This window comes from Dunckerocampus dactyliophorus, chromosome 10, assembly GCF_027744805.1.
Source record: "Dunckerocampus dactyliophorus isolate RoL2022-P2 chromosome 10, RoL_Ddac_1.1, whole genome shotgun sequence".
Taxonomy (NCBI): domain Eukaryota; kingdom Metazoa; phylum Chordata; class Actinopteri; order Syngnathiformes; family Syngnathidae; genus Dunckerocampus; species Dunckerocampus dactyliophorus.
The window spans coordinates 6,920,654-7,057,500 of NC_072828.1; the positions used below are offsets into that span (position 1 = coordinate 6,920,654).

The 136,847-nt window shown below is 42.0% G+C and overlaps 10 protein-coding genes across 35 annotated transcripts in view; 4 read left to right on the forward strand and 6 right to left on the reverse strand.

Moving 5' to 3' along the window:
• Window positions 1-3,345: 3,345 nt before the first annotated feature.
• espnla (espin like a) lies at window positions 3,346-22,373 on the reverse strand. Of its 2 annotated transcripts, none has more exons than XM_054790856.1 (11): window positions 21,958-22,373; window positions 19,654-19,840; window positions 19,399-19,581; window positions 19,113-19,316; window positions 10,502-10,609; window positions 10,299-10,431; window positions 10,075-10,229; window positions 9,836-10,000; window positions 7,373-8,298; window positions 3,717-5,408; window positions 3,346-3,544 (listed from the first exon to the last, which is right to left on the reverse strand). In XM_054790856.1, the coding sequence occupies exons 1-10, from the start codon at window positions 22,164-22,166 to the stop codon at window positions 4,877-4,879; spliced, it is 2,802 nt and encodes a 933-aa protein (XP_054646831.1). In that variant the 5' UTR covers window positions 22,167-22,373; the 3' UTR covers window positions 3,346-3,544; window positions 3,717-4,876. The 2 variants fall into 2 exon arrangements, with proteins under 2 accessions (XP_054646831.1, XP_054646832.1); XM_054790857.1 differs by having other exon boundaries at window positions 19,185-19,316; window positions 21,958-22,372.
• Window positions 22,374-22,404: 31 nt separating this feature from the next.
• LOC129189294 (espin-like) lies at window positions 22,405-23,576 on the reverse strand. The gene has a single exon (XM_054790859.1). It carries the CDS (start codon window positions 22,753-22,755, stop codon window positions 22,414-22,416), a length of 342 nt encoding a protein of 113 aa, XP_054646834.1. The 5' UTR covers window positions 22,756-23,576; the 3' UTR covers window positions 22,405-22,413.
• Window positions 23,577-23,764: 188 nt separating this feature from the next.
• On the reverse strand, window positions 23,765-30,919 carry scly (selenocysteine lyase). 2 transcript variants are annotated; one of them, XM_054788935.1, is made up of 13 exons: window positions 30,790-30,919; window positions 29,479-29,546; window positions 29,281-29,390; window positions 29,117-29,217; window positions 28,904-29,045; window positions 28,484-28,611; window positions 28,085-28,240; window positions 27,908-28,014; window positions 27,795-27,831; window positions 26,128-26,211; window positions 25,597-25,696; window positions 25,445-25,520; window positions 23,765-25,374 (listed from the first exon to the last, which is right to left on the reverse strand). In XM_054788935.1, the coding sequence occupies exons 1-13, from the start codon at window positions 30,853-30,855 to the stop codon at window positions 25,221-25,223; spliced, it is 1,329 nt and encodes a 442-aa protein (XP_054644910.1). In that variant the 5' UTR covers window positions 30,856-30,919; the 3' UTR covers window positions 23,765-25,220. The 2 variants fall into 2 exon arrangements, with proteins under 2 accessions (XP_054644910.1, XP_054644911.1); XM_054788936.1 differs by lacking the exon at window positions 30,790-30,919 and adding an exon at window positions 29,682-30,759.
• An 820-nt stretch (window positions 30,920-31,739) lies between these two features.
• kif1aa (kinesin family member 1Aa) lies at window positions 31,740-88,161 on the reverse strand. Of its 17 annotated transcripts, none has more exons than XM_054788924.1 (51): window positions 87,875-88,161; window positions 86,591-86,763; window positions 77,195-77,268; window positions 76,926-77,108; window positions 76,781-76,846; window positions 76,013-76,191; window positions 75,831-75,942; window positions 75,688-75,765; window positions 74,403-74,468; window positions 74,300-74,317; window positions 73,213-73,291; window positions 73,053-73,131; window positions 72,825-72,967; window positions 72,116-72,154; window positions 70,712-70,845; window positions 68,907-68,986; window positions 68,740-68,815; window positions 68,174-68,253; window positions 65,896-66,002; window positions 65,728-65,808; window positions 65,429-65,609; window positions 65,296-65,368; window positions 63,580-63,670; window positions 63,359-63,507; window positions 63,114-63,292; window positions 62,146-62,286; window positions 59,431-59,745; window positions 54,756-54,874; window positions 54,588-54,673; window positions 53,931-54,060; window positions 53,655-53,817; window positions 53,347-53,437; window positions 53,142-53,260; window positions 51,168-51,223; window positions 48,538-48,646; window positions 48,377-48,443; window positions 46,885-46,969; window positions 46,605-46,710; window positions 43,945-43,971; window positions 41,675-41,698; window positions 41,333-41,447; window positions 38,467-38,600; window positions 38,329-38,390; window positions 38,111-38,256; window positions 37,814-38,008; window positions 37,635-37,706; window positions 37,433-37,554; window positions 36,169-36,312; window positions 35,897-36,089; window positions 35,697-35,815; window positions 31,740-34,568 (listed from the first exon to the last, which is right to left on the reverse strand). In XM_054788924.1, exons 2-51 carry the CDS (start codon window positions 86,694-86,696, stop codon window positions 34,526-34,528), a joined length of 5,436 nt encoding a protein of 1,811 aa, XP_054644899.1. In that variant the 5' UTR covers window positions 86,697-86,763; window positions 87,875-88,161; the 3' UTR covers window positions 31,740-34,525. The 17 variants fall into 17 exon arrangements, with proteins under 17 accessions (XP_054644899.1, XP_054644898.1, XP_054644892.1 ...); XM_054788923.1 differs by having other exon boundaries at window positions 53,925-54,060; XM_054788917.1 differs by having other exon boundaries at window positions 70,712-70,914.
• Window positions 88,139-94,086, forward strand: LOC129188890 (uncharacterized). Its single transcript, XM_054790016.1, has 4 exons — window positions 88,139-88,175; window positions 90,285-90,626; window positions 90,669-90,823; window positions 92,584-94,086. The coding sequence occupies exons 1-4, from the start codon at window positions 88,139-88,141 to the stop codon at window positions 94,084-94,086; spliced, it is 2,037 nt and encodes a 678-aa protein (XP_054645991.1).
• Window positions 94,087-100,187: 6,101 nt separating this feature from the next.
• On the reverse strand, window positions 100,188-114,975 carry LOC129188408 (tetratricopeptide repeat protein 39C-like). 3 transcript variants are annotated; one of them, XM_054788857.1, is made up of 15 exons: window positions 112,827-114,975; window positions 112,375-112,616; window positions 111,612-111,660; window positions 107,743-107,871; window positions 107,535-107,649; window positions 106,460-106,823; window positions 106,222-106,390; window positions 105,632-105,725; window positions 105,435-105,542; window positions 105,251-105,360; window positions 105,054-105,177; window positions 103,071-103,168; window positions 102,896-103,000; window positions 102,761-102,799; window positions 100,188-102,682 (listed from the first exon to the last, which is right to left on the reverse strand). In XM_054788857.1, the coding sequence occupies exons 2-15, from the start codon at window positions 112,521-112,523 to the stop codon at window positions 102,593-102,595; spliced, it is 1,743 nt and encodes a 580-aa protein (XP_054644832.1). In that variant the 5' UTR covers window positions 112,524-112,616; window positions 112,827-114,975; the 3' UTR covers window positions 100,188-102,592. The 3 variants fall into 3 exon arrangements, with proteins under 3 accessions (XP_054644832.1, XP_054644831.1, XP_054644833.1); XM_054788856.1 differs by having other exon boundaries at window positions 112,375-112,750; XM_054788858.1 differs by having other exon boundaries at window positions 100,188-102,679; window positions 112,375-114,974.
• Window positions 113,127-121,150, forward strand: zgc:103559 (Allantoinase, mitochondrial). Of its 5 annotated transcripts, none has more exons than XM_054788859.1 (12): window positions 113,127-113,373; window positions 115,354-115,576; window positions 115,642-115,793; window positions 116,909-117,023; window positions 117,102-117,248; window positions 117,324-117,369; window positions 119,176-119,269; window positions 119,348-119,534; window positions 119,611-119,749; window positions 119,901-120,073; window positions 120,815-120,847; window positions 120,920-121,150. In XM_054788859.1, exons 2-12 carry the CDS (start codon window positions 115,433-115,435, stop codon window positions 121,079-121,081), a joined length of 1,392 nt encoding a protein of 463 aa, XP_054644834.1. In that variant the 5' UTR covers window positions 113,127-113,373; window positions 115,354-115,432; the 3' UTR covers window positions 121,082-121,150. The 5 variants fall into 5 exon arrangements, with proteins under 5 accessions (XP_054644834.1, XP_054644835.1, XP_054644836.1 ...); XM_054788860.1 differs by lacking the exon at window positions 113,127-113,373 and adding an exon at window positions 114,023-114,080; XM_054788861.1 differs by lacking the exon at window positions 113,127-113,373 and adding an exon at window positions 114,125-114,378.
• A 1,614-nt stretch (window positions 121,151-122,764) lies between these two features.
• agxta (alanine--glyoxylate and serine--pyruvate aminotransferase a) lies at window positions 122,765-130,119 on the forward strand. The gene is made up of 10 exons (XM_054788865.1): window positions 122,765-123,042; window positions 125,299-125,491; window positions 125,598-125,662; window positions 125,727-125,827; window positions 125,904-125,974; window positions 127,723-127,906; window positions 127,975-128,044; window positions 129,518-129,613; window positions 129,694-129,822; window positions 129,894-130,119. The coding sequence occupies exons 1-10, from the start codon at window positions 122,884-122,886 to the stop codon at window positions 129,999-130,001; spliced, it is 1,176 nt and encodes a 391-aa protein (XP_054644840.1). The 5' UTR covers window positions 122,765-122,883; the 3' UTR covers window positions 130,002-130,119.
• Window positions 130,120-131,026: 907 nt separating this feature from the next.
• dtymk (deoxythymidylate kinase (thymidylate kinase)) lies at window positions 131,027-136,372 on the forward strand. Of its 2 annotated transcripts, XM_054788867.1 has the most exons (6): window positions 131,027-131,292; window positions 131,367-131,475; window positions 131,707-131,797; window positions 131,935-132,132; window positions 132,200-132,262; window positions 132,349-136,372. In XM_054788867.1, exons 1-6 carry the CDS (start codon window positions 131,163-131,165, stop codon window positions 132,367-132,369), a joined length of 612 nt encoding a protein of 203 aa, XP_054644842.1. In that variant the 5' UTR covers window positions 131,027-131,162; the 3' UTR covers window positions 132,370-136,372. The 2 variants fall into 2 exon arrangements, with proteins under 2 accessions (XP_054644842.1, XP_054644841.1); XM_054788866.1 differs by having other exon boundaries at window positions 132,200-136,370.
• Window positions 131,405-136,847, reverse strand: part of atg4b (autophagy related 4B, cysteine peptidase) — a 12,251-nt gene continuing 6,808 nt past the window's right edge. Inside the window, exon 13 of the mRNA XM_054788864.1 lies at window positions 131,405-136,847. This exon is cut by the window's right edge and continues 411 nt beyond it. The gene's annotated coding sequence lies outside the window, so the exon portion shown is untranslated.

Sequence of the window (136,847 nt, forward strand, 5' to 3'; positions counted from 1 at the left end):
ACCTGCTACCCAAAAACGTGATACAATTCATCTCAACAAGAGAGGAGAAATATGACTTTAGGGAAAAACTACATTTAAAACACTTATAAGCATGAACAACGCAAAAAACATTCAGTATATCAGTATGTGGGATCAAGTTGTGGGACTGATTGAGTGAAGAACTCAAGCACTAAAATGAGCCATTTTAAGAAGCAGCACAAGCAGTTGATGTTTACAAAGTGCAAGGAAGAAGAATCAAGAGCCAAAGAAGAATTATCAGTGCGATGCTAATTCAAATGACAACTGTAACACTTTTCATTTCTTATCACTACTGGAAAATGACATTGTTTGTATTCATTCATGATCCAACTGTGTCACTGTCACCTGCTTTATTATATATATATAATTATATATATATTATATATATAATTATATATATTATTAGTATTTATTATGATATTATGATTGCTATATAAATTATTTATGGTGAAAAAACCTTGCCAATTATATTACCACATTGTTACATTCCCTCATCATTTGCCTGTGTATTAACTGGAAAAGACTGTACTTGTAATACAGGAAGAGAATAAATGTACTGCATTTGATGAAAGACCACACCAGCTCGCCGCTCGCCGAGGAGTTTGGCCAAGGTGAGTCCGACTATGTCTAATCGGAATGTTCCAGCCTTTTGCACATGTTGGGGCTCCTTCCACGCCAGTGACATTCCATGTCCCAAGAACCAGATTTGGCCGACGAAGACCAGGTCGAGGGGGGAAGATCCCGTGTGGCTTCTTCGGACTGGGCCTGGCTGAGCCGAATGGGTGAAGGCCCGACCACCAGGTGCTCGCCTGCGAGCCCCTCCCCGGGCTTGGCTCCAGGTTGAGGACCCGGTGTCCCACATCTGGGCGAGGTGCGGCCCCTTCTCTTGTTTTTTTTTTTCATAGGGTCTTCTGAATCACTCTTGGTTTGGCCCGTCACCTACGACCTGTTTGCTTTGAGAAACGCTACCACGGGCATATAGTCCCAGGCAATATAGCTCCTAGAACCACCGGGGCACTCAAACCCCTCCACCACAATAAGGTGGTGATTCAGAGGTCTCAAACACAAAATAGAAAAAAAGCTGACAAAGTGTTGCTCCAAAGCATGTCTGAGACCGACAGTAATGAAAGTTTTCCTGTCATAAAACAGAAAGAACACAAACAGACTCACCGGGGATGCGGCGAGAAAGAACGGCGGCTCATCGTGCAGCACAAGACTGTTGTTTGCAGCAACATGGAGGAGAAGGGAAGCTTGTGCCAAGTCACTGGGACGCTCATCGGGTTATTTTTGGGGGGCTCTGAACGTGACGCCACAGTGTAGTCAGATTCCAAACAACCTGCAGCTGCTGTGACACACGCACACACACGCACACACACAGGCCAGCTCATATGACCAAGTTTCACCTCTTTAGTCATGAACAAAACGAGAGACGTGAGCTTGTTTGTCGGTGTGCACATGTAGTGTGAAGTGATTTATTGTGTTGACCATTAAAGCATTAGCAAGCCCTTAAAAAGCTAAGTACATAAACAGGTGAGCACACTGCTGACTGGCTCGTATCTACAAAATACTGCATGAACCCAATATGATCTTTTTTATGAAATATATTACATTTTATTAGTATGATTACACACTGACATGAACTGCAACTCCCAAAACAAAAACACGACAAACAGTCACAGACGACCACTATGTATGCCACTGGGTATGCTCCACTTGTTTATGATATTGTATATGTACTGTATGTGTAGCATACAACAGAGGTCCCTCGTTTATCACAGTTAATTGGTTCCAGACCCAACCGTGTTAAGTAAATTTCCAAGATGTAGAATTCCTCATTTACAAACGGAATATTTTTGCAGTTGGAGCATAGAAAACAACCTTCTAAATGCAGTTTTAAAAATAATTAGAGCCCTCTAGATATGAAATAACACCCCTATAATCACCTTTACACTCCTATTACTAGGGCCCCCAGAAATCCGTTTTATTTTTTTCTGAATTCCGTTTTTTCTTAACACTTATTTTATCACCATAAAGTGTGTGTTTTTTGTTTTCAGTGAATAAAATAACAGTTAAATAAATGCAAAAATCCTTATATCATCGGACCATTTTGCGCAGTATTTCAGAAACGGCTGTAACTTTTCATTGCTACAAAATCCACAGCAAACGATCATATCCATGCTTGTGGTTAAAGAAGACGTAGTTGCAGATGCAATTGTAATAGCTTTATTAATGTAAGCAACCCTTATTTTATTACCACCATAGGACAGGATGTGTGTCGCTCTTATTTTGAAGACCGGAAGTGTGATTTGTGTTGTTACTGTTGCTAAGCAAGACAGCTTTCCAAATACCTCTTCTGTCTGTTGTCCCCATTTAACACACAACTTGCGGCCAACCTAAAACGCTGGGTTACATTAACAAGCACTAAAGCACAACTCATACAGCCGCATTAGCATGCGCCGCTAAACTAAGCTAACCTAGCTAGCTTACACTAGCTATTGCTCTACGCAAGCTCATGCTCACTGTCAGTGACAAGTAAGAATTTCAAAGTTTTTTGCCGATGATTCTGGTGGTCGCCTCGACGTGTTTAGCTCAGGAGGGGGCTGGTTAGTGTTTGTGAGGACACGCCGCGGCGAATGAGGAGGAAATATTTCCCCACACTAATGTGCCTTTTTCTCACGGTTACGGCATTTCATTCACACTGTCAATTTCTGAGATTCCACATTTAACAGTAGATTACGTTTTTATTGGACAATTCCGTGATTCCGTCCGTTAATGCAGAAATAAGAGGGCCCTATTTCCCAATATAGTAGAGATAATAAGACAACATAAGATATTTAAGACATAAATAAACATGTGTGTTGCTGTAAATGGATGGAATTGGATCCGCACTGTAGCCTTTAGCCTTGTCATCAGGCTAGCACTAGAGGCCAGTAGGCTAGAGAAGGCCTTTCTTCCACACTGCTTGTCTCTTGTAATTCCAGCCTCTCACAGGTTTTAAATGATGAATAAATAAATTCAGGTTTACTCATTAAGCAAGTGTTATACCTGCAGTCACCCAACATCGAGTCCTTGCCAGAGCATGTGGTCCTGCTGGAAAATGTCGCCTCAATTGACTTGTGAGACATCGCCCTCTGCTGGCTTCATAGCTGCAGCACATTTTTCCCTGCAGACAGCGCCATCAATCCACTGTCTTTTTTATCACTAAAAATTAGTAGCACCATCACTAACATGGGGTATATTTTACCCGATATAATATCCTGGATAATATACAGTTTTCATCAATTTATATGAAAGTACAACACTGTATGCCAAATTGTAGTACTCTTCTTTAATTTCCCGATATACAATATCACATACAATATTTTAAAAAGGCACCCTTTAAAAAGGAAGCAAAATTTGTGAAAAATCAGGTAATCCTTAACGAGAAATTTCCAAACCAAAAAAATAATATTGGAGCTGTGAACTTGTTCTTCGGTCCACCCATTCCTGGGACATGTGAGCTTCGTCTGGTGAAGGCACAGTCTTCCTGCATCAACCGTGGGAGAGATAGAAACAAAATGGCATTTTTTGAGAGGGGAAAACTGACCAAATTTTTTGACTATATGAATTTCCTTGGAAATGACTATTAAGTGATATTTATTCATAGTCGTTATACTAATTAAGGATTGCATGCAAATTCTGGGACAACTCTAACTTACCTTATACCTTACATGCAGTCGGAATAGGCAGGGTAGTAATGGCGAGCACACACTGGTCGACGGCAGACATGACATCTGTGTTGTGTCTTCCTGTCCGAGCCTGTGGCACTCAGCACACCTCACTAAGGGACCTCCGCTGTCTGCTGCCACTGGTCCAACCTCGCCCACAGGAGTGCCAGGTGTGGGGATGTCGCACTCGCTGTAGATGAGGATTATGAGCTGACGTGACAGACGTGAAGAGGGGAGCCTCTGCTCTGCCCGTGGCTTAATGAGTGCCATTGCCAAAGCGTGCATATACTGCCTCCTCTTCATTTGTGTGTCATCATGCCACGTAGCACACACTGAGGTCACCTCTTGGTTTTTCGGCGCACATCTGGTCCAAAGTATCAACACCTCTCTTCGTTTGATTGTAAAACTCAATCACCTCAGGCTTGTGAATGGGTCCAATACTTGGTTGTGTGTGCATGGATGACAAGAGTAGGACAAGCTTCTTTTTTGAAGCTGCGTCACGGAGGAAGGACACCAGAGTTAGTTATTTGGTGCAAAGAGCACCAAATAGCCTGATTTAAACACACTAACACTAACATCAGGTAAATCCACCTGTAAAATATGTTACTCTCTATCACTAACGTCGAGTGAAAATCACCCAAACGCATGCCTCTTGAAAAAAACATAGATGGGAGGAGGGAAACAAACATAGCATGAATGACAGGAGTGAGCAGCCTGAAGATACCCAAGCACCCATGCAACTCAGACAGCAGCAACACCATGAAAATCACATGGCAAGAATTGTGTGGGTGTAAATCACCCGACATAAGTGCTCTAGGGTTAAGGTACCATAAAAAACTGAAAAAGTTCCAATTTAAAGCAGCTACTGTAATGACAAATGCGTGAATAAATGGGGGTGCGAATGCCGAACCGCGAATAGGCGGCGATCTACTGACTACAAAACAATCAGTGGAACTGAATCTATCAATCTTTGAATCTATGAGCCATAATTTCATCGAAATTGAAGAAAGTGATATCATTTTTGGCCCACGTTGATATCTCTGCTGCTGTTACAAAAACATGAAACTTGAACGTGATCTAAACAAACATGGCCGACTATGTAGTCAATGTGACCCCCGCTCTGACACAGTTATCAAAACCCAAGCAACCAGCTACTCAAAATCAAAAATCTCCGCCTCCTTCTCCTTCCAAAAAGCGAAGCTCCGGTCGATGTATTGGCATATCTCCTCGTTGCTGAAACAGGAGATGTCGGTTCCGGTGTAGAGCGATCCCTCATCCGGCGTGGGCGTCTGTACGATGACTTTCGGGAGCGACGTCATCTCTGGAAGGCGGCCTGTCTCCGCCTCCGCCGAGGCCTCGGGCGCACTTGTCACGTTGCCAAAGAACTTGACTTTCAGGTCCTCGAAGCCATCCTTCCACTGGCGGTTGCCGGCCTCGATGTCCTCGATGACGGCCTTGTGGAAGTCCCTCACCAGCTCCCAGGGGAAGCTGCCGACGTGGTCGAACACCTCGAAGCACAGCAGGTGTCTCATCTTGCGCTCGTCCACCGGCAGCTCCAGCTCCAAGATGTGGAAGTAGCCCAGCATGAAGAGGTCGAGGGTCAGCTTATCGTACTCCAAGGGCACGCCGTCCACACGGGGAAGGAACTGCTCCGGGGAGTAGAGGACTTGCTGCCTGTGGAGCCTAAAAAAAGAACACTGTCGGCTCAGGCTAATGCTGCAACATTAAAAGTCCTTTTTGATGCAACGGTGACTTTTTAATGAAGTTCTAACAGTAATATGTATCCAAATCTGATATAAATGTATCATCTCCCCAACTAGTTTGCGCCAAGAGGCGCTCAAACGCTCACTTTTGAGGTTTCGCCTTTTCTTGGCGTCATGACAGAAAAACCCCAGCACTTGGGCGTATACGCAAAAAAGGGGCTTCACTACACATATTAAAATAGAGCTTTGCCAACTAGCCGTCAGTTCGCTACAGCCGTGGCAGCTGTAAGTTTGACAGTTTAGTTTTTCTTCAGTGAATAGGCTAACCTAGCATGTTGTTAAAATGCTATGCTCCACATAGCTATACTAGTGTTGCTAATGTTTGTGTCATCCTGTCCCACTCCTTAAAGTTACACGGCATCTATTGCGTTGGGTAAGTGCAAACTTAAAATGTACATGTCAGAAGTGGTTCAAGTACACAATAGCGCTTCCTGGAGACACACACTCTGTTGGAAACATACACTCTTCCGCTTATCCGAGGTCACGGCGCGGGGGCAGCAGCCTAAGCAGGGAAGCCCAGACTTCCCTCTCCCCAGCCACTTTGTCCAGCTCCCCCCGGCGGATCCAGAGGCGTTCCCAGGCCAGTTGAGAGACATGGTCTCTCCAACGTGTCCTGGGTCTTTCGCGAGGCCTTTTACCCGTCAGACGTACCCTGAACACCTCTCCAGGGATGCGTCCGGGCGGCATCCTGACCAGATGCCCATGCCACCTCATCTGGCACCTGACACCTCTCTCAATGCAAAGGAGCAGTGGTTCTACTCCGAGTTTTGCACGGATGACAGTTTTGCCTTATCTCTAAGGGAGAGCCCAGCCACCCTAAGGAGAAAACTCATTTCAGCCGCTTGTACCCGCGATCTTGTCCTTTCTACCCAAAGCTTATGACCTTAGGTGAGGGTAGGAACGTCGATAGACCCGTAAATTGGGAGCTATTCCTCTCGGCTCGGCTCCCTCTTCACCACAAAGGGCCGATGCAGAGTCCGCATCACTGCAGACGCTGTACCAATCCGCCTACCAGTAGCTGGATTACTACCATCCTTCCCTCACTCAAGCCCCTGAGGTACTTGAAGCAGGATCTCAAACCCGACCCGGAGGTGGCACTCCAACCTTTTCCGGGTGAGAACCATGGACTTGGAGGTGCTGATTGTCATCCCAGCCGCTTCACACTCGGCTGTGAGCCGTTCCAGTGAGAGTTGGAAATCAGGGCTCGATGAAGCCAGCAGGACCACATCATCTGCAAAAAGCAGAGACCCAATCCTACAGTCACCAAACCGGATCTCCTCAACACTCTAGCTGTGCCTAGAAGTTCTGTCCATAAAAGTAATGAACTGAATCGGTGACAAAGGGCAGCCCTGGCGGAGTCCAACCCTCTGGAAACGAGCCCAACTTATTGCTGGCAATGCAGACCAAGCTTTGAAACCGGTCATACAGGGAGCAAATGTCTGAATTAGGTGGTCCGGTACCTCATGGCCCCAGAATCCTCCCCACAAGATTCCTCAAGTAACACGGTCGAATGCCTTCTCCAAGTCCAAAACGCATGTTGACAGGTTGGGCAAACTCCCACGTACCCTCAAGGACCCTGCCGAGAGTGTCAAGTTGGTCCACAGTTCCACGACAAGACAAAAACCACACTGCTCCTTGTGAATCCGAGATTCAACTATGCGGCTGGATGGCTATCTCCCTGCTATTCCTGCGCCTGATGTTTATCTGGTCCATCCACCACTAAACAAAGAAGCAACAAATGGTCACTCCCACCATCCGTTGCTACATTTTACTCCCCGATGGGTCCTTTGAAGCGATGAATTCATTCACTGGTCAACGTGGTGGAAACCGGCTGAGAACATTCAAAAGAAAGAAAGAAAGGAAAGGAAACATTCCCCAGCCTACCGTCGGATCTGCCTTGAAGGAACACTGGAGATCATGTTCCTCCAGTTCCCCAGCATCTTGTTGACGGCACTCCTCTGCTTGAAGAAGTGTCCCAAAGAACTGTTCATCATCTTGGACTGGGCAATGTCCTCGCTTGTCCGGCACTCCGGACCACGTTTGTCATCACCCGTCTCAGAGCCGCCGCTCCCCTTCCTCTCTGCCGCATCCTTGCTCTTGAGCGTCACCGTGTAAGCAGATTTCTTCCAGTGGCCCAGGAAAAGCACGACGATGCGCTCCTTCCTGAGGCTGGTTGTCTCAACAACTCCTGAAACATTCGCCCCCTGGTGCACATCGCTGTTCTGGTCTGGACTGGAGAATTGAGGGGATTTCTCCGACTCACTCGATTCTTGTGGAGTGGAGGTGTTGAACACATTGCTGTCCTCAGGGGAGTTCTGCATCTCAAAATTTGACTTGAGCGTCCTCACAGACACTCCAAACTGTTGCATCTCGTCCTCGATCCTCTCTCGGCGCCCTCTAGTGGAGTCCTGTCTGTCGGGCGTCTGGGAAAAAACGGTGACAAGGTCGGTGTTGGGCATCTTGCAGTAGGGCTGGTCCGTCAGGTTGCTCATGAGCAGCGACATGCTCTTCACGATGCCTGAGATGCGACCACACCACACAGGCAGAGGAACCTGACTGGTGAAGTCTCTGAACTGCGTGTTGACCGTGATGTTGACGATGGGCGCCGGCAGGATGTGGCGGAGCTCGTCGGCCAGTCGGGCCAGCTCCAGCTCGTAGCCCTCACAGTGCCTCTGCATGGCCACGTTGGAGATCTGCTGCTCCAGGTAGATGAGGTCATGCTCCGTCAGAAGCTCGCCAGACGGACCCAAGATGGCATTGTGGGCCTGCGAGTACCTCCAGCTGACTTTGGCGAACCTCTTGCCGTTCTCCTGAAACAAGCACATCCAGTCCTCATATTTCAGGAAGCATTTTTATGACAGCATGTCTTCTCAAGGGACAATACCACACAAAGCACCATGAAAAGCTAAACAACCATGTTTGGAGATACAAATAAACATTCTACTGTCGCTTCTTTTTGTGTTTCACTAACAAGACGGAGCTGCCTGTGAGTGCTTTTAAAGTAGGGGCCCTCTGCTCGTTGAGAAGAGCAATACTTGCTTTCATGTTAGAGCAGGACGTGCAAACTTTTTCCAGCGAGGGCCACATAGTGAAAAATAAAAGGATGCAAGGGCCGCATTATGAATGTTATATGTTGTAAATCAACACACATAGACATGCTAAGAAGTTATATACAGTATATTTCAAGACAAAATACATCTCAGCTTTGTCATATACAGTAGGTGAAAAAGTGGATTATTATTATTACCCCCATTTTTGCTTTAGTTTTGCTTTTTTTCCAGATATTTAATTTTTTTCTTATAATCTTTGTGAATTTTTTTATTGCAATATTATGACTTTATTACCATAATATTATAACTTTTGTCCCCCAAACTGCAAAAAGTACAACTTTATTGTATTTTGTTTATCATTTTTAAAAATGCATTTTTCTTTAATATTTCAACTCTGCTACTAAAATGACATTATGTTTGCTCATAATATTTTATATATTAATATTTTATAAGTTTTTTCTTGTTAGAATATTTTGCCATTATTTTTGTAAAGAATAAGGTTTATTTTTCATTTCTGCTGTTTTCCAACTCTTTCAACTTGGTAGCTATCATTTTATCCCCATAATATTTGGACTTTATTCTCGTAACATTTTCCACAACCTAATAAAATTACAACTTTATTCGCTTTGTTTGTTTTTCATAATTACGGCTTTAAAAAAATGTATTTTCTTTAATACTTCAACTTTATGCTACTAAAATGATGTGATTTTTCCACATAATATTACAATACTATAATATAAGTTGCAAGTTTTGTCACTACTGTAGTTGCATTTTTGAAAAACAGAATCTAGAGGGGTCTGAATACTCATCAATAACAACAACAACAAAGCAACCACAAAGACCCGGTTTGTATGAGGTGTCCTAAGAAGCAAGAGTCACGATGCCAGCTACTGTACGCCGTCGGAAAGCTATTTCCACAGAGTCCCATTATAATGTGTTTATGAGTGAGGGCCGACAGACAGCATCAAATTATTGTAGCGGCCCACAAGTCAAAACACAACCATTATTGTCACTAGTGAGTAGCAAGATAATTGTTTCAAGCGTGGTGGTGGTAGCATCATGATCTAGGGATACATTAGTGCTGCCGGGAGCGGGGAGCTGCGGTTCGCGGAGTGTAAAGATGAATTCCAACATGTACGGTGACAATAGGAAGCACAGGTTAGTCCGTAGTTCAAACACACCTCCAAGATGAATACACTGACTGCTCTAAAGAATATTATTGTATTGTCCCTTGACAAGATAGAATAAAATGGTGGCACCACATGATGTGATGCCTGTGAGGAGTTTTGTGTGTTACCTTCCTCCTCTGGTCCTCCTCGTCCAGCAGCCGGGCCTGCAGCTGCCTCACCATCACCTGCCGCTTCCACTCTGCGATGGGGCGGCCCTTCTCGTCATGGGTGGGCACCAGGTGGTCGATGTCCGCCAGGTTGGCCTGCTCGGTGGGGAGAACCACCATCTTGCTCTACGGGGATCAAACACAGTCGGGGACAAAGCCGAGCATGGACACATAGGAAGGACGCGGTGGCGCATGCTTACGGCTTGGCCGGTGAAGACACCCGTCAGGGACGACTGTTTGAGCGTCATGATGGGCTTCATGTCGCTCAGGAGGCTGGCATCAGGTAGCGCCCTCTTGTCAGCAGAGGATGTCGTGCGACTCCTGGCTGCCTTTGGCTGATTTAAACCTTTAATAACTGACATGCAAAACATCAGCGCCATCTTTTACTCTCTCCTCAGGTTCTGATTCAACAAAAGTCTCGTACCAGATGTTGCGGTTTGAACCTTCTCAATTCTGGGTATGATGCTCTTTTGCGGCTGGGCGGGCGTGGATGGAGAAGAAGGTAAGGGAGGTGGCTGAGGGTATCTTGCTGCTGAGGTCTCCTCACTCTCAGGTTGCTTGAAGTGAGAAGAGGAAACATTTTAGGTTCTTTCGAAGTTTGTGGTGTCATGTGACATGGACATGCACCTTCAAGGTGTCCATGAAGGCGCTCTCGCTGCCGTGGAAACGGACCCGCTTGCTGCGCTGCGACACTTCCTCCGCTGGGATGATGATGGACTTATCAGCACCGGCGGCCTGGAATGATCAATCACGTCCAATGAAATTCCAAGCAGGGATGCTGGCTCGCATCTGTCAGGTTTATTTTGAAGATATGCTCTTCTTGGCTGTTAGAGCAGAGCTGGCCTACACTTTAATGGACTCTCTCTTTGTTCTCGCTCCAGCGCTCCACTAAGTTCTCTGAACAGCAGCCCGGGAGTTTTTGTTCAACATGTTTTATGGACTGGGAGACTTTTTTCCACTGCTGCGACCGATCCTGTGACTCCTGTGTGTTCCCAAGCAACTTCGGGTGCTTCTAATCCGGGGCTTGCCACGGAACACACAAAGTAATTAGTATCTGTGTCGCTCTCAAGTTGCCTTCATGCGCTCGCGTATAAACACACTCAAAGTGTGGCCCAGGGGCTATTTTGAGGCCTGCAGTTGTTTTTCAATGGCCCTCGGCACATTCTAAAAATAAAAAAAACAACAGCAAATATGGAAGAAAAGAGCAGCAATTTTATGATAATAATGTCAAAATATTATGAAATAATAAGAGATAAAAGTTGTCATCAAAAGTGGAAAAAAGTCGAAATTTTACAAGAACAAAACTGTAACATTGTGAAAAAATATATATATTAAAGATTCAAAGATTCAAAGTGTTTATTGTCATGTGCACAGTGAAGAAGCACGTTTCACTGTACAATGAAATTCTTACTTACCAGCATAAAAAAGTAGCATAAGTCTAAGAAAAAAGATTGACAATGATAAAGTTTAACTTATTTGTGGAAAATATGTTTTTAATGGAAAAATGAGGGAAAAATGTGTATTGTAAGGAGAAAAAGTTCATATCACCTGTCACACAAAGCTTCAGATGGAAGCTGCGTTGTTCAGTACGTAGCCCTCGGTGGAAATAGTTTGTGTATCCCTGCTCTAGACAAACATGTCATTTTTTAAAGGACTCCTGTGACACAAAGATGACTTTTTAATGACGTTCTAATGGGAATATGTGCATGAGCTGTTCCATGGATGAAAAACCTCCTTTCTCATGGAAATGATACCACCTCTGACCTGTCCCTAGCCAGATGAGCCCGTCACGCGCATATACCCACCACTTTATATCAAAAAAGGCTTCGCTACACATCTTAAAGTAAGTGTTCTGCCAGGATCCGTCACTCAGCTAGAGACGTGAGAGCTGTAAGTTTGATCAGTTAGGTTTTCTTCAGCTAACCTAGCATGATGTTAAAATGTGAGTGGAATGTTATCACTTTAGCATCACATAGCTATGCTAGTATCGTACAACGTATAATGCTTGTACGATATTCTAAATAAATTCTGTCCCGCACCTTGAAGGGGCCAAATCCTGTTCATTAATTAAAAAATGATATTGGATCCCAGTGGGGCACGATCGTAAGTTTATTATACAGTTGTGTAGAACGTCAGTCTGCAGTGTTCTCCTCTTGGCCGACATGCTCACGTTCCGCAGCCACCGAGGAACTTCTCTGAAGTTTTCTGTTTCTTCAGAATGTCAAATTTTTTTGGTATTTTTCTCCAGCTGCCCAACAATTTAAAAAAACGCTGATTCAGGCTACAGCTCAGTGTAGCAGTGTGAAATAGGACTAAACCTCGGTTTCCGTACATCCCAGTTTTGGTACGATTTGGTTTTCGTAGAAAATTTTGCCTGGGTTTTTGTACAATGCTGCACGTAACAGACTAGTCCGTTTGCCCGGTACAGTATCGTTCCGCACAATCGAGTCCTCAAACAAAGCACCCTACGCATTGCAGACTCCGCATCAACAATAAGTTCCGTCCATTCGTTATTTATTATTCACTATAAAATGTCTTTTTTTGCTCATATTTTCAAGGAGATTAATTGGATTTACACCATTTCTTATGGGAACGTTTCGGTTTTTGTCAAACTTTTTGAACAAATTAATAAAAAATTTTAAGAAACCACTGCACTTGAAATAATGAATTGACATGAAAACATGAACATAAAAAATGATTATCAACGTTGGACAAAAGCTTCAGCAGTGATGGAGGATGCATGGGAGCGTTTAGATGCACTGTCCTCATGTGTTCCTCACATGACCTCATCGCGATCAATCCGACATCAAACACAAAGTGAGCCGGTCGTCGCCACTTCCTCTCACTATGCCGCTCCAGCTTCCCCGAAGTTGTGCAATCCCCAAACAGATAAACAAGAGGAGAAGAGCGAGCAAAAGGGAGGAGGTCCCGCTTCCTGGGTGACCCTTCTCGTAAGAGTTCAACGTCCTCGCAGCTCCAACGGGCCCATCCCTGTGCGTGCTTTTAATTGGACCCAGTGGCAGGGAGGCATTTGGTTTTCATCAACACCACTTCTCAGCTGCAATACACACATATATGCACGCGCACACACACACACACACACACACAAGCCCAGCGCGTCCTTTATCAAAAACCGGATCACTCCAGATCAGGAGCCAAGAGTTCACGACCTCGCTCTGTGCTCTAGTTAACCGTGTCACAAGCCCGCCAGCGTTTTTAACAAACTTGCAGTGCGCGGACGCATTCATAACAACCTGATCAGCCAAATGTTTGCGACATCGCAACGTGGGGGATGTACACACACACACACACACACACACACACACGCTAGGCTGCGGTGTAACTACACATCCCCTCACATGTTCACACACTCGGGTTTCCCGCAGGTCAGGTCAGTGGTGGGAAGCTGAGAAATGGCGGGAACTCCTCATATTTTTACAGGAATGCAAATGACATTTGTGGCAAGACATGCTAGCATTCATGTAATACAGATATCCTCAAAGTTTTATAATCATTAGACAAATGCTCAGTGACTTATGGACAATTAGTTCCTAAGCCATACCCCTTTTGCTTGATGTCCGCCATGTTTTTTAACCAGTCTTGCTCAAATTTGACACTCCTGTGCTTGTCAGTCCCCTACAAGCGTGTACCAAACCCTAAAGTTCCAGTGTAGAGCACATCAGCTGTGTGAGAAATTCCAAGGCAATCCAATTTATGGGGGTGTATTACAGCTCCACCATGTGGTGTACAGTAAAGTCACACATTCTTTTCTCTGTATATTCAGTAATCCTGCGTTTATCCTGGTTAATTGGTTCCAGACCCGACCGTGATAGGTGAATTTCTGTGAAGTAGGATTCCTTATTTTAAATAGAATATTTCTGTATTTAGAGCACAGAAAACATGTTTACAATCTTCTAAATACGCTTTTTAACATGATTACAGCCCTCCAGACATAAAATAACACCCCTATGGTCACCTTTATACTCCTATTACCCAATATAGTAAACATAATAACAGAAAATAAGCCATTTAAGACATAAATAGGAACTGCTGTGTTGCTGTAAGTTCTGGCGTGGACAGGATGTGACATCAGTGTTTCAGAGTTGACTTTTCGTTCGCCATGGGTTACGGCCGCAACGTTGTAGTTAGGGATTATTGTGACTGTTGTGAGATCATTCAAACCGGCACTAAAAGCCTGTTGCCGGAGCTCAAGTCTGGTGCTTGTGTGTCACACCCAACATTATAGTAATACTACTGACACCTAGTGTCCAGTGTCCAGAATACTACATATCATCACATGAATGCGTCTTCTAAATGCGTTACATTTGTATTTTAGTTCATTTAGGCATTCTGATGCTTGAAAATGCTTAATTTAGGAAAAAAATACATACACTTTGCTTAATTATGCTTATTTTTGACTCATAATAGGCCGTATTCACCCATGAAACAGCAAGATTGATCAAGTCATATATTTCTGAAAAAACGTGATCGAGTGAAGCCACAAAATTATTGCACTTTTTATGGTAAAAAATAGAAAGCGGTTTGATGGCGCTATCTACAGGGGGGAAAACAAGTGCTGCAGCTATGAATCCAGTAGAGGGCGCCGCCTCGCACGTCAATTTTGTCAACATTTTCCTCCAGGAAGCTGCCTTCACAAGACATGATGTGTAACTGCACGTTAGTACAACACAATACTGTATATTGTTTGCCTGGAATTGCCTGCACGTTAGTACAATACAGTACTTTATATTGTTTGCCGGGAATTATTCCTTAACATGTAGAACTGCATTTAATGTCTCTAATAACTGTGAGAGTATCAACAATAAGCATTTTTAGGGAACTAATGGGTGCGTCTATTATATGTGGGGGTTTTTTACTATTAAATAACGTAATAACTAGGATCTACTGTGTTTGTCAGGAAAATAATAGCACATGCAAGGCAGCAGAAGTGCATGTTTTAACACATTTTTACACTTTTGTGGGTAAATAAAGAAATATAATTTAAACATCCAGTCATTGGGTTGAACCGCTATACAGTACTACTAATGACCCCAGCACACCATCCCAGGAATCTTAACTCCCCAGGTATGGAGGTAGACTCTCGCCTCTTAAGTAGGTAAACAAGCAAAGCAGCTCATCTGGCAAAAGACCGACCTTGACCTCGTCTTCCGGCCTTCAGCGGTCGAGCATCACTGCGTGTCGAGGAGGCGGCAGCAGCAGCAGCTGTGAGGATGTGCCGGCAGGACGGCACAGCGCTTCTTCAACACCACCGCCAATAAACAATAAAGCCATGGGAGGATGGCGTGAATAATTCAAAGGGCAAAGGATAGGATGGCCGGCAATGTCACTAATGCACCGTCGCACCAACGAAGCGCACGGAGGAGGTATCAGCAGAGGACTTGCTAAAGCCGCTTGAAAAGAGACATTTCATCTCATGACGTTGGCTTTTTCCACTCTGGATCATTGAATGAGGTGGACTCTCAGCTGGAGAGGACCGGTGAAAGACAATGCGACACCGTCACGCTTGAACAGCAAGCACCCATGGCAGCCGTTTTCAGGATTTTATGACTGAACTTGACCACCAATACACTCCTTTCGTGTCACGTGAGGCACGGCCGGCATGGGGAATGAGGACATGAGGCCAGGAAACATTGACAGAATATTTACTTATCTGACGTTTCAAACACCTCCTAGACACAGAAAAGCAGGTGGTGCAGCAACTTCAAACTGCCTACGAGTCCACTCCAGTTTCCTCCCACATTCCAAAAACATGCATGTTAGTTTAAAAGGCGACTCTAAATTGTCCATAGGTATGAATGTGAGTGTGAATGGTTGATTGTCTATATGTGCCCTGCACTTGACTGGCGACCAGTCCAGTGTGTACCCCGCCTCTCGCCCGAAGTCAGCTGGGATAGGCTCCAGCATACCCCCATGAACCTAGTGAGGATAAGCGGCATAGAAGATGGATGGATGGATATTGAAATGCAAGTGATATGTAGTATTCTGGTCACTAGGCAGCAGTAATGACACAAAACATTGAGACAATACATTACCTTAACACTGCACAAAGTCATGAAGTCAGCCATGGCATGTCCAACATGACAGAATGAAAAAAAGTTCTCCCATTCCATTTGGATGTGGTAAGTTTTTGGCTTATTAAGTTTAGAAGAAATACATTTGAGGCTAAATGGTTAGCTCGCTAACTCGCTAGCTTACTAGCTCGCGGCCGCCTCGAGTTCCCTGCAGCATAAGAGTTGAGCAATATGTTGTAAACAAAGAATAATAGGAGTGTAAAGGTGACTATATGGGTGTTATTTCATGTCTGCAGGTCTCTAATAATGTTAAAACCTGTATTTTGAAAGTCATGAACAGGTTTTCTGTGCTTTAATCACGAAAATATTCAATTAAAATTGAATCCTATATCGTGGAAATTAATTTAACGCTTCAGGTCTGGAACCAATTAACCGCTTTGAACGAGGGTCGACGTTTCATGCTTGACAATGCTTAATTTAGGCTAAAAATACGTAACATTTGTGTCATTGGAACCTCGATGTGGAGAGGGACGACTGCATAACAAAATAACTATCAAAGTAACTCATCTTGGGCCGGCCGGCTGTGTTTTCTGTTCATCAGGCTGCAGCTGCTCCTGAATTGCAAAATCAGGCGGGCTGCTTGACAAATTTGACTTGGTTGTTGTTGGAGTCCATCCCACCTTTCCACCTCTGCCTGTTCAACCGAGGTTACTCGACTGACACTGTAGAACCTTTGCTTTCCAGACCATGGAACAGATGTAATTAAAGCACCGCTGCTGCTTTCTTAAGCCCACGTGACCGAGCCTTCCCTGTGCTGGTACCAGGAGTACCTGCTCTCCCGGTCCTTACCAGGCATTGGGTTGCCGCTTCCAGGCATCGGGATGGTGAAAACTTTGAAACCCAACCTTGTGGATCTCATAACAGGCTCGGCCTCGGGGCCTTCCACCTGAGCTGCCCGATAGGGAGAAAACCGATAGGCCCTCAGCCGGCTGGCCAGGGGCTCCAGGCAGCGTTCCGGGGAATTGCCAAAGGGCCGGCGCCTGCGCTAATTAGCCCTCCATTGTTCCGAGGGAGGATTATGTGTGAGGGAAGAGCTCAGCAGCCGCGCCTCGCTGGCTCGCCGTCTTCATCCTCTTCATGTGCGAGTGCTGCACTTCACTGCTGACTTATTCATGGATTCCGTTGGACGCCAGCCGCGGATCATCATGTGTGGCCCGGCTCAGCACCTGCTGACGCTTTGAGGTGCAGCAAGTCTGCTGTCAGCTAACAATTCCCTGATTACTCCGCTGCCCTTTTGATGGACAACAAATCATAAATCCGCAGACAGCACGTCCTCTTGACTCAAACCTCACCTCTAAACTTTGCTTTGTGGAGTTTTTTTCGAGTATTTCTTCCATTAAGACTCCAGCATCACCAAACGTGTCCTCACTCAAGTTACTCTTTTACACCACTAACACTGCTTCACTTCTTTTTACACTTGACTGAGGCAACTCTGCAACACAAATCATCTTTTTAATTACGCTTTTATAAAAAAAAAACATGTAATAACATCAACAGGTTCTGATACTATGGCACCTAGCACTTTAGCACTCAAGCACTTTGTCTCCCCAAATTTGTAGTTCTGTCAAGTGCACATGGTTTTATGCTTATTCTTTTACTGTTTTTATTTAGTCAGTCTTGTCTTCTTTTTTGTATTGTTACTGTACTTTTGGGAACGCCTTGGTGTCCTCCGGGAAGTTTAGACTTCCCTACTGAGACTGCTGCCCCCGTGACCTGGACCCGGACAAGCAGAAGAAAATGGATGGATGGATGGATGGATGGATGGACTCTGTACTTTCAGGGTAGTTGAAAATTAGCCACTAATCTTGCATATTTACATGAAAATGTTAATTAATATGCACTGTGTCTTTCTGTCTTATATAAGCCAATTTCCACAGTGTAGGATTGCTTATTTATAAATTAAATATCTTTGTAGTTAAGAGCATAGAAAACCTGTTTACAACCTTCCAAATACAGTTTTTAACATTATCAGAGCCCTCCAGACATAAAACAACACCCCTATAGTCTCCTTTACACTCCTATTACCCAATAAAGTAGACATAATAAGAGAAAATAAGACACTTAAGACATAAATAAGACTCACACATGTTAGCATCTTTGGGATTATTGTGCCTGTTGTCCTGCAATAAAAGGGTGGTGTCCTGGTGATCAAGTCTGGTGCTTGTGTGTCTCACCCAACATTACAGTAACATCACTGACACCTAGTGAGCATCGTAGAATATTTCATATCGTCACAACGCTTTTGAATGCATCGTCTAAATGCCTTATACAGCAATCCCTCGCCACATTACGCGTAAAATTTCGTTGCTTCACTTTATCACAGTTTTTCACAGTCATGCTGTTTCTTGGTTTAATACGGCCAATTATTAAATAAAAATTAAGCATTGTCCAGCATAAATATTGCTAAGTGAAATTAAATGCATGCTTAATTTCGCCCAAAAAAAGGGAAATTTGCTTAAATATGCTTTTTTTTTTTTTACCATAAAACAGCAGGATTTATTGATTAATATATTTTTGATAAACCGTGATAGAGTGAAGCCGCAAAATTCCAAGTGAGGGATTACTGTACTCATCTTTAAAGCTGACGGGTGTAACAGTATTCGCAATCCGATTTTTTTGGTGTGAAACTTTCAGCTCAGTACAGAGGTGTACGGAGTTCCTACACAGTACACCTAAAAGTGAAGGACAGGAAGTGTGCATTCAAAGGGACTAAAAGGGGAGGCATTTGGTAGGGAAGCACAGATTCAGGCGAATGAAAGCAGTGCAGTCCAGACCTTGGCTAGCAGGAGTCATGGCTAGCGACAGTGCCAAGGAGAATCCAGAGTTTGAAAACCCTCTTCCATTTTTAAAGTCTCCTGTTTGAGTGGATTATTTGTATTGTTTGTGGGGTTTTGTGTTTAACAAGCGCATTTCTATGAGGGTTGAGTTTGTGCAAGTCACGCAATCATGCGCTAACGCATTCCAGTTAGGTTTTTTTTTTTTTTTTTTGCATGAGAAGCTTTAAAAAGTGCTGTCACTGTCTCTTCTTCTCACACACACACTTTCATTTTCAGGAAAACGAGAGCAAATGAGAGTGACCTCAGTGACATTTCGTGTCACAAATGAAAGAAAACGAGTGGCTTAGCTTTCCAGATGTTTGCTCTTACCTCCCCCAAACACGGCAAAGACCACAGATGCTCGGAGGAGCGGAAGAAAAAAAACACAGCAGGTGTTCTTACGTTGTTCTCCATTGCACGCAGGTATCTGGCGCACTCATGGTGGCCGTTATACTCGGCCAGGTCGGCCGCCGTGAGTCCATCAATATCTCTGTCGGCGGGCTCGGGGTGGCGGGCCAGTATGCTTTTACAGCACTGACAGGGCACAAATATGCACGTGTGATTTTCAGCTGCACTTTAGTTTACTTTCAATTAAAATAACAATACCAAAGACAACCTCCAGCTCTCCGTTCTCTGCCGCATCATGCAGGGGCGTCCCGCCCCAGTAATCCTTCATGACCATCGCCTCGGCTTCAAGCAGCCGCTCCAAGACACGAGAGTGCCCCCTGCTGGCGGCAAAGTGCAGGGCGGTGGCTCCTTCTACGTCCTGGCAGGACAGGCTGATGTCCGTGTGGCTCACCTGTACAAGGAAACAAGCAGCTCATCCGGGTGAAGGCTTAAGCGGGAACATGGAGGAAGGACGTCCGCTCACCAGCCACGCCACCACGTCTTCGTGGCCCATGTGCGCAGCGGCGTGCAGGCAGCTCATGCCGTCGTAGGCCCTCACGTGCACGTCAGCGCCACAGTACTTCACCAGGTGTTCCACCATGCGCACGTGTCCCTCCTGGCAGGCCAGGTAGAGCGGGCTGGCGCCGGTGGACATCTGGTGGTTCACGCACCTGCAGTCCCTTTCACGGTTATAACGTGTCCTATAGACCAGCGATTCCCAACCACCGTGCCGTGGCGCACCATCAGGTGTGCAATTTCACATGAGCAGCCCCAAAATCATTTATTTACTACAAATAATCTTTGTTCCGCAACAGCAGGGGTGTCGAAACTGAAATAAAATGAGATGGGAAATTGGAAAACTAGACCAATAAAGGCCCAATGTACAGAGAAAAGGCTGAAATGTTGATACTAACAACTAATGATAACACAAACTTTTTTTTAGCTTTTTTACAACCATAAACCAATAAATAAATCCATCCATCCATCCATTTTCTATACCGCTTCTCCTCATTAGGGTCACGGGGGCATGCTGGAGCCTATCCCAGCTGACTTCGGGCGACAGGCGAGGTACACCCTGGACTGGTCACCAGCCAATGGCAGCGCACATATAGACAAACAAGCATTCACACTCACATTCATACCTATGGACAATTTAGAGTCTCCAATTAACCTAACATGCATGTTTTTGGAATGTGGGAGGAAACCGAAGTACCCGGAGAAAACCCACGCACACACGGGGAGAACATGCAAACTCCACACAGAAATGCCCAAGGGAGAATCGAATCCAGGTCTTCCCGATCTCCAGACTGTTACTGTGTTGGCCAACGTGCTAGACCACAATGCGGCATAAATAAATAAAAATAAATAAAAAATAAATAAAAACATATATAAATATGAAAGTATCCCCCCCATATCCTTTGAATTTTCAGTATGTGCTCATGTATGCCAGCGACATACAGTATAGTGATCGGCACAACAATTCAATGTCTTCCACTAGAGGGCAGGAGGTACACAAATAACCTCACCTGTTGCCGTTGATACATTTTTGCTTGGAGTGTTGTGAGATTTTTCAAACATATACATATAAACATTCCAAAAACATGCATGTTAGGTTAATTGGAGACTCTAAATTGTCCATAGGTATGAATGTGAGTGTGAATGGTTGTTTGTCTATATGTGCCCTGCCATTGGCTGGCGACCAGTCCAGGGTGTACCCCGCCTCTCGCCCGAAGTCAGCTGGGATAGGCTCCAGCATACCCCTGCGACCCGAATGAGGAGAAGCGGCATAGAAGATGGATGGATGGATAGACATATAAACAGCATAAAAGCTGGGAAACATTGCTATAGAAGGTAGACTTGGATACACTTTAGAGTAGTCAGTGTACAGCTTGTATAGCAGTATAGATTTACTATCCACTGAAAAAGAGACAGAACACAGCCATTGATGTTAAAGTAGCTGACAGTACGAGTGAGTCGCAAGATAACTGTATCTTTGTCTACAGTCGAGCAAGGTGGTGCACGAGTGCTGCCGGCACTGGTGGAGCTGTGGCTCATTGAGGGGAACGATGAATTCCAGCTTGTACTGTGGCATTGTGTAGCACAGAAGCATACAAGCTTTGTCCTCTTAGGGCCACATGCTAAAAAATGAAAGGATGCACTTTGGTATTTTGTATGTATGCTAAGAAGAACTTCAGTCTTTAATCTTTTTGCCCATCTTTGCTGTTGTTTTTTTTTTAATTTTCAAATCAAATTTATGCTACTATTTTTCTCATTAGTTTACAACTTTTTGTCTTAATATTTTGACTTTATTCCTGTAAAATTACTGCAGATTTTTCATTTTTTAAATTTTGAAAATATTTCCAATTTCTTCTTAAATAATTTTCATAAATTTTCTTCTTGTGATATTATGACTTCAGTCCCATAAAATTTAATGTTATTCTCATATTATATTTTTTTTCTTTCTTTCTTCTTTTTTTCTTTGTTATTTTGTTTCTCATTACCTTTTTTTTAAAAAAAAAAAAAAAAAAAAAAAACTTTTTTCCCTTTCATTTTTCATTTTTTTCCCTCATAATATTGCATTATTCTGGTAAAATTACTTTAAAAGATATTCTTTCCCAATTTACTTGTTATCTTAATATTTTAACTTTTTTCTTTTTTTAATTCCTTTTTACTGTTAAATGATATTTTTTAGAATGTGCCGCACACTGCACTTTGGACACCCCTGGTGTAGCAGATGTCAGTTTTGCATGTTCAGAGGTCAATTTGCAAAAATGAAAGCTGGGCTCACCGTGGCGTCTGCTGAACAAGCAGCATCAAAGACCCGAGGTCGCCACTGACTGCAGCGTAGTGAGCAGCCAGAGCCCCGCACTTGGTTTCCACCTCCGCTGTCCCCTTGACGGACAGGAGCCACGTGACCACCTCCACGCAACCAAAGCGGGCCGCAAGGTGGAGCGCCGTGGCGCCGGCAGCATCTCGGTCCTCCGAACATCCAGACATGCAGGAAGAAACGTGTAAAGTTTCAGAAACTCACATTGCAGCATCGGGTGCATTTGTTTTGTCGGAAGAGACCACAACTGTAGCGTCTGGTGGTCTCTTTCAACAATCCATCATAAAATGTTTTGGTGTCCTTTTTGAGAAACAAAAGTGCCGGTTGGACCTCCGTGGACATCTGGACCTTGTTAGACCTGCTGCAGCACACTAATGGACAGTACACTGTACAGTACACTTTTCACAACTCCACTGATCACCATGCTCTGAATAGGCCACCATGATCCCTGTGTTGTTTTCTCACCTCCACATTGTAGCCCGCTTGCTCCACCAGCCACTGCAGCTCCAGCACATGTCCGGTGGCGGCGGCATCATGTGCCGGCGTGGCCCCGTTCAAGGCCCGTGCACCACCTGCCAGCCCCAGCTGGCCTACCAGGAACTGCAGGCACTCCAGGCGTCCACACCTGGCCGCGTGGTGCACCGGGCCGGCGCCTTGAGCGTCCACGATGGAGGGCGACAGGTGACCAGAAGATGCCAGCTCCCTAAGGGTGTGAAGATCCCCCGCCCGAGCCGCCTGGATAGCCCGATGAAGAACCATCCTCTCCGGCTCTACAGGTCAGATATGGCACCTTTCAGCTTCTCGGAGCCCAAACATCTCACTGCCTCCGCCCACGCTAGGAAAGTGACACCTGAGCGGCCGGCAGCTGGCCAGCGTGGCCAGTGGGGAGCCGGTGAGCCAGAAAGGTAATGAAAGCCTCCTGCTTTGTGCGGTACTGACCACATGCTGACCCATGCTCCCACGCTTCACTGGAGACATAAGCGCCAGGTCATGGCGCTACGGACAATGCATTGTATTTCCTGCTAAACGTCTGTGGTGGTGGTGGTTGAAGGGGTAATGTATGATTACCTCCATTGATGGATGACATTCTAGCCATAAAGTAGGTTTTCTAGCACGAAATGAATGTTTGTTAGCACCATAACTGTGTTGAAAACAAGCGAACATTACAGTGGCAATGAAGCTATGTAAGCTCAACGCTGGACACCTACTGCAGATCCAAGGGCCTCAGGCCAAGTGCGGCCCAGGAGCCATTTGTGGCCTGTGGCAGTTTTGTTGTTGGCCCGCAGCACATTCTAAAATTCATATTTAACAAGAAAACTAAAATCAGCAGTAATTTTCCAAGAATAAAGTCAAAATATTAACAGACAAATGTCGGAATCTAACGAGAAAAAAGTCAACATTTTTACGAGAATAGCATACTATAATGAAGGAAAACAACATCCTTGCAAAGCATAAAGTTGAAATATTCAAGAAAAACTTTAAAAGTTGTAATATTATGACAGAAGTAGAGAGAAATATTATGGGAATAAAGTCATAATTCCGAGAAGAATATTTAAATGAAAAAGTCAAAATAGTTGGAAAAAAAAACAAAACAAAAAAAACAGCAGAAATGAAAAAACAGCTGTAATTTTAAGAGGATTAAGTCAAAATATTAAGACAAAAAAATCGTATTCTAACAAGAAAAAAAGACAATAAACTCATAATATTATGAGGAAAAACATGTGATTGTTTTTTTTAAGTCGTAATATTATTAGATGCAAACAAAATATAACAATGTAATTTTTTTTAATTAGGTTGGAGAAAAAGTTACAATATGGGAATAAAATCAAAATATTATGGGAATAAAGTCCTAAATTTAAAATTTAAAAGAAGACATTTGAAATAGCTGGAAAATTAAAAAAAAAACAAAACAACAACAGCAGAAACAAAATAAAACTGCTGTAATTTTAAGAAAATAAAAACAAAACATCATAGGAATAAAATCCTAATTATGAGAAGAAAATGTAAAAGAAGAAAGGTGAAATATTAAAGAAAAAATGTTATTTTTTATGATACAGTATTACGATTATTAATATTACGAGAAACAAAACAAAATAAACGTGTCATTTTTAGAAAATTAGTTTGAGGAAAGATTTTGGGGGAATAAAGCCAAAGTATTTATGAGACACCCATAAAAATCCCTAAAAATGTACATTTTTTATACTCTAAACCCCATAACACGCCTCTCACAGCATTAAACACATATACATTCCGTTTGACACATTATTACTGTATATACAATTGTACTTATAAAATGTGCAGTTACACATCATCATGTCTTGTCAGAGCGTCATCCTGCTGGAAAATGTTGAGAGACTTGACGTGTGGGACGGCGACCACTGCTGCACCACTCTTTTTTGCCATCAAACCATTTTCTATTGACGTTACCATAAAAAAAACAGATATTTACAATTCGAAGCAGAGAAAGGAAATCAATGATAATGCGAGGGAGCGAATGACGAAACATAAATGTGCGGCGATTTATTGAATGGCGCATTCTTGGGCAGGCAGTGGGTTTCAAAGTATGAGGCGGGCCTCCCCAGGGACGTCGGGAGCGGCGCAGAAGCTTGAGAAAAATCAAGGAAAGATGAATTTTCTAACCTGCTGAGTGAACTTCAGTTATTTTTAAAGGCAAACTGGACTGATTCATAGTTTCTACAGTGAGAGAGTAAAATCAAGAGTGTAGTGAGCAGAAAACACAATATGATCCAGAAAATCAGCTGTATTATGTTCTGTGAGGGGAGGCACGCTGTGCCACTCTTTGAAAACCCCTGCTTTAAAGGAAACGCGGCAGCTTGAGTAAAATAAGGAATTACTTTAATACTATATAAGTATTTTTGGGGGATTATTTGGTATTTTTGGCGTTTAAAACCCATGTTCTGGAGTTTTATGTGTTTTGTTGTGGCTGATTAATAGTTAGTATGCAAGGAATACTGTACCTCACTAGGTTCCACAGAACTTTGCGGCTAGGTAAGGCCAAAAAGAACTTTAAATTTTGATCCAAAATCTCTATTTACCGTTATACCAGCACACGACACAGCATTAAAATATGAAATATGCATAAGTCTTGACTTCAGAGGAGGAGGGCAGACGCAAATTCAAATACAGTGTAGTTCTTCTGCTGAGTGCCATCCTTCAATGAAGTATAACAAAAATTGGAAGGATGAAGAAAGCGTCAGTGGGGTCTACTTGGTCTGCTCCAACAGTTCCACGGCGTTCTTTAAGTCCTCCACCACCTCATCCACGTGCGCTTTGCAAGTCCTCCTGCCCACGCTCAGCCTCAAGGCGTTAGCTGCCACTTCTGGGAGGACGCCGCAGCTCAAAAGGATGTGTGAAGGCCTGAAGGAGGATGCAGGGATGCTGTGAGAGCGGCTGGAGAGCGAGAGCGACAGAGTGAGGCTGCGTTTACCTGTCTCCGCGGTCGGAGTGGCAGGCGGCACCCACGCTCGCCTGCAGCTTCTCGCAGTGTGACAACACCCGCCAGCCTGACGCAGAGTCACAGGAAGCATTCTAAGTATTTCCTGCCTCTGCAGTGCACTGACACGTAACATAGCACGTCACCTTGTAACCCTGCACCCAGGATGGACACGTTACATGTGTTGGCAAGTTGCTCTGAGCCCACAAAATGGCTGTTAAAGTGCAGCTTGTCTTTAAAAGTGGCCTGACAGCAGGGGGAAAAAAACAAATTAATTGACCGGTGATGTGAATATGAGCCATAAAACAACCAAAATCTTAAAGGGATAGTTTGGATTCTTTGGCATGAAGTTGTATGACATCCCCATCAGCAGTGTCGTGCATCAACAGTGACTTTTCCCCCACTTCATCCCGTGAGCCGAGTTCTGGTCGGATTTCATTGTGGAGGAAAGTAGTTCCGGCTAGTTGCTGCTGACAGAAAATAGCACCGAGTGACTGAGAAGTCTGAATTTTTTGAGGGCAACGGTTTTGTGACGCAAACGCATATTGTTTTGAGAAGCAAAACGCTTAACTTAAGAGAACCGACTAGAACTCGGCTCGGAAGTGTCATCCAACTTCATGTCAAAAAATACAAATTCTCCGTTTAAAAATCTCCTACTCAAGTGTCATTAAAATAACCTTCAGGCGTTCCTCCAGGTAGAGTTTGATGTCCAGCATGTGGCGCTCATAAGATGCACCGTGAGTGGTCACCAGCTCTGCAGCCTAGCAGACGCATATGAGAATAAAGTGGCTAACCTTGCATGATGTTAAAATGTAAGTGTAATGTTAGCACTTTAGCTCACATACATGTAGCTATGTTAGTGTTGCTAACGCTTTTGTCCTCCTAAGCTGCTCCTTAATGTTACGTTGTTGTGTGTGATATATTGCATCTATTGTGTTGAACAATTGCAAAGTATAGTATATATGTCAAAAGTTGATATGGTATAGTTTCTTAAAGGGGACCTATTATAATCATTTTCGGGCCTTTGTATTGAGGTCTGGACTCCTATAGAGCAGCTACACACCATAACACACAAAGAAAGCATTCTAGATCGTCCAGACTCTGGACCTCTTCCTGCAGCGTTTCCTGCCTCCCGCCCAAACGGTCTGTGTAATTTACTCCACCCCGAGCCCTCCTCCAGCCACGCCTCCCGCCGAGCCCACTCCACTGCGATTGGTCACACTCCCTCCACTTGCTGTATGCACACTCTATAATGCTACATAACGCTACACAGACAGCCGCTTTTGTCCGATTACTTACACAAAATAAACACAGTTAGGACACTGATAAACTGTTACAGCTTGCTTTTCTGACTCTTCAACACGGCCAGGTAACGTTGGGAAGGCGTCAGACTTCAGCAACAGTTTGGCGGATAGTCCAGCTTTGTATGTTCACAAAACAGTCCCGAGTGAAGTGCCGTTGACAGATGACATATTTTTCTCTTGCTGCCTGATGCCTTCCACTTCTGCCTGATGCTTGCCTCTTTAGGCACACCCGAAGAAACATTTCCTGGGAGCCATACGTGCTAACGGGGTGAACAGAGCAGAGCGAAGCAGAGCGGGGGAGGGCAGGCCTACAGCATGTGTCAGGGCATGCCCATATAAGGCAGTTTAGGTTGTTTTGACGTCAGTGAAATTATTATTTTTTTAAAACTGTGTAAAACACAGCGTGCAGAGCCAACCAAAACGGCTTTTAGGTCTCACTTCCAAATGTGCAAACCTCATTATGTGATGCGTTGGCATCATTTTACATGAGAATACAACATTGGAACAACATTTATAGGTCAGAAAAGAGGAAAAGCATAACAGGTACCTGTTAAAAAAGCAGGCTTCACTGCACATCTTAAAACATGGCGCTCTGTCAACTATCCGCCAGTCAGCTACAGACTTGGGAGCTGTAAGTTTGATCATTTAAGGGTTTTTTTGCTAGGAAATAGGCTAACCTAGCATGTTGTTCAAATGTGAGTGGAATATTAGCACTTTACCTTTGTGTTGCTAACGCTTGTTAATGTTATGTTGTTGTGTGTGATATGTTACATCTATAACGTTGGTCAGTGCAGCGTTACAGTGTAAAAATTGGATAAAGTAGACAATTGCACTTCTTGCAGACAGACGCATTGCCGGAGATAGGTGTGGAAAAACGCAGCTCATTAGCATTAAAGCTACACACACGCACAAAACACCGTGTTTCCAGTAGTGCTTACTAAAAGTCTAAATTCCAGCATCAAGGGTAGATTTTGGACACACCTATTGTGGCACAATAAGAAAAGTACAACAACATGGAACTTTTAAGCTAGCAAACATACCTTCCCCAGTCCAGCAATCATTGGTGTGTTTTCAGTGCTGCAACGTTACAAAAAGGAGATATGCTTAATGCAACGACTCCCACTGTTTCATGCATGTACAGTAAGATGATTACCCCGGTCTAAAATTCCTCTCCTGTCCGCCGCCAAAGAGCATCGGATAGAGCGGCGTTGTCACTCCGGGGCCGTTGACAAACAATGCACCAATCCGTGGCGCATAAAACTGAAAGATGAAAAACATTAATATTTGACCGTGGCGTAATAGAAGTGTTTCAGCATACAAACTCTCCAACCTTGTGACCCACGATGGTTAGGTAATCCACACCCAGGTCGCCCACATCCACTTGGATCTTCCCCAGAGCCTGGGCAGCATCCGTGTGCAGGAGGATGCGGAGACGCTGGCTCTGCTTGTTCAGACTCTTGACACTCTGGCAGATCTCACGGACAGGCTGCAGAAAAGTTAAAAAAACAGCCACAGTGCATCCATTTGTAATTGTTTGCGTGGTGAGATTGTTAGCATTTGCATTAAAATGTAGTAGTTTCTCCCTTAGCCCATGCTTACACCCTCCAAAAAGCTTTTGTTGAAGTCAATTTGGTCTTGATTGTGTAACCTTGCTCCCAAGCAAACACACAGCAAATACAGTGCAGGTGAAGTCTGTCCATGTCATAAAATGAAAGACCTTCTTTCTTACCATGATGACGCCCGTCTCATTGTTGGCCAGCATTATGGTCACGAGGCAAGTGCTGGGGCGCACGGCGGCCAAGACATCGCTCACCTCCACGTGGCCCGTCACCGTGGAAACGGGCACAAAGGTCACATCTGTGGCAAAAAGATTCAGTGTTTCTCACAGGGCTGCAAGCTATTTGTGGCTGGGGTGATGGCGTCATCGGCAAATTAGCACAATCATTTTTATGGCGGCTGTGGGAGACAAAAATTGAGCAAAAAACATAAAAAGTAAAACAACTATATTTAGGAATACGCTTTCTTCTGTTGCTTCTTTTGGTATTTTTTTATGTCACAAGCAAGACAGAGCCAGCACAAATAAGGACTGTACGGAAAACACTGAACATCAAGCGCAAAAAATACACAACATTTATTGCTGTCCTCGTACCCGCCTTGCCATCCCTCTGCAGGTGCTCGGCCACGAGTTTAATGGAGTCGTGCTCCACATTGGTTGTGATGATGTGTGGAAGCTTCCCATTCTGGTGTCTCTTGAAATGCTCTATGGCAGTGTGAAGCACCATGTTGTTGGCCTGGAAGATAGCTTTATTCCTGTTTACCAATATTAATATTAAATGTGCCTGCGGAGAAGTGTCAGCGCTACCTCAGTTCCTCCTGAGGTGAAAATGATGTCCTCTGCTTTGCCTCCGACCATCCTTGCCACATTCTCTCGGGACTGACTGATGATAGCCTTCGCTTTGAGGCCTGACATGCACATGGATTATTGAGATCATACACATCACAGCCAAATGATGAAAGTAGGCTCACCTGCTTGGTAGCTGCTGCTGGGGTTCCCCCAAGCATCCTGTAAGGCCTCAGAAACAGCCTGTATCACTTCCGGTTCCAGTGGCGTTGTAGCATTATAGTCCATATATATTCTTTATCAAACAAGAGTGGCTTATTGACGCATTAATGAATTCATTCATGAAACAACACAGGTAAGGTCAGCAGTTGGTAGAGTCTCACCTGTCGCGGTTAAGTTCAGCATAATGAAACGCATCACAGTTGACATCACCATCTCCATGATCGGTCATCTGCAAGTGAGGAAAAAGGCAAAGCTTGCTCACTTATTTTTTTGAGTCCAGATTGAATGGAATCATCTTTTCTAATAAATAAATAATTATAATTTTTTATAATTAAAAATAATTTTCAGCATATCCTGCTCATACCCAGCAATGCATTTTTGTCCTCCGTAGGGGACAAATGTTTCACAGCCTTCTTTCAAAAGCAAAACGCTCTAAAAGAACAACAACCGACATGCACACAGGAGAACTAAGTTATTAAATACACCCAGTCATTATGTTTTTGGTAATATGCATTCATTTTTATATACTGAAAACAACACTACTTTTTCACTTTTTTACATAAAATGATGACGACAGAAGAAGCAACAAAGCAACATTTTTTAATGGCAAATCTTCATATAATTGTAAAAAAAAAAAAAAAAGTATTAATTCACATGCAACTAAACAAAAAAAACAGCAAAAATGAGACAAATAAAGGAAGAAAGCATTATATACAGACAAAATGCTGAAATGTTGATATTTGTAACTAACAACACCACAAAGCTTTGTATCTAAACGCAGTTTGGACATCCCTGGCTTTTGATATGTACCGCTCCAATATGGCGCCCGTAAACGTGGGTACTTAAGATGACGTACTAAGCGCGCCGTGTTCGGAAAGAAGTTGAACAGAAAAATAATAATAATAATAGAAAGAAAAGAAAATAAAGCAGTAACGCCGCACCAAACTTTTATGCAGACAGACGAATCAACATAAAAAAGTCAAATAAGCTGTATAAAATATGTGTAAACTGATAAATAAATATGCCATCAGCCGGTGGCTGGTGGTCGTAATGGCGTAATGGTGCACAAAGTGAAACTGAAACTAACAGGGTGACATGTATTACAGCAAACAAAACACACACCTAACCCATGATTTAAATGAGACACAACAACTTTGCTCAGGACTCCAATGAACAGTAGAGATTATAAAGGACTTTGTCTGATTTCTTCTCGTGTCAGACATGACGTGTCATCGTTGACTTCCTGGTGTCAAAATAATTAAAACTAATACGTACACGGATAATATATAAAGCGACAAAACGCCTGCAAAAGCAGCAACTAAAAGATGTTTTAGTAGCATCGACATTAATAGCTGACGTTAGCGAGTACGGCCTGCTAACACTGCTAGCATAATGACGCTCGTTTAAGATCCGTACAATATGTAAGAATAAACGCTTCATGATAGCCCGAGATGCTTTTATTCTACTCTGACCTTGTCAAAAGATGCAAAGTTGTCCGGTGGATGATTTTTTTTTTTACTGCCGCTGACGTCAGTCATCAGTTAGCAAGGACACGGAAAGCGGCTGCTCCGGGGTTGCCAGGTATGGTGAGCCGAAAACCGCATTCAGGGTCGATCCAAATATCGATAGTACCAAGAATGTATCAGTACCAAACTGATACTAACGTGTTTAACAAATGTTTTTTGTTGTTTGTATTGCTTAATTGTCATTTTTTTTGTTAACTTATTTTGCATTATTCTGTTTATTTTGTTCAAGGAAATAACTATATTATTTTGTTAATACTGCTACATTGTCTGATATTGTTGTAGTTATATATTGTTGATTCACTGTTTGCCTGAAAGCCTGTTTTTTATTCTGATTATTACCACGACTCACAAAATAAAGGTGAAAGAATTAATTATTTTGAGTCAAAAGTATCAGTAGCAGTATCAGCAATACTGGCCTGGCACTGTAGTTAAGTTGTACTGTTTCGATACCATACCATCATACCGTCGTTGCCAGGTATGACTCAGTATTTGGCACCTCAATACTCTGGACAGGTTGAAATGAATGGCTAAAGCGTGTCAGAGTGCATTCAGTAAAATTATGGCTAATGAGAAATAACAGGTCCATGGCTTGGTGTTGCATCATTTTCATCTTTATTTCATATATGACAAGTTGTTCAGTGCACACAAACATTGGACAGCAAACTCCAACACTCAAAAGACACTCACTGAACGACGACTTCCCGTGTGGGGGTTTTGTAAACGGGCGCCACTCGATGACACACTGTTCACAGCAATCATGTCGATATGTACAAAGCAAAGTCGTTTCAACAAAGAACAAAGTGTGGAAGCACAACAATGTCAATCATTGTCCATTCAAAGTGGAGATGGGATGGGGAGGAGTGGGGTGAAAGGTGTGCATATTGTGGCAGGAATGGAGAGGTTAACTACACACACACACACACACACACACACACACACACACACACACACACAGCATCAGCAGTACAGTATAACCTTTAACCTGTGTCAGGTTTCCTGATAATCTACAATCAAATAGGACAACCCCACTGTGGAGTGGAGCAGTACAGTGGCCGACAGGGGCCAACGCTCCAAACGTAGAAATTATCTAAAACCAAAAACACACAAACACCATAAAACACATAAAAAATGCTGCAGTCACATAAACGCTGCAGGATCAAAAAGAAATGCAAAAAAAAAATGCTGCAAATGCAATGAGAGCATGCATGAGAGAAATGCTGCAGTTGACGAAGCAGAACATCAGGCTAATAGGAAGTTGGCGAGTCTACCAGGGGCGCCAGACCCGAGGCTGAGGGACATCCATCTTTAAAGACATGAGGAAATGCCCAGACAAAAGTTTGCAGAATGAAAACGTGCTTTTATATTTATGTTTTTGTAAACTCTTGGTTGTAAAAATCGGTTGCTCTGTAATACTATAAAATATTACATCTTAAGTCTTTAAAGACAAATATCCCTCAGGTTTGGCTCCGCCGGTAGGCTCCCCAGCTTCATAGTAGCACAGCTAATTTACATTTTGTTGTTTTCGGGGTTTGTGTGTGTTTTGGGCAATTGCAGTATTTTTATTTTGCATCTTGTAGCATTTATGTGATTGCAGCATTTTCCTGTTGCAAGCGTTATACGATGCTTGCGTGCTTTTGGATCATTTCTGTGTTAGGAGCATTCGCCACCTTTGGGCCACCATAAAACACTCCCAGAGTAGTGGTTTTGAAAAATATTGTCGTACATTCAGTGTGATACTTTTTGTGACTGCGACAACTTAACTTTGGTTGGATAAAATGCGACATGACTATGCACGATGAAACAACAGCATGGAGAACAAGATGGATCCCACTGTTGTGTGGCGTGTGATAAGGATTGTGTTGACAAAGAAGTGAGACGCTGCTTCATTAAGATTGTGTCATGTGCAAACCACAGAGGTGTTCCCTCACTTATGATGCCAGTCTTGCAATAAATAAAATACTCAAACGTGAGACTGTTGATAACATGCAAAGTAGTGAAGTATCATCCATGGATGACTTTCAAAGAAGAGCAACTTGCATGAAGTACATGTACATGTATGCTTCCAAATGTGCGCATAGTTTATTTTGAGCATGCACTCAGGCTAGCTGACCTGATGCAGGCTCGTCGTCCGATATTCACATTGAATTGCGCGGGGAAACGCACAGACGGATCACAGTGGCGGCAGCGCAGTGGAACCCAAAGTCCAACACAACAGAGCTCGGGGAAATAAATGGCCTTAAAAGTCGCACAAACAAGCAAGACTTACTGCACAGTGCGTGAGACCGCGTCAATTAACGCCTCTATTCAATACACCACAGAGTCTCCCATGGTCGCTGGGTGTGTGGTCTGCAAAAGCAAATAACAGCCGGAGTCTCTACTTAGCGTGACTTGGCATTAACAGCAGTGGCTGTAGGCAACCTCCCGTTTTTTTTTTTTTTTTTTTAATGAACTGCACAAGATGGCGCCCCTCGCTGGAAAAAAGTTTGGACACCCCTGATCTAATATCTCACTATATTGATGAACAGACGCTATATACTGCGTGACCAGGTCAGCTGTGGTGCGTGCGTATGAGGTGTGTTAAGAAGCAGAGTTACGATGTCATCTATTGTGCGGAGTCTGTGTCCCACTATAATGTCATGGTGAGAGGGTGAACAGATAATGCCAAATGTATTTGTGGCGGGCCACCACGTGACTTTTCGCTACCTCCTAATCTGTCGTAATAATCCTCTTCCCCTTTTCATATTTGATTCCAGGCCAGTTTGCATGAGTAAACATTGAGTGTATGACTCGACTTGATAAATACACAAACCCCTGTAGATGATGATGATGATGATGCAGGGATGAAAAGCAGAAATAGCAGCATGAAGGTTGTAGATTGAGAGCAACCGGTGTAGAGGCAAAGTGTGCATGGCGACTGAGGCACTGCATGTAATCACATATATGCACATTATTCACTTCCCAATCACGTAGCGCTTTCACGTTTCACCTTTTCTTCTTGCCAAACAAAGGTGTGTGGGGGGGGGGTTCATTCAAGTGATCCAACGTGACGTCAAGTCAACCATGTGGCGTCGAGGTTGTGGCATTATTAAAAAAAAGAAAAGAAAAAGAAAAAAATTGCGGGACCTCCTTTACAAAGTGCAGTGTGCAGAAATTGCACCGTACTTTAGAAATATAAATGTCTTTGTAAATAAATACATGCAGAAATAAATAAGAGAGGCAGGTAAATATCTCCATATATCACAAATGATGAGTGATTGTGGCGTCGTGTGTGTGTGTGTGTTTTTTTGTTTTTTTTTAAATCATGGTGCAAGAACAAAAGATGTATGTATGCATTAGTGTGTATTTGCTAGCTGTACGCACGTAGCAACACAGAGCTGCAGAGTAGAGGAGAGAAGAGTCGGCGTGTTTGTCCGCTCCTGGCTGACGTGGCTTTTTGCAAGGACTCACGCCACACGCACAGTATGCATAAGGCCCGATGTGCCACTGACAACAACTACAGTACATCACCACACGTATGAGAGAATCGGACGTTACAAACCGCTGCTAGGAGGAGGACAGCCACCCACCCCCTCGCTTCCTCACCGCCTCTACGGCCGGACACGAGGTGGCGGCGGAGGGGAAGAAGGTCTATGTACATCTCAAGTCTTTGTCATGATCATGATCATTCCCTCCACCTTCGTCCTCACATTCTCATCTGTCCCACTCGTCTTCTGGACAACTTTGACCTGACAGACAGGAAAACAAATATTTATGAAAAATACATAATAATTTCAGGCACATTTCTTTGAGACAATTGAGGTACTTAGGTACTCTTAGTTCAAAGTCCAAAGTAAAGCCCGGGGCTGATTTGCGGCCCGTGGCTGTTTTTTCATTGGCCCGCGGTACATTCTAAAAATATAATTTAACAAGAAAACTCAAAAGTATAAAATAAAATTTTAACACGAAAAATTTAACAAGAAAAAGTTATAATTTTATGGGAAAAACGTCATAATATTATGGGGGAAAACAACGTCATTTCAGTAGCATAAAGTTGAAATATTAAATAATTTTTAAAATTATTTTTTAAGTCATAATATTAGATGAAACTAACAAAACGAGAAATAAAGTTGTAATTTTTGCAACATTAGGTTGAGGAAGAACATATAATGTTACGAGAATAAAGTGAAAATATTATGGGAATAATGTAAGAATAGTTGGGAAATTTAAAAAATAACAACATCACAAATGGGGAAAACTGCTGTAATTTTATGAGAATAAAGCCAAAATATTAAGAGAAGAAAGTTGTATACTAACAAGACATTTTACGAAAACAAACTTGTAATATTAAAGAGGAAAAATAATGTCATTTTAGTAGCATAAAGTTGAAATATAATATTATGGGAACAAACAAACCATTATGGGAATAAAAACATAATATTATGACAATAAACTCATAATATTCCGAGAAGAAAAATTACAATGATAATTGAAGAAGAAACTTGAAATATTTGGGAAAAAAACAACAGCAAAAAGGTGACAATTTTCTGTGAATAAACTCGTAATATTAATATGCTATAAGCAACAGCAGAACATGTTATTTTTACGACGATTATTTAAGAAAAAAGCTGAAATACTTGGGAAAGAAAACATCAGCAAAAATGGGAAAAAAAAGCAAAGAGTGAAGTTGGTATTATTAATATGCTTTTTCACCTCTATCACAAAGCTGAGATGCACTTTTTTACTTGATAAAACAATATTAAAGTGGCATCCTTTCATTATTCACTATGTGGTCCTCGCTGGAAAAAATTTGGCCACCCCTGACTTATAAGTATGAGTCCTTAAGTAGTCTTCCACAAAAAAAGAGGATGCATTACCTGATAGTCCCCGCCAAGAGAGGATTGAAGGCATACAGCCAGTCATGCATGTCTTTGTCATTCGTGGCTTGAAGCAATATTCCGCGATGCTCTGTACACACGGCAAACGTGTTTGGGGTCTGCATAAAACGGTGGAGAAATCCCCCATGAGAATATGTTGGATCACCAAGATGATTTGTGATGTCTGTTGGAGCAGTTACCTTCAGCATTGCCTGCTGGTCCTCGCTGTACTCCACCTGTGCGGAGGACAGATTGAGGATGGCGCGCTCCACGGCATCGCGCTCTGTGTTGTAGATGTAGACGTATGGCCGCCGCACCACCACGTAGCGCTTCACCCAGCCATTGGTGTGCGGCTCCAAGAAATGTAAGTAGCCTTTTTTGGACACAATGGGGCTGCAAGTACAAGAGTTTCTTTTACAAGCCTTGGCAGAGGCCTGCACTCTTGTTACGTGTTTAATAGTAGCTGCCTCACCTGACTCGAATCTCCTGGATGTCAGGAACAAATCTACGGATGCGAGGTTTGCCTTCAGAGGCTCCACTGACAGACTTCTTGGCCTCTGCGTCCTGCTGCGTGTCGGGACCTGGGCTGACGGCACGAGAGCGAGGAACAGGAGGTCTGCAAAAGTAGGAACAAGTGTCAAGACTCTTGATTGGCTGGACAAACATTGCAGCTCTTAAATAATCCAACCATCCATTTTCTATACCGCTTCATCCTCATTAGGGTAGCGGGGGCATGCTGGAGCCTATCCCAGCTGACTTCGGGCGACAGGCGGGGTACACCCTTGCCAGCCAATCGCAGGGCACATATAGACAAACAACCAATCACACTCACATTCATACATGGACAATTTAGAGTCGCCAATTAACCTCACATGCATGTTTTTGGGAATGTGGGAGGAAGCCGGAGTACCCGGAGAAAACCCACGCGCACACGGGGAGAACATGCAAACTCCACAGAGAAATGCCCAACAATCGAACCCAGGTCTTCCCGATCTCCAGGCTGTTCCTGTATTGGCCAACGTGCTAACCACTAGACCACTGTGCCAATGCCAATTTAGTGCCTGTATTATATTTCCTTTCAGTCATCCATATCGGATATCACATTCCATGTCGTTTAGTTTGCTATGGACTGACTCTCATAGTTAATGTATCGTATTTACATCATATTTAATGTATTTCTAATGTACCATAATTAATGCACCTGTAATGGACTGTAATTACATCATATTTAAAGTACTTCTAATGTACCATATTTAATGTACCTCTAATGGACTCTAATTACATCATATTGAACGTACCTCTAATGTACCCTACTTACATCATATTTAATGTACTTCTTATGTACCATATTTAATGTACCTCTAATGGACTGTAATTACATCATATTTAATGTACCATCTAATGTACTGTATTTACATCAAATTTAATGAGCATCTAATGTACCATATTTACATTATTTGGTTTGGTTTAATTTTATTTGAACATGCATGCAGGTTACAATGGAATAAATCTCATGAATCATTTCATAGTTCCACATGTCCAAAAGGAGTAGGAAGAAGCAAAGCTTATGTACAGTGTACCATCTAAGAATGTACCATATTTACACCAAATGAATGTACCATCTAAAGTACAATAGTAATTGTACATCATACAGTATACAAGTATAATGGTCTAATTTCATGCCTTGTGTTGATATGCGACAACACCAACAAACACACAGGCGTCTGAGAGCAGACCTGAGTTCAGCGTTGCTATAGCAACCCTCCACCAGGGAAGGGCAGGTGGAGGAGGGTGCAATGGTGTTAAGGGCCGAGATGGAGGGAGAGTCTCTCAGCGTGGTGATGGACATCTCAGATATCTGCACACACACGATCGCAAATGTGTGTTAGCATTTTGAGAGACAATTTTTTGCCTGGTGCAGGTCTGCACAGGAAGTACCTTGCTTTCACTGGCGCTGACGCATACGTGGCTGTACTCTCTGTCGAAGGAGTGAGTCAGCAGCCGCAGACACTGTGTGTAGAAAAGCATAGCATTTATTGATATACAGCATATCTGCAGGAAGAACTATACACTGGCAACAAAAACAAGATGAAAGGAGGATCTCAGCGATAGGCGACCTTGGCGGCGAGCTCGCGCTGTCTCTCAGTGGTGAGTTCTGAACCAGCGCTAACATCCGGCTCGGCCTCCGAGGGTCGGGGTGAGTCGCTCAGCAGCTCCTCTGTGACACACACTGATGGCTGAACCCCCCGACCTGCAAGCAGGGTGGACTCCAGCTTCTCTCTCAGTAAGAGGAAATGTTTGGTCTTCTCCACCTGAAGGACAAAAATGATGGATCGGAAACATCAAACAACTTGCTTGTTCGGGACTAGCGGATGTAGACTGATGGTCTACAGTTATATTTTTTTTGCTCTCACATCTTGAAGCAGGCTGAGTTTCTCCAACTCCCACTGATGCTCCAGAATGAGACTGTCGCTGCGAGGCCTCCACCCGGCCAGGTTCTCCTCCCCGCGGACGTAGGCCACCGAGGTGTCCAGCACCCGCCTGCGTCGCCTCTGCATGCCTTGCGACGGAACGCCAGACAGTGTTAGATGAGAAAGCGCTCCAGAAGGGTGCCTCAAATATTGACTCTTACCTGGACTTCCTGCATCCGCCAGGTTGCACAGGCTGACCTCATATACGCCGGTTATGCGGTTTCTAGAGAAGAGGAAGAGGGAGCCCTTTAGTGAAGGAGAGGAGCCAGACGCTGCAACACCTTTCGATAAAAACGTACCCATCTGCCGCTCGCAGGCTTCCTGTGCCAAAAAGGTTGCGAATGGAGCGAGACGCTGAGAGCTTTGTGTCGCGAGAATAAAACACCATGCAAATATCTTTGGTTATGACGGCTGGCTGGTTGCAGTTCTCCATCTGTAGCAGATAGAAGATGAAGAAAGAGGAAGGAAGAAGAAGAAGAAGAAAAGAACATATGTCATGCTCACAGCATTCAAACAATAGTCCACAATCTAAATACTATCCATTCAAATATGCACATCCTGTAAAAATCTGTCAATCCATTTACATATACACATCATGTAAGCCTGTGTGTCCATTCTATCTCTCACACACACACACACACACACTCACAAGATTAGCATTTGTCCAGTCACATAACACAAAATATAAACATGTGTTTGTCCATTCACACACACACACGCACAAACACACACACACACAACGTAAACACTAATTTATCCATTCACATACGCAGGTCATGTAAAAACCTGTCTGTCCATTCACATACTGTTGACACATTTGTCCAGTCACATAACACATACACTAAGTCCACGACTAACGAACATCCGACGTGCGAACATTCGGAGATACGAACACAAGCCGACTAGTCTATATTTTCATGTGTTTTGCCTTATAAGTCCATATTTATACTGCTACATGCTTGACCAGCCAGCCCATATTTATTGTATACTGGTACATGCCTGACCAGCAGAGGGCACTGTGACACTGCTAATGGGACCAACAGCGGAGAACAAGAGGAGGAGGAGGGGAGGAGGGGAGGAGAGTGAAAGCTACATTGTGGCTGTATGATACAACCCGGACAGAGCGTGTGGTTAAAGTTTATGAAGAGTTAATAGGCCTGCTTAATTCTACACCACCCATAGAACACTACCTCTTTTAGAAGAGTCTTACGATGATGACAATTTGTCCTTTTTTTCCAATATCTCCTCCTCCACTACCAACAACGTATGCTCGGCCACTCCTCTTCAAAGGTAAATAACATTTATCATTACGTATTATTATATCATTTTTATTATTGTTTTTTTCATTAATTATCCTCGTTTAATATTACTACTGCATCCAAACTCATATTTACATACATACGCATATACTGTATATATGTATACATGTACATGTAGTACCTATATCATTGGTAATATTACCTTTTCCCCTACTTAAGAACAATTCGACATAAGAACGGTCGTCTGGAACCAATTGTGTTCGTTAGTTGGGGACTTAGTGTACTCTAAACATGAGTTTGTCCATTCACATACACACACCTACAATGTAAACATCAAATTTTTACATATGCACATCATGTAAAATCTGTCTGTCCATTCACATACACACACACACACACACACACACACACACACACACACACACACACACACACACACACACACACACAAGGTAAATCGCAGTCTATCCATTCACATATGCAAATCCCACCAAAATCTGCCTTTTGATTTTACATACACACACTATGCAAGTGGCCGCACGGTGGCCTAGTGGTTAGCACAGTCAGGAGATCTGACTGGGTTCGAATGTCCGCTTGGGCATCTCCGTGTGGAATTTGCATGTTCTCCCCGTGTGTGTGTGGGTTTTCTCCGGGAACTCCGGTTTCCTCCCACATTCCAAAAACATGCATGTTAGGTTAATTGGTGATTCTAAATTGTCCATAGGAATGAATGTGAGTGTGAATGGTTGTTTGTCTATATGTGCCCTGCCATTGGCACGCGACCAGTCCAGGGTGTACCCTGCCTCTCGCCCAAAGTCAGCTGGGACAGGCTGCAGCATACCCCCACAATCCTAATGAGGATAGGCGCCATAGTAAATGGATGGATGGACACAATGCAAGCATCAGTGTTTCTATTCGCATACACTCACAATCTCAACATAGTTCTGTCCATTTACATAACGCACAATGTAATATATGCACGTCATGTTAAAATCTGTCTGGGCTTTCTATCCATTCACATATGCACACCATGCAAAGATCTATCTTGTTTACTTATACCACTTACTTACAATAAAAACATGTCTATCCATTCATATAACACATAGTGTAAACAGCAGTCTGTTCATTCACATATGCACAAGGTAAATAAATGTGTACATTCACATACACACAATCTAATCACCAGTTTATCCATTCACATAACACAACTTCAGCCTATCTATTCACTAGGGGTGTCACAAGATCTCATGTCCCAAGAGCTTGCAAGATTAAAATGTGACAAGGTTTCTTGTTCAGAAAAAAACTGCCTCATGGCCACTCGGCCTGGACGATAATAAATAAATTAACTAAGTATACAATAAATGAAAATTAGCTCAATGATTGTCATGTGCATGCTTGTCTGTTTTCCTCATCTCCCGCCTCCAAACAGATGAGTCAGCACCTTGGCGCGTTTGTTCCATAGAAAAACGGCATGAATGGGGTGAGCCCTTTTGTCAGTTATATTGTTTGTCTCGGTGGGTGGAGGCGGGGCCGCAAGCATACATACACACAGAGTGCAGAAGAGTGTGGCCTCGTGAGGAGCAATGCAATGTAACGTAGTAGAAATAAAATGTGTAGATTGCAATATATTATACTGTATATATGCAATATTTTTTCATTGTACTTTTCTGAAAAGCAATGTTAAAATCTCGTCTCGTATTGTAGGCCCAATCTCGTCTCGTGTATCATCTCGTCTCGTGAACCGACTGTCTCGTGACACCCCTACAATTCACATAACAATGTAGACACTGGTCTGCAGACCTTTTTCTGAGAGAGAAAAAACTAGTGTCTGAAAACTACAGGTCTGAACCTGGATGACCTCACCACTGGCTAACGCCAAGCTGGAGGAGAGCAGGATGAAGCATACCTCCAAGTAGGCAGACAGGGTCATGTAGATCTTCTCCCCGTATGGAGTGACCCGGTTGAGAAGTAAGGAGTTGTGCATGGAGCTGTCCCAAGCTGTCTCAAAGCGGTAGAAGGTCCTGAGGTGCAGCAAAGAATGTGAATTAGGACAAATCATCGCACACGTCAATACTGGTCCAAACAGGGGTGCACTACAACGACAAGTGATGCACTCAAGGTGTGAACAAATATGACGATGGCATCATGCTGACTGGCACCGTGACTACTACCACAAAGACGCAGCTGACATGAAGGTGAATGGAGCACGAGTGGAAGGAAGGGGGTTGGATGAGAGGCAGTGAAATACCTATGGTCAAGTTCCTGGGTAATGCTGTGAGGGAGGAAGAAGAGATTGGCAGAAGAACACAGGGTGAGGGGCAGGAAGTGTGATGAGTTTGTGGGCTTGTGTGGTGATGGGTGCAAGACCGTGGATGTGACAGTTCAACCCATCAATATATACTCTGTAAGGTTCCTCTCATCTACCCGTCAAGTAACAAAACATGCTCATTCCTCCACAACCTTGGAATGGTTTCTGGAATGTGTCCTTGCAAATCCCTTTTTTTCCATTTCAGGTAAGTCCTTGCTGACTCCTGCGTCCTGTCCCTTGATGTCGTGCTGAACGTGAGTTTATCTTTAGTTGAAGCGACTAAATATGAAAAGTCTTTGATTCCATTCCCGCCGCAGTATCTCCAACTTCACTTTAGGACGTTTTTTGGCGCTCTCTTATATAAGTACACACCCACCCAAGCAGATGTCGTAAAGTTTTAACATCCCCCAAAGATTGCCTCATCTTTGGGGGAGGGAAGGGTCACAATAGAGTTGTTGTTGGCATGGCTGGTGAACGACCGTCGTGCATAACAACAGGTCGTTTGTCCAATTTCCCTCCCCCAAAGATTGCCGTATTCCAAGAGAAGGGTCACATCAGAGTTGTTGTCGGGCGTGGCTGCTGAATGACCGTCCTGCATAACAACATGTTGTTCGCTTAACTTCCCTCCCCTAAAGACTGCATCATTCTAAGGGAAGGGTTACAATAGAGTTGTTGTCGGGTGTGGCTGGTGAACACCCGTCCCGCATAACAATTGGTCGTTCGCATGCCTGGTTGCGAAACAGATGTCCTAACACCCCCTCCCCCCAAAGATTGTCTTATTCCACAAGAAGAGTGGCCACTAACAAGCTGTCCAGTGTAGCTTTAGAAGCGACAATTCTGATACAAGCGACTTTTTGATACAGACAGGCTCTAATAAGACTCCCAACATTGCAGCACCTATAGGGGAAAGTGCCAACGGTGATCTAATAGCTCACAAGAGAGCGACGTTTGAAATAGTGGCAGCTAGAATGATGTGTCCGTATAAAAATACATTAGTAATACGGGACTACTTGTCTTCCTGTGAAAGTTCTGTAACTGTTATGGCAATCATTGGCTGTTGCACAGGAAAAATACAAAAAAACGCATTTGGGAGTGACTTGAATGCATCATGCAAGATCACTTGCTTGTTTTTAAGAGAAGTGCATCATTACTACACTGATCAACCAAACTAATCTAAATTCAAATCAAATCTAAATTGGGGGATGGTCTCGTAAATAGTACATAATTAGATTTGAGTTTGGCTTTTGATGAACTGCCACAGTGAGTCAAATGTCAAGAAGTGAAAATAAATTCCTTCTTCTGCACCGTTATCCAGAGCAGCACCAGGATGTGCCCCTGCACCTTCCCTTTTCGTTGAAACCAACTATAGAATTGTTGCACAATCCCTCTAACCAACCAATTAAGCGACCTGCTCATTTCAGGAGATTTTAATATGATACTGAATACCAGTGGTGCACCATAGTAAGTTTATTTAATAAAATACTCCATAAAGCTCACATTACATACAGGGTAAATCTGCATTCTTCTCCTCTTGGCCGACAAGCTCGAATTTCGCAGCGGCCTCCCCTGACCATGCCTACTCTAATGGTTATCAGCAAACAGTAACAAAGAATAGGATACTGGATAAGATTGGATGAATATTTGAGAATCCGGTGTCCAACTGTGCTTTATGAAGTGGGTCTTTAGCTCCCTTGAAAACTACAAATCTTCTTCATTACTCCAGTTTAGATACACAATTTGTATGTCCAAAAAAACACTTTCTAGCGGCCATTTTGAAGAAACAGCGACCAACCGTACTGAGTAGCGGCTTGTGAAGATTACAAACGGCATAAAAATGAAAGCAGGAATAAGTTAAAACGCACCAATGTCATGATATTGCACTTCAACATAATGTAGAAGAAGAGTACAACAGTTGAAACATATGTACATCTACATTCGTCTGAAAAGTTGCTGAAAAGTAGGATAGCGCCACTTTAAGGGGTTAAGAAGTTCTCGATGACAGTGTGTGCATGTGCTAAAAGCCACCAGCCAAGCGAGCCATGCAGACACGCGTTCGTCAAAGACTGCAGCCTGAAGACAACAGCATCAGCAAACACCCAGCGCAGCAACACAGACATGGACACACAGAGGACAAACTGAGGACAAGAGGAGGGGAAAGAAATGCTGGACTATGAGATGAGGAGTATGACATAAGAGGCAAAATAATATACCTAGGCATGTCCGAATCAAGAAACTGTCTGCAAAAAGCAAATAAAAACAACAAAAACAAACAACATTCCATTAGTGGACTGGAGGGAGAGAAACGTTAGCAGCCAGTAATACTTCATGTGTTCATGTTCCTTCCTCAATGCATAGCAATGCACGGGACCTGCTGGACCGCCCGCCTGACCAATTGAAGGCACATATCATCAGTGAGGGACACAGCATGTGGGTCAAAGACAGGCTGGTCGAGGAGGCCCGTTGAACAGCAGCTGGTTGATTTATATGCAATGCCCAGGGACTTTTTTTGTAGGAGTGTTAGCAAAGCAAAAAATCATGAGCAGCACAAATTTGAATGAGCTCATATTAAAATTGTCTGCATGTGGACATGCATGAAACGACACTGTTGTTGAGATCATGCGGACAGACTAGTGGGTCAGGGATCATTAATTTCCACATAAGGCATACACTGCATGGACACAAGTACTGGGACACCTCCAGTGAAGAACATGTGGAGACAACAGCTTCCACTCATCTGGAAAGACATTGTACAAGATGTTGGAGTGTGTCTAGGGGAATTCTTGTATATGGGTAGTTAGAGGTCACTGATGTTGGACTAATCCTTGTTCTTCCACAGCAAACACATCCAAGCATGCCTTTCTCAAGCTTGCTTTGTGCACTTGGAACAAAAAAAGGGCCTTCCCAAATGTGCTCCCACATAGGTAGGAGCATACTAAGAGAGAGGTGTCAATACTTTTGTCCATTTATTGTATCAGTCAAGCCATGATCATGACATAGAAAACCTGTTTACGACCTTCTAAATATAGGTTTAAACATTATTAGAGCCCTCTAGACAGGAAATAACACCCATTTACACTGCTATTACCCAATATAGTAGACACAATAAGAGTAAATAAGTCATTTAAGACATAAATAAGTACCTGTGTGTGTTGCTGTAAATGTGTTCCGGTGCTAGGGCACAGGAAGTGATGTCAGAGGTTCAGAGTTGAATTTTAGCTTGGCATGAGTCACAGCCGCAACAGTAGCCTGTGTTTTTATCATGCCTGTTGTGAGATAATTCAAACCTCCAATAAAGGCCTGTTGTTCCGGAGACCAAGTCTGGTGCCTGTGTGTCTCACCAAACATTACAGTAACATTACTGACACCTTGTGACCAGTGTAGTATACTACATGTCATCACTAGATTTTTTAATGCGTCTTCTGAATGCGTTATATAGTTATCCCTCAATACATCGTGGTTTGAACATTACACAAACTCACTCACTCACTCTTTTCAAAAATGTATTAATAAATGATCGCTATTTTGTGGTTGAATACGGCCTATTAGTCAAAAAAATATATATGCATATTTAAGCAAATTTTGTTTATTCTTGACCTAAATTAAGCATTTTCAAGCATAGAAATGTCTAAATAAACTAAATGAACTAAAATCCAAATACAAGGCAGAAGAAGCATCCTACTGTAATTGTCAATGTAGTATTCTACATTGACCACTAAATGTCAGTGTTTGGTGAGACAATAATAACATAATAAATAACACAGGCCAGGACAAGGTAAAACTCAACTCTGGACCTCAGACATCACTTCCTGTCCTTCACACATCTGTCCGCCCGCCACTAAGGTCCCCTAGGGAACACATTTACTGTGACACATACGAGCAGGAGTTTTATTTATGTCTTAAATGGCTGATTTACTCTTATTATGTCTGCTATTGGTTAATATGAGTGTAAAGCCATTTAAAGTTGCCATTACAATACATTGATGAGACAATAGCCACTGCAGGAAGTACACTGTACAGCAAAACAACAAGGAACTGCTTAAGTGTCAGTCTATGTTATCTTATTTATGTCTAATATGTCTTAGTTTCTCAGAAAAAGTCATAGTGTGAAGCTGCAAAATTCAAAGTGCAAAGCGGCGATGGAAGGACGACTGTACTTTAAAAAAAAACTATTTAAAATCAAGCTTTTAAATATTATAGGGCTTAGTAACAGTCATGGAAATGACATTTCTGGGTGTAAAGGTTTAGAATAGAGTGGTTAGCCACAAGTCCACATACGTAATGCAGCACTGACAACCTTTTTGCACTAACTCACCTTCCTGTTTATTTAAACTGGCTGCATGCAGTTCATTGCATTTGAGCGTGAAAACTACTCTAAATGAGATGTTATCACAGCTATTGTGAACCTAATGTTGAATAATAATGCGTTGATGAAATGTTGCTCGTGTTTTCAACCCGATACATGCTGCCGGGAGTGTTAGAAAAGACATGCATTTCTAACTCGGCATTGTTGATGTCAATTCAGGGCTTTTTAGTTTTGAAAAAAGGGTGAGTAAAGTCTAAAGCAAGTTACAAATGAATGCACGGTCCTTGAAGTTGCAAAGCAGGTTAGGTTTGAGGCTAGTCGAGCTGTGATGAGTGGTTAGAGGTGATGATGAACGAGATGAAGTGAGACACAAACACACGAAGCAAACATCGGCACCGTGTAAGGTCATACAGCCACCAGCGTGAAATGAACTGCAACGTGTGCATGATAAAAAAGGACTCTACAGGGTCGCGTGTGCTACGCTTCGGGCTGCTTATGAGCTTGTTAATTAATGCGTTGTGTGAATTAATACGTTGCTGCACATCATCATGTTCCTGCAATGTGTACCTGTCATCCTGCAAGGGCCTGACATAGCCAGCAGACAAGATGTTGAGAGATAGAATGTTGGGGTCCACGATGGTCTCATCAGATTCGGGGGCGTTACGGAGACGTCCTGTTTAAAAGAGAACACACACACACTACTATACCCACAAGGTTCTGTTATTGCATTGCCGTTACAAAGGGTCACAAAGAATCGGACGTGAACCGTACCACTTTTAGTGCTGATTGCAGCAGTATGCTGGACACAGTGTCCAAGCCTACCGAACTGTTTCAAAAGTCAACATACCCACAACAAGCTCTCGAACATCCCTCCATTCTATGTCGCCCCCTGACTCGTGCACGATGGTCACAGTGATTCTTCTTTGAAGGCCCTGGTTTGGGTGGAGGAGGAGTGGTTTGGGTTTAGTGCTATAAAATCAGACATTTAATCGGGTCATCAATGTATGGGAACATCCTTGGAAGAATAGCTGCCCACATATAAAATAAATATCTGGGTTAATATACCATTAATAGCAGAGGCCTTTATTTATTTAAAGCGCAAAGCCGACAGGGTCGTTAATGACACTGTTGTTTCCCTTAGCAGCTCCTTCAGCAGCAGACTCTTACACCGACGGTGTAAGAAGGAGAGGTTCCGCAGGTACTTCATACCGACCGCTGTCAGGCTCTACAACACCTGCACCACCTGAACCATGTTGTAGTCAATATGCATTCTTTACACTGTACTCTTTACTTGCGTATCTTGCTTGCTGCTGTAACAAGTGAATTTCCCCGCTGTGGGATAAATAAAGTACAAATACAATTTGCAGCAGGCGATAATTGGAGAGAGGGTGTTTGTTTCCCGAATGTCAAAACGCATCACATAAAACAAGATAGTTTTCGAACTATAATAATAATTTGGAGTGTATGAGAAAGTGGAAAGGAAAATGTAGCTCACTTTGACTACATGGTCATTTATTAACAAATACAGTCAAACCTGGGTTTTCGTATAATGTGGTTTTCGTAAAAAATTTGCCAAAATGTCGACTTTTGTACGTAACAAATTAGTCTGTTTGCCCTGTACTGTATTGGTCTGCGAAATGAAGTGGCCAAGCCACTTCTCAGCTACTACTCAAGTGTCCGTGTGTGACTGCTAATTAACCCGCCATGGTGCCAAAAAAAGTTGCGAATAACAGCAATTTTATAAAGGGCGAGAAACGCTTGAATGCAACCCTGCCGAGATGTACGACATTGTTTTCTGCATGTAAAACTACAATTATTCTCTACAGAATGTATTTTTTGGTATTATTTTGGGTGTTTTGGAACAGATTAATTGGATTTACATTATTGTTTATGGAAAAAATTGCCTTGGTTTTTGTCAAACCTTTTGGAACAAATAATGAAAGCCGAGCTACCGCTGTACTGTACATTGCACAATACAGCAGCAATACAACCAATGTTCATTTTACACACAGTACGACAAGTGCAATATGCATGACTTTTACACCAATAGCTGAAAAGCAACTTTTAAAGCACACGCAGAGCTAGATAAAGCTGCTGGATGCTGACCACTCATGATAACTCAAATGCAGCTGCTACCATCTTGGGGAGTTAATTTTAAACAACACATCAGGTGGTTGCCTACAGCCACATCTATTAATGCAAATGTCTATTGACCTGGTGCTAATTAGAGATTATTCAATTTTGTAGGCCGTACTATAGGAGACTGGCGGTTAATTGGAGTATTTATGGTATTATACAGTATGTGTGGGGCTGAAGACGTAAGTAAAGGTAATACTCACCTGGTGCAGGAGGAAGGTGCCATGACAAGGCATTCCGCCTCTGTGGTCCACCACAGCAGGGATGTAGCTGGAAAAACACGTTTCATTGATGCAAATGTTACATAACTTTCCTTTCATTTCATGACAAATCCTTTAAAAAACACAACAGAGGAGATACTCACTCCCCATTGGCTTCTAGCTCGCAGATCTCAAAGAAAACCATCAGGTCATATTTGCAGTGGCACGGCCCTGCTTGTGGGCGGGTCACGGCCGTCAGCTTGGTGGCAGGTACTAAAAAGAAGGCAGAAGAGGTCAGACAGGAAGGAAGGCAGATGCTAAGCTCTACATTCTACGTAGGAACGAGAGAGGGAGGAAGAGAGGATATCAGCTGTGGAAGAACCAATGCCAACTTCCAATTGAAAAGAAAACGCCACCAGATTTCGCTGTTTCAAAATAAAAGCTGAAACATGACTGTGACTGTTCTTCTTAGTGGCACATTTGTTTTATGTATTAGGTACACCTGCACAATCTAATTGGATCCAATACAAGAGCTGGATCAAATAGTCTCTATAAAGATAGTAATGGTGAGGTTCCACTTTAATTTGCTAACCTTTTTTGAGAACGAGACAGCATTGACTAAGAAACTGTACAGTTGTGCAGATCCATCTGCAATCAATATTGTGCATCAATGTCAAAGCTGATATTTTACATCCATGGGATCTCACTAGTAGCAGTTGAATCTTTAATATTAGAAATGTACAGCAATCACTCGTTTATGGCGGTTAATTGGTTCCAGACCCGACTGTGATAAGTGAATTTCTGCTAAGTAGGATTCCTTATTTATAAATGAAATATTGTAGTTAGAGCATAGAAAACCTGTGTACAACCTTGTAAATACGTTTTTTAACATTATTAAAGACCTACAGACATGAAATAACACCCCTATATCCCTATACTACACTCCTATTACCCAATATAGTAGACATGATAAGAGAAAATAAACAATTTAAGACATAAATAAGACTTATGTAAATGTGTTCCAATGCTAAAGGGAGCTGAGAGGGGGGGTGTACAGGAAGTGACGGCCGCAACCGGGATTATTGTGACTGTTGTGAGATCATGCAAACCTGCAATAAAAGCCTGTTGCTGTGGCGATCAAGTCTGGTGCATGTGTGTTTCACCAAACATTACAGTAACATTACTGACACATAGTCCCAGTGTAGAATACTACTTATCATCACAATGTCTTTGAATGAGTCTTCTGAATGCCTTATATTTGTATTTTAGTTCATTTAGCCATTTTTATGCTTGAAAATGCTTCATTTAGGCAAAACATACAAAGAAAAATTCTTAAATGTGCATATTTTTGATTAATAATAGGTCACATTCAACCACAAAACAGCATTACTAATTAATTATTTTTGAAAAACGGTGATAGAGTCAAAGTTCTACTATGTTGTGTATCTTGCTTGCTGCTGTAACAAGTGAATTTCCCTGCTGTGGGATTAATAAAGTACTACTACTACTACTACTACTATGTTGTACAGGGGTCTCAAACTCGCTGCCCCATTTTGTGGCCACCTACTTGACATCAAAGTTTAGTGTAAGCGCAGCCCACACACGTTGGGGAGATGGTCAGAGGCACTTCAGCTTGCTTAAAGTAAGTGACTCTTTAATTTGGCAAGCAGTAATTACCATTGAACTCACAGTGACCTTGTCATGCAGTGAAATGCCCGGGTGGGGGGTCACTGCAATCACTGCACAAATAAACACACATAGGTCAACTACTACTACTGTGGGGAGTAATAAGCAACCGCTAAGTTTACTCTAAACATGCAACTGCAGTAACTTTACAAACTAAGTGCCGCAAGGCAGGCTGGGAGTGATGCCGGCTCCCAGCATGCGGCACCTTTTGTGAGTAGTTGCTCAAAGTACATGTTCAGAGGAAACATAGTTGTTGTTTATTATCCTCCACTCGTAGTAGTAGTTGATCTGTGTATGTTTTGTGGTTTTATGAATACCGAGCCAGACTTATATGTTGAGTAATGACCTCCACCATTTTCCATGTATTGACAAGCTGATTGTGAGGTCTGTTTTGGCTACAGCTTTCCCAAATAAAGAGCAACGTTGTTTGAGCAAGCTGAAGTACCTCTGACCATCTCTTAGTCATCAGATCAGTCAGAGGAGGAAGAGCAGGGACAGTAAACACACACTACACCAAAGAGCCAATCCGAGTGCAGAATCCCCACACGTAAAAGAACTCTTTTTATATCAGTTTACTTCATATGCTGAAACTGTGGCTCCACCAGCAGGCAGACAATTTCATGTGAGGTGCAAAAAAGAGCTTAATGATGGCAGTAACTCTATCTCTCTGTTTCCAGGAGGCTCAGTTACACAAACATTCATGTAAGTCCATTGTGTGACTGATACTTAATAATCCTTTAGGTGACGGGATTCTCTTGGATTTGGCATTGTTAACCAACCCGGCGTCTGAGCTTTAATAACAGAACAAATAGAGGTGGGCGGGGCCTGCAGCGGAGCTCGCTCGTTCGCTTCCAGCAGGAAGGAAGCGGCCAAGCCAGCGGCAGACAGGGCGTGGCCTGACAGCGAGTCCACCAGCGCCCCATTGAGCATGTCCGGGACCAGGTATCGGATCAGCTCCAGCGTTTTCTCCTGGTCCGGCGAGGCGTCAGCGTCCACTGCTCACAGCCATATGACATGGAGCTAAGATGACAGCGCTCGACGGGACAGCAACACGCTGACAGTGCAACATGAACGTGTGGTGCCGCCACGGGCAGGAAGTGTGTTTTACCTGGTTTGGACAGAGGCATCACACGTGGGAACTGTCTTCTGCAGGGCCGCAGTGGACTAGTGGAGGGAGACATGACCAGGAATCAGTGCATTGAAAGACTGTGACCATGTGGTCAAAGAGAGCTTTGGTTCCCTTTACTCATGCAGCCCAAATCATTAGTCAAGTTAAAAAAAAAATATATATAGTGGAATTTCGTACAAAGGTACAAAAACTAAAGCAAGAACGCAATGTGAGATCAAATTCAATAGAGTTTCTCAACTTCTTTATCAAATTGCTGGCACCCGCAACTTTCTTTGGCCACATGACGGGTTACTTGGTAGGCGCACTCAAAAAAAATACATGTGCTTTGTTTGGGCACTCCATTTCCAGCTACTGGAGTAAGTTTTCACGTTTTACAAATAACAGTCTGCCTCGCCCCGTGCACTTTATGCTTTAGGCAAATTAAAACCCCGGCTAAAATTAAAGCATTTCCGGTATTTTTTTTTTTTTTTGCTACAAAACATAAATATTGGCAGGTTGAAATTAATCCAATAAAAAACATGTCAGAAGAAGATGAAAGCATGACGGTCTACAGTTGGTTCTGATCCAAAACATCAATCATGCCTGGTGGAGGTGTATTCTCAATTTAACACCAGAGCTTCAACAATATCAAATTAATGGACAACTATTTTGGGATTCGATTAATTAAATTTTTATTTTGTTAAATTTAAAAAAGTAATTAATCCTCGGATTTCAGCCACTGAAATGTGAATATTTTCTTAGTCTTCCATCAAAGCAATTTTAGGCAAGATATTTACACACATCAGCTTTGACTTTGGAAAACAGGGATCGACATTTTTGTCTCTTTTCTGATATGTTGCGGATCAAACCACTAACTGTTTGTGTTTGGTTCATATTGATTTGGTCCGTCTAGAGCAGGGGTGTCCAAAGTGCAGCCCTGAGGCCATTTGCGGCCTGTAGTTGTTTTTTTATAGGCCCACGGCACATTCTAAAACAAAATTTAAAAAGTAAAAAAAGAATACATTTTACAAGAATAAAAATATTCAGAGAAAAAAGTTGGAAGCTTACCAGAGAAAGTCCAAATTTTACAAGAATAACGTCACTTTAGTAACAAAGGTGAAATATTAAAGAAAAAAGACATTCTTTTTTAAAAGTCATTATAAGAAACAAACACAACAGCAAACAAAGTTGTAATTTTTGGAAAATTATGTTGGGGGAAAAGTTACAACATTGCGAGAATAAAGTCAAAATATTATGGGAATAAAATCATAATTACAAAAAAAATTACAAAATGAAAGTTGAAATAGTTAGAAAAAAAATTGAAAAATTACAGCAAAAATGGAAAAAACAGCTGTAAGTTTATGAGAACAGAGTCAAAATATTGAGAGAAAAAAAAAAGAAAAAAAAGCCGCAATTTTGCAAGAATAAATGCGTAATATTATGAGGAAAAATAATAAGTTTAGTACCATAGAGTTTTTTTAAAGTTGTAATTTTATGATACTAAACTAACTAAACACAATAAGTTTGTCATTTTTAGAAAATCAGGTCAGGAAAAAGGTTATAATATGGGAATAAAGTCAAAATGTTAAGAGAATAAAGTTATAGTATTAGGAGAAGCAAATTTACAAAGATCATTTAAAACAGCAAAAGCAAAAACGGGAAAAAAAGAGCGGAGACCAAAGTTGATACTAATAATAGGATTTTTCACCTAAATCACAAAGCTGAGATGCAGTTTTTTCTTGAAATATATACATCTTCTTAGCATATCTTTACAAAATATCAGAGTGGCCTTTGCATCCATTGATTTTTCACTGTGTGGCCCGTGCTGGAATAAGCCCCGAGCTATGGCATAACCGATTACTTGATTAATCCACTAAGAAAATTATCATTAGTTGCAGCCCTTAATAAACAACACACTCGACTAAACAATATACTCTAGTTTTACATAAATGGACTCCATAGCAGTGGCAGTACCTGATCACGTCTTTACAGAGAGGAAGAAAAGGCTGCTTCTGGTAGTGTCCGAACACCTCAAACACAATGGGCTGAGTCTTGATGTAGTCCAAGAAGGATTTGGTCACTTCAACAGCAATCTAGACACACAAAAGAGTCAGCGTGTTAGTTCTCTGCATGCTAAAAACGAGCTACATCAACAATTCATAAGCGGTCACTTTCTTACATTTTGCACGTGGTAAAAGCCCAGAGGGGGGCCACGGCCTGTGTTCTTTAGGGGTTCCGTGGAGAAGGCCTCATCGTGGCGATGGATGAAACTGAATGTTAATTTAAAAAAAACAAACATAGGATACATCACGAAGGAAACATCAGGGAGTGCTCATGAGGTGTTCCATGTTATGAATTCCATTTTGACCCAAACAGTATTACAAAACGTTTGACTCCAACAGTTTTACGTAACAGGATTGGAGCCAGATAGGACGCAGTTTGACGTGCCTAAGTGCAGTTGTTGAACATTCCATGACAATGTCTTACTTGAACTGGCAGAAGATGTCGGCGTACTCGGCGGAGATGCTGGAGGCCTGCAGCACAGTCACCCTGAAGGTGAAAACGTTGCCGATCTTGAGGTGCTCTGAAGTCGTGTCCAGCTGGCCGTCGAGACCGGGCTTCAGCGGGCTCTCGCCTTCATCGCCACCGGCTGCCACCAACGCAAAGACCAACGTAAGACAGCAGCCCGGCTACGTAATCACATCGAGTGGGCTGGCAGCTGACTGTCCCACACCACCACTCGTAAAACACAATTACCCGCACATGTGTTATTGTTGACTTCGTCCGCTGAGGGTCCCATCTCAGTGTTCTGACCCTCCCCCTCCACGATCCGAAGCTCCTCCTGGGAGATCCCGGTCCGGGACAGGCCCACTGAGCAGGACTCTGACTGGAACTACCAGAAAAGCACAAGATTGAGAGAACTGTAATTACACTAAAATCAATTCATGCTAGACAGAAGGCTGAACCGCAGATTCCTGGTGCTGTCAGCACTTGTGCAGCCCCAGACCATGACCGTAGCACACCATGCTTGAATATATCACTTAAGACTTTCAGTGGACAGTAAATCTTTAATGCTATTTGAATCTATAATGCTATTCAAGTTTGACACTGACCAGTGATTACTCTTAAGTAGAAGTACTCTTAGTAGAGGTTTACTTATAGTTTTCTGTTTCACCCACATTCATAAACACATTATAATGGGACTGTCTGTGAATGAGGCTTGTGGTTCCATGTCCGTACAGTAGATGGTGTCGTAACTCTGCTTTTTAACACATCTCATACGTACCTTGTCTGCCAGAGAATAAGACTTCGTAGAAGGGGGGATCAGCGGTGCCAACTTAGCAACTCTGTCATTATACTTAAACCCCTGGTCTTTTTGGACACTGCTGGAGACTAACATGAAAGCGCATGTCACTCTACCTTTTCATACTGCTGATCCTCAAAGGAGATCTTGGCCGTACCCGACTGCCTCACTCCTGAGCCGTAATCTGGAGCTTCTTCATCGGCTGTTGGGGAAGGAGGGTGACACAGAGCGCCCTCCCGTCACTTCCTCGTACACACAAATCAAGCGCAGACCGGGAGCCTTACCAGATATAGCCTGCACCGCCACTCTCAGGAAGCCCTTCACGTCTCCTTTCTCGCTCACAATGGCCACACGGTGGACCAGGGGAACAGGGTACAGCAGGTTGCTCAGGTACACAAAAGACCTGCATGCAGGAAGGAGAGAGAGAACAAGAAGAAGGACAAAACACTGGAGTCACTCAGTACAATAAGGTGGATGATGATAATATCAACATGAGACAACAGAACACAGAGCTGCAAAGCAACCAAACAGAAGCTGGGACTGCTCTTGCGATGGCCATGGCTGCCCTTTACTATCGCTTTCAGTCATCTTTTAGAATTCTGACTCAAATATAGTATTTAGACACCTTTGTTCTGTTCACCTGCAGGTTAAGGTGCACATATTAAGATTTATATTCAGTATTTGACATTGAATCAGTGCTAAACAAAGCTAAGTAGCTTGTTTTTGCAATTTTTAAAATGGTGCCCTTAATATGGACTCACTACATGACCAATCAGGGGCACCAGTGTGTGTGTGTGTGTGCGCCCATTTCCACACCTTCCCTGACCCAATTTGTACGTACAGTAATCCCTCGCTACCTCCTGCTTCAAATTTTGCAGCGCCGCTCTATCACGCATAAATCATGCTGTTTAATTGTTGAATACGCCCTATTATTACTCAAAAATATGCATATTAACGCCAATTGTATGTATTTTTTGCCTTAATTAAGCATTTTTGAGCAGAAAACTGGCTAAATGAAATAAGGCTTTCAGAGGACGCATCCAAAGACGTTGACGTCTACACTGGTCACAAGGTCAGTAATCTTACTGTAATGTTGGGTGAGACACACAAGAACCAGACTTGATCATTGGGACGACAGGCTTTTATGGTAGGTTTGAATAATCTCACAACAGGCACAATACTCCCTAACACGGGCTACTGTTGTGGCCGTGTCCACGTCCAACTCTGAACCCCTAACGTCACTTCAAGTCCATAAATGTCTTCTACATGGAAAAAATGATTAGACCACCCTTGTTTCTTCAGTTTATTGATCCATTTTAATGCCTGGTACAACTAAAGCTACAAATATGATCTACGATAACAATTATAGCTAAGAGTTTAATTTAAGAGCTGATATCAAGCAACTTCCATGGTTTTCTTGATAATAACCAAAATCACTTAAGTTCTTATATGAATAGCAATAGCATTGTACTGCCAAAAAATTCTTTTGAGCTATTTTTATTGTCATTGTTTTTTTTTTGTCCAAACAAAGGTACCTTTACTGTAGTTGTATCAGGCATTAAAATGTACAAGAAAAGTAAGAAACAAGGGTGGTCTAATAATTGGTTCCATAATTGTATGTCATATTTTCTCTTATTATGTCAACTATCTTCTCTTATTATGTCAACTATCTTGGGTAATAGGAGTGTAAATGTGACTATAGGGGTGTTATATCATGTCTAGAGGGCTCTAATAATGTCGGTTGCAAAAGGTCGCAAAAAATGTTCTATGCTCTAACTACGAAAATATTCAATTTCTAAATAAGGAATCCTACTTTGCGGAAATTCACCTATGGAGCCAATTAACTGCAATAAACGAGGGATTACTGTTTTTATTTTGTATTCATTTTCTATAATTGTGTTATTATGGAGTCCACTTCACATTTGGAAAGCATGTATGATCCCCTTTTTCCCTGATTTGTGGTTGTGTTGTTGTGGTTGTGTCATTTTCCAAATATGGCTTTCTTCACATCTCTGATTGGCTAACACGGACTTACAGTCCAAGGTGAAGCACCACACGATGTTTTAGGATTTTTAAAAACAACATTTGTGTGATTTTTTCTTTTTTAAAGACCATTAAAACATATGTGTTTGTGGGGGTTTTTTGTAATTTAGTATTACTTTTTTTTTTCATCTGTGGTTTAAATTTCTGCATTCAAGCACCCCGTCTCCATGAGCCAATAGGGGTAGACATTTAAGGGTGTAAAAAATGTGGGCAGGCTTATGACAAGATTGGTGAGGTGTAAAGAAGGCATGCTCAGGACAGAAAAAAAAAATGAGAACAAAAATGCTTCTTGACTTCTCGACTCAAATGAACCCAAAGCAAATGGCACAGAAATCATCATACGGGAGAACATGGCTCAGCCAAAACAGCCTGCTTGTGTTGCTCTACACACCAACCAGTGACAACCAGAACTCAAAGGACACCTCGCGGCTGGACGTGCTAGTTTGTGCAAAGAAGGGCCACGAGGTCATCATCAGACGCACTCAAGAAAAAGAAAAAAAAAAAAAAAGAAAGGACTTGTGCTCTGGCATGCCTAAAAGAGACGGCTGAGGGAGAAACCAGCTCTTTCAACTTGAGATTAGGAGTCAGCATCGTCTTCCTCTCACGCAGCATGCTGGGTGTATTCTCTGTTTTTATACTCCTCTCACATCATTATTAGACACACACACACACACACACATACACACACACACAGAGTCATTGATCCCACTCGGTCTGGGCTGAGTAAAGGTTTTTTTTGAGGGTTAAAACATCATGGGAGAGATGCTTGTTAGTGTGTTAGCACTGTTAGCAGGAAGGACCGGAAGTCAAAGCCTGGAAATGTCTACTTCAGCATTCACTTCATTATGTTTGACAACATTTGCATACAGATTATTTGAGGCGGAGGCTGCACATGCAGGAGTTAAAGTTACATACCTGTATATACGTTTGCTGTACTGTGGAACCTCTAAAGTAAAAAAATCCAAAGGTCCAACCTCTGCCACGCATGATGTGACATCAACAAATTCTGTAAGACTTCAGAATTTATCAATACAGGCCATAGAGCTGAAAATAAAAGTTATTGCTACATAGCGGCTGGGTAGAGACGACAGCAGTGCGCACACCTCTGTCCTGGCTGCTCAGGACGATATGGCTAAAACTAAAATGTTGTACATTGACATCAATAATAGCAGCAAAATGAACAGAATGCGAACCAAAAAATTAGCCGTGTTTTGCCGTTATGTAAAGTGACAAAAAAATAATTAGTCTGACACAACAGTATGGACTTTTGGAGTTTTCACTTTTTCTGCTAGCCTTTCCTGTTTGGTGCTTTTATGTTGTTAGGTCTGTTTCCTGTTTGGACTGAATGCATTACCTTTACTTTGGTAAGAGGGAGCTGGGGAGCACACCTGTCTTTGATTTGTAATTAGGGTTCTATTTAGTTCAGCTATTTAGCTTAGGGTGACCATATTTTCCATTAGTACTCAAATGATAGTCAAAGCGTACTCAAATATGCCTTATCATTTCGATACACTTAAACCAGTGATTCTCAACTGGTGGGTCGTGATCCACAAGTGGGTCGCGGGTCTTGTAAAATAATCATGCAATCTTGTCTGCTAGCTACACCGCCACGTGGTACATGCCATATTTATGTGTGACTTTGTCAAGCTTGTATGGGAAGGGAATTAACGTGCGTTCCGTCCAACACACAGCTGCGGATATCTGCTGGAGGAGAGTGCGGCATAAAGTGGCAGCGTCTCACTGTTGCAGCTCATGTTGTGTTGCAAACAGTCCCTTTAAATATAACATATATGAGAAGTTTGAGTTGAAAAATGTCCGCAGTCACAGCTTGTCACTGAGGGATGATGGTGGGTCCTGCAGCCACAACTGGCTTAAAGTATGCCTCCTCTCTATGCATTCAAAATTGTTATATTACATAAGTACTATCTATAACCAAAAACACAAATTCAAAAAAAAGAACATTGAAAAACTGGCTCGAAAATGGTTCTAAATGGTGAAATGATTGTTAAGTTTTCGAATGTAACCAATATTTTCATAAAAAATGTGCCCACAAAAGTGGCAAGAACTTGGCAATTTGAACCGTTGTCATGCAAGACGTCTCCGATTCTCACAAGACTTCAACTCGACTCTTGTGTATATGTTTGGGTTTTTGGCAACACTAATTAAAAAAGCTGCATACTCTGCAGCCCCTTAGGGGTTACGTCACATGCAGCGGCGTGCCCTAATGCAGCTCAATTTAATGTCACAATGAAAACCATTTTCATCACTTTCAAAAAAAAACAAGATGCAAAAATAGGACATGTCCTGAGAAAACAGGACATTTGGTCACTCTAATTTAGCTTCTGTTCTTCGCTGGCTAATTGTGTTTTCTTTGGACAATGATTATCTGTGTGTTTGATGCATTCCATTGCATCTCCGTTAGCTTTTTTCCAGTTTTCTGGTATTATTCTTTTTTTCTTGCGCCTCTCATTTCCACCTCCCATGGTGAGTTTTATGTTTGCCTTTGCTGTACCTCCTAGACTTCTTTGTTATTCTGGTACTTTGACTTTTTGTGTGTCGTGCCTCTCCGTGGGAGCTTATCTTTTATTAAGCAACCTGCCCCCATTTCCTTGCATGCTGGTGTCTACACCAAGTCAGAGTGACATGACATCTGGAACAGGTTATTTCTATTTGCATTTTTTCCTAATGTAAAAACTTCAAACTATAAAGAAATTGGAGGAAACTGGAGTGGATTTGGTTAAACCTCGGAGGTTCCACTGTACTATAAGGAAGTACCCCTTGTGTACCTTTCACACACTTACAACGCGACCCACATATTCACGCACGTTGTTCCCAAATGTTGCGGCAAGGCGACCCTGCATCTCAGCGTGAAAGAGCTAGTTCCGTCCACCTGCGTGCTCCTGAAACCTCACCAACCTTCCCACTACACTGAATAATGGCGAGCGGTCGTAAAAGGGATCCTGGCCTTCGCTGGAGCCTCGGCAGAGCGCTCGCTCATCATCATCATCATCATCATCATCATCATCATCCTCCTCCTCTCCCCCCAGCTCCGAGCATGGGTCGTCCAAAAAGATATCATCGTCCAGGTCCTCCAACTCCGCCGCCTCCTCCTCCTCTCCTCGAGCCTCCCGCTGTGAGTCAGCTGGCTCGGTCATTTCAGAGTTGGAGAGGGTCGGGGACGGGGTGGGGTCGCTCATGCGTTCGCTCATGCAAGTGTTGAAAAGAGGGTTTCTGGTGCAGCCAGAGACACGGGAAGTGGGTTAGTAGAGTCAGAGAGAAAAAGCACACACTCGGTAGTAGAAAACCGCCACAGCTGCGCTTTCACTGAAAGCACAATGGGATGCAAACCAAGCTAGACAGAAGTAGTCGCTGCCCGGCACAGATCAAGAGCCTTCAAGTTCAGGGGCAAAAACATGAGCCTCTTTCATTGTTGGTGGGATGATTCTCAACCAGGACTTCAACATGGCACACCAGCATTTCATTGTAAAGGGTCATGTTGTATCTATAAAACTACTATTATTATAATGTTATATTATTCATTTATTTTAATTATAAAAATACATGTGTACGTTTGTGACAAAGTATGGATTATTCACATTTAATTCTATTTATAATTATTCATTCAGGCCGCACAATGGTCTAGTGGTTAGCACGTTGGCCAATACAGTAACAGCCTGGAGATCGGGAAGACCTGGGTTCGCTCCAGCTTGCCCCTGCGACCCTAATGAGGAAGAAGCAGTATAGAAAATGGATGGATTATTCATTCACATTCAGTGTAATTATTATATTATAATTACAACATTTTGGATTACTATATATTGTATGTCTTTTTACTACATTTCTCATTATTATTACTATCTACTGGCTGATTGTCTGACGAAATGCTGTATAGAACAAATGCTTGCTACCTTGTAAAGTGTAATGCCGTATCTATTAATTATCTAGTACAGGGGTCTCAAACTTGCAGCTCATGGGCCATTTGCCGCCCGCCGGATAGTGTTTTGTAGACCGTGACTTGACATGGAAGAGTAGTGTTAAAGTACCCCACGTGGTCTGAGATGAGCTAACGTTACTCATAACAAGCAAATGTGAGCCGCCACTAACACTAAGCCTGTCACACAGAGACATGAACGGGGAGGGGGGGCACGAGACAGAACACTACCCACAATCGCAGAGCTAACAAAAATGACAGCACATCATGTAACATAAACACACACAGGGCAACTACTACAATGGGGAATAATGAATTCACTCTAAACATGTAACTTTTTACCACCAAATACCACAATGCATGCTGGCATCACTCCAGATTATGGTTGTGACAAAATATCTATATATGAAACTATATATAACTACACTAAAACAGTATCATTCTTTTTGCAGCATTGCCACTTGCATTCTGGTTAAAATATCTGCACAAATTCCACCCATTTTCTAAACCGCTTGTTCTCATTAATGTAAGCTGGAGCCTAGCCCAGCTGAATGCAGCAAAATACAAACTATGTAATTGTTTATTTTTTTGGTCATCACCGTATCAAAATATTAGCGTTATTGTGAGCCATGCATAGTGTATCGTACCGTATCGGATCGTGAGGTACCCTGAGATTCCCAGCCCTACTCCCAAACCTTCATGCGGCCCAGCCTCACTCAAATTGTACCTCCAGCGGCCCCCAGGTAATTTGAGTTTCAGACCCCTGATCTACTATAATATATCAATTAAACTACTATTATGATAATATTGTATTATTTATATTAATTGTAAAAAAATACATGTGTACATTTGTGCCAAAGTATGGATTATTTCCATTTAATTTTAAATACAATGCTTTATTTCATCATATTTGATTGTCGCTACTTTTATTCACTGACTGGACGTAAAAACGACACATCATCATTATTATACTGTATTGACAAAACTGTTGACAACATATTGGATGATCATTATTACATTTAATTGCGAGGATATACAGTATCACCACCTATTCAGTTACATGTATTAAATATAATGGCGAATATATTCATAATAATTATAACACATTTTTATGATGAGACAGAAATGTGGATCTTTATTAAACGGATATTTATAATATTAATAATATTAATGCTAAGGATATATCACAGAATATGTCTACGTAGTTATATTTCTTATTATTTGCTGACTGGATAGTTCAAAAGTGCTTATTATTGCGAAACACATAAAATACTATTTTATGATTAATATTTACCTAAATTATTTTTTTTTTTTAAAGCAATTGTTGTGTATCACACTGACAGATGTTTCCCTCTCATGTGTCTAAATCAAGTAGCCAAAATATGGAATTGGAACATTCAAAATGATGTGACAATCTGTTGTCAGATGAGAACCCAGTCCTTTCCTCTGGGCTGGCGGTATTTACATGCCGCTCAAGGCATGTAGTTCTATTATATAACTGCCGCATATGACTGTGAGGGACCAATCAAAAGAGAGACAGAGCTTGAGAGGAGCAGGTGGTGCGGAAAATACAGCATGACTCCAGTGGGAGGACAAGGACTGTTATTACCCTGAAAGAGCTTGAATTCATAGAATGTAAGAGAATAAAGCCCTCCAGTCTCTTCAACACAATCTACGGCGTCCACCCAAGAAGAACATACCTGCCGACCAGGCGGAACCAGGGGAAGCGGTCATAAAAAGGGTCGCCACCCGTCATCACGCTCTCGCCGTCGTCTGTCGACGTCGGGGCGGGAACTTCCGCAGCACGGTCGTACATCTCCCTCATGAGATCCAGCCTCTGCCTGCAAGAGTGATGTTGTTTTTAGAACCCAAATGTGAATGTGATCTCAGCACCCCTGAAATACCAATAACAATTGTAGTGGTTCTCCGAGCTTTTGGTGTGCCAGCAAATATCTTAGCAGCTTCTTTGTTTGGTTACCGTCAATGTTCTAATGCTAGCCAGAATGTTGTTAATGTAATAATACTAATAACAACAATAATATTAATATTTTTTATATGTAATTGTACTATTTAATTAAATTTTAATTTACTGTTTTAAGTTTAACCATCCATCCTCATTAGAGTCATGGGGTTATGCTGGAGCCTATCCTAGCTGACTTTGGGTGAGAAGCGGGGTACACCCTGGACTGGTCGCCAGCAGGATTTTTTTTTCGCAGGATTTTTTTAAATAAAAAAAAAAATGTATGATTATATATTATATACAGTATACTTCAACCGCAGAGGATAGGGTGTTAGACTCAGTAATTTGGACTTTAATAATGATTTGGAGTGCATGAGAAAGTGGGGGGACAACAACCTCTCTCTCTGACCACACAGTTATTTATGAACAAGTATGCACAACATAGACCCAATAGAACCAATGTTGTAATAGCGGTAAGGAGCAAGCCAGCTTTGATAACACTTCTGATTTAATTGTAAACAACAGGAAACGCATGCCTTTCACACCAACAGCAGAGTAAGGTTTTAAAGTGCATGCAGTGCTAGATAAAACTGCTGGATGCTCATGATAGGGGTTTTTTGTGGATTATTATTGCAAAATTGCATACACTATCTATTGTACAGTGTGACTCCATAAATAAAAAAAAAATGGAGCCAAAGCTGATATGACCTTAGTTTTTCCAATGTCCAGTAGTGAGTGGCTCCGTTCTTCTGGTCCTGCACCTCCACGGCAACAATGGTTTGAGGAAAGTGTCGCTTTTCCAGGTCTTTGCTTGCCTCTGCTGGCAGCAGGTCGGTTGGCAGCGGTGAGTAGAGGGTATCTGTCAGCAGCACAAACTGGAACTGCACCTGAGAGGCCAACAGGTATGTCGTTAAAAGCCATGTTAAAGCCTTTTTTCCACCACAAGTTGTCACCTTCTTCTTGAGCTCCACGCTGATGGCATTGGCCTCCTTGAGGAAGATGGCGTTGCCCCACAGCAGGTCCCGCAGAGAGGTGAACTGGTAACACCTCCACCTGCGGAAGCTCCACACGGCCAGCTCTCGCTCCCTGTCGCTCCACTGCACTGTGAGCAACAAAGACACGAAGTTCAGCTTTCCACCAACAACCACTGCTGTCAATTAACTGAATGAATTACCTTCTTCTTCTGGCTCCTCCTCTTCCTCGGGGGCTTCTGGGTAATAACGATCCACCTGCTTCTGAAGAGCTTCCAGCTTGCTCTCGTAATCCTGAAGACGAAGCATAAACATAATGTGGCTCATTTACAGAAGCTACATAAAATAGATGCCGACAAACCATAAAACTCAATTTATTTGAGCCACTTAATTAAATACACAACTTAACAGAATTCAATAGAAGCGCTGCATCAAAAAATACTACATTTATAACGCTCAGTTTTGCTTGACAACTTTGCCTCAGAGTACATTAGTACAGTGGGGTACAACTGGAGTACATCATATTGCGATGTACTTTAAATATTTTGGTTACCTTCTGTACTGTAGATATACACAGGAGGAACAGGGACAAAATATTAGAAACAGCTCTAAGTACGATGCAGTGCAGTTCTTCACACACTGCAGTAATCCCTCGTTTAGCGGTGAATTGGTTCCAGACATAACTGTGACAGGTGAATTTCCGCGATGTCAGATTCCTTATTTATAAATCGAATATAGAAGTTAGAGTTTAGAAAACCCGTTTATGACCTTCTAAATACGTGTTTTAACATTATTAGAGCACTCTAGACATGTAATCACACCCCATAGTCACCTTTACACTCACATTATCCAATATAGTTGACACAATAAGAGAAAATAAGACATTTAAGACATAAATGAGACTCATACTGGTGTGTGTTGCTGTAAATATGTTCCGGTGCTAGGGGACAGGAACTAACGCTGGGGGTTCAGAGTTGAGTTTTAGCTTGGCGTTGGGTTACTCCCGCAACATTAGCCTGTGTTAGGGATTCTTGTGCCTTGTGAGAGCATTAAAACCTCCAATAAAAGGCTGTTGTTCCAGCAATCTGCAAGTCTGGTGCTTGTGTGTCTCACCGAACATTGCAGTATCATTACTGACACCAAGATACCACTGTAGAATACTACATATCATCACGTCTTTAAATGCGTCTTCTGAACGCCTTATGTTAGTATTTTACTTCATTTAGCCACTTCTTGAAAATTCTTAATTTAGGCAAAAAAATACATAAAAATGGCTTATATATGCATTTTTTTGGGCTAATAATAGGCCATATTCAACCACAAATCAGCATTATTAATTAATTAATATATTTTTTTAAAGCAAAATTTGAAAAGAGACGTAGTGAGGGACGAATGTAGATGTTAATTAGTTAATGTGCAGCATTACACAAAAGACATATAACCAGTTTCTAGAAAACTTTATGGACGGGCTGGCGCTTTAACCAATGAAACGTCTATTCATTTTGGTGCGAGCCCAGATAAAAGTGCAGATTATGAAAATGATTTCCACTTCTTCAAGTTTTGAGTCATTACGACAGGGGTGTCCAAAGTGCGGCCCACAGCTACGAAATGTTGTTTAGTGTTTCTCATACATTCATTTATTTGTGGAAATAAATATGGAAAAAAGGAGGTCCTGCTGCATTGTTTGATTTTTCCATGTGACACTCGGTGGAAAAAGTTTGGACAGCCCTGCATTACAAGGTTCTAAAATGTCCTGAAAGGAAGTAGGTTTCTAGCTAACAAAATAAAAGCACACAAATATCGCGCTTTGCAATTAAATAGTCAGCCGAGGTGGAGTTTTGTGTTCTGCTGAATGCTATCCTTGGTGTCTTTGTGAAGGTGGAATTTATGATAAAACAGAGTTACAGAGAGGTGCCTACCAGTCTTTGCTGCTCAAGAAGATTGTTGGCCTCTTCTCTTTCTTTGCGATACTGGTCCTCCAGCTCCTGCAGCCTGAAGACAAACAGCTTGTGAAGGTGTTCTCCTTATACACTCATTCCACTGACAAATTACCTCTGTTCCATTTCCTGCTTCATGTCAATTCCTTGCTTCTCCAGCAGCTCCCTCTGGGCAAAGGCCCAGTCCACAGGCTCTGCAGGGGTTTCGGCACAAGGGGTCCTCTCCCTCTCAGCTCGGGCCTGTGCGGGGTGGTTGAAGCGGAACACGTGGCTCTTCCCCAGGATGATGCGGTTTCCTAAACCCCAAAAATATGCAAAGAATAAAACACTGACAGTACGGCTGACGTGGTGCTACTAAATAGGGCTTATTGATGACCACCTTCCTAAAGTCATAGCAATGAGGAAACGACCAACCTGATTTGAGAACAGTGGGCTCGGTCACCCGCTTGCCATTGACGTAAGTCTCAGCTCCGTCACACGGCTCAAGGACGACAGCTGCTCAGGAAACAAATACGCCACAATCAGACAACAAATACGGATCGTGACCACTCATTACCAATTTTTATGGTGAACACCACTCACTTTCTCCTTGCGGACCAGTTGAGCTGGTGAAGGTGCAGTGCTCGTCCTTGATGAAGTGGCCACTGAGAACGATGTCCTGGCGGCTGCTGGCGTCCAGGCGTCCCACCCTAAAAGCATTTCCACATTGACAGACAGCACAGTTATAAAAAAATTAAGGAATTAGTTTGTTAAAAGGATTATGCAAAAACTACTAATCGACTTCCTTGAAACTTTGTGGAGAAATAGCCTAGGAAAAACAAACTTTGGTGCATATCTGGATAAAGGTGCTGATCGAAGGTAAACAAACACTAACATGTTTTTTAATATTTTTAAAAATAATTCTGACATGATCTACACTTTTACAATCCATCCATCCATCTTCTATGCCGCTTATACTCACTAGTCACTGGTCGCGGGTATGCTGAAGCCTATCCCAGCTGACTTTGTGCAAGAGGCGGCATACATCCTGGACTGGTCGCCAGCCAATCGCAGGGCATATATAGACAATCATTGACACTCACTTTCATACCTATGCACCCATTTGGAGTCGCCAATTAACCTAACATTCATGTTTTTGGAATGTGGGAGGAAGCCGGAGTACCAGGAGAAAACCCACGCATGCAGGGGGAGAACATGCAAACTCCACACTGAGATGCCCAATGGAGATTCAAACGCAGATCTTTCCGATCTCCTGACTTTGCGCCAACATGCTACCACCAGGCCACCATGCGGTCCTTCATCAGGCCCTTCAATAGCCATTAGATTTTAGTGCAGATCCAGATAAAAGGTGCATATTTAAGATAAAGAAACACTCAATTGTCATTTTTTTCATTAATTTGTTAATAAATGACACTTTTACAGGGTGTTATTTGATTTTTGGTTTGCTGTGTTTAAATTTTATGTTCATTCTGAAGGGAAACACCTGACAATTTTGGTGCTGATCAAGAAAAAGGTGCGAAACAGGGATAAACTAAGAGTAATTTGTCATTTTTTCATATTTTCATTAACAATTCTGACATGGTCTACACTTTTACAGGTGTTATTTGATTTTTGGTTAAATTTTATGTTCATTTTGAAGAGAAAAGCCTTACGATTTTTGTGCAGATCCAGAGAAAGGAATCAAGGATAAATAAACACTAAATTCTAATTTTTTTCATACTTTTGATTAAAATTCTGTCATGGGCTGCACTTTTATAGAGTTTTATTTGAATTTTGGTTTTCTATGGTTAAATTTTTTTTCCTTTTAAAAAGGGAAAAGCCTTTAGGTTTTGGTGCAGATCCGGATGAAGGGGCAGAATCAAGGATAAACAAACACTAAATTGACATTTTTTTCATACTTTTAAAAAACAATTCGGACGTAGCCTACACTTTTACAGAAATTTATTGGATATTAGGTTTGCTATGTTTTTTGTTCCTTTTAGAAGAAGAATGGCCTTTACTCATCACTTAGATAGAGGGGTGATTGTGCAATCACCCGTCCGTACATATACAACATATCATACAATATGACAGGGGCGTAGACAGAACGGAAGGACTGGGCGATAAAAGGGGGAGAGAAAAGGGGAGAACAGGAGGAGAGGGGAGGAGAAAAAAACAACAACTCCATACTAAGCTTCTATGGGGGAGTACAGTGTGAGACTGGAAAAAAAACATTGGCAACATGGGCACAAATAAGCCCACTTTACAACATAATAACTGGAAGACTTGCAGGAAGGGGAAAGGGGGGTGTGATAGGGGAGGGGGTATGCGTAGCATACAGTATGTGCATGTGCGTGAGTGTCCTTGGATACATGCTTTTAAAGGGAAAAGTATTTCGATGGGTGCTGATCCAGATAAAAGGTGAGGGTCAAGGATAAACAAAACTTTTTTTTTTTCATACTTCAAATCAAAATTCTGTCATGGGCTGCACTTTTATAGCATTTTATTCTATTTTTGGTTTACTATTTTTAGGGTTTTTGTTCCTTTTAAAGGGAAAAGCCTTTAATTTTTCTGCACATTAATGACTACTTTATTTTTTATTTGTTTTAGTGTTGCTGTTTGCCAAATTACATGAAAAACACATCATCAAATAGTGACCTCTGCTCTAACTGATGCCGAGCTCCAATAAATAGCAGTGTGTGGTAGATGGGTTACTGTCAAAGTCAGGCGCTACTGCTACACCCAGCCTCCAGTCAATATGACATCTGTAAAACTGGACTTTCTCAGGTAATGATGCATGAATCTTAATGCTAAAAGTTCTGGAGGTATGTATCTGTGATGGTGTTGCCTTGGTGGAGGTCTGTGCTCGACAGCATCTAACCTTGTGATGCCGTCCTTGATGTAGTAAAGCAAGCACTCGGACATGAGAGGGTCCTCGTTGAGGTTGACCAGATGAGGCGTCTGACAGAGAGCACAAAGCAATGAGCCGTCTGTAGAAACTTTACAAGTCATTACGGTGTCTCTTTTATTACCCCTGTGTAGTTTACAATAGAACATTATGCAAACACTGCATATCACAGCGCCCACACATCAATCTCTCCCAGGAGGAGACGAGCAGTCGTAAAAAAAAAAACAAAAAACTCATGCAGCTACAGTCCATCCACTCAATCCAATGTCAAACCCATCACTGAGATATGAGCGGTATCTTTTTTTCTCCGTCTTCAAACTTAATGAATGTCAGAGATGCAAAAGCACCAGAAGAAGGAGACACACTCAACACCTCCCAGCAACAAACCTCATTGGGGGAAAAGAGCCCAACGGTGTCAATAAAAACAGCTTGGGGCTTTCTGGGGCTGTCAGATGGCTTAGGAGTGAATAAAGAGGCATTTTATTTGTCATGGCTTACAGCAGTTGGGTGGGTGGATAACGTCGGATATGTCTGATTACCTTCTTCGGCGAGAAGACGCCAACTGTGCCGCCGTCCTCTCGCATGGCCACGCCCATTTCGGCCAGTAGAGCCTCGCTATGGATGAAGACCAGACTCACATTGAGGCGTGCGTTCATGTGCTCTTTCGCGCTCATTTGTCTATGTCTGGGAAGAAAAAGGAGCTCACCGTTCCATACGAATGGCTTCCGTGCGGCGAAGTTTCTCTTCCCACGTCTCATTAAGCTCTGCAATGATTTTCTCTGTTTCCTGACATTTACACAAAAGAAGACAAAGTGAGAGGACAAAAGAATATTTTCTAGGCCAAAGAGTGACAGTAAATATTGGAAACCTGTACAACAACTTTTATGCATTTATTTGTAATTGTGAAATTATTTTGGTCACTTTGTTTGTTTAAACGACCATATATAATACTATATATAATACTATATATTTTTTAAAGTCCCTTTAACGTTATCAACTATTTTCTATGGGAATTAACAATAATTCATTTTTCTTTCCAAAAAACATGAATGCAGACAAGAATAAACTCCAAAATATTCCTGTTTTTTGCAGGAAACTGCCAGTAATGGCCAAAATTTTGTTGCAGATCTGAATAAAGGTCTCCTTTACATGAAGAGTGTCAGTAGACGAGAAATGTATTCGCCTGTGCCTTTTACACAGCAACTAGGCAGTGCCATGGATCCCCGCACATTCGCGGCCCTGCAAATTTGCACAAAAAACACTTCTTTTTTTTAAAAACATATCTATTAACAGTAAACATATCTCATTCACTTTAAGTCGTAATAATTGAGAAACATGTGATAATACAAAATGTACAGTCATCCCTCGTTTATCGTGGTGAATTGGTTCCAGACCCGACAGCAATAACTGAATTTCCATAAAGTAGGATTCAATATTAATATATGGAATATTTTCATAGTTATGGCATAAAAAACCTGTTTATAATTTTTAAAATATGGTTTTTAACATTTGCATTACCTAATATAGTAGATAATCAGAGAAACAAACATATTCGACATAAATAAGACAACACGTTAGCAGTTCCTCGTTTTTTTTTTCTGGACCATGTACTTCCTTCGGTGGCTATTGCCTCATCAATGTATTGTAATGGCAGCTTTAAATGGCTTTACACTGGTGTTACCCAATATAGTAGACATAATAAAAGTAAATACGCCATTTAAAACGTAAATCAAACTCCTACTCGTGTGTGTCACAGTAAATTTGTTCCCTAGAGAGCCTTAGTGGCCATTTTTTTATTAATTTTTGAAAACCCGCAATAGAGTGAGGGCACGGTGCTGCCCACAACTGTTCAGCATACATCATCAAGCGTTGCGATTTCGCACCTTGTTCAGCGGTCCTTGAACGTACCATACTGATAGTCATCATCTAACATCATTCATTAGTGGTGAGTAGCTATACATTTTATACCATGTGAGGCATATTTAGTGCTTAAACTTGGATTGTGCATTTAGCATTTAGCTTACAAGTGAACAATGGAAATTGAAGAGATGGGGAAGTTTTTGAAACTGAATCTAATCTAATAATTACAACAAAACAGTCACTTTTCTTGCAAATGTTTACCTGAAATTGGAGGAGAATGTCAATGTCAAGCTAGCAGGAGGTTTTGGAGGGCGAGGAGCAAGCCAGTTGTTAAAAATATCAATTGCTCGTAGATTTTTGTCATTTTTGCTGGTCGGCGTGGAACGTACGTCCCGCCAAAAGTACAGTATTGCCTTAATTGTGTGCTCTTTTAGAATTGACAACCACCTCCAAAACCGGCATTTTCAGGCAGCGTAAAAGGGTATAGGCATCCTATTTTCACATTTGGCCGTTCCACTCCACTTGGATTGGGGCCAAGTAGTCATTTTATGTAATTGCTGTCATGACACAAACATAAATCAGCAACATCATGTGCTGTTTTTCCATCCCCACCAAGCCCAGCGTAATGACAAAGTGCCATCTGATGTTCACCTTAAGGCGCTCGATGGCCTCCTCGCTGCCCGGGCTGAACATGATGCGGTCGTGCAGGCTGGCAATGGAGCCGGCACGGCTGGACAAGGCGGATAGAGACGGGGAGGGACTCATACCCGTCATGGCGTTGGTCACTGTGGAGAGATCATCCCTTTGATTGACAGCTTGGCCTTTATTGTTATTGTTCTCGTAATCGGATACGTCTGTCGGCAGGGCGGGGGTGTGTGGACAGGAAGTGGGGTTGGAGGGTGAGCAAACAAAATAGATGAGGAAGAGAAGAGAGAATAGACACAAAAAAGAGGAGGCTTTAAATAGATCTAATAATAACAACTTCGATGCGACAAGCCAGGGCAGCACCAGCAAAAAGCAAAGAACTAAAAAAAAAAAAAAAAAAAAAGACAAAGCAATGACTAAGCTACAAATAAAATACATTCATAGACAAGCTGCAGAATATAATTCAAAAATAAAACACTCATCTGCTGCTTCACAAAAGCGTTTATACCCCTATATCAAGCATCAGCACAAATCAGTACGACAAATAAAACATAAAACGAGGCCATTTTTATGGCTGATTAGCGCGGGGAACATTAGGAGTGACTCATAGACATCTTATCGAAATACCGACATGCTGCAGTTTAGCTCACAATGCGCCTGATTGGTATATTGCACAAACTATGACCTTCAACTAACACACCATCATTGTCATTAACTGTGTAATTATTATGGTGCTTAAACTTCCTCTACTTTATAGTTCATAGAATTATTCTGATTATTAAAATAATAATAATTATTATTAGCAGCAGTAATAATAATATTTTTGACATTATTTTTTAAAATAATTTATTATTATTATGCCAACATAGTAATAATAATAATTTATTATTTATATATGTTTTATTACAATACAGTAGCGTGAAAGTGTTTGCCCCCGTACTAATTTCTCTTTATTTTTCATGTTTGTCACACTCAAATGTTTCAGACCATCAAACAAATTTGTTGTGTTGTCACTGACTATTGAAATTTGTTTGATGATCTCAAACATTTAAGTGTGAAAACATGCAAAAAAATAAGAAATCAGGAACACTTTTTCACACCACTGTATATTACTATTTTTATGTATCTAAATATTATTATCATTATTATTTAATGTGCTATAATAATGTGCTGCTACGGACCGCTCGCATACTTTGTCGAGTACTCGGCTGAACACTTGTCTGAGCTTAAACCGGACAATGACAACAATATTAATAATAATAATAATAATAATAACGGCCAAAAAAAAGATCAAAATCAACAATTATGCTCCCGATGCAGCGGTGGCGAGCAGAGCACAAAAAGCTGCAATTTGGCGGCCGCAAGAAGCGCACGCTCGTTGGAGGATGCAAGAAGAGGCAGAGAACACACATTTCAAACCCTCGATCTCAGCGGCAGACCCTCGAAATGCTTGGAGGTGTCGCGATGTGGCGGAGAGAGAGACACAGGGAGAAGGAGAGAGAGTAAGACAAACATAGATTGATGCACACGTTTCATTTGAATTGCTTTACCTTTTTGTGCATGCAAGTGAGCTATTCTATTAGCTAGTTTGTTACAGTACTACAATAGCAATATATTACTGTATGTTGACCTAGTATGCAAACTGGTTTGGTGCTACTGGCTAGCACCAGCAGCCTCCCTGTAAGCGTGGCCACTTTCTGTTATTGTTTTCTGTTATTGTCCAATTTTTCAGTCTAAAGCTGAATCTATGGAAAAGACTAACACCCACCCCATAAATAGATTGTAGTACTGTGGGAAACACTGCCCCCTATAGCCCAACCCCTGAATCACAGCTCAGAACCATACACAGTACTTGTATCGCTACAACATCATATGCAAACATAAGAATCTATATACAAATAGGCATAAATTGAGAAAAACCATGTCAACAAACTGCCGTAGGTTCAAACATCTTTTATAAATCGCCTATTCTCAAGTAAATGCACAAGCAATGGCTAGTTTCAGTTTGTCGGCAACTGCTCATGTCAACGTCGGCGACATTTAGCTCCTTGCTGATCATGCTCTCCTCTTGGGAGGGCTGTAAATATGCTTTCACAGGGTAAGACAAAAGTTTCCTCACTCTCAATGATATCACCCAGGCCCTGGGCGAAGAGGAGCTCTTTGAGGCGAGACACCTCCTCCTTCAGCTCTCGCACCAGGCGGTTGTTGGGATCCTCGTTGATGACAGCGTTGCAGCGGATCTGCTTGGCGCGGTCTGCGTACCTGCAAATATAAACCGTGCGAACACTCAACCCATGGATGTTGCACAAAGATGTCGGAGGAAAACGGTAACACACTCTCTCTCTACCTGAGCGTGCTGAGCGTCTCATCATAGTTGATGTCGGCAGGGCTCAGCGCGGCGACCATGGCGGTGCGAGAGTTCCCACCTGGTGCACACGTTGGATTAATTAATTAGAGCACATGATAAAAGAAGTGCTGTAAGGGTGTTAAGATTTGCTGATTCCTACCGAGATTCTCTCGCAGCAGCCAGGTCAGGACGGAATCTCTGTAGGGAATAAAACTTTCCGCCTTCTTCTTCTTTTTATTCTGTATGTTAGATAGATAAATATACCATTATCTCAGTGAGGGAAATTAAAGATGTTATTAGGAAGGCTGTATCTTTATCATAGGGGTGTCGAAACTTTTTCCACCAAGGGGCCACATACTGAAAAATGAAAGGATGCAAGGGCCACTTTGATATTTTGTAAAGCATGTACATATGCTAACAAGTTATATATATTTCAAGAAAAAACTGCATTTCAACTTTGTGATATAGGTGAAAAAGCCTATTATTAGTATTAACTTTGGTCTTGGTCATTTTACTCCCATTTTTGCTGTTAGACTTTTACAAATATTTAGACTTTGTTCTTGAATAATCTTCTTCAAATTTTATTATTATTATTATTATATTATGGCTTTATTCTCAAAGTATTTTGACTTTATTCCAATAATATTATACACTTTTCCCCAAACTAATAAAAAAAATACAATTTTCTTTTGTTTTGTTACTTTCTCACAATATTATGACTTTAAAAAACATTTTTTAATATTTTAACTCTATGCTAGTAAAATGACATTTTTTGTTAATATTACAAGTTTATACCCATAAAATTGCCACATATTTCTCGACAAATTTTTTCTCTTAATATTTTTACTTTATTCTTATAACATAACTTTTCCCACAATCTAATTTTCCATAATTTACAGCTTTACTCGCTGTCTTGTTTTTCATAATATTCAGACTTTTTAAAAAATCATTACATTACATTATTTTTTACTCATAATATTAGTGTTATTCTTGCAAAATTACAACTTTTTCTTGTTAAATTACAACTTTTTATCTTAATATTTTCACTTTATTGTTGTAAAATTACTACTGATTTTTCAATTTTTGCTATTGTTTTTTGTTTTTTTTTGTTGAATTAGATTTTTACAATGTGCCACGGGCCAATAAATAAACATCCGTGGGCCAAAAATGGCAACAGACAACATTGCTTTATCATTACCACCATTTTTTTGCTAGCAGTTACTGTGCAAAAGTGTAAAGTGTTTTACCTTGTTTGGTCCAGAGTCCTAGGATGAAGCGGAGTATGTAAATGAGCATATTTATGCAACATAAATCAAATGTATCTTTCATTGAGGAGTAAACATTTTTTACCACTTCTGCCAAAGCAGAGATGACTTTTCCCAGTGTGGTGAGAGACTTGTTAATGTTAGCTCCTTCCTGTAACAGAGAATAACGGATAAAGAGGCCATATCTTTGTTAATGAGCAAAACCTAAAGCGGAGTCTCTGTGCATGTACTTTTCGGTTTATATAAAAAAAATGTACTCATAAATGTTTGTGTACATTTTCCGGTTAGCGTGTCTTGTCGTGTTAATAATACACTGCGTAAGTCCAACTGTGTTCTTAATGTATTTTTGTCACCAAAAGTCCTTGTTAGCATCCTATTGCTAATACATGGAAACAGGAACCGGAAGTCGGGTCCATTGCCCGTCTATGGCGTCATCAGCGGTTGACTCTGTAGTTCGTTGCATACTAACTTACACCAAAAGTCTCTGTTCTTATTGATCACCGCTACAAAATAACCCACCACAAAGCCAAATATTCTGTTCTTATTTATCACGGCTACAAAATAAACCACCACAAAGCCAAAGAAAGTTGCAAGTGCCAGCATTTTGATAAAGATGATCTTTCAAACACTAACTGTGAAGTCCGTGTGGATCTTGCTGCCTCATAGCGACAACGATGAAGTAAAAGTTAAATGTTCATTTATCCCACTAATTCATCATTTTTTATGCATTTAAAATTGTTTTCTGCATGTAAAACCATAAAATAGTGTTTTGTGTTAACATTTTTGGGTGTTTTTCTCATTATTTCTTATGGGAAATATTTTTTTGGTTAGCATACATTTCAGGTTTCGTCTGACCTTCTGGAATGGACTATTGATGCTATCTATTTCCTACACCCATATATTCCTACCGTAAAGCATGCTGGATAGCTTGCATGATACTCTTTCCCAACACCTTGCCGTGTTTTTGCACAATTGCAAAACAAATTTGAGGAGGTTGGTGGGAAAGTAAACAAGGTGTGACCACCCTAGTGTCACGGCACATGTTTGCCCTCCTGTTCTGGCATCCTTCGCCACCTCTTTGTGTTTTCTCTGTTTTCATAGGCCCTAGTTCTGGCTAGAGGCGGGACAACTGGCACCCCTGCTGCTGATTGACTGTCTGGCTACTTAAAACCGGTCTGCAATGTTCAGAGGACGCACTTGCTTGGACTTCATTTACTTTATGGACATTTAATAGTCGTTGACCTTCTGCTTTTGTTGTGCTTTGTGTGACTGTAATTAATCAAGTTTTTCGGCCTCGTGCCACTGCATCTGGGGTTCACACCTACATAGCACCTTGTTTGAGAATCCCTGCACAAGACAACTTTGCCCACCTTCAGCCTGGTCCCTTTGGCCCCGGTCGAATCTGCTCTCTCGCTGCCGGCCAAGTCCACCAAACTGATCTTACTGACCTGAAAGAAAAAAGTTGCAGCCATTGAAGACAAGCGACTCTCATGATCGCCTATAAACCGTATACCTTCTCAGAGGTGTTGTCAGTATCAGCGTCGTGGCGTTTCTGAGTGAATATGATGTTAAATACAGCGTGGGAGCGACTACTCGTCTCATTCATATTGGTAGCGGCCACAGTCCTGTCAAGAGAGAATCACAGTAAGTCAGTCTTCAGTGTGTTGGAGAATCTCAGGCTGGGAGGCCGCATACCTGGCCTTGTTGCCAGAGTCCATCAGGTCCTGGATGTCGTTGTAGGAGGTGACGGCCAGCTTGGACAGGTCCTCCACGTAGGGTCCCATCAAAGGATGCTCTCGCACTCGCAGGTTCCCTTTGTTTTTGGGGTTGAGCAGGTCACGTACGCGCTCACAGTAGATCTCCATGTAGCTTACCTATGGACAATATTTATACATGGAAAATCTAACAGGCTATAGCAAATAGACAAGTCCTCTTTAAGGGGGTGGTGAAAAGAAGATGCTACCAGACCACATGCTAACTGCATACATGCAGCATGTTCACACATCACCATTATGACATGTAGGATAAAAACCTGATTAGATGCGGTTCACTTTCTATGCCATTTTGTGCATATATGTTTTTATTGAGATTCTTCTGTTTTCATATGATATTTTATACTATACTTGGCTACAACAACAATGCAGCTTTCGTACAACGTGCACATTATAATGCTGTGTTATGTTGCAGTTGCAATACTTAAGGATTTTTCAACCAATGGTAATTTGTTGACGTGGTCTTCCGCCATTAGTGCATATATATTTTTATTTTGATTCTTCTGTTTTCATATGATATTTTATACTATACTTGGCTACCACGACAATACAGCTTTCGTACAACGTGCACATTATAATGCTGTGTTATGTTGCAGTTGCAATACTACAACACACGTACACATTACATATACACGGCCCCATTTTTCAGAGAAAATGAGTTTGACTAAAAAAGTTTGGGGCGGGGGGTTACCTCTACAGAGTAGGACAAGCTGTTGTCTGTGTTGTCATTAATTTTGGTAAACAGATCTTCACACAGCTGCAAGGAAGAACATGACACGGATTAATTCACCTGATCCTTAATGATTTTAACTGCTTATTTATCGCCACATCTCTACCAATGGGATGATCCCCTGCTGATCCTTGACATCCTGCTTCCCCATCATGGTGTAGGACTTGCCGGCGCCAGTCTGGCCATAGGCAAAGATGCAGACGTTGTAGCCCTCGAAGGCGTGCAGCAGCATTTCCTCGCCAATGTCTTGGTAGACGCGCATCTGAGACGCGTAATTTGCATCTTCCGGCTGGTGGCAGCAATCAACCAAAAGTGTGAATATTCAGTATTCAATGTACAGTGTACAGAAGGTGTGTGTGTGTGTGTGTGTGTTACCGTGGTGTGGGACCAGTAGGAGTAATCAAAGTTGAAGCTCTTGTTGTCTTTGGCCTGTTTGGGGTTGATGATGGCTGAAAGACATGACAAGGAGGGCAAGTCAGCGAAGTGAAATTGGATCGGAGCGGAGCGGAGTCAGTGACAAGTTCTGAGCTTCTTTGTGCACGTCTTCAGTGCTGAACCTATGCAGTATAGACATTTTGTACACTAGCACAGTCTCATGTGATCCAATGCAAGAGCTTGTCTGTGAATATTCTCATTGATCCAGGTCACTGTATTGCCAGGGCACTGAATCAAGCGCAACTGGACTGTTCTCAAGTTGTCTTAGAAGACATTGGGCCTCTCACCTGTGCAGTCTTCATGAGTTCTTGCTCAAACACTAGAAAGGACAGTTCTAGAAAGTCCACTCTAGTCAACAACACATCAGTAAGGTAAAACTCAAAGACTAGACGTGCTCAAAGACCATCTTAAGAGATGTACTATCTAGTCTCTGACCATGAACTGGACAGCTCTGGGCTTCTCAGGGCAATGAATCGCAAGCAGACTGTTCTCGGGTTGTCTGAAAAAGTTTTGCCTCTCATCCTATCAGTTCATGCTCAAAGACTAGATAGGACAGCTCTAGACTGTCCTATCTAGTCAACAACACATCATCAGTAGGGTAAAACTCAATGACTAGACATGCTCAAAGAGTAGCTAGGACCGACCGACTGAAGATGTCTTATCTAGTCTCTGAGCATGACTTAGACAGCTCTGGAATTGATCGCAAGTGGACTGTTCTCGGGTTATCTTAGAAGACGCGTCACCTCTCTTCCGAGCAGTTCATCATTTCACGCTCAAAGACGCATAATCAGTAGGGTAAAACTCCAAGACTAGACATGCTCTATTTTTTCTCTTCATTTTGGACATTCAACACACTCACGCAGTACGCACTATCGAAAGTGTCCTTACCGCCTCCATCACTGTTCGGTACGGTAACTGTACAACACGTGATAGGAAGGCACTCCAGCGGGTGATCAAGATCTCACAGAACATTGTTGGGGCAGCCCTGCCCTCACTGCAAGACATTTATAAAACTAGAGTCCTACGCAGAACACACAACCTCATCAAGGACAGCACACATCCACAACACTCATTATTCACACTCCTACCGTCAGGCAGATGCTACAAGAGTTTGAAGTCCAGGACCACAAGGCTGGCAAACAGCTTTTACCCACAGGGCATCAGGCTTCTCAACGAAGCACTCACACACGCCGCACGCAACACACGCACATACTCATAACACTTTATTTATTTATTTGTTTATTTATTTGTATTATTTATCTGTTTTAATGTCTCTCTCTTCTGTTGTTGTTGCTTAATTTATTGGTATTTATGTTTCTTATGTTCTTATTCTTTCTTGTGTTTTCTTTCTTTTCTTGGGAGAATGAACAGAATACGAATTTAATTGCACAGTATAACTACTGTTTTACTGTGCATATGACAATAAAACTCTTTAATCTTGAATCTTGAACGCTCAAAGACTAGATAGGACCTGAATGAGAGACAAAACACCTACTAAGACAACCTGAACAGTCCAATAATTGCGATTGATTCAATGCCCTGAGGATATAGGAGCTGCATCAAAAGTTCAGCCCCTTCAGAGATAATAATGCTTGGTTCTGATTGACAGTCTTAGAGAGGTATTCATTCAACAATATGTTTATTATTGTAGCTGCACTTTATCATAGCTTAGTGGTGTCATAAAGCATCGCCGTGTGCAGCCAATAAACCACACTGAAAGCTTCTTTTAAAATATTAAAGGCAGTAATAATACCGCAGATAATCATGACTAATCATGAGTCATGACGATGACCAACTGCTGACGACGTCATTTCCCACTAAGTTGACATCGGACGCTCACACAAATCACATGGAGACACTTCATGACAGCTCAGGTTGTTATTGATTAGGACAGCTTTAAACTTTGCATCCCATCACCATTCGTAGTCATTTGACAATTAGCTGAGTGGTGCTGTAAACACTGTGACATCCTCATCATCATCCTATGTGGCTATGAGTTAATAAGCCGTTTCCTCCGGACAACTTCCTGCTAATGCAGAGGGGGTCGATGGTGCAGAAAACGACTAAGTAGAAGTTGGGATAAGTGTGAACACCAATTCTTCCATCTAGAGGATGACCTGGCTGCCTTTTCCTGGTCCTGACATGCGGTGCTAGAAGAAACCCGTAGAACAACACATGTAATCCAGTTACGTTTAACCATTCTGTGCTTACGACTGAATTAAAATACATTTGCTGTGTGGCAAGTCGCAGCATCATCAGAATCAATAATCAGTAAGAGATACTGCACTGTTTCCTACAATAAAGTCACCTTATTTCACTTTTATCCCAAATGAAGTTAAAAAAAACAGTTTAACTTGTTTCTATTTAACCCACAAATTAGCTAAGAGGTTGTAATGAAAGTACATGAGTGATGATGCGTTTTAGGAAGAAACATCTAAGAAACAAACAAACTGAGGATCTTAACAGTGGGCTATGATAAGCATCATAGCTTATCATAGCAACCCTGAGACAGCACACAAATATGCCCTCTAGTGGCTGTGAGCAGTTTGACTACTTTGAGACCCATTTTGAAATGTATTTTCAGGTTTACCATAGTTGTCATTTCTAAAAATGACAAAAATAACACTCTTTATGAATTACTCTTTATGAGTTACATTCTAAGACCCTGAGCAAATGGCAAACAAACATGAATAAAACCCGCTACAAATGCTAATTTTTGATATTGAAAATCTTAGGTGTCCAAGGTGCAGCCCGGGGGGGCCATTTGCAGCCCGAGGCTTGTTTTTTATTGGCCCATGGAACAATGTAAAAATAAAATTAAACAAAAAACAAAACAACCAAAAACTGAAAAGCCACAATGTAAAGAGAAAAAGGCTGAAATGTTGATACTAGTATTATCATGTGTATAAAATTATTTTTTCATTTGTAAATATCAAAATAATGTGTATATAATACAATTATTTTCATAAATAAAAAAACATATTTTTGGCTGGTTAATGTTGTTCAAATATTTCAATATATATTATAAAAGTACAAATAAAAATTATATTTAAAGTAAAATAATATTTATAAACAGACGTTTGTTATTAAAATAACTAACTATAATATTTAAAAAATTGTATACATAAAAATAATACAAATGATAAAAAAATATATAAATAAAAATGTATTGGGTTGTTTAATGTTGTTAAAATATTTAAATATGTACATTATTATTAAAAAGAAAAAAGTTGTATAAAACTAAAAAATTGTCTAAAGAAGTCCATATGTTATTCAAAATTCAATATATTAAAAATATAAAAAATAAAATAATATATATAATCAAATAATTTTCAGAACTAAAAAAATCATTGCTTGTTATTTAAAATTATTAAAATACTTCAATATATATAATATTATTAAGCTATAAACATGCACCCATTTGACTAGGGGTGTCCAAAGTGCAGCACAGGGACCATTTGAGGCCCAAGGCTTTTTTATTGGCCTGTGGAATACTGTAAAAATAAAATAAAATTTAAAAAACAACACAAAAAGGCCCAATGTAAAGTAAAATGTAGTGTTTGTTGCTTGTTATTAAAATATATAATATTATTAAAAAGGTACAAATACAAATTATTTATACTGTAAAATCATTTTTATAAATAAAAAATTATGTTATTAAAAAACAAATACAGTATATAGATTGTTCAAACTGTATAAATAAAAATGTATAGAAAACCATTTTCATAAATAAAAATGTACTGTGTGTTGTTTAATACTGTTAAAATATTGAAATATATACATTATTAAAAAAAAAAGAAAAGTAAAAATAAAGTTAAAAAACTACAAAACGTAAACATCACACATCTTGTCAAGGCAACTTCCTGCTGCAAAATATTGCATGAATTAACTTGTGAGAAAGTGCAAAATGTTTCCAATTTGAATTAAAGTGCACAGCAAAAGCGAAAAGAAAAAAAAATGAATGCATAACTATTTATTCATGTATGACATGCCACAAACTAGAGCCCGACCGATATATCGGCGGGTCGATTAATAGGGCTGATTATGACATATCACCGATTAATCAATATCAGTGAAAATGTAGCCGATATAGTAAAAAAAATTTTGTTGTTGCACCGAGAGTCAGTCACGCCCTCCCTGTGTGTCTCTCTGTCTGCTTGCTCCCTGGCTGAGTACCTGGCCCCTCCCCCCACACACAGACCGCAGCGCTATCGCTCTGCCGCTTCCTCTCACTCAGTCCGCTTAGGAGGAGACGAAACGCGTAAAGAAACTGCATTTTTTTCCACCATGGTAAGCTGTGACTTTAACACTACACTTAAGTGCCAAGCTGTCAGGGCCCGTCAAGGAGAACATTCTAGTTTTAGAGAGCGTAACGTCATATAGGTACGTTGCCTCTCTGTGCGATAAAATTAGATGCAATTGCTAATTCACCAAAATGGATTCAAATAAAATTCATCAAGCAGGCATAAGCCATCCAGGAGAAAAAGGGATGAGATGAGGAAATGAACATCTCCTCTAAAGAGCGGAAAGAGAAGCACCAAGCCGACAGTTCAGGTGTTGACCTGTGAGCTGACGTTCTCATGAGCATCTGGGCTGACGTCAGGGAACTGTGCTCTGCCTGTGACGCGCGTTGGACTGGCGCTATTAGCATGCAGAGCACGTCCTTTCTTTCCATGAGGGCACTGCCACTTTTTCATTTATAGACTGCCCCTGAGGTCGTGTCATGGAGGGAGAGAGGGCAAATTAAATTACATGGGCGTGGTTGCAACAAATGCACTCTCATATATATCACCAGTCAGTTTATTAGGTACACAATGTGCAATTGTGCTTGTCATACTGCTTCATTTAAGGGTCAAAATATTAGAAACAGCTCTGAAAGCAAACTGCAGATCTCAAAGAAGAGGCCTATTGAGCTTCTGCTTAGTGCTCTGCATCTTAATCCAACTCAGCAGGGAGGAGGGAACCCCCCCCCACCCCAAAAACAAAAAAAAAACAAGATGACTGCCATTCTGCAGTCGTGTGGGAACTGGCGTGTGGACCAGCACCTCAAACAAAGCAGCCAGAAGACAAGGCGACAAGAGGACAAGGAGACATTTATGCACCGTCGTTGTCACTCCTCCACACAGCAGCAGAAGCAATGAACTCGTTCACATCCTGCACCACACACACACACACACACACACACACACTCGAGAGGCATCCACTCAACACTGACTGCGGGCCACATCATGCTTGGTCCTCAAGATGCTCCTTCTTAACCATTTGTATGTAAATACACACAACACTTATACTGTTCTATGAATTGTTTCCATGTTGCCGTTCTGTATATACACATTACAGTCACTTAATCGCTCCTTCAAGCAGTTAAAGCGAAATGGAGTGCAGTACACGGCTGCAACCAGCAGAGGCGCTGTTGATTTAGGCTCAAACAGTTTGCTGTCACACGATTATTCTTCAGATAAAAATATCCATCCATCCATCTTCTATGCCGCTTATCCTCACTAGGGTAGCTGCTATGCTGGAGCCTATCCCAGCTGACTTCGGGCAAGAGGCAGGGTACAACCTGGACTGGTCGCCAGCCAATCGCAGGGCACATATAGACAAACAACCATTCACACTCACATTCATACCTATGGACAATTTAGAGTCACCAATTAACCGAACATGCATGTTTTTGTAATTGGGAGGAAACCAAAGTACCCGGACAAAACCCAAAGACGCACGGGGGGAGCATGCACAGATAAAAATATGAATGTGGAAAAACACACTTTCAGTTGGATTTTCTGTCCAAAAAAGTCACAGTTAATACGTGAATTTATCGTAAACTTTCCGCACAGTTTATCAAAGAACGACAATGCAAAGCACCAAGGTGTGACGGCGAGCCGGAACGCCTGATCCCAACTTCAGAATAACTGTGTAAAATATTCATTTTTTATAGCATCGTTGTCAAATTTGACATGAGATTAGGTCGATTCTCAAACTATGGTCCTATTGTGTTTTCCAGTCCAAACCAGTACAGTAATCCTTCGCCACTTCACGCTTCAAATTTATAGGCTTCATTCAAAATGATATTAATTAATAAATCATCAGCTTGTTAGCTTTCAAAAAAGCCTAAAGTCATGCCTCTACTCTAAACTGTTGGCAGCAATGGCAGCTTTACATTTATACATTCTTAGGCATTTTAGCCAAAAAAAATTATATTACAGGGCTTAAGCCTGAAATGCTGTATGCTTCTATGTTTTTAGCTTGTTAGCAAACAACAGCAATTAAAGGCAGAAGGGGAGGAGCTTAATCTAACATAATAATTAATTCAACAGTCACTTTAATTGCAAATGTTGATCCAAAATCGAAGGACAACGTCAACATCAAAATAGCAGGAGGATTTACAGGAGGGGGAGAGATTGCGGCGTAAAATAAACATAAATGGGCATCTCAATTACTCTGGTTTTTTTCACTATTACTCAAAATAGCAAATACTGTACATGTATTGTTAAGGGCTGTATACATATAGAAATTATTCTTGCATTTGCATTGTTCACTGTTACACCATTCACTTTCTATTGTTCCATTTTAATCATTCTGCCAAAAGCAAAGAGTTCATTCCAGCAAGATGTCAATGTTTGAAAAGACTTCCTCCAAGCAAAAACCCAAAAGTCACACAGGGCGAAAAAAAAAAAAACGGCACCCATCTTGTCGTCTAGCCACCCGTGACATGGGGCGAGGGAGGAAGGGAGAGGAGGGGTGGAGGGTGCTAAATTAGGCCAAATGTTAAATATTTCAATAAGGCTCATCTATTATTGAACAATGGCTTTAACTTGCCAAGCAGACGACATATCGAGTGTCTCCTCCCGACCGAGTGAGTTCCCATTCTGGTAGTTTAAAAAGTTTGGCTACAGCAGCTCGGCGTCAGAATAAAATGCCTCAATATGCTTCTAACCCCATTTCCACCTTCAGTGACACAATCTTACATGTAAATGCTATTGTGAAGCCATCATGGGCAAATATGACAATGTGACATTCTCACCTTGCATGGACGGCAAATATGTTAATCTGTCAAATGCTGGCTTAATCCACCCTCATAAATTTAGAACATTACACCAATGTGTCGTTCAAGAGCTTTCATAAGCACCGCATTTTAGTTTGATGACTCTTCAGCGTTTGCTCTATTTGCCACAACACAAACATCCACACTTAAGAGGCGGACATTAGCTCTTATTCCAAGATACTCCCCCGAGACAGAACAATTCTCATCAGCAACAAACCGTGTGAAGTATGAATTTTGTCAGTAATTATGATAAGGTTGTCCTTTTAAAAAAAAAAAAACAATGTTTTCACTCTCAAATTTGGACTGGTACAAATAAATTTGGTGCCACCTGTTGGCCATCGCTCATAAACACATTGTGGGCTCCACACTCCACGGGAGGCGACAAACGACGATTGGCGAAACTCTTCGACAACGCGGAGCAAACCCTGCACATGGGAGACGACGAGCAGCTGTGGCGACACACTCACATCCTGAGGGAATTACGAGTCTCCCACGGTTTTGACTGGCTGTCAGATTTGGTGGGAATTTGGGGGTATCAAAGTAGTTCAGAGGAGGAAAAGAGGCCAGTGTTGATCGTGTACTCTTGCTGGTACTGGATTTTGCTAGTATTGAAGATGAACTTGCATAAATGTCTGTGCAAATTGAGGTAAACTTATCTGATATGTTTACTCTGGCGCCAACAAGTTCCCGTGCCGCTGCTTTTTCATTATATCTCTATATGTTTTGGAGAAATGTCAAATAGCTCCGGGAAATCTGACACGGCAAGTATTATTTTTCTCCTCCATGTTTACCTGCAAGAGAGTACTGAATAACATCCTGTCCACTCATTGGTCGGTCAATGAAACTCCCGCTGACTGGTCCTCGTCTGGGCGACAGCGATAAAAAGTTGAACATTTTTCAACTTCCTGGGATCGCGTCGCAAGCCAGCGCGAGCTCAAACACGCACAACTTTCGCTTGTCACTTAGCTGGATGGGGACTCGCGCTAATCACCCCGTTGCACAGGTTGCCTTGAAAATGAATGGACTAGAGGCGACGTCGCCTCCCGTGTGTGGAGCCCATTATAGTGGGACTGTTTGTGAATGTAGCTTGTGGTTCCAACTGTGTACAGTAGATGGCATCATATTTCCGCTTCTTAACACACCTCATACACACGTGGTCTCCCAGATAATAAGACTAGTAGCAGGAGGAATCAGTGTAGCCAACTTTGTGGCTATATTTAGTGAGTACAGTCGTCACTCGCTACATTGCAGCTCGAACATCACTCCCTTACTCCAATGCAGTTTGTCAAAAATGTATTCATTAATAAATGATCGCTGATTTGTGGTTGACTAAGGCCCGGTATTAATAAAAAAATATTGAAAGACAAGTCATATGTAGTATTCTGGTCAATAGCCGTCAGTAATGACACAAAACATTAATGAGACATGACATTACAATACATTACCTTAACACTGCATGAAGTCAGCCATGGCATGTCCAACATGACAGAGTAAAAAAAGGTTCTCCTCCCATTTCCGTGTGGAAGTGGTAAGCTTATGGCTTCTTAGTTTGTCCTTCTTGCCCACTCCGTATGAAACCCTTTTTTAAGTTTAGAATAAATGAATTAGAGACTAACTAGTTAGCTTGCTAGAATGCTATGCAGTCATGGCCGTCTCTTGTGTCCCAGCAGTGATCCCGTAGACCAGGGATCACCAACGTTTTTTTCCTTGTGAGAGCTACTTTTACAAAATGAAAATGACCAAGAGCTACTCATTTTTGTAACATTTATTTTCAGAGCTTATTTTAAACCCAAACAAAGCGAATATGCTTGTTTTACCAGAACATTAACAAAATGCTGGTGTCCACAACTCACATTTTGTATTTCAGAATGCATTTCTTTCTACTCTTCTTTCATTTCACCCCTGCCGTTGACTGTGCATTAGCAATGCGGTGTAAACAAAGAATAATAGGAGTGTAAAGGTAACTATAGGGGTGTTACTTCATGTCTACGGGGCTCTAATAATGGTAAAAACCCGTATTTAGAAAGTCATAAACAGGTTTTCTATGCGCAGGTTTTTCTATTACTTATACTATATGTCATACATCTGATGATACTATATAGGTACACCAACCACGGTTATGTAAAGCAGCTACAGTATTCAACTGGAACACCTTAAGGAGGTACCTCAGAAGCCCCACATGGATTATTTCCTACTTTCCTGCACTCAGGAGCGTGTAGCATACAACAGCAACAGTTCCTTGACCTTGTGGCCGGGAGCTGCAACTGCAAGAAGTGGACGGTGGTACTCACTGGTGGTGTTTCCAGACATCTGGATGATGCATTTGCTCTCTTTTCCCATCTCCCTGGAGTTGAAGGGGCGGACTCGGACCGCCACCTTCACAGAAGCCCCCGCCATGGCGCTGCCTTCCTTGCACCTCGGGGTGCCCACTCTCTAGTAGTCGGGCGTTTGGACCACTGGAGCTCTGTAGAGGGATTGAATTTATGTTAATACATATAAACACCACTTGCTGTCTTGACATTTTTGACAGAAGGTGGTACAAAGTGGTAGACTATGACCCCCGGGGGTGCTTGGAATGTGAACAATAGTGGAGGGTTCCAACGTTCCAAGAAGGAACGTGCATGGTCAGCTGCCACCATGGCGACCGGCGACAAAAGAAGTGCAGCAGCAGCGAAATGTGCGTCTGCGTCCCGGGATTACAACGGGCCGGGCCTCGGCCTCCTCTTGGAGTTTTAATGGGAAAGTGTGACTCATCGCCACCAATCAAATTAAAGAGAATTTCATGTTGGGAGGCAGGATGACGACATTATTGACGAGGTTATTGTCAGATTTGAGCTCATGTGTCCCCTGTTTTCCATCACTGTCTCATTTTGCTGTGTCATCCTCCCTCCTACAAGTGGCTCCTAAACAGACTCATGTGAAATGCATTCGGGTCAACATTAAGAGTGGCATCTTGTTTATGTCATTTAGCTGCCAAATACACACAAGTAAGCATTGTTAAAATAAAAAAAAAATCAACTAATGGTTCAATGTGGCTTCCCCTGGTGTTTTTAGGTGGAAACATGAGGCAAAATGTGATATTTTGTGTACAGGGAGGGACACTGGAAGACGACGCAGCCCTTAGGGCGGCCACCGTGTTAAAAGGCTAGTGACAAAGGCTAATTAATGTCACCTTAGTTGTCAAAATGTCACCTGCTGGGTGTTTTTTTTAGGCTATTAGGAGGACAGTTGTTACCAATAATGACGTTTTGATGCATGATTTGTGCCCATTATTCTGAAGTATGAAAGAAAACCAGCCAGCAACCAGCCTTCAAATATTAATATAACGTGGAGACACATTATAATTCAGTGTAAATGTGGGAGTCTGTGGAAGGTGAACACGTTAAATTCTTGAAATCGTATTCATTCAAACATGACAAGTGTCCTGGAGGCAGCGGTAGCCTCTTCAATGGCCGCACCCTGAGCCCACGTCCTCCCAGGAGATTTCAACCAAAAAATCTCAATCAATAAAAGCCACCGTACACAGCGTGGAATCCAAGCTTTAAATGAATAATATAAAATGTCAGTGTACATACGTAATGCTAGCACCGTGTGTGCTGTGGGGCTCTGTCGTCGTTTGTTTGATCCGCGTCCTCCTACTCTCCTCCTCTCGTCCTTCCCGGGCTCCTGCTAGCAGCCTCCGGCCTCCATAAAGCAGAGGGGCTCGGTGTGCTCGGTCCACCCGGGAAGAAAGGTGTCAGTGCAGGGTGGTGTTGCCGGTTAGCTGAGCTGGGCTGGGCTGGGATGTCCTCTGGCGTCCAAAATGGTTGTGTCGTCTCCACCTCGTCCTCACACCGAGGATGCTACCACCGGCCGATGACGTCACCGCCGAGGGAGGTAACAGCATCAATGCGGTGATGGGAAGAGCGGGGAGGGGGTGTGCACCTTGGCCAATACGTCATAGCCAAACTACTTTTAATGTGTTTTTTTCTTTTACAGTGAAAATCACGACATATTTCATTAATTTAGCACTCTTGTGTTTCACAAATATGCGGCGTGGCGCTTTTTTTTTTTTTTTTTTTTTTACATTTTTTATTTGTGTGAAACGATTTTTATACTATTTGGCTCGAATCTGAATGTGATTAGAGCAGAGGTGCCCACACGTTTTCCAGTGAGGGCCACATAGTGAAAAATGAAAGGATGCAACTTTGCCACTTTGATATCTTGTAAAGCAACACATTGAAGTTATATATGTATGTTTCAAGAAAGAACTGCATCTCAGTTTTGTCATACTGGTAAAAAAAAAAAAAAGCCTATTATTAGTATCAACTTAGCTCTTTGCTCGTTTTTTGTCATTTTTGTTTCCAACTATTTTGGCTTTCTTCTTGTATATTTTCTTCTTGTAATTATGACTTTATTCCCATGGTATTATAACTTTTTACCCAAACAAATTTTCCCAAACTACAAGTTTATTTTATTTTGTTTCTCATAATTAAGCCTGTCACGATAACACATTTTGCTGGCCGATAATTGTCCTACAAGTTATTGTCGATAATCGATATTATTGACAACATTTTTTTAGACCATTTTTTCCATTATGGCATAATAATGAGAGTACCTATAATGAGAGTATCATATCAAAAGCAAACTTTAATTTCTCAAGAGGATTTAACATTGTAATTGGAATGCCAAGAACTTTTAAAGAAATTAAACAAACAACATAATTTAAAAAAACAAAAAAAATTCAATGAAAATAAAATGGAGTCTCAGTCTCTTTTAGAACTTAAATAAAAATCACAATAATAACCCAAAACAATAAAAAAAATAGACCCTGTGTCTGTTAAGAAAAAAAACACTCCAATAAAAAACACACACACGTCGTTTTGTAGTGTATTGTTAAACTTGTCATGTTCTGTGTTCTGCTCTGCTGCCCTCTGTCGTTTATTTGTTGCAGCACATCCCTGAACATGATCCAGCCCTAATTACACACACCTGCAGCTCATTACCACCGGCCTACTTAAGCTCCAGCCAAACTCCAGACCGGTGCCAGATTGTACTCCTTGACTCCTTGACAACCTGCTCCCTGTACCTGCTCCTTACCCTGCTCTCTGGCTCCCCGCTTACCTGTACCTACCTGCTAGCCCTTTTTGTGATCTTCTCCTGTAAGGTTTGCCTGCAGTGTATTTTTGTTATTTCTAGTTTTATCCTAACAGCCTTTTGCTGTTAGTGTTTTTTGTTATGGACTCTTACCTTGTTGGATTTTCCTTATTTGTACTTTGTATTTTTGCTTTGGACTCTTTTGTATATTAAATTGTTCTTTTGTACTTTCTGCCTCCCTTGTCTGCATTTGGGATCCTAAAATACTCGCCGTGTTCCACGGCCGCCCATGACAGAACAATCTGGCCAGAACATGGATCCCGCAGACATGGAACAATTCCGAAAAGCCCTGACACACCAAGGACACATGGTTGGAAGCCATGAGAAGTCGCTCCAAGGGATCCTGGAAGCCATTTCTGTTCTCTCTGCTAACATGGAAGCATTAAATCAACGACTGGGATGTTCCGCTCCGATTCCGCCACCAGAGGTCGGTACAACCACTACCATGAGTGATTCCGCTGCTGCCACAGCTGCAAGCACACCTGCTGCTCATCAAGCTCGTGAGCCCAGTATCCCTCACCCTCCTCGCTTCTCTGGTGACTGATTCCTGTAACCAGTTTCTACATCAATGTTCGTTAGTTTTTGATCAACAACCTACATCTTACTCCTCTGATCAAGCTAAAGTAGCCTTCATAATGAGCTTGCTTGCGGGTAGAGCTGCCACTTGGGCCCTGGCCATAAGTACTTCTATGCCCGCCATCCGTACCTCCTTACCATTATTTTTAGAGGAGATAAGAAGGGTGTTTCATCACCCTATCCGGGGTTTAGAAGCCACCAATCGCCTGTTGGACTTAAAACAAAGAGGGCAATCTGTGGCCGATTTTTCCATTGACTTCCGTGTGCTCGCAGCAGCAAGCGGATATCCCGATACCGTGCTCCGTGGTATCTTCCGGAGGGCTCTTAGTGCCCGCATTAAGGATGAGCTAATAGCCAAGGATAATACTACATCGCTTGATGACTTGATAAACTTAGCGATTTGTTTAGACAACCGAGTAAAGGAGAGAATCAGGGACTATGCAGAGGAGGGATACCAGGTTCATACACCGATACCACATTCGCCCACGGAGCAGAGGAGTACTCACCCCATCAAGGTTGATGGTGATACGGAGGTTCCAATGCAGCTGGGAGGACGACGACTAGCCGCCGAGGAGAGAGCCCGTCGCCGTCGCCTGAACCTGTGCCTGTATTGCGGTAACCCAGGTCATCGGCTTCTTCAATGCCCCATCCGTCCAGTTCGTCGCCAAGGGTCGACTCCAGGAGCACCATCGGCACATCTATCGCTATCCAGTATCGATCCTCCCGTCACCAGCAGCCAGTCCTCAGCTGGTATTTGTGAGTACCCCCAGGAAGTGATCGACACAGGCAATGAGTCCCTGAGACGTCTCCAGGTCAAGGGGATTATTACAGGGGGGGGCAGAAATGTGACTGTAACCGCACTAGTTGACTCCGGTGCCGATGACTGCTTTTTGGATACGTCATTCGTTGAGAAACATAATATCCCAGTGATTAAGCTATCCTCTCCGAAGGAGGTTCTGTCTTTAGATGGACGTCTTCTAGCAGTAGTCACGTATCAGACCGAACCTCTTTCTCTGCAATTGTCGGGTAATCACTCAGAGAGGATTAGCTTCTTTATTATGCCTTCCCAAGCAGCTCCACTAGTGTTAGGGTTACCGTGGCTCAAACTCCACAATCCTGCCGTAGATTGGACTAAGATGAACATAGTCAACTGGAGTACGTTCTGCCACGCTAACTGCCTTAGGTCTGCCATTTCCGAGGTTTCCGTTAAACCACTTCCGGTAGAGGAGATTAACCTCACCAATGTGCCTGAGGAATATCATTATTTGAAACAAGTATTTAGTAAGGATCGTGCACAGACACTTCCACCTCATAGACCGTATGATTGCTCGATAGAATTACTAGCCAACACCACATTACCCAGCGCTAAGCTCTATAATATTTCTGGGCCGGAACAAAAGGCCCTTAAGGACTATATCTCTGCCTCGCTAGCTTCCGGGCTCATCCGTCCTTCTTCCTCTCCTCTCGGTGCGGGTTTCTTTTTTGTTGCCAAGAAGGACAAGTCCTTGCGCCCCTGTATCGATTATCGGGGTTTGAACAGTATTACGGTACGTAATAGTTATTCGCTCCCTCTCATGGACTCTGCCTTTTCCGCTCTCCATTCGGCACGGATCTTTTCGAAACTGGACCTCCGTAATGCCTACCACTTAGTGCGCATTAAGGATGGAGACGAGTGGAAGACCGCGTTTAACACTCCGCTGGGGCACTTTGAGTATCTTGTCATGCCCTTCGGTCTTACTAACGCCCCAGCGGTGTTCCAGAATCTGATTAACGACGTTTTAAGCGATATGATTAATCTGTTTTGCTTCGTGTATCTTGATGATATTCTGATTTTCTCTAGGAATCTACAAGAACACACTACGCATGTCAAACTCGTTCTTCAACGCCTCCTTGAAAATAGGTTGTATGTTAAAGCTGAGAAGTGTGATTTCCACGCCACATCAGTGCCGTTCCTGGGGTACATCGTGGAGAAGGGTCAATTGCGTGCCGATCCCGCCAAGATTCAGGCGGTGGTCGAATGGCCAACTCCTAAATCAAGGAAGCACTTACAGAGGTTCCTAGGGTTCGCCAACTTCTACAGGCGATTTATCCGCAATTTCAGCAGTAAGGCAGGACCTCTGACTAGGCTTACATCTCTTAAGGTTCCGTTTGTGTGGACCCCAGAGGCAGAGACGGCTTTCTGTAATCTGAAATCGTTATTCACATCAGCACCTGTGCTCGTTCATCCTGATCCTAACCTGCAATTTTTTGTAGAGGTCGACGCATCGGATACGGGAGTGGGAGCCGTCCTGTCCCAGCGATCCTCGGTCGACCAGAGGCTGCACCCCTGCGCCTTCTTCTCTCGTCGCCTCACACAGGCTGAGAGCAACTATGATGTGGGTAACAGGGAGCTGCTGGCCATCGTTCTGGCGCTGCGGGAGTGGCGTCATTGGCTGGAGGGTGCTACACTTCCGTTCATAGTCATCACGGACCATAAGAACTTGTCATACATCCGCACCGCTCAAAGACTCAATTCTCGACAAGCCCGCTGGTCATTATTCCTCACCCGTTTCAATTTTTCAATCACTTACAGACCCGGTTCACGCAATGTCAAGCCCGATGCCCTATCAAGAGTCTTCAGCCCCACGGAGGAGGGAAAGGCACCAGAGACTATCATACCTGTGGCTCGAGTGTTGGGTGCACTCCAGTGGGAGGTGGAGAGGAAGGTGTCGGAAGCAACAGATGGGAGGAGACCACCAGAGGGCTGCCCCCCAGGAAGACTGTTCGTCCCAGAGGAGCTCGGTCAGAGGTACTACAATGGGGTCACACGTCTAAAGTAACCTGCCACCCGGGACTCAAACGGACGCTATACGCACTGGCGCAAAGATTCTGGTGGCCTTCTATGGCGGCGGACGCCAAGGAGTTCGTCGCGGCCTGCTCTGTCTGTGCCAGGAGTAAGTCTTCAAACCGACCACCAGCCGGCCTGCTCCAACCATTACCCATCCCCGCCCGGCCCTGGTCTCACATATCCTTGGACTTCATTACCGGTTTACCTGCCTCTAGGGGGAACACGACAGTATTGAACATTGTGGACCGGTTTTCTAAGATGGCTCATTTCATTGCACTACCTGGACTACCTACATCCCTGGACACAGCTCGTCTGCTGGTGAGACACATTTTTCGTATTCACGGCATTCCCACGAACATCGTCTCAGACAGGGGCCCCCAGTTCACGTCCAGAGTCTGGAAGGCATTCTGCAAGATGCTGGGGGCCTCGGTCAGTCTTTCTTCCGGTCACCATCCCCAGACCAACGGCCAGACAGAGCGGGCCAACCAGGACCTGGAGGCTGCCCTTCGTTGCGTTTGTCACCGGCATCCATCTTCCTGGGCCCCCCACCTCCCCTGGGTGGAGTACGCACACAACACGCTTGTCAGCTCTGCCACAGGTATGTCACCCTTTAAGGTCGCTTACGGATATCAGCCCCCACTGTTCCCTTCACAGGAGGCGGAAGTTGCAGTGCCATCCGTGCAGGTTCATCTACGCCGAGCCCGGAGGATTTGGAGAGAGACAGTCGCTGCACTAGGCCGCACGGCGGCACGAAATCGACGGCTGGCTGACCGTCACAGGATCCCAGCTCCCACTTATCAGGTTGGCGATGAGGTCTGGTTATCATCCAAGGACTTACCTTTAGCAGGGACTAATAGGAAGCTGGCGCCCAGATTTGTGGGTCCCTACACTGTGGACTCCATCATCAACCCCTCCTCCGTGAGACTCAAACTGCCATCCAGTCTCAAAGTACACCCAGTGTTCCACGTCTCCTGTCTCAAGCCTGTATCTACCAGTCACCTGTGCCCTCCGGTCGAGGCTCCGCCCCCGCCGCGCTTGATCGATGGCCACCCAGCCTACACTGTGAAGGCCATTTTGGACTCCCGAAGGAGGGGCAGAGGGTTCCAGTATCTGGTCGACTGGGAAGGTTATGGTCCTGAGGAGCGTTCATGGATCTCCCGCTCCCTTATCTTGGATCCGTCCCTCATTAGCGACTTCCACCGTCTCCATCCTGACAAGCCAGGTAAGCTGCCAGGCGGCGCCTTATAAGAGGGGGGGCATACTGTCATGTTCTGTGTTCTGCTCTGCTGCCCTCTGTCGTTTATTTGTTGCAGCACATCCCTGAACATGATCCAGCCCTAATTACACACACCTGCAGCTCATTACCACCGGCCTACTTAAGCTCCAGCCAAACTCCAGACCGGTGCCAGATTGTACTCCTTGACAACCTGCTCCCTGTACCTGCTCCTTACCCTGCTCTCTGGCTCCCCGCTTACCTGTACCTACCTGCTAGCCCTTTTTGTGATCTTCTCCTGTAAGGTTTGCCTGCAGTGTATTTTTGTTATTTCTAGTTTTATCCTAACAGCCTTTTGCTGTTAGTGTTTTTTGTTATGGACTCTTACCTTGTTGGATTTTCCTTATTTGTACTTTGTATTTTTGCTTTGGACTCTTTTGTATATTAAATTGTTCTTTTGTACTTTCTGCCTCCCTTGTCTGCATTTGGGATCCTAAAATACTCGCCGTGTTCCACGGCCGCCCATGACAAAACTAAAGTAGGGGGTCACATTTGAGCTGGACCACATATCTGTGGTGGCGGAGTAGAATGCAGTGTTTCTGATGTCCTTCGATGTCCTCCTTCTTTCACTCTGTTAAACAGTTCAGGAATTGCTGTTTGTGACGTGTACATGTACGTTCTCCCAGGCAATTCGTATTATCTGTCAAACATTGCCCAAAATGTTGACTTTTCAACCGTATTGAAAGGTTGCATTTCTTTTGCAATGTAGCAAGCGACACTGTCTGGGAGCACGGGCCATTTTGCGTTGTTTTGTTTATATATACTTTGCCGACTAAGCGCCTCAGTAAGCGTTGACTGCCGGGATGAAGGCTCTGCTGCACCTCCACACTGGGGCTGTGGCATTCGGCTTAGATACCATCGCTTTTGTGCCTTCATTCATCTTAGCATTCACTTGACTTGCTAACTGCCATCACTCAGTATGTGTATCCACTCACTAGTAGCCCCGCCTCCACGTACTGGGGCAAAGCCTGACAGGAGGGTTCACGCTCTCCGTTCATTCCATTATAGAACCAATGCGCACAGACACATGCAGAGTGAACCCTCTCGTCATCCAGCCTGTGCGGTAAAGAGAGACGAGGAAAACAAACACGCATGCACATGTCAATTTATCGAGGCCAGCAAAATTATCGACTACGTCATGTCCTTCCCAAAGTTTTCCAAAACTTTTTTATGTTGTCTTCTATTATTCACAATTATCCTACCCAATATTGAAGTCGATGTTCTCTTCCTTATTGTCGAACTCCTGTCAGTCAGTATTCTCTAAAATATCGTGGACCACATCTTTGGTACAATTTATGTCCTGAACGTCAATCAACATCATCTTTATCTTCATTTAAAAAGCATCTGAAAAGGACTCTAATTAACGGAAAAATATAAGATTGTATATATTTGATTTGAATTTCCTGATTTGTAATTGGATTTGTATTTTTAATGTTTTTACTTCCTTACTGTGTACTGTATAATTTTGGGGAGGTATTCACATAAGCCTCTTTTGGCTTCCATCCTCTCCTGCACTATCTTAACTGTTTATAAATTGTGTTGCTTCTGATGTACAAATAAATAAATAAATAATAAATAAACAAATATACTTTTTTCTCGGAATATTTTGGCTTTATACGCGTACATTTAAAGCATTTTTTCCAATTTGTGCTGTTGTTTTTTTTTTAATTTCCCAACAATTTAAACTTTCTTCTTGTAAATTGTATTCCCATATTTTGACCTGATACCATATTATAACTTTCTCCCCAAATCAAATTTTTCAAAAACGACATCTTTGTTCTTGTGTCTCATAATATGAATTTACAAAAATATTTTTTCCCAGAAATATTTTAAATTTGTGCATGCTATTAAAATGATATTTTTCCTCATATTACAAGTTTATTCTCCTAAAATTGCAACTTTATTCTCATTATAATACAACTTTTTTCACTGAACATTTTGACTAAATTCCCGTAAAATTGCAGCTGTTTTTTTTTCCATTTCTGCTGGGTTCCACTTTTTAAATTTTCCAACTATTTCTTCTTGTTAATTTTATTTCCATAATATTTTGACCTGATACCATATTGTAACTTTTCCCCCCAACCAAATTTTTCAAAAAGTACAACCTTGTTTTGTTTCTCATATTACAACTTTCCACAACTAATATTTCAACTTGATATTAAAATTATGTTATTTTTCCCCATTTTACGACGTTATTCTCATATAAGTACAACTTTTCCCCTTAATATTTTGACTTTATTCTTGTAAAGTTACAGCTGTTTATTTTTCAATTTTAGCTGTTTTTTGTTTTTTAGTTTTCTTGTCTTGACGCCCTTGAATTACAATAGGTAAACATGGAAAACAAATTCTTTAAAAGGGGACCTATTATCATCATTTTCGGGCATTTGTATTGAGCTCTGGACTCCTATAGAGCAGCTACACACGATAACCCGCACAGAAAGCTTTCTAGATCTTCCAGACTCTGCACCTCTTCCTGCAGTGTTTCCTTGGGTTTCCTGCCTCCCGCCCAAACGGTCTGTGTCATTTACTCCACCCCCGACCCTCCTCCAGGTGCGGCTCCCGCCGAGCCCACTCCTCTGCGATTGGTCGCACTCACTCTGCTCGCTGTTTATCCGATTACTTACACAAAATAAACAGATAGGACACTGATAAATTGTTAGTTACAGCTTGCTCTTCTGACTCTTCAACACGACCAAGTAACGTTGGAAAGGCGTCAGACTTCAGCAACAGTTTGGCGGATAGTCCAGCTCCGTATTGGCCCGTGTTCACAAAACAGTCCCGTGTGAAGTGCCGTTGACAGATGAGCATATTTTTCTCTTGCTGGCCGGGGATCAGCAACACCAACCACTTCTGCCTGATACTTGCCTCTTTAGGCACACCAGAACAAACATTTCCTGGGTGAACAGTGAACAGAGCAGAGCGGGGGAGGGCAGGCCTACAGTGTTTGGCATATAAGGAGGTCCGCATTGCGTTGACGTCAGTGGAACTCAGTGTTACAAAAAACTCACAGTGTGCAGAGCCATCCAAAACTGCTTTCAGGTCTCACTTCCAAATGTGCAAACCTCATTATCTGATGCGATGGCATCGGTTACCATGAGAATACAACATTGGAACAATATTTATATAATAGGTTACCTTTCATTATCTAAAATAACAAAACTGAATAAATATTTCTTTAATAAAAATCTGCCCTGCTTAAAACAGAATATATTCATATAAAGTAATTAATCTATTTATTATTTTTGTGTATTTAGCTATCAGTTCTACTTGTTTATTACACAAAAACATCATAGAGCTTTGGCCTTAAAATGTTGACAATCATTTTACTTTGCCAGATTAATCTTAAATGGAGGTTTTAAATAATCATTCTTATGCTTTTACTTACCACATCCGCCTCTGGTGTTGCTTGGTGGACAACAAAGCATGGTTCAAGTGTTCGTCCGGTTTTGTCATTCCTCACGTTTCTTAAGCGTCCACCACGAGAAGCATTTCTTTTCACGGCAAACAGTTCAGTTTCCTGATGGCTCATTAGCTTTGTCGATAAATAGCCTCACTATTGGATGATACTGACTAGCTGGATGACTAGCTAGGTTTGTAGTTCAGTGCTCCCGCATGTTAATTATAGGGTGATAGTTTTCGCCAGTGAAAAACTGCAAAGCACAAATTACATCCAGTAGTTGGCTGATTTAAGGGAGAAGAGTTTATTGTAGAATTCAGTGACACGTCCACACCCTGATGGAACCTCTAGTTGAGCAAGATTTAAAAGGCTGAATCAATGAGTGTGTGTTATTCCACAAAATGTTCAAACAAGGCAACTGGACTCGTTTGTTGAAGATGTTTCGCCCAGGGACATACTGTAGTTACAGTACATCGTCATTTGGGGGCCAAAGGCAAACCCAGTGATCGTATATTGATTTTTACAAATTGTGAATATGTCATTTAGGCCACTTTTTCCTGCTTTTGAAATCTGTTAAAGTTATCTTCTAGTTACATAGCCATGTTGATATACCCCCCCCCAAAACAACCATCTACTAACAGGTGTGAAGATGAGAAAATTTTCCTATTTCCTTAACTAGATAGTCCTTAAAATCCGCCCGGGGATTATTATTACCTAACAAGTGCATCATCTCAACGCTTTTACTGTAATTGATAAGAACATTAAGCGACATCCAACACAGTTTACCGCTTTGATACTCACATCTTTGAGATGTAAAGCATCACTCTCAGCTCATCTCTAAAACTGCATTCTACTCGGCTGACACTGATGCTAGCGATGCGGCTGACCTTATGTGTCTACATTTGTTGTGACTACAAGTATGAAAAAGGTTGACATCTTCGGTAGTTTTGATAAAAGCCGTTTGTTTTCCTCTTCTCCGCTCCACTGGTGTAACGCCGCTTCATTTTTCTCCAAGCCGCGCCAACAAGTTTGTTTCCCGTCTTCCGGAATCAATATCCACATGCGCAGTAAAATGGAATAGTCCGGAATAGCGGTCAAAACGATCATGATTGCTCAGGCATTTTGATATACCGTCATTTCCCGTGTATGAGACACAGCAGTGTTTAAGCCACACCCAACAAATTGAGAGAAAAAACTGATTTGCAGATATATAAGCCGCACCGGACTATAAGTCCACGTCATAAAACGACATATTGTGGCGAGCACAAGTCTGTGAGGACCAGGTAGCTCTTTATTTGACAGGAGCCAATCATGAGCTACGAAAAAACTCACGACAAGCTTATCAACCCATCGGAAATCACAGGAGGTCATTACTCAATATAAGAGTCCGACTCACCGTCTCATCTTAGACAGAAGGCTAAAATCATCACACAGCAACTTAACACTCAAAAGGTAGCTAAGGAATATCCAAGACCAATACGAGTTAAAAAAGAAACAAAAACTATTTAAACTTCTTCCCATGATGCATTTCTTCCCAGCAGAGCAGTTCATTGGCCGTAGCTGCCGGGATAATTCATTCAGCTGCCTGTGTCCACCAGAGGGAGCTCATGAGCTCCCAATGTACCGCTCTGCTGGGAAATGCATCATGGAAAGAAGTTTAACTAGCTGTTTTTTTAAATTTTAAACTCATATTGGTACTTGTCTTGTATATTTCTTAGCTACCTTTTGAGTGTTAAGTTGCTGTGTGATGATTGTAGCGTTCTTTCTAATATGACACCGTCAGACTGTTACACTGAGTAATGACCTCCTGCAATTTCCAGTGCGTTGACAAGCTCGTTGTGAGTTCCCTTATAGATCGTGATTGGCCGAAGAAAGAGCTACCGTTTCCTCACTGACTGGCACAGTATTTAAACGATTAGTAGTAGTTCTGAAGTAGACTGGCACAGTATTTAAACGATTAATAGTAGTTCTGAAGTAGGCTGGCACAGTATTTAAACGATTAATAGTAGTTCTGAAGTAGACTGGCACAGTATTTAAACGATTAGTAGTAGTTCTGAAGTAGACTGGCACAGTATTTAAACAATTAGTAGTAATTCTGAAGTAGACTGGCACAGTATTTAAACGATTAATAGTAGTTCTGAAGTAGACTGGCACAGTATTTAAACGATTAGTAGTAATTCTGAAGTAGACTGGCACAGTATTTAAACGATTAGTAGTAGTTCTGAAGTAGAGGAGATTTCACAAGTTTAGAACATGGTCATAAATTAGCGGCATCGCTGTATAAGCTGCAGGGTTCAAAGTTTAAGCGCATGAATTAAGCCTAAAACAGTATTATGTATAACTTTATGTACTTTAAATCAAGGGAGAAAAAAAACCCATCAGTTTTTATGAGACGTTTGGGGGGTCCCAAGGAAATCTCGCCCTTAGGTAATTGCCTGTGTTTGGTAAATCCACCCCTGTTTTCACCCTTAATCCAAAAAGCTTCTTCAGTTGTCACCCACTGCCTGGCATCTGTCCCCCAAAGACTGTTTCATTCCACAGGAAGAGTGGGCAACAATAACCACCCTGTTGGGACTCCACACCTAAAAAGACTTTTGGATTAAAGATGAAACATGGTCAACAAATAAGAAGAGCCCAATTGCCTGGATTCAACCTTTGCGGACTACCATGACTTGGATGACTGGGAGTCTCCCCACAGTGTGTGTTATGTTACAGTGACTTGACTTTACTCACAACACACCGACCACCGACCTGTGGCCACCTCAACATTTATCACAGTTTACATCCGACACAGCGACGAGGATGTGTGTGTGGGGGGGGGGGCTTCACAATCTCTAACATGGGTTTGGAAACACAGAAAATGACTGCAGCTCTTGACACACATTGGCTCCGTTTGTTATTACAGTACAGTACTTACACACTACAGCAGATGCTTTGTCCAATTCATTAGCGCGCTTCTCTTTTACACTTGGAAATATGACAGGGGGGAAAAAAAGAAACATTACCATCACTCGACAGGGTTCCGGTGAGGAAAATACTGCTCAAATAAAACAAGGACAGTGAAACCTCGGTTTTCGTAAGTAAGTCCGACAAAAAACGGAATGTGTAAAGTCATTTTTCACATGAGAAATAAATGTAAACCCAATGAATCCAGTCCAGACACCCCATAATATTAACAAAAAATACACTTCATAGAGAAGTCGATGCAGCAGGTTCAGTAGAAATTGCATGTGAACGCAGAAATGCTCAAGCTGAACTGGAATATTGAAATATCCTAGAAATGTGCTGAAATCGATGCTGACTGGGGATGGACCCTGCAACCATCAGGTTGGGAAACCACCACTCTATGACCTGAGCCATGCCGCCGTACACAGAATGAGCAGAATGTTACATGTAATGTTAAACGTATAATACGTTTCCACCAATAGTTTATTGGGGGCCACTTTGAAATTGTCCATTCATTTTTAACAGGGAAAAATGTCACGGAAAATATTGACTTTTTTATTTAAAAAATCTTGATAGATAGCCTATACAGTATGTCCTGAATGAGCTGAACATTTTGATGTCGGAATGGTTTGAGGCAGTTGAGAAATGTGGGAGGAGTTAGCGGACAAAAAGAGCAGGGGTGTCCAAACTGAAAAATGACAGGACCCAAGGGCCACTTTGATATTTTCTAAAAGCAGATATGCTAAGATGTTAAATATTTCAAGAGTAACAGCATCTCAGCTTTGTGATATAGCTGAAAAAGCCCATTATTAGTATCCACTTTGGTCTTTCACCCCATTTTTGCTGTTTTTTTTTTTAATTGTCCAAATTTTCCTCTTAAATAATATTTCTATATTTTCTTTTATTCTTTTAAAATTACAGCTATTTTTTCCATTTCTGGTGTTGTTGTTTTTTTTTTATTTTCCAACTATTTCAACTTTCTTCTTGTAATTTTTTTTCTCATAATATTTCTATTCCCATATTTTGACCCTATTCCCATAATATTGTAACTTTTTGCCCCCAACCCAATTTTCCAAAATAAATCATCATTTTGTGTTGTTTGTTTCTCATAATATTACGACTTAAAAAAAAGTAAAAAAATATTTTTTAATTTAATATTTCAACTTTATGATACTAAAATGTTGTTTTCCTCATAATATTACGTTATTCTCGTAAAATTACAACCTTTTCCTGTTAGATTACAACTTTTTTCTTTTTTTTTTTTAGATTTCTTGTTAAATTCTATTTTTAGAATGTGCCAGCAGGCCAAAAATAAAAAAATAATAATTAAAAAAAAAAAAAAAAGCCACGGGCCGAAATTGGCCCCCAGGCGGCACTTTGGACGCGCCTGAAGTAGAGGAAGTAGAGGAATAAATAGATGAAAAATGGTGTAGCAGCATTCACACACGCTTCTCAGGGCGTACGAAAGCCGAGGTTCCACTGCCGTATTTATTTGTCACTGACCAGCACCTTTCAGCACCATACACTATGTGCTGTATTTGGACTTGAAGGGTACCTTTGAGACTTGAAAGTCACACCCTGATGTACCATGCATAGTGCACATTGTTGCTGTCACTCCCAGACCACTGTAGATGAATACTTCAACACGTCTAGTTTAAAAGTCGTGTATCCCACTGTCAGGCCAGGGTGGAGACGTTCTAAAACACGATAGGAGGCTGTTTTTGGTCTTGTCCCCTTGAAATAACATCAGAATTATGCATCATAATCTCATTTTAAAATATTATAACAGATATGATATCATTTATGTGATGATTTGTGTACGTCTAGTGACGTTATCGCCTCACATGATTGCATTTTGTGCATCCACAAACATAAAAGTGATGACTTTAAACATACTTAACATGTTTAGCAAGGAAATATAAATCTTATCTCCCGCTTTTTTTTTTTTTTTTGAGAAACACACAATGTGTACTCAAGGCGGTTCCTGTTGTGGGTATTTTAAGCATCTTATCAAGTGGATAAGAAACAAGCATATTTCCCCCAAAGAAGATTCACCACCGGGTATGGAGGCTTACGAGGTTTCCGTGGAGGGTGGCTACCACGTGGTGTAAAAACGATGCCCGCCTCCCCTTTTGGAGTCACTGAGGCACTACTTCCTTCAGCGAGGCCAACGCCGAATGGATGCGCACGTGAAGCCTGTTCTCAAAGTCGTAGCCTGTGAAATCCTGCTGGAAACGTTTAAAGAAGAGAATCAGCGGAGTGAAATGACTGACAGGGAAAAGCCAAGGAGGATTTCTTTATGTTACCTTAGCTTGAAGTAGGAATGATCTCCCCTTGCCCACAGTCTGGTTTGCATAAAACAAAATAACATTTACACACTTTAAGCTTACTTAGCGACACAACAGCTGTCAGGGAGAGCAGAACAGATGTGGCAGACTGACCTCGGGTTTGGCCAGCAGTATGCAGCCCAGCTCGTAGACGGCGTACGGCTGAACGTAGGAATTAATCTGTCGCCCGTACTCGTCTCTGGCAGCCATCTGGAAAGCCTGCAAGGTACGCGCAGGGCCGGTGACCAATTCTGACATTACGGGAGACCAAGTGGAAGTGGTCCAGTACCTGCACGGCGTCCCTCACGTTGCCATGACACTTGTGGATGGATCCAAGCAGGAGATGTTTGAGGCCCCTGCAAGACGTGTCATCAAGGCGCTGCAACACTGGACACACAAAGAACAACATGACGACACAACATTCAAAGACTTTTTCACATTACGTTATATGATATAATAATAGAAGTTATGAATATAATATTTTTAAAGCATATTTTTATGAGAATAAAGCCAGGTTTGACAAGAAATACAGTCCTATTTGCTTTTATTTTAGAAAAAAAGGGATATTCTTACATGAATCAATCGTTTTACAGGATCAAGTTGTCAAATTTTTCCAAGAAAAAGTACATTTTCCGAGACTATAGTTGTATTTTTGACATACGTGAATTATGTCTTTTTTTTCTTCTTTTTTTTTTTTTTAAATCAAGCATGAAGTACTTTTCCAAGGAAAAAAAGGCATATTTTATGACAATAAAGGCAGATTTTTACAAAAAATACAGTCCTAGTTTTTTGTTTGTTGTTTTTTACAACAAAGGGGATATTCTTATGCGAATGAATAATTTTACAAGAATAAAGAAGTCATGTTACGATAACACATTTTCTGAGACTAAAGTTGTATTTGAGAAAAAAAACAAAAGTTTAGACATTTTTAGCTGAGCATTAAGTATTTCTTTTTATATTTTCATGAGAATAAAATCAGGTTTTAGGAGAAATAAAATCCTATTTTTTTCAAAATTCTTATGTGAATGAACTCATACAGTTATAAGAACACATTTTTCCAAGAAAAAAGTAAACTTTCTGAGAGTAAAATTGTGTTATTGAGAAAAAAACATACATTTATTCATATGTGAATTAGGTCATTTATTAACGAGGAGCATGAAGCATTTTTCAAAGAAAAAAAAAGTCATTTTTATGAGAATAAAATCAAATTTTAGGCAAAATACAATCCCAATCCCATTTTTTTGTCAAATTCTTACGTGAATAAAGACATTTTTCCCAAGAAAAAGGTACATTTTCCGAGACTAAAGTTGTATTTTTGAGCAAAAAGGTTGATGCATATGTAAATTGTGTTTTTTTTTTTAGTCAAGCATGAAGTATTTTTTTAAGAAAAAAAGGCATATTTTTGTTAAAATAAAATCTGATTTTAGGGGAAATACAGTCCTCGTATTTTTAAGATTCTTAATTATGTCTTTTTTTGTTGAGCATGATTTTTTTTTTTTACAAAAACAAAGGCATATTTTTATGAGAATAAAATCAGATTTTAGGAGAAATGCTACTAACATGTCCTACTTCGTTTTTTTTTTTTTTTTTTTTTTTTTTTTTAAAGATTCTTATGTGAATAAAGTTAGAACTTTACAAGAACAAACTTTTCCCGGACAAAAGCCAATTTTCCAAGACTAAAAGTTATATTTATTAAAAAAAAAATATACATACATGAATTATGTCTTTTTTTGGTCGAGCATTAAGTATTTTTCAAGAAAAAAAAGGCATATTTTTCTGAGAATAATTTAAGTAATAAATAAAAATCATACATTTAGAGAAAAAAAGTCATAATCATAATAAAAAAATTCACAAAAAAATGTCCAGAAGCTGTATTTTTGACAAAAAAGTTGTAATATTACGTGACTAAAGTTTCTTTATTTCGTCTTTAGGTTTGGGAATTATCACGTTCCCAAAATGATGGCTTAAATTACAACTTTTTCTTCAAAAATAGTATTTCATTCCATCAGATTCCAAAAATGATGGCTTCATTCTCATGGTCTAATGACTTTATTTGTTTTCAGTGTGTGAAGCAATTCCATTTAGATGGCTACCTACAGATTTAATTGCACCCTCTAGCGGTGGCTGCCAGGTAGTGAACTGCATTATGCATAGCTCATGCACAGCCTTGTTGATGTGAACGTTAGATAAATGAAATCGCGACGTGTCCTTCAGCATGGAAAAAAAGACATTGTTTATTCATGAGTGGACAAGAGCGTCACGGCGTTGTCACCTTGGTTCATGATCTGCAGCTTGGAGGAGGAGCAGTTAGGAAGAGCTTTCCACAGATACAACACTTCAATGACGCCCAGGATGCAAAGCTCTCTGCTGGGAGAAATTTTCCTCAGCCTCTCAGCCTGCACACACAAAGCACACTGCTCAGCCGCCTTCTCAACCCAGAGATGACATTCATTCTTCGGCCACGCGCACCCTTTTCACGGCAAACTGCTCAATCTGGTTGTTTTTCCTCTTGAACAGCTTCTGCACGTCTTTGAAGACTCCGCTGGCCCCGTCCAGGTCACCCGAGGCGCCCTGACACACTGACGGCGACACAAACGATTACGTACAACTCTCAGCTGGAACACTGCTACGATGCTAATGCTGACAGGCAGACCTCCCGTCAAGTAGGCGTAGTAGCACTGCGACCAGCGCGACTCGTTCTTCAGGCGCTCAAACGACTGGTAGGCGTCTTCGAAGTTCATCTCGATCATGCTGCACCAGCCTGCCACACAAAGACAAACACTGTAAACCAGCCTGAATAAAATGATGACTCACTCAAGCAGCGATATGGCCGACTGATGGGAGACGTACCGATCTCATACAGACACACGTGCTGGATCTCTCTTTGGTCGGAAGCCAGTTCTAATGCGTCGTGGAAGCAGGCCAGAGCGCTGTTGATGTGACACTGAGGGTAGAAAACAAACACCATAATGATCTGATGGTACCTGAACACGTCACTCGCATGCACTCAGCACTCACTGTATCTGGCAACCTAAACCAGTCCTAAATCCCAACTACCTTGCTATTCCGTAATGTTGCTAGATACTCACATGTCCATCTTAGCTCTCAAACTACCACCCAAGATGCCAAGCTAGCAACCTAGCTACCCAACTACTTATCTAGCCTGCATCGCTACCTATACTATACTCGCTACCCTACTACCTATCAAGCCTCCGTTGCCACCTATCCATTCTAATCGACTAGTTACCTCACTGCCTATCTAGTCTCCACAGCCACCTATCCATTATACTCTTCTAGGTACCCCACTACCTAACTAGCCTCTGTACCCACCGATCCATTACACCCATCTGGCTATAGAGCTAGCTAACATCTGCCAATGTATCTAAAGAAGCTGATACAAATGCACCAACTCAAGGGCCCCCCCTGCTGGCTGCACTCACCTCCAGCCTGTGGACACGCCCCTTAAAGAACATAAAGAGGGAGGAGTTGGGGTAAACGACCGACTTCCTCTGCAGGATCTCCTTGGCTTCCGTCAGGCCGGCGTGCGTGTCGGAGCCGTCCAGCGCAAAGAAAGGCAGCACGACCGTGTGGTACCACAAGAGGGCCAACCTGTCAGAGGTGACAGGTGAGACATCACAAGTGTCACGGCGCCCACAGAGTAGCGTAGCAAATACTGACGTGGCGAGCGGCGCCTTCATGTCCTTGCTTTCGCTGGCGTACATCAGCGAGGAGAGGCCCTGTAGGCGGTCGCCGGGGAAGCCCAGCAGGTTGATGATCTTCAGCAGGTGCGGCGGCACCATGGAGATGCACAGGTGGAAGAGGCCGTAGCCGAAGCTGACCGAGCCCTTGAGGCGGTCCAGGGCCTCGGCCGTCACGCCGTTCTCCACCGCCGCCTCGTTGTGGTTGGCGTTGTCAGCCGAGAGCAACTCACCGCGGGTGACCGACCTCTGCTGGCAGCTGGTCTGCAGCTGGCTGATGTCGCTGTGGCACTTGTTGTACATTTTCCACGCCTTGCGCAGAATCCAGCCGCCCTTGATGTAAGCTGGCGGCACACACAACTTTATTTATACAGCACACGTTGACAACGGACAGCAGCATATTACTCTCGCTCACGCTTACAAATCACCACCAAAACACTTGCTAGTTACATAATATATTCTTAGGTTCCAGGGCTTTTTACGCCTGAAAACATCAAGGTCTAGGTCAAAGGTCAATGTCGCAACTATGTCATATAGGTCAAACACGAAAAAAACTACATTTTCCAACCATTTATCCGATTGTCTCCAAACATGGCAGACATGCAGTAAGCAGAAAGCTGCTCCGCTGAGTCTCTTTTGGTGCTGATTGACCGCTACCTTAGGGAGCTAGCCCCAGGTCAAAGTTCACCAGCAACAAGGTCGAAAATGTATTTGCAACAAACCCTATCGAGTCATACATCAAATTAAAGTCCCTGATGAGGGCTTTACAGATCCGTCATTATTTTGCCAATCCCTTCAATTATGACGGCGCAGTAAACAAAAAACATGCTGACGTGAGCATTCCCTCTGATGTGGTTTTACAAGAACAAAAATACTAAATTCTAAGCTTTTTTAGCGCTCACCTTTGCCAGAGATCAATTAAATCACAAATAAAAAGAAAAGTGATGACGTCACGGCGTTGCTGGAAGAGCATCACACTCCCAGCCAGCAGGGGGCATGGTTGCATAGTATGTGGGGACTGCTATGATAGGCTGCATTCATGCACCATCACCTACCTGAAAGCTCCTGCTTGACGAAGGACAGCACGGCAAGGTAGACCTGACAGTCTGCTACGATGATCTGTCTCTGCAGGCGGTCCACGACGACGACCCCCGACCTATGGGAGTCCATCTGTGCACGCAAAAAAAGCAAACTCAAAAACACTCCTTGCCTTTCAGTGGCTTTTTCATTTTAAAGGGTTTTTTTGTTTTTAAATGCACTCACACTCTTCTTGATCTTGTTTCTGATTGTCTCCAGCACGCCAACACTGTCGCTCTCACACAGCTTCTCCGTGGTCCTCAGGTCATCGCAGGCCGTCTGCATCTTCTCCTCCTCGAATGTCATCATGGCGTTCTGCAAACCAGCACCACGTCCTGTTATGCAGGACGGCCTTTCACCAGCCACGCTGGGCCACAATTCATCCAAAAAGCCTAGAGTGACCACCCACAGGGGACACATCCACCAGGGACTTACACAGTGAAACTCCACACCTACATGTTTTGAACTCAAGAAGCTTTTTGGACGAAAAGGGACGTCTTCAACAAACCAAAAGAGTCCAGTCGCTTCGATTAAACCTTTGTGGTTAATGACTAACGCTTCCGCTCGACTGGGAAGACTTTCGACAAGATGTTGGAAGTGTGTCAGTGGGAATTTTTGTCTGTGTTGGACCTGTTCTACTTTTTCCACAGCAAACTCCTCCAAGCATGCCGTTATGGATCTTGCTTTGTGCACTCGGGGGCACAAAGCAAGGGTCTCCCCAAAAGGGTCTCCCCAAAAGTGTTCCCACGAAGCTGTAAGCATACTATCATCCAAAATGTCGTGCGAAGATGAAGACTTAGGATTGAGTCCAACCTCTGATTAGTTGACTCATTAAAAGGTGCGTCTCCTGAACTCCAGCCCTAAAGCAGGGGTGTCCGAAGTGCAGCCGGGGGGCCATTGGCAGCCAGTGGCTGTTCTATTGGTCTGAGCCACATTCTAAAAATCTTATTTAATAGGACAATTAGAAAAAAAACAACAAAAATGGAAAAATCAGCAGTAATTTTACAAGAATAAAGTCAAAATATGAAGAAGAAAAAAGCTGCAATCTAACGAGAAAAAATAAGAATTTCAGGAGAATCCGAAAAAATATTTTTAAACCATTTTCTTCCAGTAAAAAAAAAAAAATTGTGACGTGATCAAGGTGGAAACAGTCAAGCAGGAAGCCCTACATCTGCAAATGCATGAATCATCACAATGGTCGCTACAGTCTGAGCACCACCCCCACTCCCGCCCCCGCCCCCGCAGGGTTATTTGACATCTGGGTCCAGAGGATGACATCATCTGTGCGTCAGGGGAAATGAAGACGTCCTCCATCATGAGGACACTAACGCGAGCTAGCTCCTTTATGGGCGATGGTTGATCTGCTGGAGTCGTGCTGCTCAAACCAACGAGTTGATCCCCGCCTATTCCTGGTTTGGCATTTGCGTGTGTGCATATTCTCACATTTCTGATTTACATTTTAGCTTTACATTTTAAATTATTTCCCTTTTTAATGCTAACTTCAAAAGAAAGTGGTTCCTTGTCGCCATCTACATGGAGAGGAAAGAGTGCTGCAGCTATAAAACCAGCAGAGGGTGCTGCCTCACAAGTCAATTCACTCAACATTTTCCAGCAGGAAGATGCTTTGACAAGACGCGACGTTGTGTACCTGCACAATACTGCATAAAGTATTCCTGTAATTGTTTCTTCAAGTGTAAAACGGCATTCAAAATGCGCTTAGTAAGTGTGAGAGGTATATTATAGGGTCTAGAGCAGGGGTGTCCAAAGCACGACCCGGGGGCCTTAACGACTGGCGGTTGTTGTTTTTAATTGGCCCTCGGCACATTCTAAAAAAACAATTAAACAAAAAAATGGAAAAAAGAATAAAGGGTAAAGATAAAAACATGAAGAGAGTAAAGCAGGGGTGTCCAGCGAGGGCCACGTAGGGAAAAATGAAAGGATGCAACTTTGCCACTTTGATATTTTGTAAAGCAGGGGTCACCAATGTTTTTCCTTGTGAGAGCTACTTTTACAAAATGAAAATGGCCAAGAGCTACTCATTTTTGTAACATTTATTTCCAGAGCTTATTTTCAACCCAAACAAAGCGAATATGCTTGTTTTACCAGAACATGAACAAAATGCTGGTGTCCACAACTCACATTTTGTATTTCAGAATGCATTTCTTTCTACTCTTCTTTCATTATTAACTGAAAACCTGAATGAAAAGCAGGCTTGCGGGCACCTCATGTGGTCGTGGGGGGCAACCTGGTGCCCGCGGGCACCACGTTGGTGACCCATGTTGTAATGTTGTAAAGCAACACATGTAGGTATGCTAAGAAGCTACATATATTTCAAGAAAAAAAAAACTGCATGTCAGCTTTGTGATCTAGGTGAAAAGGCCTATTATTAGTATCAACTTCAATCTTTGCTCCTTTTTTTCATTTTTTCCCTTTTGTTTTTTTATTTTCCAAATATTTCAACTTTCTCCTGAAATAATCTTTGTACATTTTGTTTTCGTAATATTACGCCTTTATTCTCATAATATTTTGACTTTAATTTCTATTTTATAACTTCTTCACAACCTGATTTTCCAAAATTTCTTTTGTTTGGTTTTTCACATATTACAACTTTTTACATTTTTTTTATAGTTTTTCTTTAATATTTCAAGTCTATGCTACTAAAATTACATTATTATTCCTCATAATATTACAAGTTTAATCTCGTCAAATTGCGACCTGTTTTCTTTTTAGAATGACTTTTTGCTCGAGATATTTGGACTTTATTCTTGTAAAATTACTGCTGGTTTTTCCATTTTTGCTGTTATTGTTTTTTTGTTGTTTTGTTTTCTTGTTAAATTATATTTTTATAATGTACCACGAGCTACAAATGGCCCCCGGGCTGTACTTTGGACTCCCCTGGAGTAAAGTCATAATATTAAGAGGAAAAAATAGCATTAAAAATTTGGGGGGGTAAATTAGATTGGGAAAAAGTTATACTATTATGATAATAATATCAAAATATTATGACAATAAAGTCATAATACTATGAGAAAATAATGTACAAGAAGAAAGTGCAGGAAAAAAAAGGGTACTGTAAGGAGAAAAAGTTCATACAAATGATACGCATTGTTATCGAAAACACAAAGGTGAGATGCAGGCAGTTTTTGCTTTAAATATAAAAAACATCTCTGCATATCTACTTGGGTTGGTTTAAAAAAAAAAATGTAAAAGTGGACCGCGCATCTTTTGATTTTTCAGTATGCGGCTCTTTGAAAGTTTGAAAAATAAGCATTTTTAGGCCTTTTTATGGGCGTGTCCATTATTTGCGTTATTTTACTTTTACAGGATGGGAACAACATAGAGTGCATTTATGCAATGATTTTATATATATACAGGTATATATATATATATATACAGTATATACCTGTATATATATATATATATATATATATATATATATATATATATATATATATATATATATATATATATATACCTGTATATGTATATATATATATCCATCCATCCATCCATCCATTTTCTATACCGCTTCATCCTCATTAGGGTCGCGGGGGCATGCTGGAGCCTATCCCAGCTGACTTCGGGCGACAGGCGGGGTACACCCTGGACTGGTATGTGTGTGTGTATATATATATATATATATATATATATAGTATATGGTCCAGATCTGGGAGGAGATCCCCCAGGACACCATCCGTAGTCTCATTAGGAGCATGCCCCGACGTTGTCAGGCATGCGTACAAGCACGTGGGGGCCACACAAACTACTGAGAATCATTTTGAGTTGCTACAATGACATTTTAGTAAAATGGACCAGTGTGCTGCATCATTTTTTCACTTTCATTTTTGGGGTGTCTTTGATTTCCCCCCTCTATAGGGTGATCATTTTCATTTCTATCAAATTATGTGGCATCATTTTGTTACTAATACATCACCCACTTATTATCAGGAAAGATATTCAAGATCATTTTTCCCCCAGTTTAGATCTGATGTGTTTTCCAAGTGTACCTTGATCTGATCTAATGTTCTTGAGCGGCGTGTTGGATGCACACTCACCAAGAAACTGACAAAACTGGCCCCGAAGCTCATCAGCGGGCTCTGGGTCCTAACACGAAGAAGGAAACATAACAAAGTGAGAACACGGGCAACACAATGCACAGAATTAGTACTAAACACGCAAGATTAATAAATCCTTGAATTAACGCCCTTCCTTCGGGGAAAAATGCGGGTCTCACCTCTAACAGACCATCCACTTGTATAAACAAACGGCCGCACCTTCAATAAATGCATCCTTATAATAGGAGGTGGTGCCAAATGCTGGCAGTAATCCCTTTTACTTCTTATGACCGATTGCATCATGTGTCACAGTGGAGACGACCTTACCACAGACGCCCCACTCAAACGGATGGCATCTGTAAAGCTGCCACATAACATGTGACTCGAGATGTGTCAGGGATTGGACGAAGACTATTAAGAAGGTTTCAGGGCAGACCAAATGGCATCCGGAAAAAAATACCTAACGGTTGTAACAATGTGCAGTAATACAAAAAAATAGAATTATCTTATGTATTATTATTTTTACTGTGGCTATGAACATTGAATACTTGCTAAATGTGTCTTGACTACAAAACAATGTCAGTAAAGTTGTACTGGATTTGATTTTCAAAGACAGAAAAGGGATCCTCCCTGTCGTAAAGGTAAAGGTGAATTATCCTTACAGCATTGCCCAGATATTGTACACAATAATAATAATAACCAGTCTCACCTGAGTGTTGAAACACACACACACGCACAAGGTATGAGGTTGTGAGTCCCATACCTGTATCTCTTAAAGAGCTCGTCGCTCTCCTTGAAGCCGTTGTTAAGCAGCATGTTAATGCCTTGCAGCGCCATCTCCGCATCATCTAAGTGCTCGGCCTTCTCCTCCTCCTCCACCTGCTGCTGCTGCTGCTGCTCGGGGCCTGCCATTGGTTGTCAGGGAGGTGATGAGGATGAAGATGGTGATGATGCTGATAAAGGCTGCTGCTGCTCCGCAACAAAGCCGCATTGGTTTAACGCCACCTTGATGGAATTCCAACAGAGAAAGGCGCCCAGTCGTACAGTTTAGCGCACACTCCACGCCTGTGTGTGTGTGTGTGTGTGTGTGTGTGTCAGAGTCAGGGAGAGGCCAGTGATATCCAGACGGCGAGATCACGCTGCAATGCACGCATTTACAGTCGTCAATGCACGCTGCATTCACCTATGTGCTGACGAAAGATGCGCACTACTCACTCTGACTCGAAAGTATTCATCCATTCATGCATCCATGCTTGCTTATATCCATCCATCCATCTGCTTCCTTGCCTTGTTCTGCCCGTCTTGCAGCATCCGGTGCATTACATAATCATAACAAGCAGCATCCACTCCACCAGACTGCTCAGCCAATAGAATGTGACACATGGAGCATTACGTCATGACGCACACTAACGGGGCTGGACTTGAAAACTTGGGGTGGTCGATACTGCAAATTCTGGCATCAAAACAATACCACGTAACTACCTTACTCACTGTATCGCCACTGCCGATATTAATGCTACGGCGGCCGACAGGGGCAAATGTAGCAATGCTACAAAACCCATATTTTAGCGATGAAAAGCTCTAACAGTGACCGTGCGCGTTCTGTAGGAGAGTCTCTCGCGGACGTCCTTAAAAGTGCATTTTTTCACATGATATCGGGTGTGTTTTCATTCGTATACATGTTTGTTACGTAGATTACTTCATCTTTAATCTCGGATCGGATTTATATTGACTGTTGGACCCCATCAAGTGCTTGGAAAAAGTAAGTACAAATTAAAGCCTTTCAAATTCATGGCCCGGCGCTATAGAAGAAGATAAAAGATATATGGAAGATGAATTTATCTTAATATCTATCTGTAGACGAAATTTCATTAGATTGGCCGTTTTGTGGGTTTTTTGCCCGGATATACTACATGTCGCGTTTGCAGTGTGGGGTGAAAAAGGAATACTCAGCGTGCTGCTGCACTGTAGTGTGAGGCATATACTGTACCTGAAAAATTAGACAATTTTCGATTCTCAAAAACATGTAAATGGCTACTCTGGTGACTTTTAAAACAGATTTTCATAGCCTAAGTGACAGTTATATATTTTCTAGTACGGTTGTCCTTGAGTCGATCACACCTTTTGTCTTGGCTCAATGTTAAAGCAATGGGGACCAAAAGCACTATTTTCCGGTATAAAATCTGCTGTAACTTCTTTAATATTTGGGGTAGAGAAGTGACTGAGGCATCAAATTAAAGTTCAAGTCATGCTTTACCAAATAGAATTCATGACAGACTTGATTTTACAAATGTTAACATTTTGTATCATTGCTAGGCAAATGTGAGCACAAATGGGATCAATCCGCATCCCAGTTTCCAGTTCAACTCTATCATTTGGATATAAAATAGCTAAATACGTGTACAGGATATGTAGGTAGCATTAAGCTAGCATTCATTTGCCACGCGAGCAGCCTCGTCTCCCTCCTAGGTTAGAATAAACTTTTTTTCAAACACGTATCACGCGATCGGAAGCCAACCCGGAAGTACTGAGTTTGCACACACAATGTACAGTGCAATACTGCATTATTATTAACGCGATAAAAGGATTGAAGTTTTGTACACGTCAGCGATGACGTTAGATTTAAAAAAAACGATCGGACGGACACACCAAGAAAAAAAAGTTTCTTTGGTTCATTTTTGCAGAGACCAGCGTGTTTTTGTAGCGGACTAAAATTGGACTATCGTTTTAACAGAATGATACAGTGATATCGGCAGACACGCATTAAGTTAAGTAACCATTAAATGCAGTGTCCCAGTGTTTGCTGCATGCATGCTTTAAACGGATATGCTAATTTACTGTCTGTTTATCCTGCCACACCCAAGAATAGAGGACATTTTGCAAATGGAGAAAATAATTACTTCTGATGGAATTATTTCCAACCTTTTGATCAAACAAATATTTTGCGAAAAATTAATTTGACAAAAATAATTAATTTGATCAGAATACCAGTTTTTAATCGTGCCACACGGGTTTTTTACTCTCTGAAAAAATAAATTAACACTTTATCTTTCCCATATGACATCTTTCTATTAGTGCAAAACCATGAAACTTTATTTGCTCTTCGAGTGTTTTGCTCATACAGAGGTGTCCAAAGTGTGGCCTGGGGCCCATTTGCGGCCCGTGACTGATTTATCGGCCCTTGGCACATTTTAAAAATACAGTTAAACAAGAAAACTAACAAAAACAACAAAAAAATGAAACAAAGCAGTAATTTTACATTTTAAATATTACAATAAAGTCCTAATATTAATCTAAAAAATCTTAACCAAAATTATGAGCACATCTTCCGAGAGACCGAGAGAAAAAAAAATTGAATTTTCACAAGAATTTTTGCAATATTAGTACCAAAACATAGAATAAAGCTCAGGTTTTTTTTTAAATAGGTTGGGACATTATGTGAATAAAGTCACAGTGTTCTGAACAAGATGACGATTGAACTATTTGTAAAATTGACAACAAAACAACAGCAAAAATGTAAAAACGAACAGTGGAGAAAAAATTATACACTTATCTATAACTGAATCTTGAAATATACTGTAACTTGTTATCCTAGCTACAGTACATGGGTTGCTTTAGAAAATGTAAAAATATCAAAGTGGCCCCGTATCCTTTGATTTTCCCATATGCGGCCCTCTATGGAAAAAGTTTGGACACCCCTGTATGGAATGTGTTACAAAAAGTCAACACTGCTTATCTTTAGGGCCATTTAGTGGAGGGAGGTGGCACCAGAATCAGCTTCAGAGGTGCACATTTTACACTCACTGGACGTGAACGCAGACATGGAGCTGGGATCTACGGTGACGGCTGTGAGGAGCAGCAGGGTTCTGCTGGGACAAGTCCGCCCTGCAGTGGTCGTGATTAAGAATGGGAAAATCCATCAGGTGCTCTCAGAGGAGGAGTTTACCGAGGACGCTGCCTCTGAGGTAATGCGACTCACTGACCCACCGATTTGCGCACGCGTGGGCCTAAAGAAGTGTCACTCTTACAGGTGCTGGATGTGGGTGACAGCGTGGTGATGCCGGGGATCGTGGACTGCCACGTTCATGTCAACGAACCCGGCCGCACCTCCTGGGAGGGTTTCTGGACCGCCACCAGGGCGGCGGCGGCGGGAGGCGTTACCACCATCGTGGACATGCCGCTGTAAGTTGCGGATCAGTAATCTAACGTCCCTGCCCTCCCTCCTGGAATCAATCAATACCCTGCATCCAAACACTCAGGAAGAGAGTAAAGGGCAGCGGGTAAACAAATTGGGAAAGTCTTTGGAAACAAGGTCAGGGTCATATTTAACTCTCAGGCGACGACCTTGTATCCGCGGTGTACGCATGCGCATCCCTAACAGGTGATGTAGCATGACGCAGACGCTCTCGTTCAACTCACATGAATAGTACAGACTTCACACTGCATATAAGTCTGTAAATGGTGAAAATCGGTCATGCGAAACCAAATTTATGATCAATAATGTCATTGTGTCGTCACGTTTTTGGTCATTATGAAGCACTTTGGCTGCAGGAAGGGCAGTCGCTTTCAAAGCAGAAGTAAACAGGCGACATAATACCAGCTGCCTATTGGTGAAAAAAGCTTGGCATCAATCAATTAAAAGCATTTCGGCATAGGTGAGAGAAAGTCAGTGTTTTGCATGTCTCAAGTACGTCTCAAGTCTTTAATCCCAAGTCTCAAGTAAAGACGTGCAAATCCAAGTCGAGTCTCACGTCAAGACAAGAAAGGCTGAGTCAAGTCCCAAGTCAAAGGCTGGAAATACTTTGAATGAGGACACATTTTACTCAACACACTCACTGAAAAACTAGAACTGAAATACTAAAAGTAATTTCAAGTCGTCAGACTAAAGTGTGAGCCAAGTCCTGAGTCATTGATGTCAAAGTCCAAGTCGAGTTGCAAGTCTGATGATATTGTCAAATCGAACCAAAGTCATCAACAGATCGGAGTCCACACCTTTGTGTTTAGGTAAGCCAACACTGCCTGCTACATTTAAAAAAAATAAAATCAAATTCTCCCTACTTGAATTTTAGGTTTTGGGTGATTTTAGGCCACATGTGTTAATACACAATGTCAAAAAAGTACACATGAGGCTGTACTGCAAAAAAGGAAGCCAACCGAGGCAAGCTAAACAGTTTTTAAGGTGAGATACTGTATAAAAATGGGCATGGGCATGCAGGAGGGTAGTTTGCTTGGTTGCCAAGTGGGGCTGAGTAGCTAAAGAGGCAGATTTTAGAGTGAAATCTTTCTCTTTGCCACAGAAACAGCATCCCTCCCACCACCACGCTTGCTAATTTTCACGAGAAGCTGCGAGAGGCGACAGGCAAGTGCTTCGTGGACATGGCCTTCTGGGGGGGTGTGATTCCTGGCAATCAGGTGGAGCGGAGCGAACTTGAAACCGCTCTCTTTAACATGCTTAACGACGCATAAAATAAACAAACATTCCACTTGCAGCTGGAGCTCCAGCCCATGATCCAGGCGGGCGTGGCCGGCTTCAAGTGCTTCCTCATCCACAGCGGGGTGGACGAGTTCCCCCACGTGAGCAACTGCGACCTGCACGCCGCCATGAAGCAGCTGCAAGGCACAGGAAGTGTGCTGCTGGTAAGGGAGGCATCTACCAGGACACCACTCTTTTTATCATCATAAAATAAATATAATGTTCTTTATCTCCTTTAGTTTCACGCCGAGAGGGAGGTTCAACAGACAAGCGAGGGCAATGGCGGTAACTTTGACTTATTTACTTGTTGCTGTTACGTTCTTAGGAGTGATGACAGCTTCTGGCTGGGGTGTCCGAACTTTTTCCACCGAGGTTCGAGTGGCCACTTTGATACATTTTGTGCATTAAACATGCTCAAACTTATCCAACGGCAGGGCTAAAGACACAAAAAGCTCGCTGAACTGAGGTCTCATGTAACGTCACTACGGATGTTCAATATTGGCTTTTTTGCCGATATCCTGCATGCCTATATTGTCCAACTCTCAGTTTCCGATTCCGATATCAACCGATACCGATATGTGTGACATCACATACATTAACACATTATGGTGACCACATTCACCAAGTGTACTTCCGTTTCCGGGTCATGAGGTTGTTGTTGCTAAAGGGTTGTTGCTTATTGTTGAGCGGAAAGTAAAGTGATTGGTGCCTCCCACCTCGACTCCTGTCTCGTTGTGAGTCGCATCTCCACATTTGGTGGCCCTCGACGTGGGTAAAAATGTCGACTGACAACAGGGACAACGAGTTCATACTGGCGCCGCTACAAGCTAACCAGTTGGTGAACGTCGGTGGTATCTGTGCCGCAACAGTTAAGTTGCCCGACTTTTGGCAACACAACACATGGAAGCCCAGTTCCGACTGCGAGGAATAACACAGGACGTGACGGAGTATTTCCACGTAGTGGCCGCACTGGATGCCTCGACGACGGCCAGTACGGCAAACATTTTTTTACATTTTTATGCCAATATCGGGCCGATATGGGTGTAATATCACCCATCGAGACGGTCCGAAAGCACACAAAAAGCCAAAGAAAAAGCAAAAAGACTGCTTTGATGCTCGCTGAACTGAGGTCTCATGTGACATCATCCATAGAGGCGGCCAAAAGACACAAAGTCAAACGAAAACAAAACGCTGCTGCTGTTGAACTGAGGTCTCACGTGACGTCACCCACAGTGGCAATCCATAAGACACAAAAAGCCAAAGAAAAAGCAAAAAAAACTGCTTTGATGCTCGGTGAACTGAGGTCTCACGTGACGTCATGTGAATTTCTCTTGGAGATTTTAATAAAGTATCTATGTAGCTATAATGGTGGTCCATAAGACACAAAAAGCCGAAGAAAAAGCAAAATACCACTGTGATGCTTGTTGAACTGAGGTCTCACGTGACGTCACCCACAGTGGCAATCCATAAGACACAAAAAGCCAAAGAAAAGGCAAAAATACTGCTTTGATAATTGCTGAACTGAGGTCTTACGTGACGTCATGTGAATTTCTTTTGGAGATTTTAATAAAGTATCTTTGTATCTATAGTAGCGGTCCATAAGACATAAAAAGCCAAAGAATAAGCAAAATACTGCTGTGAACTGAGTTCTCACGTGACGTCGCCCGCAGTGGCAATCCATAAGACAGAAAGAGCCAAAGAAAAAGCAAACTGCTGCCGTGATGCTCGCTGAACTGAGGTCTCCGGTGAAGTCATCGATTGTGGCGGTCCATAAGCCACAAAAAGTCAAAGAAAAAGCAAAACACTGCTGTAAAGCTCACTGAACTGAGGTCTCGTGTAACGCCATGATAGCGGCAATCCAAAAGGCACATAAAGCTGAAGAAAAAGCAAAACACTGCTGTGATGCTGGCTGATCGGAGGTCTTCTGTCTCGCAATATTTGTCGCCGTGCGACTATAATGGCATATTTTCTCCACAAGACGTTTGGCAGAACAAGAAAAGCACTTAAACGCTGGCTGTCAGCCAAGACGCTCGCCACGCCAACCGGCTATGGAAGCAGGCAGAGTAACGCGTCTCTCATGTGTTGATTCAGAACCCAACCAGTACACCACCTTCCTGCAATCCAGACCGGATGCGATGGAGGTGGAGGCCATCTGCACCGTGGCACAGCTCTGCCTGCAGTACCAGTGAGAGCATCCCCATCGCCGTGACAACCAACAGTCATCAAGCGTCAGTGTGTTAGTGTCAGTGTGTGTGCGCTTCAGGGTGCGCTGCCATGTGGTCCACTTATCCTCCGCTCAGCCGCTGACCCTCATCCAGGAGGCCAGGCAGGCCGGCGCCCCGCTGACGGTGGAGACCACCCATCACTACCTCAGCCTGAGCGCAGAGAACATACCCGCCGGGGCCACGCAGTTCAAGTGCTGCCCCCCCATCAGAGAAGCCAAGAACCAGGTAAACACTGTGTGATTTGGGGGTGGAGCCAGGCCACCCGCTGACTGGTTTGACCCCCTGCCCCTCCTACCACAAGGAGCTGTTATGGGCGGCACTGAAAGCTGGACAGATTGACATGGTGGTGTCGGACCACTCCCCCTGCACACCTGACCTCAAGAAGCTGGACTCTGGAGACTTCAGTCAGGCTTGGGGAGGAATTTCTTCTCTCCAGTTTGGTAACGAGCAACAATGACCAGTAATGAGCTATAGAACGTGGACAGAAGTATTGGGACACACCGACAGGAAGCGAACTAAGCAAAATGTGGAGTTTGGGAAGACAAGCAGTCTTTTTTTTTTTTTTTTAAAGAAGCATCTCTTGCGTTTCAGGCTTACCGCTGTTCTGGACCTCAGCTGGTCTGAGAGGCTTCCAGCTGGCCGACGTGGTCCGCCTCCTGTGCCGAAACACGGCCCAGCTGTGCGGTCTGGGCCAGCAGAAGGGCAGCCTTGAGCCTGGCTACGATGCAGACCTGGTCATATGGGACCCAGAGAGAGAATTTGAGGTTTGTACTAAAGATACCTTGGAACTTACAGGCAGCACACAAAATTACCTTAAATAAAATCAAAAATAAAAATTAACTCCGCAGACCTCCGACAAGCGCCATAGTTCCCCCCCATATTGTGATTTACACCATAAATATCAAAAGTGGCACCCTGCATCCATTGATTTTTCAGTGTGCGGCGCTCAATTGTTCTCAACCTGGGACCCACATTTTCAAAAGGTCATTCATTCACTTTTATTTGCGTTACAATTATTTTTACACTTTTAAGTCCTTTTAGTTATACAATTATTTTTATAATTTTTTTACACTTAAATAATTTTTATTTTCATATTTATTTATTTATATGTTTTATACTTTTAAGTCCAACCAAGCAAAAGTTGTTTTTTGTTTAATCACCTCATCAACATTAATACACATAATTAAACTGAAAGTAATAACGCATAAAACAAATTAAATATCAAAGAGACCACAAAATCAGATATTTTACTTATAACTATGCAATGAACATATACCAAGGAGGAAGATGACTAAAATATTGTTCAAATTTCCTTCAAAATAAATCACACATCAGTTGTATATTACATATCGTAATGTCATTTTTGACTTGCGGTCTGCGACCCACCACGTGAAAACAACTGATCTATTGTATGCTGCAGAAAACATCATTTTTGACCTGTACTCCAACCAGCCACTAGGGGGTGATGGTGCTTTTGTGACATTTTGTTCCTCTTTTTGTCACAGATTAAAGAAGAAGGCATCCATCATAAGAACAAGGTAGGAGACAAGGAGTTTAAAAGATCCTTAGGGCACTGATGACAGTGTGTGTGTGTGTGTGTGTGTGTAAAGATAACGCCATACCTGGGTGTCAAACTGCGAGGAGTGGTGACCACCACCATCGTAAGGGGACGGCTGGTGTACCGCGATGGCTCCTTCAGCTCTGAGACTCTGGGGAAGACCCTCCTTATCCCGCCGACGACCACCCCGGAGGGAGAGAAGACGCTGATGTGATGATGATTTTCTTCCATCATGACTGTTTTCAGTTGGTTAAAGTAAACACAGATTTAGTGGAAAACCATACAGCAGGGGTGTCCAAACTTTTTCCAGCAAGGGCCACATAGTGAAAAATGAAAGGCTGCAACTTTGCCACTTAGATATTTCATAAAGCAACACATGTAGATATGATAAGAAGTTACATATATTTCAAGAAAAAAACTGCATCTCAGCTTTATATTAGTGAAAAAGCATATTATTAGTATCAACTTCACTTGCTTTTTTCCCCCACTTTTTGCTGTTTTTTTATTTTGCAAATATTTAATTTTCTTCTTCTTTCTTGTAAATGTTCTTTTTGCAATATTCTGACATTATTCTTGTAATATAACATTTTCCTCAACCAAATTTTCCAAAAATGACAACTTTATTCTCTTTCTCATAATATTACAACTTTAACAAAATAAAAAATTTTCTTTAATATTTCAACTCTATGCTACTAAAATGACATTATTTTCCTCTCTTAATATTAAGAGTTTCTTCTCATAAAAATGCGACTTTTTTTCTGGTTAAAATACACATTTTTTCTCGAAATATTTCGATTTTATTCTTGTAAAATTACAGCTTTTTTCCCCAATTTCTGCTGTTTTTGTTTTTTAATTTTTCTCCTTGTAAATTTTCTTCTCTGAATTTTTTGACGAGATATTTTGACGTTATTCTCGTAACATAACTTTTTCCACAACCTTATTTTCCAAAAATTACAATTGAGTTTTGTTTCTCATATTACAACTTAAAAAAAATGTTTTAATTCTTTAATATTTAAGCTCTGCGCTACCAAAATAACATTATTTTTCTTCATAATATTATGAGTTTGTTCTCGTAAAGTTGACGCTTTTTTTCCCCTCATTGGAATACGACTTTTTTCTATAAATATTTAGAAAATAATTTTTTAAATTAAAATTGCAGCTCGTTTTTCCATTTCTGCAGTTTGTTTTATAATTTTCCAACTATTTCAACATTCTTGTACATTTTTTCTTGTAATTCTGACTTTATTCTCGTAACATAACTTTTGCACAAACTAATTTTCCAAAAAGTACAACTTCAGTCATTGTTTTTTGTTTTTCATATTACAATTTTTTTTAATATTCTTTCTTTAATATTTCAACTTTACGCTACTAAAATGTCTTAATATTTTGACTTTATTCTTGTATTTTAATTTTTTGTGGGTTTAAAAAAAAAAGTTTTCTTATTAAATTCTATTTTTAGAATGTGCCCCGGGCCACACTTTGGATACCTTTGCCACAGCTGCATGCTAGGAAATGTATTCCCAATCCAAATTTGAATAAAAAGTTATGCAAGACTCTCAAGACTTTCGTGTGCCTCCTTGATTGAATGGCTATATACAGTATGTGGCTAACAGCTAATGGCTAATGGCTTGACAAAGATGATAATGCTCAGTTTTGAGCGAATACACATGGCATGTAATTATGTTTGAATGGCAGTTTTAAAAGTCTGCCATGTGGCAAAGACCCCAAACAACTCTTATTGGTTGTACATTAACATCCATGATGCTCTCAGGCCTTTAAAGTTGCGTCTAAAAGTTAGTCAGGTCAGTGGACTTCAAATCTAACCTACAAAAACGAAAAGACTGGAGTGCACAGACGTTAGTTAATCATTAATGTGGACAAGCACAAAATGATTGACCTTAGGTTTGAGCGCGCACAGGAAAACAACATTAGCGAGACAAAGTTGGGACACCGACCGTCCTGACCTGAAGACCTCCTCTGGTCCGCTCTACCGAGGCTGCTCGCCGTGCAGGAAACATGTCCTCTCTGTCCGTATCACCACCCGAATGTCTGCAGAGACCGCTGGCCGTTCCTCATCGGCACATGTTTGGACCGGGGCCGTCTAATGTTCCTCCACGCATCCTGCAGGCCGGAGCCAATCCAGTCATCGGTCACATGCATCCGGAGACATTCGAGGTAAACCGGTCCACACACCAACAAAGACAATTGTGTGTACAACAACTGAGTGTGCAAGAATATCAGAGCGCTTATGAATGGCTCGTTCTGGGTTCAAGTGTCACCTGAGAGCCTAGGATTTGGTTTTAGGCTCATTTGGAAGCCTTGAGTTAGTTTTTATTGGTCATGTGTTCTACATGGACCGACTATGTCTAGGTTCTAGGCTGACTTGAATGATTTGATGTTTTGGAAAGCACTGGTTCAAGGTTCCAGCTGGATTAGAATGAATAGGTGAGTGTCCTCAGGGTCAGGGTCAGGGTCTATGTTGACAGGGGTTGCTAGTACTCACTTTTAAATGGACTGGAATTCTTAGGTTTTAGCTTGAATGAGATATTATATAGATTATAGATATACGTAGGTTTTAGCTTGATATGGATGCCTCGCCATCTAGACTGATGGAGTCCTTGTCATAGATTGATTAAGATGCCTAAGTCCTGGTTCTAGGTTGATGGAGATGCTTGTGTAGAAGTTTTACCTCAATTTCTGTGCCAAAGTCAGATTTTAAGCTGACTCGCCGTCTAGTACCAGGTTCTAGACGAACTGGAAAGCCTATAGGGCTTGGTTCTAGGTTATATGAGATGTCTAGGTATAGGTTTAAGCATGATTTGGATTCCTATGTTTCAGTCTAGGCTGAATGCGATCCCTTGGTAGTGGTTGCAGGTTAACTGGTATGCCCAGTTCCATTTCTGGACTGAATAGGATGCCTTGGTAGCACATGGGCCCTTGTCCTTGGTTGATAGACTGCCTAGGTCTTGGTTTGCTAACTTGATTTTGATGCCAGGGTCCGGTTCTAGGTTGACTGGGTGCCTAGTACTAGGTTTTCGGTGGACTGCAATGCTGAGGTTATAGTCTGACATTGAATGAGATACCGAAAAGTAGTAGTTTTAGCTTGATATAGATGCCTCGCTATCTAGTTTGATGATATTGTCTAAGTTCTCGTCATAGGTTGATTTAGATGCCCAGGTCCCAGTTTTAGGACAATAAAGATGTTTAGGTAGACGTTTTAGCTTGTTTTCTGTGCCAAGGCCAGGTTTTAGGTTGATTGGGATACCTAGTACCAGGTTCTAGATGGACTGGAATGCCTAGGTATTGGTCTAGGTAAAATGAGATGTTTAGGTACAGGTTTAAGCAGGATTGGGATGCTTAGGTCCCAGTCTAGTTTGAATGAGATCCCTTGATAGTGGTTATAGGTTAACTGGGATGCCAAATTTCATTTCTGGACTAAGTAGAATGCCTTGGTAGAGGTTTCAGGTGGATTGGAATACAGAGTGGTTTAGCACAGAGGGGTTTAGCTCGATATGGATGTCTCACCATCTAGGTTGATGGTGTATTCAAGTTCTCATAATAGGCTGACTGAAATGCCTAGGTCATCGTTTTAGGATAATAAAGATGTTTAGGTAGAAGTTTTAGAAGCTTTTTCTTTGCCAAGGCTCGGTTTTAGTTTGATTGGGATATCTTGAACCAGGTTGAAGGTGAACTGGAAGTCGTAGGTCTTGGTTCTAGGTTAAATGAGATGCCTCGGCATAGGTTTAAGCATGATTTGAATGCCTAGGTCCCAGGCTGAAAGAGATCCCCTGGTAGTTGTTGTAGGTTAACTGGGATGCCAAATTTATTTCTGGACTGAATAGGATGCCTTGATAGAGGCTCTAAGTGGATTAGAACATGTTGGTCCTTGTCCTAGGTTGATAGAGATGCCTGGGTAAGGCATTAGCTGAACTTCTGTGCAAGGGTGGGACTCTAGGTTGGATTTTGATCCAAGTAGAAATGGATTCCGACCCATCTAGATTGATAGTGTTGCCTCAGTTCTTGTCATACATTGATTAAGTTGCCTAGTGCCTGGTTCTAGGATGATAGAGATGCTTAGGTAGCAGTTTAAACACGTTTTCGGTGCCAGGGACAGGTTTTATGGTTGACTGGGACACATAGTACAAGGGTCTAGATGGACAAGAAACACTAGGTCTCGGGTTGAGGTTAAATGATATGCCTAGGTACAGATTTATGCAAGATTTGGATGCCTAGGTCCCAACCCTAGGCTGAATTAGATCCCTTGGTAGTGATTGTAGGCTTGGAAGCCTTAGTAGAGGTCTCAAGTGTGGATTAGAACACATAGGTCCTGGTCCGAGGTCAGATGAGGTAGAGTGCTTGCATGGCATGTATGACACAATAAGAACCTCCAAGATGAATTCATCCATCACTGATGTTGTTTTTTTGTTACAGATAATGGCCGACATCAGGAGCGGGATTCAGTACATGTTCCAGACTCAGAACCCCATGACGTTAGCGGTGAGCGGCACGGGCCACACCGCCATGGAGTGCGCCATCTTCAACGCCGTGGAGGCCGGAGATGGCGTGCTGGCGGCGGTCAACGGCATTTGGGGAGAGCGGGCGGCAGACATGGCGGAAAGGATAGGTAACGCTAAAATTTTTGCCTGTGCTAATTGCGAACAATAGGTTCAATATTTTAGTCAGTACTCCAGTAGAGGATACCTTTGATATCTATTATTTCAACTCAACAGGTGCCAGGGTAAATACCATTGTGGCTCCCCCTGGTGGATTCTTCACTAATGCAGAAATAGAGCAGGTATGAGACACTCTACCGCCGATCAGCACGTAATAAAACTGATGATGATGTTATTCGGCGGCAGGCGTTATCCAAACACAGGCCCGTGCTGTTTTTCCTGGCACACGGAGAGTCGTCCACCGGAGTCCTGCATCCTTTGGACGGCATCGGCCAGCTGTGTCAAAAGTACGAGTATCAATTAAGCGCTAGTCGGCATCATCTGTACAGCTGCTGATGGATCGGTTTCGACTCGTGTCCACAGGTACGACTGCTTATTCCTGGTGGACTCGGTGGCCTCGATAGGAGGAGCTCCCGTTTACATGGACCAACAAGGTGACAGGACACAAGATGTTCCAGGAAGCTGTCTGTCATTCATTGAAAGTGGATTTAGATTTTATTGCTTGAGGTTTCTAGAAGGTTTCAGGAAACATTTAAATACACTGAAACACAAGAGAGGCATTTTCCTTTTAACTTTCTCATGCTCTCCACATCATTATTGAAAATGTACTTGTCATAAGTTTTTTCTCCAATGTCTGTAATGTCTTCTTTACGCTTTTGCCAAATACACACTCAAGTTCTAACTAGAGCAGGGGCGGGGGTGTCTAAAGTGTGGCCTGCGGCTGTTTTTTTATTGACAAAAAAAAAAATTTAACAAGAAAACAACACAACACAACAACAACAGCACAAATTTAACAATCAGCAGTAATTCTACAAGAATAAAGTCAAAACATTAAGAGAAAAAAGCTGTAACCTAACAAGAAAAAGTCATAATTTTACGTGAATAACGTCATAATATTAAAAAGAAAAAATGTAATTTTACTAGCATGAAGTGGAACTATTCAAGAACGACGTAATTTTTTTAAAGTCATAATGAAAACAAACAAAAACAACAAATAAAAGTTGTCGTTTTTGGAAAATCAGGTTGCGTAAAGAGTTATAATGTTACGAGAATAATGTCAAAATAGTATGGTAATTTTTACCACAAGAAAATTTATAAGAAGAAAGTTGAGATAGTTGGAAAACTAAAAACAACAACAACAACAACAACTGTTGTAACAAGAATTTTAAATATTAGTCAATGACAACACAACTGAACACAAAATGCAGTTTGTAAATGAAACTTTTCATTATTAAGGGAGACAAAAAAATCCAAATCTTCATGGCCCTGTGTGAAAAAGTAAGGCCGCATTTCAGGAGAACATCATCACACATCCCCACGACCCTAATGAAGGGAAGTGGCATAGAAAATGGGTGGATGGATGGATGATCACACCAACAGTAAAATATGGTGGTGGTAGTGTGATAGTCTGGGGTTGTTTTGCTGCTTTAAGACCTGGAAGACTTGCTGTGATAAATGGAACCATGAATTCTGCTGTCTACCAAAAAATCCTGAAGGAGAATGTCCGGCCATCTGTTCGTGACCTCAAGCTTGGGTTGTGCAGCAGGACAATGATCCAAAACACACCAGCAAGTCCACCTCTGAATGGCTGAAGAAACACAAAATGAAGACTTTGGAGTGGCCTAGTCAAAGTCCTGACCTGAATTCTGTTGAGTTGCTGTGGCATGACCTTAAAAAGGCGCTTCATGCTGGAAAACCCTCCAATGTGGCTGAATTACAACAATTCTGCAAAATTCCTCCACAGCGCTGTAAGTGACTCATTGCAAGTTATCACCAACGCTTGATTGCAGTTGTTGCTGCTAAGGGTGGCCCAACCACTTATTAGGTTTAGGGGGCAATCACTTTTTCCACACAGGGACATGTACGTTTGGATTTTTTTTTTGCCTTAGTAATAAAAAGTTCCATTTAAAAACTGTATTTTGTGTTCAGTTGTGTTGTCGTTGACTAATATTTAAATTTGTTTGACGATCTGAAACATTTAAGTATGACGAACATGCAAAAAAAAAGAAATCGGGAAGGGGGCAAACACGTCGTCACACCGCTGTAACTAGATGTGTTTTACAAAATATCAAAGTGGTCCTGGCATCCTTTCCTTTTTCACTATGTGGCGCCTGCTGGAAAAAGTTTGGACACCCCTGAATTAGAGTATTAACGGTATCCCTCCGTCTGTGTCCGCTGTCAGGGATCGACATTCTGTACACGGGTTCTCAGAAGGTTCTGAACGCTCCGCCAGGAACGGCGCCCATCTCCTTCAGCGAGAGAGCATGCCGGAAAATATTCAACCGCAGAACAAAGCCTGTGTCGTTTTTCTTGGACCTGAGCTGGCTAGCAAACTACTGGGGGTGCGACGGCAAACCCAACAGAGTGTAAGAACGCGTTGGTTCTTGATGAAACACATCATCATTTTATTAATAGTGACGTCTCTTCCCTGTAGGTACCACCACACGGGTCCAGTCTCTGCTTTCTACTCCCTGAGGGAGGGTCTGGCTGTCTTGGTGGAGGAGGTGCTGTCATGAGTCAGCATTTTGAAGTCACTTGCATCTGCAGTTTTGTGCAGACAGACGCACAGATTTATCGCGCAATAAATATTGTTTTGCAGGTTTGCAAGCAGGGCGGCAGTAGCTCTGTCTCAAAGGGCTCAGCCTTTGGTTTAAGCAGTCAAAAAACAGGGCTGGTTGCCGGAGAAACAGTCCTGCACTACAGTAGTGCCTTTAAGCAGGGCACCAAACACTATAAATGATAAACATTAAGGTCTGCAACTGCAATACTTTACATTATTACACACTTACGCAACACAAACCAACACGAGGTCATTAATTCAAACGCCTCCCTCATTCATGATGCCACCAAAAATAACATGGTAAGACACCGTGCAACTGCACCACATGGACTATAGTGTCAAAATCAACGCTTACACACCGATATACATAAAGCAATACCATTTTATCCTAATGTATAAACTGCAGGTCATGCTGGGTAACTTCCTGTTGGGGAAGTGTGACCGTGGGCTCCCTCACAACATTGTAATTAAATGCAGTCGTCCCTCGCCACTACAAGCTTCGAATTTTGCGCATCTCAGTTTTTCAAAAAAAATATTAATAAATCATGTTGTGTTGTGGTTGAATACGGCCCATTTTTAGTCAAAAATGCATATTACGCACATGCTTTGCTTAAATTAAGCATTTTCAAGAATGAAAATGGCTAAATGATGTAAAATACAAATATAAGGCATTCAGAAGATACCCATTCAAAGATGCTGTGATGATATGTAGTATTCTAAACTGGTCACTAGGTGTCAGTAATGATACTGTAATGTTCGGTGAGACACACGAGCACCAGACTTGACCGCCGGAACAACAGGTTTGAATGATCTCACAAAAGGCACAATAATCCCTAACATGGGCTACTGTTGCGGCCGTAACCCACATCACGCTAAAACTCAACCCTGAACCCCTGACGTCACTTCCTGCCCAAGTCACCAGAGCACATTTACAGCAACACTTATTTGGTCTTATTATGTCTTCTATATTGGGTAATTGGAGTGTAAAGGTGACTATAGGGGTGTTATTTCAAGTCTAGAGGACTCTAATAATGTTAAAAGATAGATAGATACTTTATTTATCTCCAAAAGAAGGTCGAAAACAGGTTTTCTATGCAACAACTATGAAAATATTTCTTCATGAATAAGAAACCGACTTTGCAAAAATTCACTTATCACGGTTGGGTCTTGAACCAATTAGCCGTGATAAACGAGGGATTGCTGTATCTAAATAAGTAATAACATTCAAAAAGTCCTAGTAGCAAAAAAAACTCTACTGTATTCCTATTTGGGAGTTAATTACGTAATTTTAAAAACTATGAGTCAAATTTGTAAGTATTTAATTGGGCGCACTATGGCGTGCTAATGTCATGTCTGCATTTTGCAGCAAAAAAAGGCGCTCCCATTTAAAGATGTCTGCTAATTGTGATCGTCTTAGGGTCTGCAAAGCTCTTGGGAAAGACACAGGAAAGTGGCAGAGTACTTCCATGCCGGCCTGGAGCGCATGGGTCTCAAGCTTTTCGTCAAAGAAAAGGTGACTTTTCTTTATTGAGAAGCTTTCATTTATTATTAAGGTAGAAAATTAAACAAATAAGAGATTTGATGTTCTTCCAGACAGCGAGGCTGCCGACTGTTACAACAATCGTCGCTCCGCACGGATACGACTGGAAGGAGATCACAGCCTACGTCATGAAAACTCACAATTTAGAGATTTCCGGGGGTCTCGGACCGTCTGTTGGCATGGTGAAAAGGAGTTCAGCATTTCTTTCTGGAGTGTATACCTGCTCATTCCAGGATGTTTTTGGATGTTTCAGGTGCTGCGTGTGGGACTGATGGGATGCAACAGCAGCCAGGCCAACGTGGACATGGTGCTGGCGGCCCTGAAGGACGCTCTGACACACTGCCACAAGAGCAAAGTGTGACGCTTTTATCTTCAGCCTGAATCGAGTGAGAGAGTAAAGAAAAGTCAAAAAAATGCTCTCAGGAGGTGACGCTTGCTCTTTAATCATTACTGGAATAAAAAAGGAACAGCAAATTTAAGACTTTCCATTCACAAAATTATTTCCCACTTAAGGCTCGAGATGGGTTTTCTGCAAAAAAAACCAAAAAACAAAACTGCCTAATTTCGGAGACAAAAAGCACAAAAGGATGGGTTTTCCTACAAATAATAATAAAAATATTTTTTTAAAACTCCCAAAATCTGTGAATTTGTGCGTGTGCTTCTTAACTGCATTATTGTAATTAAATACGGCCGTGCTACTCCACTTTACAGTTCGAATTTCTCAGCTTCACTCTAAATTTTTTTTTATAAATTATCGCTGTTTTTTTTTTTTTTTTTTTACCGCTTCTTCCTATTTCTAAGTACGCTGTCCGGAAAAAGTCTCCCAATGATAATATGCAAGTATGTTATGTCTTACTTATGTCTAATATGTCTTATTTCCTGTTATGTCCACTATTGGGTACTACAAAGGTAACTATAGGGGTGTTACTTCATGTCCAGAGGGCTCTAATAGTGTTTAAACCTGTATTTTAAAAGGTCGTAAAGAGCTTTTCTATGCTATAACTTAGAAAAAAAGTCCATATATAAATAAGGAATCCTTCTTTGTGGAAATTCCCTCTTATGGTTGGGTATGGAACCAATTAACAGTGATAAATGAGGCATTACTGTATATCAGAAATGTACAGTACTGTATATCACTTTCAGTTTGAGACCCTCATAAAATTGTAAATTTATAACTCAGGTTAAGTTGCCATTATTTTAACATTGTTATTGCAGGAACTAAAATAAATCAACATATCACAAACCGGTTAATAGGTCTTTTTAAGTACAATATTTTTTTAAACTAAAGCTGTTGTGTAAAAAGCATTTATGTTTGTTTGCTATTTTTGTCTTAGTTGTCGTGGCAAAACTAACTATCGCGAGAATAAGTGAGGTTTGAAGACTGCTACCATTGGCTAACTGCCATTCATGTGACCTACAACCGGGCGGGCCAGACACAAAGTGCGTATTCCTACTTCGGTGTTTACGGTCTCCAGCGCGGGAACGTGAGTGGAGATGCTACTTTTAAGGTCTCGGTGAAGCGATGGCGTGTAAACGAGGTGCTCTCATTGTGCTGGAAGGAGTCGACAAAGCCGGGAAAACTACCCAGTGCAAGAAGCTGGTTCAGGCGCTGCAGCAGAGCGGACATCCGGCGGAGATGATGAGGTTTCCCGGTAAGTCACGACTTTAGTTCTGGGTTAGCTTAGGGGCGTTAGGGGCCAGCCAGTGACTTACGTACTATTGTCAGACAGAACCACGACCATCGGAAAGCTGATCAGTGCTTACCTGGAGAAGAAAAGCGACTTGGAGGACCACACGGTGCACCTACTCTTCTCCGCTAACCGCTGGGAAATGATGTACGTTTGGGGTGGACATTTCGACCCAAATGTAGATAGTAGGCATACAATCAACAAATTAAAGATAAAATCATTCAATGACATTGAAAAATACTTATCCTGTATTTACTGTGTATCCAGTCGATACACCTGGTGTTTTTTGACCACATGCTATAAGACAGTGGATGTGTGTATCAATGCGCAACAATAAGTAGTCCCACAAAACCAAGGCTCTTCTTCCCGCGCTTCTAGGCCTCAAATGAAGAGCAAGCTGGAGCAAGGCACCACCCTGGTGGTGGACAGATACGCCTTCTCCGGTGCTGCATTCACAGGCGCCAAGCCCGTGAGTCACTCATCAGCCAATTAGAACTCTGCATCCGCCATATGTTGCATAGTATAACTGCCTGTTTTACTATGCATATGACAATAAAACTCTTGAATCTTGAATGACGTCACCGTGCATTTTGAACTATTGGTCAGGGCTTCAGCCTGGACTGGTGCAAGAACCCAGACGTAGGACTCCCCAAGCCGGACCTGGTCATGTTCCTGCAGCTGAGCCCGGCAGAGGCGGCGCTCCGGGATCACTTTGGGGGGGAGAGGTATGAGAACAGCGTCTTCCAGAGAGCGGTGCAGCAGAGGTTTGAGGAGCTCATGAAGGATCCGTCTGTCAACTGGAAGGTGAGTGCCAAGTCAGCGCGGACACGAACGCTGTGGAGCATCTCCTCATCTGTGGTGTCTCTTGCAGGTCATCGATGCTTCTCAAAGTGTGGAGGACGTACATGACAACATCACAGCGCAAAGTCTCAAGGTCGTCAACCTGGCTCAGAAGCAGCATCTGGGAGAGCTGTGGAATTGAGCGTCTACAATAAAGTCTCTTTTCTGCTCTACATATAGGCTCTATTTTATCATAAGTAAAACCATGTTCAGCCATCCTGTCCCACATGAACAAAGGAACGAGCAGAGCCACAGTGAAGAGGAAAAACACATCATTACCAGGTCTAACTTGAAAAGTGAGGATTAAGTTGTACTTCTGACAAATTCAAACTATTACACACAAAAAGAGGGATTTTTAAATAAAGTCAAAATGTTATGAGAAACATAATGCACCACAGTAAAGTGGAAATAGGAAGGACAAATAGATCTAGACTGTGCATGTAGCAACTGCTGCCCGGGTTCTTCACCGGTCAAAGCTTTATGGGAGAGTGGCAACAAGAAAGCCACTGTTGAAGAAAAGTCATATTAGATCTCGACTAGAGTTTGCCAAAAAGCACGTGGAAGACTCCATGGTCAAGTGGAAGAAGATTCTTTGGTCTGATGAGACCAAAATTGAGCTTTTTGGCCATCAGACAAGACGTCATGTTTGGCGGAAACCAAACTGCACATCACCAAAAAGACACCATCCCCACTGTGAAGCGTGGTGGCAGCATCATGCTGTGGAGATGTTTCTCAGCAACTGGACCTGGATGGCTTGTAAAGATAGACGGCAGAATGAATGCTGCAAAATACACAGAATTCCTGGGGGACAATCTTTTTCAAGAGAACTACGTCTTGGGAGAAGATTTATTTTCCAGCAAGACAACGATCCAAAACATACTGCAAAAGCTACACAGGAATGGTTAAAAAAGACGCAGGTAAATGTTCTGGAGTGGCCGAGTCAAAGCCCAGACCTCAATCCCATAGAGAATTTGTGGCTGGATTTGAAAAGGGCTGTTCATGCCTGATACCCGCGCAACCTGACAAAGCTTGAGCAGTTTTGCAAAGAATGGAGCAAAATTGCAATGGGCAGATGTGCAAGACTGATTGAGACCTACAGTATCCACACAGACTCACTGCTGTGATTGCAGCCAAAGGTGCATCTGCTAAATACTGACTTGAAGGGGGTGAATAATTATGCAAACAATTATTTTCATTTATATAATTTTCTTTCATTAACATTACTTTATAGAAATCTGTTTTCACTTTGACATTAAGAGTTTTTTTTTCCCAATATTTTTTGTTAAAAAAGCTAAATTTTATTGACCATGATTGATTTATGAAAGCAACAAAGGGGGTGAATACTTATGATAGGCACTGTAGGTGATTATTATTACTAAGAACTTCAGTCCTTGCTCTTTGTTTGCAATTTTTGCTGTTTTTTTGGTCCCAAAAATATTTCAACTTTCTTCTTAAATATACTTCATACATTTTCTTCTGGTACTATTATAACTATATTCCTATAATATTTTGACCTTATTCCCATAATCTAACTTTTCCCCCAATCAGATTTTCCAAAAATTACAACTTTCTTCTGTTTTGTTTCTCATATTACGACTTAAAAAAACATTTACCTTTAATATTTCAACTCTATGCTACCACAATGACATTATTTTATCTCATAATATCATGGGTTTATTCTCGAAAATTGCAACTTTTTTCTCGTTAGAATACGACTTTCTTTCTCTTAATATTTTGGCTCGTAAAATTAAAGCTGTTTTTTTCCATTTCTACAGTTTTTTTTTATTTTCCAACTATTTCAGCTTTCTTCTTGTAACTTTTATTTTTGTAATTATAACTTTACTCCCATAATATTTTGACTTCGTTCTCGTAACATAACATTTTCCGCAACCTAATTTACTTTTTCTTTATTTGTGGTTTAAAAAAAAAATTTACAACTTAAAAAAAAGTCTGTAAATATAAACTTTGATACTAAAATGAAGTTTTTCTTCATATCACTATTTTCTCATAAATTGCAACTTTTTTCTCTTAATATTTTGACTTTACTCTTGTAAAATTACTGCTGAGTTTTCCATTTTTGCTGTTGTTTAAGTTTTCTTGTTAAATTATGTTTTTCTAATGTAATGCGGGCCAAAGTGCCGAGGGCTGGCACTTTGGACACCCGTGCCCTAGCCCAGTGATCACCAACCCCCGGGTGTGTGTCATTTGGTACTGGGCTGCACAAAAAGAAAAAATAATTTCCATTATTTTATTATTTTTTTTCCCCCACATAATTTGTTTGATTTATTATCCGAGTCTTAATGATGAAGACCTTATCCTACCCGCCGCCAAAGACATTTGCCGTGAACTTCTAGGAGAGGCTGCTGTTAAAAAGATTGCACAGGTGCCTCTTTCAGCGAGCACTGTCACTCTGCGCATTGAGGAAATAGCAGAGGACATTGAGACACAGCTGTTGGCGAGAATTAATAATTCACCATGGTATGCGCTCCAGGTTGACGAGTCAACAGATATTGACAACAAGGCACTACTTGTTTATGTGTGATATCTTTATCAGGAGGATACGCACAAAGATATGTTGTGTGCACTATCGTTGCCAACCAAAACTAAAGCTGCAGAACTATTCAAGTCGTCGGATGATTGTATGTCAGGAAAACTGAAATGGTCCTTTTGTGTCGGCATATGCACGGACGGAGCTGCTGCCGTGACTGGACGGCTGTCTGGTTTAACTGCTCGGATCAAGGAGGTTGCACCTGAATGCGAGTCTACGCATTGTGTCGTTCACAGGGAAATGCTGGCTAGCCGAAAAATGCTACAGGAACTGAGCGGCGTACTGAATGATGTGGTTAAAGTTATCAACCTTTAACTCGCGCCTGTTCGAGCAGCTTTGTGAAGAGATGGATACGAACCACAAACGCCTCCTCTTATACACAGAGATAAGACGGTTATCCCGAGGGATATCGCTGGCCAGAGTATTTGAATTACGAGAGCCGCTGCAGAGATTTCTCTCTGAAAAAAAGTCGCCGCTGGCACCACACTTCAGTGATGAGGAATGGATCGCAAAACTGGCTTGTGCGACATATTCAGCCTGCTCAATGAACTTCAACTTCAAGGGAAAATGACAACTGTCAAGGTGGCAGATAAAGTAGCTGCATTTAAAGCCAAACTGGATTTTTTTGGGACAGCGTGTGAACAGAGGTGCATTTGACATGTTTCATACACTGGCGGGGATTTTGGAAGAGATTGAGCCAGCACCTTTGCTCTCCCAGCTGGTGTACGAACACCTGTCCCTGCTGTCAGAAGAGTTCGAGTGCTACTTCCCAACCACAAAAGATCCACGAACTGCCAAGTAATGGATCCGCGACCCATTTGTCAACAAACCAGGTGAATCCAGCATGTCAATGTGTGAAGAAGATCAACTGCTGGAGATCGCAAATGACAGGGGCCTTAAACGTCTGTTTGAGACATGAACTCTGCCGTTGTTCTGGCAGAATACCCCGAGATCGCCACAACAGCACTGAAAACCCTGTTGCCATTTCCGACATCTTATCTGTGTGAAGCAGGGTTTTCTGCAGTGACAGCAACGAAAACAAAATTACGGAGCAGACTGGACCTAAAAGTAGCACACTTCGGGTTTCATTGTCTCCCATAACTCCCAGATGGGACCGTCTCATTGCAGCAAAACAAGGTCAGGGGTCCCACTGATTCAGTGCTGCTCTGAGTAGCGAGTATTTTCATGCACTTTGTTTTTGTGTTGTGTCTTATTTTGAAGGTATGTTTAAACATTACCATAGCGACCAGAGTGTGTTGCATTGTGTTGGGGGAGAAAGGATGTTGCTCATGTTCTGTTGTTGGTGCGACATTACGAGGACACTGCTAATAAAGTTCCACATGATTACACGGTGGATTTACGTTCAATATTATTATTATTAGAGAGAAAATACCACAGTTTTGAATGCCGATCTTATCGTTTTATTTTGCTTTTATCTGCTACACCTTTAGATTGGGCCGTGAAAATATTGTCAGACATTAAACCGGTCCGTGGTACAGAAAAGGTTGGGGACCACTGCCTTAGCGGTAAAGTCAGGCCTTCAAAATAAAAGCACACAAATAATAAATCCTAATTTCATTTACCTTATTTCCAGATGCAAATGTTGAAAGGTATGGTAGCAGTTGTGAGATCAAAGTCATTATACAAGTTGTACTTTTATGAAAATAGTTGTAAAAGGAAAAAGCTAAGGAAGAAGAAAATTGGGGGAAAAAAAGTGGTAACTTAAAAGAATAAATTCAAAATATTGTGACAAAAAAGTACAGATTCCAAAAACTGAATTGTAACTGTGTAGATAATCACTAAGGTTTGCAATGCAGTTAAAATGATACTGTACTTTATCAGAATTAAATATCTAAATAATAAAACCACAACAGTAAAAAAAACAGGACATTTTGTTGAATCAATTATTATGGTTACTACTTTGATTCTTTGAACACTTGAGTGTGGCCCCGACACATTGCACCACACATAAATGAACTTGAGACGGCATAGTGAAATATCTGTCAGGGTTTATTCCTAGTTGTTCCTCTTCTCGTCTGTCTACATACTGAGTGGTGAGTAAATAAATAGTGGTGTGGCAGGGACACTTTGTAATGAGTACAGGTGGTGTGGGCACAGCGCAACTTGGAAG

Coding starts and splice junctions, on each gene's coding strand:
- espnla (XM_054790856.1), bottom strand. CDS start 22,166: ATGTCTGGATGTTCGGAGGACCGAGATGCTGCCGGCGCCACGGCGCTC. Junction 10,432..10,501: donor CCTTCATGGACACCTTGAAG/GTGCATGTCCAT, acceptor TCTCACTTCAAG/CAACCTGAGAGTGAGGAGAC. Junction 10,001..10,074: donor GTGTCTTCACCGGCCAAGCC/GTAAGCATGCGC, acceptor TGATCCCCGTAG/AGCAAGATGGTGGTTCTCCC.
- LOC129189294 (XM_054790859.1), bottom strand. CDS start 22,755: ATGGTTCTTCATCGGGCTATCCAGGCGGCTCGGGCGGGGGATCTTCAC.
- scly (XM_054788935.1), bottom strand. CDS start 30,855: ATGACTGACGTCAGCGGCAGTAAAAAAAAAAATCATCCACCGGACAAC. Junction 28,241..28,483: donor ATGAGACGGGCGTCATCATG/GTAAGAAAGAAG, acceptor ACTTTTCTGCAG/CCTGTCCGTGAGATCTGCCA. Junction 25,375..25,444: donor CACTCCGACCGCGGAGACAG/GTAAACGCAGCC, acceptor ATCCTCCTTCAG/GCCTTCACACATCCTTTTGA.
- kif1aa (XM_054788916.1), bottom strand. CDS start 86,696: ATGGCGGGGGCTTCTGTGAAGGTGGCGGTCCGAGTCCGCCCCTTCAAC. Junction 46,970..48,376: donor GCACCTTCCTCCTGCACCAG/GTGAGTATTACC, acceptor CACCCAAACCAG/GGCCTTCAAAGAAGAATCAC. Junction 46,711..46,884: donor TGTTCGAGAGCTTGTTGTGG/GTATGTTGACTT, acceptor TCTTTTAAACAG/GACGTCTCCGTAACGCCCCC.
- LOC129188890 (XM_054790016.1), top strand. CDS start 88,139: ATGCTACCACCGGCCGATGACGTCACCGCCGAGGGAG. Junction 90,627..90,668: donor GAACCTGTGCCTGTATTGCG/GTAACCCAGGTC, acceptor CCATCCGTCCAG/TTCGTCGCCAAGGGTCGACT. Junction 90,824..92,583: donor AGTCCCTGAGACGTCTCCAG/GTCAAGGGGATT, acceptor AATCACTTACAG/ACCCGGTTCACGCAATGTCA.
- LOC129188408 (XM_054788857.1), bottom strand. CDS start 112,523: ATGGCAGGCCCCGAGCAGCAGCAGCAGCAGCAGGTGGAGGAGGAGGAG. Junction 107,650..107,742: donor GAAACAAGATCAAGAAGAGT/GTGAGTGCATTT, acceptor TTGCGTGCACAG/ATGGACTCCCATAGGTCGGG. Junction 103,169..105,053: donor GCTGCAGATCATGAACCAAG/GTGACAACGCCG, acceptor TTGTGTGTCCAG/TGTTGCAGCGCCTTGATGAC.
- zgc:103559 (XM_054788859.1), top strand. CDS start 115,433: ATGGAGCTGGGATCTACGGTGACGGCTGTGAGGAGCAGCAGGGTTCTG. Junction 115,794..116,908: donor ACCATCGTGGACATGCCGCT/GTAAGTTGCGGA, acceptor TCTTTGCCACAG/AAACAGCATCCCTCCCACCA. Junction 117,370..119,175: donor GACAAGCGAGGGCAATGGCG/GTAACTTTGACT, acceptor GTGTTGATTCAG/AACCCAACCAGTACACCACC.
- agxta (XM_054788865.1), top strand. CDS start 122,884: ATGTCCTCTCTGTCCGTATCACCACCCGAATGTCTGCAGAGACCGCTG. Junction 125,663..125,726: donor CTAATGCAGAAATAGAGCAG/GTATGAGACACT, acceptor ATTCGGCGGCAG/GCGTTATCCAAACACAGGCC. Junction 125,828..125,903: donor ATCGGCCAGCTGTGTCAAAA/GTACGAGTATCA, acceptor TCGTGTCCACAG/GTACGACTGCTTATTCCTGG.
- dtymk (XM_054788866.1), top strand. CDS start 131,163: ATGGCGTGTAAACGAGGTGCTCTCATTGTGCTGGAAGGAGTCGACAAA. Junction 131,476..131,706: donor GCTAACCGCTGGGAAATGAT/GTACGTTTGGGG, acceptor CCGCGCTTCTAG/GCCTCAAATGAAGAGCAAGC. Junction 132,133..132,199: donor ATCCGTCTGTCAACTGGAAG/GTGAGTGCCAAG, acceptor TGTCTCTTGCAG/GTCATCGATGCTTCTCAAAG.